Genomic DNA, 105,832 nt, shown 5'->3' with positions numbered 1-105,832 from the left:
AAAACCTGCTGGGATAGATTTTTCTCCTCAGTTTTTCCCATCTCCTCGGTTTTGCGTGTGGTATTGTGACTGCTGAACAGATGTGACCTGTAAGTGTGCTATTAACAGTATTGTATTTGGCTTTGATAGTGGTTTTACGCAGAGAGTGTTCGCAGAAGCAAGCTGTGCTTACTGACAGCACACACCGCTTTAAAGCGCTTGGCTCTCCGACAGACAAGCTTTTGTGGATTTTCCTGTAGCAATTTAAGATGTTATCATCCCCAGTTGTCTACCCTCGTGGTTGCAACACAAGCAACTGTGCGCTCAGGTCGCAGCCCCTCCAGTTTACATGGCAGCATCTCAGACTGAACATGTTGCCAGCGGTCATTTCACCCAGTATGCCAGGCTGCCAACCGGAGGAGCAGGGGACAGCTACACCTGCACTAGGAACACCCAGAAGACCTTTAGGAGAGCATGCAGCTGGGACCGGTAGTGCCTGGCAGCTGCACCGGCCCTTCCTCGCCTACGAGCACACAGGCCACTGTAAATCCCAAGGGCCGCCTGGTGAGGGCTGCCAGTCCCTTCCCATCGGGAGGAAAGGCGGATGCATGAGAGCCGCGGGAAGGACCGGGCCAGGGCGACAGCCCTCCAGGCTCGGGACCCGCCAGGAGCACTGCCAAGCCGCCCTGCCCGAAGCCGGCTCCCCTTCCCGTCGCTACCAGCCCCAGGAGAGCAACGTACACCCACTCCCCCGCCGCCACGCCGCCTTCCCGCCTCACGGCACCACCTGAGGCGGGAGGGAGGGGCCGGCAGCCGAGGGGGCGGGGCGGGGCGGCCCCACGGCGCAGGGGCGGTGCCGGTCACGTGGGACGGCGGCGGCCCCGCCCCGCCCCAGCTCTGGCAGCAGCAGCAGCGGCGGCGGCGGCGGCGGCGCGCGCGCAGGCGTTGCACCTGGCGCCCTCCTCGGGGCTCCTCGTCGCCAGGACAACCGGCCTCGCCGCGGCGCCTCTGCCATGGTGAGCCTGCGGCCCGGCCCGGCCCGGCTCGGCTCGGCTCGGCTCGGCCTGGCCCGGCCCGGCCAGCCCGCCGCCCCGCGTTAGGGGGCTGGCCCGGCCGCTTGGGGCCCAGGGCGGGGAGCGGCGGCGAGGCGAGGCGAGGCGGGGCGGGCAGGTGGCGGGGCGGGCGGTGCCGCCGCGGGGAGCGGGCGCTGGCCGGGCCGCGGGCGGCCCCCTCACTCCGAGGGGAGGGTGGCGGCCGGGGCAGGCGTAACGTCTGCGCTTGGCGGGCGGGGGTATGCAGGGTACGGCGTGCGTGCACCGTGGCGGTGCGGATGTGGTGCTGAGCGTGCGGCCCTGCGCGGCGCGGGGAGCGGGGATGTGTCTGCGGGGGGCTGTGGCGGGCTGTGCCGTCTCCCGCTGTCACGGTGGGGAAGAGAGAGTGTGTCTGTCTGCCCGGAGCAGGTGGGGCTGCGTTGTCTCTCGCTATAGCACAGGCGGGGAGAGGATATGCCTGCGTGTCTGTGGGTGAGGCGTGACGGGTGCGTGTCTGTGGGTGAGGCGTGATGGGTGTCTTGCCTCCCTGTATAACGCCGGAGCAGCCATGGTTGGAGTCTGCCTGTGCGTAGAGCGGGTCAGATGTGGCAGGGGTGTGTTTTCCCCCTGTATAACACACGAGAGAGATAATGTGTGTATACGGGTGCGTAAAGCAGCTGGGGCGTGATAGAGGTGTCGTCCCCCTGTATAAAGTAGGGGTGAAGCTAACGTATGTCAGTGCACAGAGCAGATGTAGGGTGTTAGAGAGTGGATGCATGGGGTGCTGGGGTGGAGCGCTGTGCTATATGCTTATGCATGTGCTATAAGACAGGGTGTGGCCTGGGATGTGTGTGTATAGCAGATGTGTGGTAGGACATGAGGGTAATATTACACCTTTGTGTCAGTATGTGTGTATATCTCCTATGATTTGGGCTTTGGATATGTGTGTATTTGTTGTAGCAGAGACGTGACGTTATGTGCAGGGACATGACATGGCATCGTATGTATGTAGTTGTGTCTGTATACTGCTGTCTGGTATGGGCTTGTGTCTGTGTGTGTGTATATATAGTGAACATTGGGTGTGGCATAATACGTGGATATTTTTATAGGCATGTATGCTATGGGTGTGGCAAGGATTATCCGTACTTCTATATGTATGTAGCAGATACAGGGTGCGGTATTTTGTGTGTATAGAGTGGCAGTTGCTTATATGTGTAAATATGCATAGCTGTGATGGTTTATGTGTATGCACAGATGCATTTATAAATGTAATAGATTTGTGGTATATATGTGGTGGGCATGAGGTTTGTTACATCTGTATGTAGAGATGGTGTGCATGGAGCGTATGTGTGTGGAGGGTGCAGCAAAGAAGGAAGAATGGTTGAGGTTTGCTCTGTGGGGAGGGTATGTGGGGATGTGATACAGTAAGTGTACGTAGCGAGTGGCAGGGGAGAGGTGCATCATTATGTTTGTGAAAGGAAGATGACAAGGCGTGTAAGGGGGAGTGAGTAGGGACAGGCATAGCATGTTTGGAAAGGATATTGGTATGATCCCTGTTCTCAGTTACGACTTATGTGTCTGATGCCTTACTGCCTCGCAGTGATAGTTTTATACAGGAAGAAGGCACAGTTGCTAGCCTTTCACATGTGGGGAAATGCACAGTGTTTTAAGGCAGAAAATCACTTTATGATTTCTTTATGAAAATCACTTTATTTATGTGTGTGTAATGATAGTAGGTTTCCTGGGGAGGGAAGGGAGTGCTCAGTCTTACAAAGGGAAGGAGCATATCCCTGTGGTGTTGTAACTTTTCTTTCTTGTCTTCCTTTGCATGAAGGCTTGTTTGTGCTCCTTCTCGTTCTTCTCCTGCACTTTGCCTTTTGTTCCTTCCTGATTCCAGCCTGTATATTTTGAACCTAAGCAAAAACAATCTTGAAAACTAAAACATGAGGTGGAATAAAAATATGTCTAGACTGTGGGGGATTGCAGTACTATTCTATGTAGAATCATGTTGGATTTGGTTTGCAAAGGTTTTAGGATGAATCTGTTGCTACAAGGAGGAGTAAACATCAGTGAATGAGGCTGCGGATGGTGTAGTATTGGTGAAGTGATTATGATGTGACTTAATAACATGTCCTAGTTCACATTAGTATTCCATCACACATCTTACTGTGTCTTCTCTGATATGGAGTATTTTAAAAGTCAATTGAATAAAATGGATTTATCTCATGTTCTAAACTTAGGGAAAATTACAGACTGAAAAGCAATGAACAAAATATTTTATAAACTGTTTCACAATATAAGTAAATATTATCCATTTACCAAACTCCAGGTATGGGTTTTTCTTCATGGTCCATTTTGACATTCCTGATTAGATACCTTTAGCGGTCTTCTTGGCAGACGTAGGATCTGCAAAGAAGCACTGAATTGTTGCTGTAACTGCACAGGTAAAATCTCAGAAATTATACCAGATAAGCTTTATGGCTGTGCGTTGTTTTATTGGGCAGCTCCTTAGTTGCACTTGACAGCTGATAAGAAAAGGATGGCATAGCGTCATTTATTTTATTCTTTTCATATTTTTTGGATATTTTATTCAATGAATGCTTATACTTGAATTGCTCTCTGTTATAGGGTTAGTCCTGTTTAGGTTGTTCTTTCCCTCTTAATTCTTCATAACTGCATAGTTTAAAATTCAAGAGAGGTGAGGAAGGAATTAATTTTGACAAATTAACACCAGACCTTTTAGTATAGGGAATATCAATGTTTCTACAAATCAGAAGTACCATTAGCTTGTTACTTTCTTATTTTGACAATAGACTGAAATATTTACTCATCTTGGTTAAAATTAGGGATAACATGGGGCTAGCAAATGTGGAAAGTTTAAAATAAAAGTCAGATTTTCACTGAAGCATGGCAACTGTTTTTAGGTTAGTGTAGAAAAGTAGTACTAATCTTGGCACTGTGACAATATCGATCTGAATGCCAGCAGAAGGCTACACATTAACAGTACTTCAGCTGTTTTGTCAATTAGAAATCAGAATAACTGCACTAATTTCATATAAATTGTTACCAACTTGTGTAATAGTTCTGGTACTGTTTCTACTGAATCAGAAATACACATAAACGGAATATGCGAAGTAGGACAAAACCAGATGAAATTGTGAAACCAAAGAGTTCTCCCTCACAGTTCAGATACTAGCCTCGAGCTAGTTTAGACAATAGCCACAACATTTGCTTGCATTCTTTCTAATAACCTTTTTAGAAGGTGAACCATAGATTCCATAGATTTCTTCATTTTTTTTCTCTTTGTGTGTTAGCACAATGCAAAAAGCCGTACAATTTCTGATCATACTTGAGCTATGTATTTTGGGTGACTTGATTTGAATGTGATAGGGTTGGAGTCCAGCTGTCTGTCTGAGCTTTTACAAAACAGCTTTCCCACTTGAACCGTTAACACGGGGTGGGATATTCTAATTGTTTGTTAAAGCCTCTGAGAAGGAAGGTTGCAAACACAGAGTAACTTCTAAATGATGAAAGTCAGATTTGCGTTCTTAAAAATGCAGGAAGTCTTTATCCATTGCTACAACAGAAAAAGGTACACCTAAGGCATTAAAAGAGTATTAATGATTCACAGCATACTGGTATCTTCTCTGTCAATTCCATGTTTATTTTTCAGGATCAAGAAGTTACTTGTATGTCTCCATCAAAGTTTAAACTAGTTGTTCTTGAGATTGAAGATCTTTTTTTCCTAGTAGTTTGTGAAGATCAAACTTTTCTCTCAGACTAATTTTTCAAAAAATGTACTGTGCTATGAATGTCTGAAAATCTGTGTATGTAGTGTGATTCTACAAGACTGCATGAAACCAAATGAATTATTTTTGTGATATTAATTTGAGTACAGTCCCTGTGAATGATGTGGTGGAAGCTGCGTTAGATTCTGTTTCAGTATGTCAGTGTAGAGTCTCAAAGTTACTTGAATGGTCAAAACACCTGAGAAAGGTACTTCCCTTTGAACTCAGGCTTTTGCAAATTGCATTTGAGTGTTTGATGCCTAAAGAGGGATTTGTTATTTACCTGGTCAAGAAAAAGAAAGCACAGAATCTGTAAGATGCATAATTTTTGCTAACTCCAATGAACTCTTTCCTATCCTCCCCCACCCCACCAAAAAAAACCCAAACAAACCCAAGCAAAACTACAGTATGAATTTAAGCGTTTAAATGGACTAACATAATTTCTGTTGGGTACAGAGAGTAATGGAAATGCAACAATAGTGCATTGTTTAAAATACAAGGGTACCTCAGCTGATAGAATCAACTACGGCCAATCTCTTGAGTGATTCCCTCTGGGTTGTTATCTTTGCCTTGGAGGAACCACTGCACTCATGCTAGAGGAGGATTGGAACTGGAAGCGTGCCCTTTTCTGGGCTTATGCATTTATGACTGCTTGGAACCACAAGCTGCTGCTATGTAGCCCACAATAAAGTACTTAAAATTTGGTATCAAGCTGCTACCCTTAAAATATTGGCCATATTTCATGGTATACTCTCTTTTTCTATCCCAGTGTTTTCCTGTGTTCTCGTTCAGGCAGAAGGAAGTAGTAAACTCTGTTTTCATTGGATTTGATTGCTGTTCAACTGGTTAACCAGTATGTTCTGTAAATTTAAATCAATAAGGAGACAAGACATCATCAAATCTGCATAAATGTGGAACTCTACCAGTATGTCAAGTTTGTCTGTCTTCAGAGGTTGAGATTGCGGTCAGGGCTTCACAGAGGAAAGGCATTTCCATATCACGACTTGATGTTATGTAGTGGTTATCTGAATATTAAGGGGCAAAATGTCTGAGTGCACTTGTAGTTCTGAAAATGGTCTATAAACTACTTCTTAAGCAAAAGTCTCAAGGTTATTTTATTTCTGCAGAAATTCAAGAACTGTAAATTTTGGCAAATACTAACAATTGAGTGAGTGTCCAGTTTCTGCTCTAAATCTCAACCTCTTACCTGTCTTGGAACAGTTTGAAAAAGATGTTTTGGAAATGCTACTGTGATGCTGTTTCCTTTGAAGTCAGTTATAATTGCTGCCTGTAATCATGAAGAGGTACTTAATTTTTTCTCTTATAACTGAAAGCTTTTATTAATTATATACTACATATATGGCATGTGCAGCCGCAACACAGATTTTTCTGTCATCTTTTTTTCTGGTTCATACTCTAGGGAGATTGCCTTGTAGAGAAGGTTTGTTCATCATAATAAAGATTTCACACTCTCAGTGTGGAATAACTAGGAAAAACTAGGAAACCACACTAGGAAAAACAGCAGTTCTGACATAGTATTTATGATGCAGATGAAGCACTGCTTTGAAATGGCTTTGTAGAAGCAATAGAGTCATTTCTGTAACGAACTATACCCTTTAAGTCTCAAATATGTTTTTGAAGAGCAGTTATGTTGGGGGCGAAATATTAGTACTCAAAATTTTTGTTTCACAGGTGCTTAGAAGAGGGGATTCTGCTTCAACCATGCAGTCAGGACTTAAGCTGTACTTTCATTTACAGTTTGAGCTAAGTACAATAAGAAAAATAATTGCCTTTCTGGGTGTGGGATTGCGTGGCTGGAGGGAGGACTGTGTCAGTTAATATGAGAATGGTGCAAACTCCTGGGGAAATGGACCTGCAGAAGAATCTCTGTGTGCACACTCTCGGAGGATTTCAGGTCTCCATTGTCATGCCATCGGTGTGTTTGTATGCTAATGTTGGTGACTGGGAATAAAACTTAGCTGTATGTATGGCAGTAAAAACAACGATATGCAGAAGTGATGATTCAGAGGAGGAGTTTTGAAAGGTGTACTCCTAAGGGCTCTGATGAATCTATGATGTGGATTAAATTTGGATGGCTGAGACTGAATGGCTATCCCTGACCAAATACTGCTGCATTAAAACAAACTGACACCAGCTTTTCTCTCAGACTGATTTTTCAGAAACGTGTCATGCTCTGAATCTCCGAGAATGTGTATTATATAGCATGATTCTACAAGACTGCATGAAACCAAGTGGATTATTTTTGTGATGAAACAAATTCTAATTTGAGCACACAATCCCTGTGAATGTTGTGATGGAAGCTGCCTTAGAATCTGTTCCAGTATTTCTGCTTAGAGTCTCAAAGTTACTTGAGTGGTCAAAGGAGAGTACCTTTCTCGGGTGTTTTGAACTTAGGCTTTTGCAAATTGCATTTGAGTCTCTGCTTGATGCTTAAGGAGGGTTTTGTTGTTTACCTGCTCAAGAAAAAGAAAGCACAGAATCTGTATGAAGCTTAATCCACCCTTGTGATGGGCTACAGTCAACAACTGCTTCATCCATTTGATTTTACTTTTCTGCCACAGGTCTGTTGATCTCTACTGTAAAGTAGATGATATGGGTTTCCTCATGTTCCACTTTAAAGTGATTTGTAGATTTGACTGTTAATTGAATGCTTTATTTTGTTTTTTAGGAATAATGTCTAAATGCTTCATCATGTACTGTTTTTATTTGGAAGTGCATAATCTTAAAAGAGGAGTAATGGATAAATATCTGAAGAAGGAAATAGTCATTAAAATTTTTTTTTTAAGAAAACAAACTGAAGAAAAGATTTACCAATCAGTATATGACTAACAGATGATGAGGATAAAACTTTGTCAAACCTGTTTTTTCAGCTGTCTCTTTATGCATGTTTACAGAATATACAGGGATACAATTAACAGCTTTTTCCAAATCTCTTAATGTTTAAACAGTAGTTGTTGGAGATTCCCTCCCCCCACCCCTGAGTTGAACCAGTCTCTAGTCATGAAAGATTAGGTAAGGGGTAGTTTATTTTTGCACGTGGTTCCGATTTGTTTTGCCATCTCTGGTAGTAGTTAAAACAAGATAGTTTAATAGACAAAGTGTGAACTAGGTGGATCATGACCTGAATGGAGGATTAGTCTTCCATGTAGCTCCTATATGAGTAACGTGGGGGAAGAAGAACTTGCAAACCTTTTTTGCAAATAATAGTGTAATGCCTGTTTCTTTTGTTTAGGTATTGGATTGAACCTAATGTTTTCTGTCACGCAGGCTACCAAACATCAGTTACATGATAGCGAGTATTGATAAAGTGCTATCTTTCAACTGAATTTTAGGCCTGCAAGTAATTAGGTCAGTCACTAATTCTGCAAACCATTGGATTTCCCCTTCATAATTTTTAACAAGTTGAAGTAGGAACTATCGCACTCAAGTCAGTCTGAAATGTTGCCATGGTACTGAAAAATTTATGCAACTTTGAGTTTGTTCTGTGCCTCTTTGATTTGTATCAGAATTTACAATGAATTAAATGTTTAAATAAATCCGTGTCACAGCACCTTAAATAACAGTGCTGGTAAGACAGCAGTATGTGAAAGTATGCTTAATATGTGAGGCTAGTTCAGAGGATGGCTGTCTCTTTGGTGACTTTGTAGGAGATGAGGTTAAGTCTTGCATGAAAGGATGGTCAGCTCAGCTAACAGGTCAGGCTAACCTGTTAGGCATTAATACCTTGGCTGCATGCAGTAATTAAGCCATACTCTTGAAAAGGCTTCATTGGTGATTTCCAAATATGTTGTTGGCAGTAGGTGACTGCCCTTCTGAAAAACACACGGGAAAGGGTTATGTGAGCTATTTGGTCAAGTGAGAATGACCTGGTGTGCTTGAGACAGCAGGCAAGGCAACCTTCAAGCACCTCCATGCTAAGAGGCAGTTGAGTTGGAACGGCCAAAGGCCTCGAGATAGAGTTCTGCAGCTACAGGCATCAGCTCTGAAGTTCACAGATGACCTTGATCTGTTACCCAGTGAGAACAGGGCCTTGCAGAGCCAGACTGATGCCCTCCAGTGAAACGTGAATGATGTGGTATGAATACCAGTGCTGGCAAAACAAGAATGATGGCTCTTCTGGAAGAAAACCAAGCAGCAAAGTGGGCAGTGTGGCCAGCTGCTTCTGCCTGGCAGGTTTTATTATATTGGACAGCACTTTCTCTGGGGAAACTTTAAAAGCAATATGGCCCTTATAGGCAGCCCTAGATCAGTGGAAGGCATTATGGAGAGAGAGATTTTCCCAGGTGTATTTGGTCTTGTTCTCTGAAGGTGAGGCTTAACTGTTTAAGATGACCAACACAGTAAGAACAAAAGGCTTTCATATGAGGTGTTAGTTGCTTTTGATCAGTCAGTTTGTCACAGTGCTGGAAGAGAAAAGATCCTGAGGAAAGACCAGTGTAAAAGATCCAGAGGGTATTTGGCAGCAAGGAGGAGGCTACAAGCCTGCTGAAGACAATGCCCTGGGCTCTTGTAGAGGGCGTCCAAGGAAAAAAGAGTTTAGTGACCACGACAGACCAGGATGGCTGGCATTTTAAAGTGCACAAAGTCAAAGCCTGAGAAGGAGCATGGTGAGCAGCTGGAGCATAGGAGTGAGAGCCTGGAGGGCAGATAGTGTCTGTGCATTGAAATAAAAGACTTTGCCAGTCTGTCTCTGCTGTAGACAAGCTTGGTTTGAGATGGCATTGCCTTTCGAGATTCACTTTGGTGTGTCGTAATTTTATCGATTTTACAGAAAGCTTTACCATGGGTTCTAATTTAACACCAGCCCTATGCCGTCAGCTGTTGTGTCTTCGATATCACTTATTTCAGTTCTGTTGGCAATGCATATCCATTCGCCTAACACTCCTTTTGTTGCCTAGATACGGTTACATTTTGCTACTTGCATGGTGTTAAATGATTCTGCCTGTCTAATGCATTAATTGTACATTTCTGGAGGAAACGCCAGCTAGCAGCAGTTCTCTGACCATTAGACAGCACTCTATAGTGTAATGTGAGATAATCCAAAATTTATAGTAAAGGAAGACTGTTTTCCCTTTTCTTCTTCCTCCTCCATTTTTCTGCTGTATTTAAATACAGAGATTTTTAGGGTGCCATTCATTACTTTAGCATGCTTGTGAACGGCTGTGGGTAGCAAAGCTGATCTGCTGGCTTTCCTGCCGCTATAGCAAGAGGCAATTTCAGTAGCATGATGAAGGGGAAATTGCATAGGCAACAATTAGGCATCTCCACTGAGGAGGAGAGATGTGCAGCAAGCTGGTGGGTTTTGTGTTTGGTAACAAAAATCTGCACGTCGGAGGAACTGAATAAAACTTTAATTTTATTTTGTCAGGATTTTCCTTTAAAACATCTTGTTCTTATGGTGCCTATTACTGCATAAATAAATACTGTTCTTGCTAGTGAAAACCTGGAAGACGTGATGCTTTTTACATGTGGCAATATTTACAATTTAACTAGGATGTTTGCTCTGTCAACTATAGGAGAAGGGAACAGTATGGATTTATTTCTAAACTACTGCCTCCTTCGGTGACAATGACACAACATTGGGTTTTATTCCTGACTTGATAAAGGATTCAGCCGTGTTTTCAGTACATATCTGTCTTCTCTTTTTGCTGATGTTCTTTGGGGTCTCTCAGACTTCATCTTCACTCTTTCTCAAATCTACATTTACCCATAATTACTTGCTTTAGCACGCTACTAAGCAAGGCTATTTTTGAGAGTCTGGTTTTTAATAACTTTTGATTTGAAAAGTTGACAGGTTGAAAGTCCTTATCTACTCTGATTTCAGTGGAAATTAGATACAGAAATATCTCTGTGGAACTCAGCCATAATGGCTGAGCTGCTAGCAAAACTGTTTCATCTGTAAAGAAAATAGTCCTCTTCAATAGAGGACTGAATGACAACCGAAATTGCATCATTAAAAAAAACTAAAGACTAGCAGCAAAATTAGTAGTATAACCTTATTTTGATCTTGAAATACTAGTTGAAGGGAATTTCTAAATGTCTTAAATAAGCATGATAAACCAGGATGAATATTGCTTTGTTTCTTTGTAGAGAAAAATGAACTTTTTTGAGCATATTACAGTTCTTTGCCAGACCGGGTACAAAACCACAAATGCACAACTCCATCAAAAAAGATTTCTTCAACTCAGTAATTCTGGTGAAAACAGGAGAGCTTTATCACTATTAGACCAGAAGAGAATAATATGTGGTGCTTTTAACAGTGGCAAGCTAACCGTGGTGTACCAAGAAGTTATATTCTAGGACTAGTGGCAATTAGTATGTTTAATAATATGGAAGGGGAAGAAAAATGGGGAAATTATTCTTTTCGGATTTGACAGATTTACACAATGGATACTTTATTTATACAATAAAGAGAGAAAAAAAATAAGTGTAGTTGCTGAAGAAATTTAGTGTAAGCAAGTATCAGGTAATTTTTTAAGGAAATACTCCCTTTTTAGCTCATTGTAACCAGTCTTTCAAAAGTACTACGAAGATACCACCAAGAAAGGTCAGTTAAGGAATGTAAGAAATGGCTCAAGATTCAAGTAATAAGCAATTATGGTTTTCTCTCATGGGTTTTGTTTTGTTTGTTCTCACAATTCCTTTAAGAATGTAGACATTTTCTGTATCTTTGCTTATTTTTACAGGAAATTGAGCTGGTTTTAGAGTAACATTTATTATATATGTTCAGTCTCATCTGTCTTTTTTCCTTGTACACAGATTTGTCTGTTGTATTTGGGGTTTTTATACAGTTAAAACCACACTTTTCTAGAGTTTGAGATATCCTGTCATTAACACAGTCAAACTTGCTACCAAATGCAAAAGCAAAGAAAGAAGAAATATTCTTTCTACATCCACGGTATTCTTAATTGCTATTTTGTATTATTGTATACAGGTATTTTGAGGGCATGACATTGTCAGCACTATCTGTAACTGAAGAAAAATAAATCATATTTGACAAGATTATTAGAATATTTTTTACAGTGATTGAACACTTCCTTGACTAATTGCTTTTGGTGTTTCTTAAATAGAAACAAAACTAGAAGTTATGTGATAAAAATCAAGTAAAAAATAAAAAGGATGTCACTGTTTACTTTAGAGAGGTAATACATAAATGTACTCAAGGTATTTATTTCATTAATGGAAATTTTAGATTATTTATTCTTTGAATATTTCCTGATATATTATCCTATTTGCACCTTCTCTCTTTTCTCTCCACTTGCACACATTCAAAGTCATGTTGCAAATGTTCATCTGGAAGATGACTACCCCAGTTATCCTATGCCTGTTCTTCATTTGGGGGAAAACTAGTATTGAAGAGTCTTTAAAGAAGTCCTTCTCATCTTCTGAGATGCAAATGCAATATGACTCTAGAGGCTAATATACTTTTTTCAGAGTAAAAGAGTACTTTAAAGAGACGCTTTTCTTTTTCTAAATATTCTTTATGGAATAAGAATAATAATTTATGATATAATAACTATAGCTAATGCATACAAGAACACATAAAACTTACTGTTTGAGAGAAAACAGCTTCGAATCTGTTTGTGGCCTCATCTGTGACTTGTGTAGCAGGCATCATACCTTGTGTGTCTGGGCACATTGCACACTTCTCATATTCAGTAGTAAAAGCTGCATTTTCCTCAGTTTTAACTGGGATTCCAAAATGCAACCATCTTGGTCATATCTGCTGTCATGTATTCAAAATAGTTTGTCCATCCAACTTTAACTTAAAAGTTTAAAGATACCTCACATAAACATACAGGGATTATAAGCTCTTTTCTCATAAGAGTTGCCAGTTTTGTTGTAGGTTTAGATTTTCAGCTTGGCTTCAGTAGAAAAATACTTACTATTCCCAAAAGTCTGTGCTATGATTTGTAGTGATTTGGCTTTTTAATGAAGGAGTTGGTGAGCAGTTGGAAATACTCAAGTCTTGAGCATGCATTGTGACTGTTTGTATTAAATAGTAAGGTATGAGCAAGTTATTAACTTAAATGCTGTGTCACCTTCGTACAGTGAGCATATATCCATGTTACTGTACATCTGGGAATCTACGGTGTAAAGAAAAAATGGATAATAACAGCTTTTGTACTGGCAAAGTGATGGCACACATGTAAACTAGTAGCAGTCTGCAAATATGTATTTATATATATTTATGCATGTAAGTGGGAAGTGTATTCTAGATGATGTAACTTTTGAGGAATTATCTGCAATATAATGTTGTGATGTATCACAGAACATTATTGTATTGTGATGTATTGTATTGTGATGTATCACAGTATGAACGTTCAGATTCTGGACGAGAATTAATAAGATCTAAGTTCACTTGTCTGTTCTACCACAGACCTTGTATACTCTAACGGAGGTAACTCCCTTTTTTGCAACTTAATTTTTTTTAACCTGTAATGCACAAGAATATTTCCCCACTTCACTCTTTAGTGACCTTAAGTTCTATGAGGATGGCATATATGTCTCATTTTTCTGAATGAGTGCTGCAATAAATTAGGCCAGTGTTTTGACTGTTCTTCTAAAAAATTATCCCAATATATACTATTGTTTTCAGGCTATAAGCTGCAAACCGTGAGTAGCATATAATATTAAAATGGCATACATGCAGATAATTCATAAATCTATGTATTGCCAAGCTCAGAAGCAGTCGGCCAGTTCTAAAACCAGTGTTGATGTACATAGTCCATTTCAGCATAAAGGTTGAAAATACCGACAGCAATGGGTATCGGATGTAAAGCAGAACCAGAGAAAACCTGAACCTGCGGTCAGCCATGTGGAACTGCTTAAAGCCAAGAATGTCTCTCCTTGTGAAGGAACTAGAATTGTCCTATTGAAATACATATGCATAGGTGTTTTATGCTTTGAATGTCTACAGTCACCAGTCTGTGAATAATTGTGCTGCTCCAGTTGCAGGAAAAGGAAGCTTGATTAAATTTGTTGGTCCTATTGAAAGCCAACAGTTTTATTGTTCTTAGATGTGTGGATAACTGTGCACAGAGGTGATTGGTGAAGAAAGTGGCTTTTGCTGTTGTGTCAGAATTGAGAAACAGTAGTATGCAGTTAGACCTGAAATCAGCCTAGGATGTACTGGAAGAGAAAAAAGGTTCTTGATGGCAGCCAGAAGGAAATTCAAATTTTCTAATCTTACAGTATTTTTTAGGGAGACGTTTTCAGAATTCCCGGATGTGTACTTTCTGTTTTTTTTATGGAGAGAGAGCCAAGCTTATATTCAGCTTTTTTTCATTCTTTGCTTGATGTACCTTTTTTCAGAACCACCTCTTGTTGAGCTTTTTTCTTTTTTTTTTTTTTTTTTTACCCAAGAAGCAAAGCAAATAGTTACCAAGTATGTGATATGTGTTGATCGCAGGATGGACAAGGGGTAATAACCTGATGCTTGAGTCAGGGACAGCATGTTCTTAGTGAAGGACAGGGGAAAGATTTCTTCCAGTTGTTTTTCATGTTTGTTTTGTGTGGTTTTCATATTTACCTTTTAGCATTTGGAAAACTCTCGGCTATTTTGGATCCCACTTTCTACCTTTTGTTTCTGGTAATGTGGACAGCAAAGGGACTCCATAAAGGTCTTCTCTTTACAGAGGAAGTGATTGCTTGTGACTTTGACTTCCTCCAGTCTTTGCCATGGTTCCTTAAATTCTGATTCATCTTCTGTTTTGTTTATTGCTGTGTTCCTCTGGCAAAATTTCTCAAACCTAAATATTTACAATAAGTTGTAAGTCTGATCAATATCTCCTTTGTTTAGTTTTTCTATTTAACTGGTGACTGATCCTTTTCTCCTTTTGCAGAGATGTTTTCCTATATAATCTTAGTATTGCCTGCTTTTTCCCTTGGGCATTTTCTTTCAGTCTCTCCACTTTCTTTTTCTTAGGAGATATGTTAGTAATATGAAGTTCTGGGTGAGAGGTATTTTCAGTTTTTCTTGTAGCATTTCTTGAGGTGCTTCCCCTGCTTACATAGCAGTTGCTGTCATATCAGTGGCAGTAAATTCTTTAGATTATTATATTTTCTCCATATTCAAATACCTGGGCCAAAGTATTTACACAGACAGTGAAGGAGGGGACCTGAATAACTGGAAAGTGTCCAGTTTCTGTTTTTTGTAATGGGACAGTTCTAGGACTGTGCAACTAGTGCATGTTTGTATGTGTCTTGCTATTGCTAGAAGTTTCGCCACTGCCTAAAATACTTACTTATGGGGTGTAAGTGTGGCTTCTGATTGCTTGTTTAATGATTATTAAGTTGCTCCACAATTTTTGTGTAATTAAATCTTGGCACTAGGGAAGACCAGGTGTATGCATGGGCATGGCCCTTTTGTGTATATTGCAATAATTTTATAGTATTGCCAACTAACATGTTGAAAACTTGACATTAACAGTAAATTCAAAGGATTAAACACCTAAGTAGAAGGTGAAAACACTCTCTAAAAGCTGTTTTTCCTGTTGATCTTTTTAAATTATGTTTTTTCTTTCTATTTCTAGGTTTTCTCAAATAATGATGAAGCCCTTATTAACAAAAAACTACCCAAAGAACTTCTGTTAAGGTAATTCTACATAATGTGTTCAGGACTAAAAACCTGAGGATTGTACATCGCTTATGTGGCTTACAGGCTATCAAGCACTATTCATTCTTCCTTAAATCTGTCTCGAAATAAATAGCAACGTATCTGATTTAATTATTGGAATTCTTGAACTTGTCTTTTGGTTAGTCTTGATTTGTTTTAATGCATTCAAATTACACTATACCATGGAAGATGTCATTTAATAGTGATCTTTTCCTTGTATATCAGAAAAAGAAGTGAAATAAAATGTCCAAAAAGCTTTGGTGTACAGAGTAGTCAACTCTTCCACACTACACAATGTTTTATCTGTCTGAAGAGCCTATAATCCTTTCTCTAATGTAGTTCACACTCTGTGTCATGAACTTTGTTATAACAAAATAAAATATAAATTCAACTTTCAAGCTTTCAAAAAGTCACTGCAGTGAAAAGCGCTGCCTGTTACCATTGCTGCCAATCTGTGTTATATAAGGTAGAACCAACAGGAGGATTTTTCTTACTGTAATCATTTGGCTAGTGATAAATTTCATCAGCTTGCTGGTGTGTGAGTAGATCACCTTTGCAGGAGTTAGCTACAACACCAAGATCAGTAAATTCAGCCCATGGTTGAGACACTGATGGATGTCTTCACAATCTCATTGTGTTGAAAGTTAATTTCAAGCAAAGTGTAAATGGCCAAATGTGGAGATACTGCTCGACTGGATGTGACCACTTCAGAGCTGGAACTGAACCAGCTCAGCAACGTCTTCTGTACCGGCATATAGGTTTTGTTACAGCCCACTCTTTGACCGGGGCGGGGGGAAGGTGTTCACTTGTAATGGTGCAATTACGGTTTTTAGTGATGGTGTTGTTAAAATTGAGCTGATGATTTCTTCCTAATACAGTAAAGAGATGTTTGGGTTATCTTGTATGTATGTCATTGCTTCCTGTTTGATTTGAAGTGGGAGAATGTCTCAAATAGTGGTATTTTGTTTGCATCTTGTGTCTGAAGAAAGTGCTCTTAAAACATTATGATTATGACTTCTTTTAGTGTCTGTACTATCACAATGCTCTCTTGGTGGTATGAAAGAAGCAGTCTGTTGTTAAAGGAATTGAATTTTAAAAGGATTTTCATTTTTCTTGAGAAATACTCATTCCATATGGTGATAGTGTTGTAAATTAGACTCGTAGAACTGTTTAGAAAATGTGATTAAAAGAGACGCGTCACTGAATGATGCCCTGAACAGAAATTCTAATAACTTTGCTTTATCGCACTCAATGCCACACATGAACGACAAGATAAAAGTCGATTTAATATGCCACCTCCTTAGCAAAGAACCGTAATCTGCAAACACTCCTTTTCTAGAGTAGGACTCTCCAAATATCTGTGGAAATTACTGTCCTTTTCACTGTTATGGGTGCTAAGTATCCCATTTACGTGATTCAACAGAATTTGAAGTTTTGAGACAGTGAAAAGTATTGTGCACTGACATAGCAAAGACATCTTCTTTTGAAAGAACTTATTGATTATGTAGTATGCCTCAGTTTTCATTGTAGGATAAAAAGAAAATATCTGTGAAGCTATATAGATATGAAATTCCTAAATTATTGTCTATGCTAATTACATGAGTAGCATCTATAAAATTGTGTTGAGGTTTGCTGTGAGAATTCCTGTATCTAACTTCTAGGTGTCAGTTTCTTGAATTGTGTATTTGTTGTGCTTTAGAGTGACAGCTGCTCCTTCACCACCCCCACCCTCCCCCTGTGGGACGAGGGAGAGAATCGGAAGAGCAAAAATAAGAAAACTCGAGGGCTGCAAGAGAACAGTTTAATAATTGAAATAAAATAATAGTAGTATTTAAAAATTGTAATGAAAAGGAAACAACGAGAGAGAGAAAGAGAGAGGAACAAAACCCAGGGAAAAACAACAAAAAACCCAAGTACTGCAACCGCCCACCACCCTCTGGCCGATGCCCAGCCAGTCCCTGAGCAGCGATCACTGCCCCCCAGCCACCTCCCCCCAGTTTATATACTGAGCATGACGTCATATGGTATGGAATAGCCCTCCAGCCAGTTTGGATCAAGAATCTTAGCTGTGCCCCCTCCCAGCTTCTTGTGCAGCTGGCAGAGCATGGGAAGCTGAAAAGTCCTTGACTGGTGTAAATATTACTTAGTAACAACTAAAACATCAGTGTGTTACCAACATTATTCTCATACTAAATCCAAAACACAGCACTATACCAGCTACTAGGAACAAAATTAACTCTATCCCAGCTGAAACCAGGACAGTATTCTAACATCAAATTTGGTAAGTTCTTTAATATGTAATGTAGGGAGTAGCTTGTTTGTTTCATTGAGCAGTATATTTATTCCAACATTTATGTTACTATACAAGACATTTTAAAGAACTCAGCAGGAAAAACCCCATGTGTAAGTAATTGGACAGTACCAGTGGCTTAGCTGTTAGCTCTTGTATTCAAGATAACTTCTTACAGAGCAACTCTAAGGATACATAGGCTCACCTTGGATTCGACCAGCTGAGGAAGTGGTGTAGCTAGGCACTGCCACTACACTATCGTGGCAGTGTCTAAAGAAGCTTTTGCATGATTAAAGGGCTTCCTGAGGCTGGAACAACAAAATAGCCTAGGCTAAACATACACAGAACTGATTCAGCCAACCATCTAGTTCTTGTGCACATATGTCCTCTTTGCAATTGCACAGTGGTCTACCAAAGTAGCATTGCAGCTGTAGCCAGAAGAGTTGATGATCTGAGAAATTGAATTGGGACACTCAGCTTTCTCAGTAAAGATCGTGATGATCTCATGCTGAATGCTGCAACTCAGGTGATGGTCTGCCCGTAGCCAGAGAGAAATAAAGTCCAAGTTTCATAACACCCACAATGTTGTGATGACCATCAGGGCTTTGGAATGGAGAGGAAGGGGATGGGTGGGAGAGATGCTCTGTAAACCTCCTTTTGAAATTGTAGTACTGCAGAGACAAACTCACAAGGCCAGAGGCAGAGCATGTTAGAGTGTTATGATGGGACGTGTGTCTGAGTTCTCATCCCTGCAGAGTGTTGATACCTAGGGAAATTTAGGGGTGCAAGCCTGGCTGTCTAAAGGATTATCCATGGGGAATTTGTTTTATGCTGCTGCACATAAATACTTTTGTAAGACTGAGCCTGAATGTCTTTCAACACCTAAAACAGTTTATGCTCGTGCTACAACATGTTTTAAAATTGTTTTGCCATATGGTTATGACAGGAGAGATTAAATATTGCTGCTCTGAATGTAATTAATACCCTAATTATTTTTACTATATTAACTATGCAGCCTACCTTTTAATTAAAGGAGAGTAAACCAGTTGCAGTGGAAACATTTTGCTCACAGAGCCGGAACAGAATAGTAAATACTGTTGAAAGTGTCATCAAATACACTTAGTTTGTTGCTTGCTTTTATCAGATATGTATGAAAACTGTTGGAAAGCACTACAGCTCTTTAAAAAAAAAAAAACATAAAATTTGACACATGGAAAAAGTGGTTAATATCTTGCTACAAATATCTGGAAATGTAAACACAATTTTTTCTATTGCAAGAATTGGTCTTGTTCTCATTTGCATCAAGTATTTAAACTTCTGTAATCTGAGTATGACAAGCAATCCATATTTTTCTCTAAAATTGAGAAACCTTTTTCTGATGGTAGACTTAGGAAATACTACCACTCTAAAATTTATTCATTTGTTGCTATAGTTGCATACTCTAAAGTTGAACAAAGTAAGCCCTTGGACTTATACTGCAGTTCTTACTCTTTATTATTATTATTATTATTATTATTATTATTATTATTACAACAAGAATTAGATTGGAAGGTTTCCAGGGCAGTGTCATGTCTCTTGCACATTTTCTACAGACATCTCCTACACTTGTAAGTAAATGACCCTCAGCTTCTCAGGCAAGAAGCTCGTTTGAAAGAATATGAAACCAGAGATTATTTATTCCTTCTCAAGTAGACTCAAGATAACTGGGCAGAGGAGGAAGAGAATAGCTGACTAACATGGACAGTGGTGGTTTTGAAGAAGACCCTGGTTTGGAGGGACCAGTTATGCTTTGAGGTAGGTAGAATAGCTTGAGTGGAGAGAGGGAGGCGTTTCATTTGTAACTTTTTCTGGTTTATGGGCATTTATTTTTACTTGTAACATTGGAGTAATTTTTTTTTCCTGTGGATGAAATAGGCTGCTTCTAAAAACTTTGATTTGTAGTACTGTTCAAGCTAAAAGAAAAATGATCACCCCTGTTAGCTGTTGCAGTGCAGTTTACAGCTGTTGCAGTATTAGTTTGCCAGTTGGCAAGGAATGCCCTTTCCCCTCTGCTCTTATATATTACAAGAAGTGAAAGGTTGAATAAATGCTCAATTGTATGATGTTTGAGTAAGAATCCTGCAGAGGTATTATAAATCATGTAATTTAAACAATGTTTACAGACAATTGTAGCTTTATTTTTTTTCTTAGCCTGTGTGTTTATGGAAAAGCATCATTTGATTATACAGTACATTAGTTATGGATTTGCATTGGTGTCTAAAGTTAATAAACTCATATCTATCATCAGAAGAATCAGAAATCAAGTCAGAGATAGACTATTGCATTTTTAACGGTAACAACTTTTCCAGTAAGATGTCATAGCCTTGAAGAAGATCATCTTTTTCTTTTTTTCATTGTAAATTGCTGGAAAAAACAAATGGATTTTTAAAGTTGCAGTATTGAGTTTGAAAAGCATTGGAAACAAAAAAACTTAAGTGGATGTAATTAATATTAGAATGTTGTGGCTTTCCAACAGCTTCCAAAAATACTTTTTTTACGTTGCGTGATTGATAAAAAGTAATAATACATGTTTGAAAATGGAGGTACAGCCACTACTTTTGGCATGTAGAAGGACAAATAACATTTGTTCATTTGTATTTTAACTGCTAACGTTCTGTGCTGTAAGATTTTGCATGAAAATGGCAGGCCTCAGATCAGAAGCAGAGATGTTTATTCCTTTCTGCCGCTTGAACCATTTTCAGTTCCTTTCTGCCTACAAAGTACTAACTTCATAAATTGTACCACAAATGTAGAAGCTATTATGAGTTCTGCTATAAACGATACTTATTGGGTGCATGTACTTGAATAATGGGTCTTAGTCATCAGACTCAAAATTTGAGTGCTCAATCAGATTTAAAAGAGGATAAGCAAAGTTTCGGGACTCAAATTAGGAGAGGAACCCAGGAGCTGTGTTCCAGCAGCAGCTGCTCTTGTATGCAAGAATATGCAGCTTGTGAGTTGGCTAATGAAGTATTATATATGTTTTCATGTTTCTATTCTTTGTTTTTATTTCTGCACACTGCTTTTTGCTCAGCTGTTAGTGTGTTCATTATTGTAGAGAAGAAAAATTACCAGAAGCTTAAAATTAGTGAAGTCAAACATAGTGTTTGGTATATTCGAAGTGATGCTTTACCATCTGTGTGCTTAACTGTGGGGGAAATAGAAAAGAAATATTGCAAAGGTTACAACAAGAAATTGTCATAATGCCATTGGTATTTCTTAGCTAGGTACTGTAGGTACTTAAATGGCCCACAGTCGCTGTAAAATTTGGCTGCTGTATCTTAGCATACAAAGTACCGACTGATGAGTCAAAGAACTGAAAAATATAACCTTGTATCTGGAACTGTTCTTGGTAATAATTTTGTAAGCAAACAAACAATGCATGCATTTTGAAGGGGGAGGGAATCTGTCATCTCAAACATGATTCATTTTCCCCACTTCAAAGATTTGTGTAATTAAATAGGGCAATATTTCACCCTGAATAGCAAAGAATGCTGTTCAGTCTTTGACAATCTCAGGAAAACATTCCAGTTTTATAATGCACAAGCAGTCTTCATTTTGATTTTAGACGACGTTTTGCATCTTTGAAGTCCTCTATAGTAGTCTGCCAAGCAATTACAATGTGGCTATTTAGAATCAGAAACAACCAAATTGATACAAGTACATGAAGTACATTCATACAGATTATGAACTGAATTGATTGTATAGGAGTTGCTTATGAAAGTAAAAGTTATTTCCTTTCTGTATATTTACACAAATCTATGGTTTCTGTAAAGGGATGTCTAATAGTGCCTTGTACAAGTAACTTTCATTAAGTGAAGTCCTTTGATTTAGCATGCCTGAAACACATCTGTCCAAGGAATTAGTGCAGAGCAGCTACAACTGGTCTGTTGTAGCTCACACTAACTACTCAATAGAGAAAACTCCTTTAGATAAGGGTGAGGGAAACGTATTTGTTAACTAGAAATATGGACACTAACATTGACAGGAAGCAAGCAAGAGCAATACAGCTGATAACAGCATAATATCAAATTCAGACTCACTCCTGTGGAGTCATATACTCATTTTCAGTGGTCCTTACCTCCAAAAAAATGATCAGAAAACCAACAGAGCAAGTGATCAGAATGAACCACAGGCAGAGGTCGTGGACAAGATGAAGCCTCTGGAAAGTGATTAAATATTTTGATGTTTAGCCAAGGAAACAACAGAATGGTAATTCTTTAGGACTCTTTAAGACTTGGTGTTTTCAGAATTCTTATGTGCTTTAGCAGTAATTGATAAATAATATCACACTACCAATACTATTTTTATTGGTTTTAACATGACTGACCCAATGTTAAAATGGATAGTCATTTAGTTTCTCTGTACCTTCAGCCTTCAAGATAGTGTATCTAACTTCAAATATGCATTGAGCATGCAACAGGTTGCAATTTTCTGATTAATCAGCTTTTGTTAGAAAATTTTCCAATTATTCTGAAGTAGGAATGGGTTTTAAAACTTTCCAGTGTCTTATCTCAAATTCAGGACAGAACTTGTGCTCTGAGAAAACAAAAGACTCAATAGCTTGGTGGTCAGCGTACCCCCTTCAGAATATGGAAAAGGTCTCATGTTGACCTTTTCTTACACTGCTGCATGTATTGTTTGTCTGCTTATGAAATTCTTGCCAAGAACAGTTCCAGATGCAAGTTTATATTTTTCAGTTCTTTGCCTCACCAGTTGGCACTTTGTATGCATTTTCTGGATTTTTTTGTATGAGATGCTGAACACTTGCAAATGATTGTATGATCAATTAAGTTTGGCCTTTTGAAACTGCAGTAAGTAGCTGCCATCCTCTATTTAATAAGTTTAAGTGATTTGGGTTTGTTCACAAACAAATGCAAGAGTAAGCTTAAAACTGAATATTTTGGGCAGAGAGGTATCAGATAGAATTCCTTTAAAAGTGTGAGTGAGAGGCTCTAAGAACACAAGCAGAAAATTGCATGCTAGTGCTCTTGTGTACTGTGTTAATGCAGAAGAGGAGATTTGGGAATGGAAGAGATTTTTTTTTTGTCAACGTGCTGAGTAAGATTTGTGAATTGTGAAAAGGAAATACTTTCTTTAACGTTTCTGCTTGAACAATTGGGACTTTCTTATAAATGGAGTGCTTCAGCATTACCTGGTTCAAGTACAGATATCTCTCAGTAAGAACATGCTTGTGACAAAGGATTAGTCATACTGGAACAAACAAAAGTAAATAACAAGCATTTGAAGCAGGAGTAATAGCTAAAGGGGGTATAGCAATGACTTACACAGCTCCTGGAATCATACATTAGCATTGATTTTGTTTCATTTTGTTTTTCTTTCATTTGCTATTAAGCTTCTCTTTAGAATCTGTTCTTTAACTAATTAAGACTTAATTCCATTCAGAGCTTCATTTACCTTGAAACTGGAGTCTTATTTAAACTCAATCTCTTGATTAACAATTCCTTTTGTGAATTCCTGTCTGCCCATAAGTAGTAGTTCATTTCTCATTTATCAAATGTTTTTCTGTATATTAGAAATCTTCAGCTGAGCCCAGTTTTTCTCTACAGAATTGTCTACTGGTTGATGCCTCAAAAAAAACCCAAAACACAAAAAACCCCAAAAAACACCCCTCCAAAAAAACCCCCTGTGCTCTAGATAAGAGCATCTATAGCTAAAACTGTGATAAAAATCCTGCTAATGAAGCTAGAGAGTCATGTGAGCTGCAACATGCAGGGTTCTAGAAATTACGGAACATTGTAGCTCATGCAGCACTTACTTACAAGAAGTGATTAAACTGGACAATCCATGGGGCTTTTAAAGTTATAAATCTGGATCCTCCTCCTCTATAAATATTCCAATTTTAGGAAGGCATGAAGGATGAGTGTGGGGGTGTTGGGAGTCCTCTTAGCTTGTTACTACTTCATTTCTAGGTAAAGCACATGACTTGCCTCATTCTTTTGTTTGAAAGGTAGTATTTGGTCTTTAATGAATATCGTCTTGGGAAAGGAGAAAGATGATTTTTATTTTTTTAAAAAAAGGAAAAAAAAAGAAAGAGACAGAAAACTCATAGCAAAGAAAGGATTCTGAAACTTTCTACTTAGCTTCCTGTTTGGAAGCACCACAGTGAGATTCCTAACTAGTATTATTAAAGACTTAATGATGTTAAATATTAAGATTCTTTCCCAATAACAGTTGTTACAAGTTTTCTGCTTAGGAGTCTCGTGTCTTGCTATTATATGAATCAGGATAACCAATGCAATGAGGTGATTGCTCAAAATTGTTAGGTCAACAGCTGTTTTGAGTGAAACAGAGTTAAACAAGCATGCTGAAACTGGTTCTAGCATATATCTGACCTTTTGTGAAAGATTAGATAAAATCTCTTTCATGGGTTGAGCTTTTCTTGGACACTTACTATATGTAAGTTTTGTGTTTGAGTTTTTAACTCGACTTCTAAAAGATTACAAAAATACGACCTTTTAAGTTGCATTGCTCAGCCATAATATCGTAGTAAATATAAATCAAAGATGCAATGGGGATGCATTCTGTATTTCATTTTCAGACTAAAGTTACTCTGTAATTTGTATATTGTAGTTGTATTTATTAGCTACATAATTGACCCTGCAAAAGAAATTACCACGTAATGTAGTTGCTGTATTCTGTATATTTGATTGTAAATTAAACAGAACTGGCCCTTCTTGAATTTATCATTGGTCATTTTCTTTCAGATACTAAGAGAATTATGTACTGAAAATGTTGCAGTTGTGTTACATATGGTCATACTTTACAAATAAGTAAAATTTATTTATTTTTTTTAAGGAGACAGTAATATGACACACTTGTCTTGCAAGTAAGGTATAGCCCATAAAAAGTTAGATGCTGTCCTGTAACTATAAAATGAATCCAGCAGAGCTGATTATTTGTAGAAAAAGCTGACTTCTGTTTCAACTGAAAAAAGATGTTAGGCATCCTGTAGACAGCCTGTTCTTTTGCAATTGCTAATACTTATGTAAAGATTGTGTAGCAATAATCATCTTGGCAAAAGAAAAGGTTTAGCTTGTAAAGAAATGGTTTTGGTGCCATGTTTGTTATTGAAAGACTTGCTGTGTAGATCCGCTGAGAAAGGTATCTTAGCCTGAGTAGTTTACAAGTGGAAATTGCAGGGGTGAAAGTTACTGGAAAGTTTTGGAGTGTCTCACACAGGTTCTTGTTTAAGTGCTTTACTTCACAAAGTAGCACATCCCTAGTAAAAAAGGATTTGTTTTAATAATTGACCTGAAAGGTGTCAAGCATTAGGTGAGTCAGTGGATGTGTGCTTCATGTAGAGATTGGTGTTTGTCAGCCTTCTGTGACGTGCTGCTGAAAACAAGTCTGCAAAAATGAGCTAAAAGATACTTTTTTTTTAAAATAGAAAATAGTCAGACTTCTCAAGCTTTTAATATGCCTCACCATTTACATTTCCAAGGCAAGTATTATTATGAGGTTTTATTGAATAAGATATTACTGGAATTTACCAGTGGGGCAGGTTCCTACCTGCAAAGTTGGTGAAGGTTAGAACATCACCAACACTAGAATTGTTAATTTAATCATATAGATATAAATTTATGCATGCAAAATTCTACTTTTACTGATTATGGCTATAAATTATTCAGCTTATGTGTGTGTTTTCTAGCCTGCATGTTTTTATTGTAGTGTTTATATGTACTGCTGGACTACAGTTATTGGTGACGTGCCTCTTACCTCAGTAGGGTGTTTAGTAAAATGGGCAACAAAGGAAGAAGAGAAACCTTCCACGTATAAAGAATTGTAATAATGTTTTGTATTTATTGAATAGGACTTTTTAGGAGAAATACAAGACAGCTTCTATGGTGGTTGCAAGACTTTGCAACTGTGTGTGTTCAGACATGATTAGTAGTGAACTGAGAGTGGCTGATGCTCTTTTCCCCTGTCGCTTGTTAACAAGGTGTGCTTGGGCATTTTTCCAGAAAATTCTGAGAAAAACCTGCTAAAAGAGAAAAATCAAATCTGTGAAAGCTGTACTTTGTCTCTCTGTGATACTTTTTCACGTGTGTAGGCTTTACTCTTCCATATTGCATTTACATTCTAATAGCATGTAAAGGACTTTCATGAGAGCGGGTTTGCTATGCAAGGAATTGTACAAATCAATAATGAAGTCCCTTCCTTGAGAAGTTCATAGTCTAAAATGGGGAAGATGTGACAAATTTGTCGTGTGCTTGTTTTGTAACAACTGGATGGTGTGGTAAAGTTGAAAAGATCTTCTGAGCAGATTATCTAGATAATGTGCTGTCTTCAGTCAGGCATTTCTCATCCTTATTATTTTGATTTTCATTTTGATGCAGTTTGTCACCGTTCTTTGTGTGCAAAACCACTATACATTTAAAAGATATGAAAAATAGAAGTTCTGAAATAGAATTCCATTTTCAAGTCAGTTATTAAAAAACCCCTAACTTAAGTTACTGCTCAAGCTTTTTAGAAATTATCGGGCATTTCTGTCATACCAAATTTTGGGTTTTGAGACAAAAATTCCAGGAAGTCACAGTATGTGTGTGTGGTACTTACTGTATGTATTTTGTTATCCACTTTTTATCAATCCATATAGTATTGTATCAGAATATTTAAAATGAGTAATTGCCAGGCCTTTACTACAAAAGCTTATTCCTTATGTGATCAAATTGGGAAGGCCCCTACAAAGGCGAGAGAGAAGCAGTTTGACTCTTGCACAGTTTGATTTCTCACTCTGTAGGTGGTACGCTGCACAGTGCTGGGGTTTTGAGAAATAGCTGTTTCTTTCCGTGGCTCCACAGGGAGGGAAACAAAATATTAGGAGTCAGCCATCTCTGTGTTTGGAAAGACACAGGACAGTCTGTTTATAGCACATGAGAATAATGAAGCATGTGTGGAAATACATGAGATGATGGTAGAGATTGTAGATCATCACTTCTTGTAGTTGGCAGGACCATATAAATTGCAGTGAAAATGCCTTAAAAAGGTGATTTAGGAGGTCTGTGGCCCTCTTATGCTGAGTTTTGGTGCGTCTTGGGTATCAAGAAAATTCCAGAAGACTAGAAGAATATGAATCCTGACTAACACTTTTAACTAGGCAAAGGAGAGATGACCAGAAAACTCAGCCTCATATTCAGTATGCAATGGAAAAACTCACTATAGATTTGTTTGATAGAAAATTGAGAGAGAGGCATATAACTGACAGTTGTTGTGGTTTTGTGGAAAATAAGTGACTGGACAATATCATTCTTTGAGATTAAACCATTGATTGGCTTTACCAACCAAAATTACATGTTTCTACTCAGGCATTTGACTTCAACATTTGACTTTTTTGTTTTAAAAGTAGCACTGTGCAGTATATCAGTGCATGTTAAAGGGATTCAGCATTGGTTAACAGTTGTTGCAGCAACTGCCATGTAGGCCCAATCGCACTCTTCCTTTTTTAAATTTTTTAAAAATTTTTTTAAAATGTAATGCTTTGGAAATCAGTGCTTCAAAAGTGAGATAAAAGTTATAAATGACACAAAAAGAACTGTAATGGTAAACTACTGTGAAGACAAGACTAAGGAAGTCTGAATAACATGATAAATTGGGATGTCTTCAAACAAGATTAATTTTTCAGATTAATTTTACATGAATAGATATACAGGACTAAGGAATTATACAGAAAGAGCTGTGGCCTGGAGTGTGTACTCCCAGAAGAGGATGTGAGGGTGAAATGGGTAAGATACTGTAAGATTCTTGTCTGATGCTGTGTCAAAAAGGCTGGTACAGTGGCCTGAAATGGCTCTGAATGTGGGAGTAGTGAAATCATACTTTGTCTGTGTACAGCTTTGTTGATACTAATACATTTTTTAATGCTGCACATGCTTCTGATGTCTGCATTTGAAGAAACATACTGAGAAAATGAAGACTGTGCAGAGAAAATGCGATTTAAAGAACTGAAGTAAAAAGATTGTTAAAAAGAAGAATTAAAGATTACATGATAAGTGGCTTTAAAACTCGATGAGGAACTAACTGCTAAAGCACTCTTTAATTTGGTGAAGAAAAGTAGAAAAAAGCATAAAGCTGAAAGTCAGACATTCACCTTGGAAATAAGGCAAACATTTTAACTGAGTGATTAACCAGTGGAACAAACTACCAGAGAAGGTGGTGATTTTCCATCTCTTGAAGGCTTTCAAATCAAGAATAGATCCTTTTCTGGAAGTTAGACTTTAGCCAAATACAAGTTTACCATAAAGGAGTTGGGGAACTGTGAGCTTGTACAACTCTTTGTGCCTTTGGCATGAAGCTCATGTGTGCTGCAGGTACTGTTAACATTGAAAGATCTCCAAGGCATGTGTCCAGAGCAGTATGTGCCTGGGGATGAAAAGTCTTGAAGAGCTTCCATTATTGGTAAGCAGATTCTCCTTCTTGAGCTTGATACAGGATAACTAGGGAAAATTTAATAGCCTGGGGTATAGGAAGTCAGAATAGATGATCCTAAACTTTACTGTGGATCTATTAACTTAATTTCCATTTTCCCTGTACTAATCTGTGCCAAAGGCTTAAGTGGAAATTAATCCTGCTGCTGGCTGCGTTAGCTTCCATCTACGTAGCTATAGTCATAGCGGACAGATGTGCTATACAACTATCAGCTGCCCTGCTTGGTAGTTTTTTCCACTTTTTGAAATCACAAGTGCCTGCTGACATAGTCCTTCACCCTAAGCGCCAGACAATGTCAGTGTCTGACACTGACAGATGACTGACAATGTCAGTGTTGCTATCTCCATCTCTGTTGGTTGCATTTAAAGTGTCTTAAAGACTTTAAAGTCTCTTAAAGACTTTAAATTACTTCAAACCTTAGAGTCTTGTGTCTTGTTGGCTAGTTTCCCTGCCTAGTAAGTATTTGCTAGTAGTTCTGTGGGACTGCAAGTAGAGAAGCAAGTGTGTGCTAGTGGTTTGCATGTAAGTGTACTATAGAGGGTAAATAAATAGAAAAGTGTGGAAAAAAATTTTTCAAGCAAGTTGGCAAAATGACTCTTAGGAATTGTAAAAGAATTTACTGGTATCTCTTACCTATCATAGTATTTCATTGAATAATAATAATTCTGATTTTGTTGGGTTATAATGCACCTAATGTTATCTATTTTGATGGAGACAGCTTGGGCTGCCTTGCAAGAAAGTTTCTTCTTTAGACCAAAAATAAAAACTAAAAGCATCATGAATGTTTCCACTTACTAAAATATTTCTCCTTTTAACATAGAATGATCACTTTTAGTTTTTGCCTTTTTAAAAAGTCACTTCATACAGAATGGGGCAAAAAGAAATACATCTGTTCTGCATTTGGTTTTAATTTACTTTTTTAGCAGAAATCACACATCAACATTAATCTCTGAACAGCAATAAACAATCAAACATGAAGACAGACTGGCAGACAACTCAGAGTAGTGAGGGTGTATAAAATACCCTTTCTTCAACATCTTACAATTCCTTCTGTTATTTCTTATTTCAGTAGAACTTGATACATCACTTCTAAAGCATGTCACGTTCATCATTTAGGCAATAGTATGTCATGACATGGTTTGTCACAACCCTTCCTTTCTTACTTACAAATAACGTAGAAATCTGTCTTTTGTGCATCAGCTTCTGTAAATCTATGATAACCCTCTGATTCCACTCACACAGTGGTACTACGAGGAAGCTTCTACAAGCTAAGAAGCTTTTGCAGCTCTCTAGCATAATCTCCACACTCTCATCTTCTGTTGTTTGCCTCATGGTGGGGGGAAAGCTGACTTCAGAAGAGGGTTCATGGTGGGTCATTGGTATAAATGCTGCTCTTAAGAAGGAGAGAATGCTTTCAGTGCTCATCGGAACACTCCAGCAATCTTGCTGAGCACATTAAGTGTGTACTTTGTGTATGAAACACTGCTAAGTTTCTTAAAGTGGGCAGACCTCAGAATGGATGTTCAAATGACAAAATAGATTCTATCAAAACAAATGTTATTGACAGGGTTTTATAAATTGTTTCATAGCTTTTGCGAATGTCTGTCCTTCTGTTTGCATGACATAGTTTTTTGAGAAAATGTATTACTGTATAGTGAAAAAGAGAAAGTGTTTTCATGTGTTAATGAAATACTGGAAAACTAATATCTGAAGTGATCATAATGACCGTCCAGAAGGCTGTTATGTTTAAGAAGTACTTCCATTAACTTCCATGACATTTTTTGACTCTTATCCCGGTTAAAAATCACAGCCCTTAAGATGTAGGCATCCATTTCGAGCTCTAGCTTCAGATTTCCACTTGGAAAATAGTAACCAGAATTTTACATTGTTAAATTCAGCATCTCTTACCAGTTGTGTTTGCTCCTCGGTGTTAACATCTCACTATAAGATGAAATTGTTATTATTACTGTTCATTGTTTTGATGACTGAAAAAGTTCATTGGTGAGCAGGTAACAGTTTATAAGTGAATTAAAGTAACATCTTTCATATATTTCATATCTTTCATTCTCTGTAATAGAAAATTATTTTGGAATAGGGTCTATATTTTATGCTTAAGGTAATGATTTATTTTCACTGAGAACAGCCTTTGAACCAATTTCATTGCTGTTTGGAAATAGTATTTAGCAAAATTCATTTTGACAGTGAAAAATTTCTTTCAGAAAACTATTAAGAGTTGGCAGCCTTGAGGAATTGGTTCCATGATCAAAACAGTAATTCTGAATTTTCAATTGCAGAGTAAATTAAAAAAAGATACTGACTGTGTTAGACTTGGTAGTCACTGTGAAACCCCTTTAGAAATTTGGGTCATCGTTCTGTGTGTTGGATTCTTGAACTTGGATTTATCTATGTGTTGTTTTCCATTTCTTACTCTTCACCAGCCTCTGAAATCTTCACCTGTATTTGTGTAAGTTATTTCTTTAATTGTAGCACAATTAAAGGTATATAAGCTAGTTTCTCTGAATTAAAAAGAAGAAAAAGAATTTGTTGTCATTCATACATGTTTGGGTAGTAAGGAGAGGGAAACAGAAAATAGATTTTCAGAAGAAGCACCTGCTGGTTCTAATATGTTGGTGTTGACTGTCTTTAGATGATAGCCATGATATTATTCCTTAAGTCTCAGTAGGCAAAATAATTTGGTAAAACACTCATAGTCCATTTAACTTGCTTCTTGTGTAATTGGTATCTTTCCATAGAACTACAGAACTATGAATCCATGTATTAGTCTGAATTTATAATAAAACATTTTAATTGTTATTCTTTTCCTTTTTTCCTAGAATATTTTCTTTCTTGGACATAGTTACTTTGTGTCGATGTGCACAAGTTTCCAAGGTATGTATTTCTGTTGGGGTTTGTTGTTGTTCTTTGGGATGTTATTCTCTTAATTACATGCAAATCATGGGCTTTATGGCAATCTGCTTCCTGTCAAAAAAAAATCAAATAGTTCTCTCAGTCTCTTTGTTTATTAAACCAAATAAACAGTGAGTCCAGTTTTGCATTCAGATGTGGAATTAGTTGCTAGGTACTGGACTTCTGTTTAAAGGCTATGGAAAAGATATCCAGTCGTCTATGCTCTATATCTGGAGAAAGGATTAAGCCCAGTTTGGCATGATGGCATTTGCTTTTTATAAAGCATGTGGCTGTATAACACTGCTTTTCAGACACATTTTCTGCTTAAAATTCCATGTAGTTCGGTTAATGTGCACCATGTGTCTAAGTACATCCATCGTTTGCTTGCCAAGTACAAAAGGTGTTAAGTAGATGGACTACTAGTAGAGGAAAAAGGCACACAGAAAATAATAGAGAAAGCATGCTAAGTAAGCTTTTATGTTTAGCTCATCTTGATTTTTTTTCTTGAATTAAAATGAATAATATTCTGTTCCTACATCAAGTGTGTACAATGAAGTGTGTTCTTATACAACATGAATGAACTTTATTTCATGCTTTTCTTCCCTCTCTTAATGAGGATTGTTTTGTTTTCTTTGGGGGCGGGTGTTGTTTGTTTGGTTTAATGTATAATTAAGTGTGTAACTGTTTCATTCCTACACCCATATCACACTGGCCTGCAACTTCAGTAAGTTTTATGAGGCAGCTAACATCCAGTTTTGTTAGAACCTTCAGCTTAAAGCCTAGAAAACAGCAGAAGAAAACCAAAGTGATTGAATAAGTTGTATTTTTCTCTCAGAACTACCTCTCAGTTGGATGTGGTGTTCTTTTTTCTGTTTTTCTGAGTATATTTGTGTTTCTCTGGCTTTTTTATTTTGTTTTACTTTGAACAACTATTGCTTCGAGAGTGAAGGACAAATTCTCAAACACGTACATGTAACTTAGCACGTGTAAAGGAAAGGCCTGATCCTAACAGTGGAAAGTCAGCAGTTTTCTGAAAGGCTTCTGTTCCTCTCAGAATAGTAACTAGTGAGGTTGAGGAACTGTGGTTTTACTGGAAGGAATCTCATCTGCAGCTACTTTTCTCCATATAGATCTAGCAAAAGTAACTTACTAGACAAATTTACAAAAGTTTTTTTAAAAATTGAGGGATAAATGTTGCTGTGTCCACGTACGTACTTTACATTTAATTTCTTGCTTTCCTGCATGTTTTATGGGCATAAGTTAGCCTTTGAAGTGTAATCCATTTAGGAGATTTGAGATTCATTTCCACAAATTCTCTGTTTTTAACTAGTTGATATTGTATGACTACTGATATCTACAATTATATTAAAAAAAAAAATGCTGCCTGAAATTGTATATTTTGTTATATTTGAGTTTGTTATATTTTAATTGCTGAGAGGCAAATGAAGGGAGCAGGCATTGGAGGTAATAAACAAACTGTATTTGTTTTCTGTAGGCATGGAATGTTTTAGCTCTGGATGGAAGCAACTGGCAAAGAATAGACCTCTTTAACTTTCAAACGGATATAGAGGTTAGTGTCTTTGGGTTTTTTTCATTCCTATGGTGATGTTTAAGAGCATAGCCCATTTTGAGTATCCCATAGACTGTGCTCACATTCACACATTTTAAAGGCTAAAGTTCAAGATAATAATACTGTCAAGTAGCAAATGGAAAAAGAACTCTGTATTTGACTTTTTTAACACCGGATGAGTATTTCAGTTTTGGTTGCCACCTATGTATCAGATAATTTCCATGTATCATATACATACAGGCCTCTAGAAATTCAAAGCTGCTCGTTTCCAGAAAGTAAAGGTATAAATGGTGCCTCTGGATGGAGTGAGATCCTCCGAATCACTTTCATCATCTAGATGATAATTTTGTTGGTGGTCCCCAGTCTCTCTGTGAGGGTGCCATCTAGTGCTGAAAGCTCTCTGGACACTTGGCTATAGGACTTGGAGATTGAAACAATAAAATGGTGAACAACTTTTCTTACCGCTGACTTGCCTAGATTTGATTTGGTGTGTATCTGATTACCATTTTATGAACATTTGTTTTATAAGGTTTGAACCTTGCCTGAAATGCAGGTACATATGGTTTAAAGTCCTTTTCAGCATATAATGAAAGGATTAGGGCAATCTTGTCTTCCATAAGAAAAACATGTCTGCATTAATGCTATCATAGATGTGCATAACAAAATAAAATATGACATCTGAAAATGCAGACAAAAATCCATGGGGAAATAAAATTCCTTAATTGAATCTGAACTGGTTTATTATTTGTTGTTTGATGATACCAATTAAATTTAGAATACAATAATGAATTTGCTTCTGGATTTTATGTTTTAGCTTCTTACTTGAATGAATAAAGTCCAGATGGGTTTCATTTGGTATATTTTGCTAACCGTGGTTCAAACTGTTCCTAAAGCTTTACAGTAATATATAGGGTAAATTTTTTTCATCACTCTTTTAAAATTTTATTGCCAACTCCTCTGCTATACTGATGTTAAACATGAGGATCTCACAGAGGTAGGAGAAAGATTTTTGGCATCTGCCTCTATCTAAATGTGTCCAAGAAGACTTGGAGCTTTAATATAATCTTTTCAGTTGCCTTAAAAAAAGCTTGTGTTTCTCATTTGCTAAGAAATAATAAAGAAAACCCCACAGGTCTGTGGTCCTTCTGTTGGTTAGCCTTTTCTCTGTCTGAAACCTTTCTGCTATTTAGAAACTTGCTATTTTGATATGTTTGTCTTACGTTGTATCTAGTGGTGTTGCCCTTTGAGATGCCATGTTTGTAGCACGGGATTCGGGAGAAGGAATGAAATTAAGTTATGATCCTCTTTTGCTATAAGAACCTATTGTGATTTGGGGCAACTCAGTTATTTCAGTATATTATATTTAAGTACATTTGTGATATAAACCCCTTAAAATTATTCATAAGAGTATGTTAAACCAGGAATTATTCTATAAAGTAGTTTTGAACAAGATACACTTTCACATCGGGTGTCTAAGAACTCTGTTTTTTCTTCAACTGTTTTAGTAACCTATTTTTTTGCCTATATATTTAGGACAGGTAAAAGCTGCTAATTGTTTTTGACAACTTTTTGCTCAGTTGGATGTTGCACTGTTTGGTGATGTTTCACATAGCATCAAGCAGTACTTGATCTGAGACTATCAAATAACGAAAAATTAGGTTTTGTTGTGAAATTTCTGTATTTAAGACCTCATGTGCTAGAGAATAAAGTCAGAAAAAAAACTATAACGAAAAAAATGTTTATTTTCTATCGCAAAGATGTGTGAAGATCTTTTTGAAGTTAGATGTGCCTTAGGATTTCTTGGTATGTGGAACCAAATGTAAGCTGGGGTAATTTGAAGAACTAGTTTTTTGAGTGACATTGAATTATTCAAACAGCTAAACACATTTAAATGCACTTAAGTTGTCTTTTTGAATATGCTGTTTGTTGGGGTTTTTTACATGCTTAAAGAAATAAATGGGTTTGGGAAAACTTATCTCATTGTTTCTGTTTTATTTGAATAATGCATTAGGGTTTGGCTTTTTTCTGCAATGTAGATTGAACTTGCCTTATATGTTATTCATTGAAGACTTTATCCTTACAGTAAAGGTATTTGGCCTCTACTGAGAAATAATTCTGACTGATCAGAAAGCTTTAAAAAATACAAATTTTGTTTGTGTAGTGATTTTCAGTTTGTTTGTTTTGATGTCAATTTTTCTGAGAGATAAGATAAACAATGTCACTTATGGACTATGAAACAAGCTCTGATAAGAAAATATTTTCACACAGTGCTAGCCAGGGCTTTGGTATTAGAGGTGAACAATAAAATGTAAGAAACATTTTACTGTTTCAGTAAAATTGTTACCATCCTGTATAGAGAGGAAAACAAAAACCAAAATCCACTGACCTGTAATTTTATAAGTATTCCTTCTTTTAAAAAAGAGAGAGAGAGAGAAGAAAATAAAAGGTGCCATTAGGTATTAGTCCTGTTTGTTAAATGATCACTGTTGATTTCTTTTACCTCACCTCCCTAAAGTTAGACATAATGTGATGTCTAGTCAGTTTTTGCAGTGGCCTCCTGCTTTTTGCTATCTTATCTTGTTTTTCCTGATTTAAAAAAAAAAAAGTTTAAAAAAAGTCTATTTTTATTGTAGTTTAAATAACATTTTTCTGTAATGCTACTTTCAGATTGAATATTAGAAGTACTGTGCCATTCCACTTACTCCTGCTGTATAGCAAAACGTGCTTTCAGGACGTAAATAAATAGCATTTTGTAGCAAATGTGGGGTCAAGTAGGAAGTTTTGTTTGTAAGCTGTGCTTCAGCTTTTGACAAATAACAAGGCATAAAGTCTGTAAGCTTCACAGCGTGAGAAGTTCTTTGGCATTCCCAAGTGTTAGGTACAGACACCCAAATACATATGACATTGAAGACTGGCAGGTGGGCTCCGGCAAACCTTCTGGAGACAACTGAAGTGGCTGCTCCCACCAAGGTGTTCAGCAGCTTTCAGTTGTGGAGGTAGCCGTCCCTATAGCAGGGACTGTAAAACGGGACTTATCGGAGGTTGTGGTTCAGAGTGATGTACTAGCCTAAGCACGTCCTCGTGGACAATTTAAACTTACATGCCGTAGTAGTAACCATGATCCTTGAGGAATGGGCATGCCTCCCATTCTGCCTCTGGGGCAGTTCTTCAGGTTCCCTACACATCTGACAAAACTTGAAGATCATTTTAGCAGTCTTACCTGGGTAGGTTTTGCTGAAACAAAAAATTGAGCCATGTGTGATAGACTGAAAAAAAGAAAGAGGAAACTAAAGGCTGAATTGAATAGCACTTCAGTGGGAGTGGAGATTCTCAACAGGTAACTGTTTTTTCTTAAACTAGCAAAATAAACGCAAAGAAGTGTAGTGCTGGTGGGGTATAGCTGGGGCTGGTCTTCACTCCCAGCATTTTTAATTTGGTTAGAATGTTATGTCAGAATAAAACTCAACAAAATCTTCCTTTTATTTGGTTTAAGGGTCGTGTTGTGGAAAATATATCGAAAAGGTGTGGTGGGTTCCTGAGACAACTTAGTCTGAGAGGATGTCTTAGTGTTGGAGACTCCTCTTTAAAGTAAGTAAAGTCCTAGATTGAGACATCACTTTTTTCCTAATGTCCGGACCAAAAGCAATTATTGTTACATGTGTTTGGATTTCTAAGTACTGACTAATGACCAAAATGGGATACTTAAGTAAGTACTAAGTACCTTAATAATGACTAAATTAGATGTCATTTTGAGATCAAAGTATAGCTACTGTTATTTTCTGGAAATGAACTAAGAAATGAGAACTGTGCTTTTTGGAAATGTGTCTTTTTCTTTCACTAGTATTATGTTGATATTAGTTAGTGTCACACAAGTTAGTGTCTTGTGACCTTTAGCTCTTTCTAAAATTTAAAAGTAAGTCTAATTCACTGATTTTTGTCTCTAGAGTAAATTAATCCAGCAACTAGTTAAACGATAGATGGCTTTAGTGTAACCCAAATGAGCATCCTAGCTTCAGACCCGAAGATTTCCCCAGAGTTTTCCTTGCCTCCAGGACATCTCCCTAACTGCTCCCTGGTGTGTTGCCACCTTCAGGCAGTCTTGCCCCCTCAGGGGAAAGCGCGTATTACTACTATCTCCCATATTACTGGCAACTGCTGTCAAAAAAGAGGTAGCCCCAACCAGAGTTAGCTATCTGCAGTGCTCCTCCAAGTTCCCAGAGCATTCACGCCGACAGTCTCTGTGTCCTCAGTAGGGAAGGCAATAGCAGAAGTAGAGGAAGGGGGAAGGCAGGCTCAGAGAGAGGTAGCAACTACCATGGGGAGGAGGTAGAGGGGAAGGCGATGAGAAGGGCGTAGGAAGAGTGAGTCAGGATGGTAGGAAACAGGTTTCCCCTCAGTAACTCCATTTTCACATTTGGTTTAGGCTCCCAGCTGTGCTTTTCAGGAAACTAAGGCTAGGGGACTGCAGTGAGGGTTGTGAATAGAACCAAAAATCCTAAGTGGGTTCAGGTATTAGTGGCGTGTGAGAAGAGGGGGAGGGCTGGGGATGGGATATTTTTAAATAATGATATATTTAGTAAACAGATACTTATTCTAAGTATACAGCAGTTCAGTGTGTAGCACGTGTACATTGCAGGGATGATACAGCTAGTCACGCTAGCAGGAAATAGGACAGGCTTAGCTGAGACAGGCTACCAGCGTGTTACCAGTATTCACACGTGCATCCGTAATGACTGACTGGTGCAGATAGTGGTGCCTAAGATGCTTCAGGAAAGAAGATGGTTCACCTCTGAAATATAAGCAGGTTATATTGAAATTACCAAATGAATGATAAATGCATGAGCTTTAAGACTTTCAGAAAATTAGCATGAGAAAGGTGGCATTAATTTTCAGATACTTGTTCTGAAAGCGACTTTTCCTATCAGGCTTTTTGCGTTGAGTTGTTTCCAGATCCATTAGTTCATGGGTGATACTAATTTCTCTATTTATCCTTCTTCTACATCAGCTTCTGTTTAAAAATAGCCAGTTATCGAAGTAGGTATTGAGTATGGAAGTGCTGAATATTTGTGGCAGCTGTCAGGACATGCCCCATGCTTGAATCTCAAAGGCAAAGTTTGCTGTTCCTGCAAGTTATTACAAAGTGTAGTGTCTTTCCAAGTGATTTGAAGAGTGTCTCGATTGTAAAGCTCCCTCCAGTACATGAATTTTGGAATAGCTGTTTTGAGAATTCAAGTGGAAACTCTCACCAGTCTAACTGCTTGCTGGGTTTTTTTCCATTGTTTTCGATCCACACTGGAGAGCCAGGAAGTTGTTACCAGCTGAGTGTGTAGTCGGATCTGTTAACCACGGCAAGCCTCCAGACAAAACTGTTTTTGTGTGTTTCCTCCACCCCTGCCAATAAAATCCATGCAGTTGGAGGAAACATGGGCATAAAAACAGTGTTCTGAAATGCAACGCAGCTGTAAATATTACTCTGCAGAGATGAAAAGAAAGTTTATGTATTTCTTCTGGATGATTAGTATAATGATACATACAGGCTTTTAGCAGTATAATAGCTCCAGTCATCCTTAGAGTTCATACCCAGTAGTGCACACATGCATTTTAATTTTTAAATCATAAATAACTAATTTGCAACCCACAGGGCTTTCCATTAGTAGTCCGATAGGCTTAGGTCCCACTTCTGTATTGTGCAAGGTATGTTCCTTTTCATTTGATGTGGGAGTGAGCTCCTTAATAAGACTTACAAAGGCTTCAGTAATGACATATGCAAAAACTCTGCCCAGCAGTTTTAATATTTAACTGATGTGATATTTAAACCTTTCTGCTTATGCCCTAGTGGTTTTAGTTAACACATTTGAAGAAAGTCAGTTCTGGCTTGTATATGACAGAAATAAACACCTTGCTCAAGTGGCATTTGAGAGAGGAACAACACTTGGTTTCAGGAGTTACCCAAGACAGAGACTTGCAATAGCAAAAGGAAAAAGCAACCACTGAGACAGATGTATTTGAGATGTACTTTGTAATTACTCCGGGGCTTGAAGATTAAGCTTTTTGACTGAGGTGGAAGGAGGTAGGGGACAGAGCGCACTCTAGTGACTGTATTACAACTTGTGACATTATATTAATTCTCCAGCTTTTTGTTGCTGTTTTAGGACCTTTGCACAGAACTGTAGAAACATCGAACATTTAAATCTAAATGGGTGCACAAAAATCACTGACAGGTAAGTCAAAGGGGTTTTTTGTTTGATGGGAAAATTTGGAAAAAGAAGTAGCTGAAGGTATTTTTAGTGTGTCTGCTGTTTTGCAGCACGTGTTACAGTCTTAGCAGATTCTGTTCCAAGCTGAAACATCTGGATCTGACATCTTGTGTAGCCATCACAAACAGCTCTTTGAAAGGCTTAAGGTAAGAAGATTCAGTGTTTTGTGTTAAAGAAAAGCGTTTAAAGAGCTGTTCAACATTTAATAAGGTTAAAAAAATCAGTGCTGAACCTTAATACTGTGTATCAGCGCTGACTGTATCCTATATCTAGCACTTCTTGGGTGTAGACTATGATGTTTGTGTGTGGTCTTTTCCCATTACTTTTCTGTGGAGGCCTGGCACAGTCCACTGGCTATCATTAATTTCTAACAGTGTGTTTAATTTGGGTTTCCCACTGTTATGACTATTTGAAGGCTGGATTTAACTTTATGTATTTTTTTAATTCTCCCAGTGAGGGTTGCAGAAATCTGGAACATTTGAATCTTTCCTGGTGTGATCAGATTACGAAGGATGGTATTGAAGCACTGGTGAAAGGGTGTAGTGGACTAAAAGCTCTATTTCTTAGAGGTTGCACACAGGTACATAACTGCTTGGGTGATCCTTTAGGAATAAAATTTTATTTTGGGTTTTTGAAATTTCCATGAATTAAAAAATACCTTTTTTGTTATAGTCTTTTGTTCAGTATTACAAGATGTATACATTCTTTGGGCTGCTTTGCTGTGCTTTTAATTTCTTGTTTCTTTTCCTATGTCCTATTTAATTGCTAAATACAGTTAGAAGATGAAGCATTGAAACACATTCAAAATCACTGTCATGAACTTGTAATCCTGAATTTGCAATCCTGTACGGTAAGTATTTGAAGCTTCAAAAGATACATTCTCTAAGAATCGTAAACCATTTTTGAATGCTAATGAATTGATCTGCTACACACTTAAATAATTCAAATAGTACATCTTTGCAGTTTACAGAATTTTGTGTGGAGTAAAGGTCTTAAATGCGCTGGCTGTTTCTACAGCTGAGTGAGGATTTGGAGTGTTGGGTTATTTTTTTTCTCCTCATTACATCTTTTAACTGTAGCAAGCTCTAGAGTAAGAATTAACTGCATTCATTCAAATCTCATGAACTGTGTATGCGCTAAACCATGCAGTTTTACAGATTTAGTTCTTGTTCTCCCGTCTGTTCAGGTCAAACATTTTGGTCTATTCATCACTTTAAGGTTTCTAATCGAGCAGAAGCCATATTCTGGGCTACATACTTGAGAGTAAAATGTAATGGCATCATAACTGAAGATGATTCAGAACCATCTAGATAGCAGGAGAAGGGCATGCTTCTTCAATAGTAATGGAAGAACACATTCATTTGTAATGAAATGACTGGGAATCATTCATGTACTTTTAATTCTACTTAGTACACAAAAATTAGATTTGCTGTATTTCATATTTGCTTTTTTGTTGTTTCTGATGTGACCTTTTAGGAATGGGAAAGATCCCCTTTTAGATTTTAAATGTATTTAAGTAATTCTTTGTCTGTAAATAAGCCTTAGAAAATATTGAAATAAATTAGAGTTTCAGTGTTTCAGTCATGCAAATTTGAATAATGAAGTTAGATTTTTTTTTTTCTTTTGGAAAGTTTTCTACAGTTTTATTGCTAGAAGGTATCATAAAATCTTCTTGGGCTAAAACGTTCAAATCTGTTTTACACATTATTTCTGAATGAATGTGGCATGGGATCATTTTTTATTAAGATTGAATGAAAAATTTTGGACCTAATAGATTTCTTTAAAGTGTTGAACATTTTGGAGTGCTAGGGATTATTAAAAAGTTACATTAAAAAATGGCAGAAATTAAGAACAACATGAATACAAAGCTTTAGCTTCCATGAGCCAGATGTTTAGTGAAAGAGAATTTTGAGATTTTTCAATCTGAATTTTTCAATTCTGAATGCCCACTGAAGTTGGGCACCTAAAGATAACGGGAATGAAAGAAAGTTCCTTCTTTTGGTCAGAACCAATCTTAAATAAATAAAGTTAGTACATGATTTCCTCCCCTTTCACTCTTCCTTTTGCTGTCTTCCTCCTCCAAAGTTATTTTTCTGTTGTGTTTTACCTGTGGCTAATGAGATATATCAAGGCCAGTCTTTTCTGATTATTTTTGTGGAAGGCTCTCAGGAGGTCTGTTGATAATCAGTTATGATCTGTCCCGCTTACAAGGGGCTTTGGCATAGAAGTGTACCGGAGTTTTCCCTTGGCCAGTATGTTTGTTGTCACGTAGGTATTAAGTACCAACAAAAAACCCCCTCATGACTGAAAGTATTTTTCCCTTTGAATTTTTTGAGTGTCCTACCTAGTTACATATGCTTTAAAGCTTTATTTCACTGGAGATGTGTCCTGCTAGCTTGGCTTAGAAGCATGCTTCCAGAAGCAGCCAGGCTCTTTATGATCAAAGGGCTAGCACTGATTTTTACCCAGCAGGTCTCTTTGTGTGTTATATGATCCACACTTCAATTCTAGTGGCTCTGTTTTATGGACCTTGTAGAATGCCAGGCCAGCTCCAGCAGCTGCAGAATGAACTGATACTAACGCTGGAAACTGCACATCTGAAAGGTTCCATCTTTAGAGTGTAGAAACTGGGGACTTGCAGGCATTTTTTGAGCACTTTTCTTTCCTGAGAGGGATGTAGGCATTGAAATCACAAGCAATTTCAGAATGGAAAATTTTCATATATAACTTGAGGGTTTTGTCCATCTCCAGCAGCAGCATAAAATTTACATAGTCCTTACCTCCAAAATAGTTCCTTTTCCCAATAATAGTGTAATGAGTATCTCTCAAAGGGAACAGAACAGTTCCAGAAAGTATCTTCTTATCTGTAGATGAGGCAAATCCTTCTGGATCCACAAAAAGAAGACAAGACTTCTAGTTTTCTGTCTGGAGTAATTTTTATTTGACAGAAAGATTTGCAAATTTAAACTACTGATATTAAAACGTTCTGGGCTGGGGAAGGGGGCATGAGGTGATCTCCCTTTGTGCAGAGCTACTGCTATTTCTCATCCTGTTTTCGTCTATGAAAGGTAATGTTTGTGGTAATAGCTTCAGAAATATGCTATAGTAGTATTAGCATACCTAGATGAGTGGCTTATAAAAGGAATGTGTATTTTCAATTCAAAATACAGTAGAGGTCTTTGTTATGATTGGAAGAGTAATGTTAGGCCAGGAAATAAAATAACCTGTTTCACCATGAAGTCCTTCAGCAGAAAAATTAAATTCTTGGAGTTAGGAGTGGGAGGAGGAGAGAATACTTTTTCCAGAATAGAAGACCTGTAAACAAAATAATATTTGCACACACACCCAATAACCTAGTTCCTGTTGCTATTTTGTGTGCAGCTGCATTGGAGCTATTTCTTACAGCTCCTGTTTCAGAGAGAAAACTTCTTGAGTCATATTCCAAATTCAGAGTTACTTTTTTCAGAATATCTACTACAAAACAATTTTGAGAAATGAAGAACCCTCTTTTGAGTTAAATCTTTCAGCTAAAGACAACTGCATAGGGTAGGGCAAACCTGGCTTTTACATTTGTCTTCTGCAAAGAATGGATTATATACAATTGCTTACCTGTAACTCTTCCTTTGAAAATTATATCTGGACGTGAAGGATTTTTACCCTTGGATTCTACTGCGCCAGTGCGAAATAGGTAGTTAGCTCTCCTGCTATCGAGCTCTAAGCTTTCTTTTGCACTGTTCCTGAACTTACACAGTCACTGGAACGAAAGACCTGAACTCTACAAACATATTAGCAGCAAGCTATTTCACACAATGACAACTACAATTAAAAAAAAAAATTATGTGAAAATTATAAAGCAAATGCAAAGTGAAAGAGGAAGACAACAACAAACAACTTTCCCTCTGTGCTTCAGACTGCCTTTGAGCAGTGCTCGAGATCTGTGGAAAAATACATAGTTAAGTAGGAACTGTGTGTGTTGATTATCTTCAGTGTTATCAATGAACATGGTTTCACAATGGTGTTTTTTGGTTGAAAATCCACAGGTTGCCATGGTTATATACAGTGTGACACTAAGAGTTCAGTAATATGACTTGATTTTTGTTCTTAGCTGATTACTTGATAATGAAGTAACTTCAACCTTCTTCTGCGTTGCAGCAAATTTCAGATGAAGGCATTGTAAAAATCTGTAGAGGATGTCATAGACTTCAGTCGCTCTGTGTTTCAGGCTGTAGCAACCTTACAGATGCTTCTCTCACAGCACTTGGTCTAAACTGTCCAAGGCTGAAGTGAGTATGTCATGAGCGTGTCGTGAGTATGTCATGTTGTTACTGGCCTGATCTAAGAAATTCACTTCTGAAGATAATCAGCTGATATCCACAGGTTTGATTTAGCTTTGTGTTGTTTGTGTTACCTTTGCAATCAAACCATTAAGTTAGAAGTACCAGCTGAATATAAACTTGAGGGCTGGTTCTCTGTAGCTAGCATATGAATGTAGTCCACTGTATATTGGAAAAACAAGAATTAATGTATGACAAATAAAACATGTTGAACCTAGCAGTTCAATTCTGTGCTTCTAGCTAAATATTTTAGGTACTAATTACAAGCCAGAAGAAAAGAAGAATAAAGCCCATTATTTTTTAAAAAGGTAAAAATATCTGTAGCTGTGTTTCATCTTGTGATGTTTGTACTCTGATCTGGTTTTATGCAGTTGTTTGTCTCACAAAAAAATAGCTAAATCATACCTCAGTATTATATTTACAGATTTTATTATAAATGTGTTTTTAATATGCTCTGCAGTACATCCTGGCAGTCTTAAACTCTGATATGGAGTTTGCTAATGTCTCTTCAAGTGCTGAGGACTGATATTTATGGCATAAGTTTTGAGTAATAGGGGCTCGTCAGTTAAAAATAGTATAAACTTTTACATTGATGTAATTTGCACTAACGTTACGGTGGTATTCTCAGAAGTGGGAACAGCTTCAGCTTTAATAATGAAGCTCAGTCTTGCAGCAGCCCTCTGGTTGTGGGGACGTAGAATACTTCTTGTAAGGTCTAATTTTAATGTGAATTAAATCAAAACAGAAGATTTTTGAATGTCACTAAATCGCCATTTATGACAGGAACATGCAGGAGTCGCAACTTGTTGTACTTCAATCACAGATAAATGGAGGAAAGTAGATCATAAAAATTAGGGGAAGCTACATTCAAATGCCAGTGTGCAGTATGCTGACACGCAGTGTTCCTTTAGCTGATTGAGTGAAAAAGAGCTTTTGTTACTGTAGAACACATGTTCTTAAAACAATTCCAGAGTGACAGTTCATACTTAGAAGAGCTTACATGTGCCTGTGTTTGGTGAGGAGTCTTCTGACACACTTAATTGTGTTCCTTAGAAAGCTGTGCTGTTATTACTAGTCTTTTTTCCACGATTTCTCTCATTCTCTCAATTCACAGCTCAGATTGGAAATAGAAGGAGGTCTAAAGTGCTATTAGTTGTGGAATTCTTTCCAAGGGCAGTACAACTGTAGCAGGAAACTGTTGGTAGGTAAACTGTTAGCCCCTGTCTGTGCCACGAGGGGGAAGGCGTCTGCCGTTCTTCTCCTTTGATGAGGAACAGTATAAGGAAAAAAATGACCCTTTGCAGTGATCACTGCAGAGGATTGCATGATGGAAAGACAGATGATACAGCTGGTTACATCTAGAGTTTTGGGATCATGTATGGAAAGTACTTGATAAAAATTATGTTGGAAATCAAAGGGAAATGTAATTCCACACTTGTTCGTACCTTCTGAATATTTCGGTGTTGAGTATGAAAGAAAACTCTCCTGCCTCTGTTGGACGTGCTGGCCCTGTTAGGAAGCTTTTGAGTATTTTCTGTGCTGTGCTACTCTCACTTCACTTCAGGGTCTTGGATGTCCTACTGTGCTGCTTTCCATGATATTGCTGTGTTCTGCAGCTGTTACCACTCACAAATGACATCTCCTTGAAAAAAAATCCTAAGCTTGACCATCTCCCTTCAGCTGTTTTTCTTCCCCTGCATCAAGATTTAGCTGTCTTCTCATTCCTTTTTATATCTGCTCATTTATTAAGTGCTTCATACCTTCTCTGTTTTTCTTTTTTTTGCACTATTTAGTGTTAAAATACTAGTAGGTGTTTTGGCGAGGCTTATCAAGAAAAGCTCCCATGAACCATGAATGTCTTTGTCTAGGTGGGGCTGTGAAAATTAGGATCATATTGCCTTTAACCCCACCAATGTTCTCTCCCACCTGCTGCTAATTCAACAGGAGTAGGGAGGTGGTATGTGCAGAGACGCTCCTGCTGTGCCCAAAAGACATCTGTGGACAATGAATGCAACTGTGAGGTCTGCCTCAGAGAACATTGCTTTGTAGGAGTGGGGAATCTGCTCTGGGATGTCATTTTGCCTCATCAGCTCCTATGCTAGGTACTTTGTCACGAATCACTGGATGGGAAATAAATGTCAGCTGTATCTGGAAAAAAGAAGAGCCCTCTGTAATTAAGTACAATCATTAAAACAAAGGAAAAATTAGGACTTCGCCCACGTTCATGCTGACCAGTGCCTTCCCAGCTGTTTTTCATACTGGGACCTGATTGATGCAGTGTGTGTATATATAGCTCACTCTCCCCATTCTGCTTTTCTGACTGACTGCACACCCAATTTCAGGAAAGCTAGAGCTGCTAGTCTTCTGGTTTCTTACTCCCCTGTTTCCGTATTCTTATTTTCAACCAGATGTGCAATAAGTAGCATCTCCACTATTTTGCACACTGTGGATGTAATCCCCCCACCCCCATTTAAAGTCAGAAATGTAATGAGGTTGGGGATCCAGTGGTTTTAAGGTTAGATGGGGATGAAAGCAAGTAAATGATGTAAAGGGTAACAAATGTGACCTGAATAATTTTTTTTGTGGTGGTGGTTTTTTTTCCTTTTCTATCCAGCATCCTAGGTAATTTTCAGAGTAGCTGAGAGTATTTTATGGTAGGTTGCTAACTGCCCTTGATGGAAGGGCACAAAGTTCCCAAATGTGAGTCTGGAAAGAAAATATGGAGGTGTTACAACCATCCATTTGGAAATACCTGTCTTGGTACCTCTCTGTTGGCTGCTCTTGAGTTTCCGTCATACTTCTGAACCTCGTTGAAGGCTAGCACTCTGGACGTGGTTATCAAGGGTGTAGCCTGTGGGGCTGCTTACCTCTAAATTCAGCTGCACTCTTGCTTTTGGCCTGAAGAGATTGATCCAGCAAAGTCATAGTCAGAACCCCACATCCCGTACTCTGGTGGGGTTGTATTTTTCTCGTGCACACAGCATGGCTTTTCCCTTTGCGCTTTATCCATAGAGAGAGTGCTTTCTAATGACCTCCTAAACCAGTGGAAGAATCTAGATGCCTCTAAATGTTACCACAGCAAGAGGTTCTTCTGTCCATCTTGCCCTGCCTCCTCCCCCACCGACCCCAGTATAGAAGTAGTGTTTGCTGTGGTAAGTTGCACTTAGTTTGTGCTTCTCCTTGCACAGTGCTGCTGTTTCCCCTTATTCATCTTGATACTCACTCCACCTGCAAAGTAAAAAGTGTTCATTGAAAAAAAAAAAAAAAAAGAAAAAGAAAACGACAAAAAAACTGTTACGGGACGGAGGCCTATTCCATGTACTAGTGGTGCGCTTTTGGGGCAGTTGACCTTTTTTTGTCAGTACTGCTTCCCAGTACCTCCCATGGGAGTGTTGGGTTTATCTTTCCAAAACACTGTGTTATTTTCTTTAAGGTTGTGTTGGTGTAGTTCATTGTTTTTATTGCGGGCTGGGAGAATTTAAGCTCCTTGCTTTCTGGTAACTTGCTTCACTGTGCTTCATGCAGAGGCTCCGGGTGAATTTCTAGTAAGCAGTTTCTCAGTTTTGTGGCTTCCCAACATCCTGTGTTTAGATAACAGGTTTTAGATGCAGGCTTCATCTGCATTTTCCTTAACTCAGGGTTTATTCTCCCATATCTTTTCTCAGATAACACATGAGAAAACTTGAGCATTATGCTGTCTTACTGAAACGAGGTCAAAATGCCTATAATTATGTATAATTTTTTTCCACTAAATGTTGAGAAGATTTGAGGATTGAACTTAATGTGTTCTGTGACTATTAGAATCTTCTGGTAAGCGGGATCAAAAGTCTGCCTAGTGCTTTTTAATTGCAAATTACAGTGAAAAATAGGCATATATATACATTTGCTAATGAGAGCTTTAAGTTGCAGAAGACAAATTTGTATCTCAAATGCATTTGCTTTTCTCTGTGTTAATGTTTTCTTTAACATTTAAAACTTTTCCAGGATTTTGGAAGCTGCAAGATGTTCACATCTCACAGATGCTGGTTTTACCCTTTTAGCACGGGTAAGGGTCACTGCAGAAGGTTAGAGCTCGCCTTGTTTTCATTGCTGCTGAGCAGCTGTGAATTGATGTAGTCCTGCTGGGAAGGAATATGAGAAAAAGAAAAATAAAGTAGGAAGAACCCAGTGGAGGAGGGGACTACAAAGTGATTTTATTTCTGGATTATACTTGGAGCTGCAACTTGATCTATTTTGCCTATCATTGCATTTTTCACCTTTTCCCCCTCTTTTTTAGTATGTTTCAGTTGGATTTATTATGCTTAACATAATTCTAAACTTGTGTTATGTATTCTAGCCAAATTTCCCCTATAAAGATGTCACATAACCTTGTAATATTTACACCCCCAAAATCACCATATAATAGATTATTCTGAGCATACCTTTAAGTTACAAAAATATGTACATTTTACATTATAAACTATAAGGGCTTGTGCCCTGATTCATGCTGTAAGTATGTAAAGTGAGCGTATAGATTGTATAAAATGCTTCAAGTTAGATTTGTATGCTTGATGGTTTAGGAAATCTGAACACAAAAATAATACTCTGTAAACAGGATTCATTTACACGACTGATGTTTAGTGTGAATGAAAGGGGTTTTTTCTAGCCACAGTAGTTAAACAGAGTGGTTTTCTAATCATTCAGCACTACAGCCTTGGGCTTTCGGTAGTCACCTCAAGCCTGCTGCTGGGAGCTGCAAGTCAAACCATTTTTTCATATGCCTGTAAATAACAGGGTTTGGGGTTTGGGCTGACCCGTGGCACCATGTGGTCTGCTGCGAAGTCACAAGGTTACATCATTTTCTTGAAATTAGTCATGATCAGTCATTGAAAGCACTTCTAAAAGCTTGTTGCTAGGAATCTCTCAGAATATTGGTAGAATTGCTTGTATTAAATGTGAAGTGCAGCTTTCTCCCAGCCTTAAAGTGGACCCTATTTTAATATTTTCAGCATTCATTAGCAAAGCAAATTGTTTTTAAGGCTTCTTTCTAAAGTATGATGGTGAAGAGAGATGTTTCACAGGCTTCGGTGTGTTTCAGATTAGTTTGGTGCAGGTTGATGTATGCAGAAGTTGGATTCATCTGTATGCAGATTAGTTAGCTTTAGTGCACAGGCTGTAAATAGCATAGGTTTGAATTGAAATTGACCCCAAAAGGGGGAAGGGAAGCAGGGGTGAGTGAGTACTGATCACATACATACTGTTCCCAGCCTTACATGGCAAGGAGGAGAAACTTAACGTAGTAAGAGAAAGGCTGAAAATGTAGACGTTTGGGGTGGAGGTGGTGTGTTGCTTGTGGATTTTTTTTTTTTTTACCATTTTTTGTCCTTTGATGGTGATCAAATACGTGAAGGGATTTAGCTCACAATTTCCTCTTGGAGGCTGTGCTTTCCCATACTACTAGCCCTGTGCATGATTTTATGTCTATATGTTGTTTTATTTTGTCTTTTGTTTATCTGTTTGGTTTTTGTTTATTTTAGAATTGCCACGAGCTGGAGAAGATGGACTTGGAAGAATGCGTTTTGGTGAGATATAGCATTAAAAGGAATATTGAACATCCAGCATAAGAATGCAGTGCCAATAAGAACATTAGCACTTTCAGTTAAATGTGCTTTGTTTTTTATTAATAGTGCGGTGTTTATGATAGTAGATAAAAATAATTATTGGGAAATTCTATACAGGGAAATATTTGAAGAGCAACAGGTGATTGGGTGTTTTCCAGAAATAACAGAACCTTCATCTGGTAGGGAAAGAGGTATCCTATTTGAGGGTTGGCCCTCCTACTGTCTGTTGCTTATGGTTGGTTGATTTCTTTTATTTCTAGATAACTGACAGCACATTGATACAACTTTCTATACACTGTCCTAAGCTACAAGCATTGGTAAGTTTAACTCTTTGTTTGTGAACTTTACTACATACCTCCAAAACCACACACATACACAACTCCTTCAATATAAAACCAGGTTGTTTACTCTGGATCTAGAAAAAGTTCCTGATGCAGTATGATACTGTGCAAAATATATGCAAGTGTCATAAGTATTCTAAAAGAAGCAGGTTACTCCTAAAATATTTACATGCGTTGTGTGATAAAAAAGATTACCAAATCAGTGAGTAGTAACCAGAAAGCTTATATTTTATGGTTAACATCCTTTCGTATTTGATTTCTTAGTTAAAATAAAACTTTTCATAGGCAACTTACAGTACTCAGACCTTTACAGATACTCTTAAGTGTTCACCGATAGTTTTCTTAGGGATTATGACATTTTAAGTCAAATATTGAATAAACAAAACCACTCAGTGAAGATAAATGTAATCACTCTATAATCAGTTTTGCATGCAAGCAGTTTTTCCCAAGGACTACATTTACATAGTAAATTATGGAAGGTTTTTTGACCTAGACTTTTGAATGTAATTGGAGAGGATTGAGATGCCTTCAGTGGGGTACCCTGCTTACTGTATTTCAAAGAACTGGCTTTTAGGGAATGGTTGCTTAGATCTTTCAGAACATTAAAAACAATTTCAGGTGACATAAATTTGGCTGTTCTTCAGTCAAGGTACTCCGAAATTATTAGACCGTCCTTACAATAGACGCTCTTGTATTTAGAGCCAGTTGTCCCATAAGTGCAGATTTGTTATATACTACTTCAAATGTACCTGAGAGAACAAGTATCTTTATAATCTGTTCTTAGAGGGGATTAAAGGAAGGTTTGCTGCTTCATTAATTAAATTGTTTTATGATTGGTTAGTGTTAGTCACCCAGTGTTACTAAGGTAGCAACACAAGGAGAGATGGCTTTTCAAAAGGAGCTTATTCATTATTTTTTATTGTTGTTTTTTATTTTTGCTCATTAATTGTCTGACCTCATTTCCGTACCATAATTCTTAATGTTAGGCCAAACAAGAATTGTCAGGAGGTGTGGAGCTATTTATATGGGACACTTTCTGTTCTTCCACAACAGATGTGTTTTCGTATTGTAATCCCAACCGTAACCAGTACTTGCAAGAGATCTTTTGTACCAGTTCTGCCAGTGCTTCACCGGAGATATCATAAAACCTCATAACTTTCAAGTATTTTTCTCAGCCTGCTCCTGTTTGCTGGCCTGTGTGTGGTAGCCCACAGACGAGGAAGCGTGGCATTGGTAAAATAACATACCTTTTCTAAGGGAACCAGAAAAATCGATTTTTATGTTGATGTGTATATCCTATGTGTAGGAAGGATACATACTCAAAGATTGTGAGTGAACAGTGATGGCTGAGAATTACAGGGAAAGAAAAAACAGACTAGCAGGTGCCGAATACCCTATGTGAACTGATCTTGATACTTCAAATGTGAGATCATATACTGTTGATGGTTCTGTAAACTCTTGTGTAGCTATGTTTAGGTATCTTTGCAGTTTAAACAAATATTTTGGAGTTGCAGAAATCAACTTTCAATTTGTTTCTTGGTGTTTGGAGACTCAATAGACAGTGGAAATAAGCAAAAGCACTGTTAGACCAATTATAACCAACTGTTACATCTTCATCAGTATCAGAGTACGCAAATGCTTTATTTCTTACTGGACTTAAGAAGTAATTTCTGGTGAAAGTGTTTAATATTTATACATTCAAATTATTAGAGAGACTGTGAAATACTCATTCCTGGAGATGAGAAGATAATTGAATTCTTCACTTACGTTGATCATACTGTTTCTTACTGTCACAGCATATCATGCCATATTTGATTTATACACTGCATTTAGTATGTATTAACAAAAAAAAAGAATTTGACCATATCTCTTTGTTCTAAAGATTTCAAGCAATTGTTTTTGTAAAATTCCACATTACTAACACTTTCTAACAGGCTTATGAAGTCAGAAAAATCATGTGGTTTAATATGAAGTATGTATCATTTGGCATATTTGTTTTACAAAGTTCTACGAACTCAGCTGTACATCCTGTATTGTCCTTTCAGTACCAAATACAGTGTCAGGAAAGCTGATTTTATAAGCTGCTTACTTCCTGGGATGGAAAACTCTTAATTAGCCAGCATGCTGCTGCCATAGCCAACAGCTTCACATAACCTCCTGTCCTTCCTTGAAACAGCAGGTCTATTATCAATGTTCTTTAACCCTGCAGCTGCTGATTGTTTCCAGGCTGTGAGCCAAATCCGATGCTCAGAACACATACATAAAGAAAGTAGGTATAGGAGAGAACTTAAGTATTTAAAGAGTTGATAAACTTGCAGAATGTAAACATGTCCTAAGATAAAACACTGTTGATAGGGGCAAGCGCTTCATTTCTGTTGCCTTTTGGAGACAGTATGCAGTAGTTGTGGTGTTGCTTGGAGTCACTGCCAGCTGCTCACACTTGGTGAGGGAGTAAAATTGGACCAGCTGGAGCTGAAGGGAAGCTGCTGGGGTGGCTCCCCATCCAACTTGAGGGGAGTTGTAGACCTGTCTCCCAGCCTCTTCTCTGGTCACTTGTTCATCCTGTCAGGCTGAAATGAAGGAAGGTAGATGTGTTGTACCAAGAGAAGGGAAGGATTACGTGTTTGATTTAGATGGTTGGCAAGAGGTACTTTTGAGCACTACTGTTAGCTTGCGCCAAGTTAAAAAGTGCTTTTGGATTGCTGCAAGTGTTTCTTCATCAGTTGCTGTCTGAAAAATACTTGTGGCAAGGAAATGCTACTTCAGAACCAGTCACCCTTAAACTTTGATACAAGTACGGGCAAGACACAGGGCTGAGCAGAAAGCAAGGAGCTAGCTCAGAGCCCAGGGCAAGAGTAGTAGAGTTCATAGATCCTGCACATTGCTAGTGCAGAAGACTTGAGAGCATTCATTTCACTGGTGACAAAGAGTGGGTTTTAAGCGTCCTTCCAGGAAGGTCTGTTTCCTGTTGTTGTCATCATCATTGCTTCTCCAAAAGTCATGAATTCCCTAAAGGAACCAGGAAACTGCTTTATGTGGTGCTACTGCCCGAGATGCTGCAACTTCTTCCATGCTTTTAAAGTTCAAGGGAGTAAAAAAATATGCTGAAGAGAAGCAGAATCTTTTAGTTTATTATGCTGACTGTTGCAGAAAAGACCTGCTCCTGCAGCTGTACAAGACATTTATTACTCCTTGTATGTGCAGCCTGGGGTGCTAAGCGCTCACGGTTTTCCTGAGATCATTATTTGGCAAATCGGTCCAGCCTGATTGTTCTTTATCTATGTGGACTTGCACAGGCTTGGTCCTGGTGGTATGTATGAAAACATGGTAGCTGTGAAACAGTAACTCCTGTCAGTAGACCTTCATCTATTCCTATATGTTCTTGATCATCCTTTAAAGTTGTCTCCTGTTTCTGGCACGGCACGTGTTGCTTGCAGCCATTGGTAACAGGGGTGTGTGACAATTGGAACAGAATTTCCACATTCATAGAGAGCAAAGGGGCCTGAGGAGTTTGCCAGCGCTGCTTGTTTTGGGACTCAACTCATTTTGAAGCAAAGTTAAAAATAAAGTACAGCCCTTTTGTTAAGTAGAGCTGTTTCTTCTGTTACTTTTCTGGATTTCAGCTGTGTACTCTTTCTGTTTAACCACTAGAATGAAGGAGGTTGAAGAGGACTTCTGATGCTTAGAGGATAGAGGAACTTAGGACTGAGTGATGTCATTATAACTGTTTGCCTCTATTTTAGAGCTTATCTCACTGTGAATTGATCACTGATGATGGGATTCTTCATCTGAGCAACAGTACGTGTGGTCACGAGAGGCTGCAGGTACTGGAGCTTGATAACTGTCTTCTCATCACTGACGTGACTCTGGAACACCTGGAGAACTGCCACAACTTAGAGAGAATTGAGCTGTATGACTGTCAGCAAGTCACGCGAGCTGGAATCAAACGAATCAGAGTACGTGTTTGCTGACTTGTTCCGGTGGGAATGCCCGAGCCGTTGATACTGCTTGAGATTGTATGAATCCTGCAGATGCCCCAGGCAAGGGAGGATGGAAAGACAGTCTGAATATCGTTCTGTTAGGTCCCCATCTCTAGGGACTAAACATGGCTTTTCTATATGAGCAGTAATAATTGTCTAATTCTGTTGATAACTCATGACACTTTCGCTGTTGAAATGATAAGTGCTTATCTTCTGCTTTTTGTATTTTTTTCAAATACAGGCTTCTATGCTTTTAGGATTGTGTAGTGGCATTCTTTAACTCTCCTAAAATATATGTTAATATACAGAGCCAATGGTAAAACATCTGCATGGAGATTTCGGTTAACGGGTTGTAGGGCCATTAGGCCCTGGAATCCAGCCATGAACTCTCTTCCTCCATGTACATCCCCCGTTAGGTCAGGGACCGCCTACCTTGGGGAACAGCGTTTAGCCTCGCTGTTCTTCCCTGATTCATGTCCAAACACTTTTGCAATTGGAAAGCTCATCCCTGACAGCGACTACTGAGGGCAGATGCCCCGTTCTATTCCATGCTGCTTTCTAGGATGAGGGAAGCAGGGAATATGGGAGACAAGACACAGACAAGGCTTTCTTCAGTAGCCAGGGGTCCATCTCTCCCCTGCAGCAGAACACGTGCCTCTTGGGATAGAGGGCTCTCTGGGCTGATCAGTGCTTTATTGGGAAGTAAGTGGGAACCCTGAGCAGGTGAGTGCCTAGACATTAGCATGCCTTAGCTGGATGGGACAAGAGAATTACGTGTCGGGAGAAGACAGCTTGGATATTATCAATCAAGTGTATAGATGCTTTCTTTTCAGCTAACCAACCTTAATGAGAGCTGACTTGTTGGCAGTAGTTGAGGTGTACTGCTTCTTTTTACTAGTTATGTTTATTTCTCTCCCGTTATAATGCAGACTTTTCATCCACAGGCTCATCTACCTCACGTGAAAGTTCATGCTTACTTTGCTCCAGTAACTCCCCCTCCTTCGGTAGGAGGGGGCGGACAGCGCCTCTGCAGATGCTGTATTATTCTTTGACAGTAAGTGCAACCACACAGAAAAGGTAGTGGTGGTTGTTGTTGAAGAACAGAATGGGACTGCAAGTCAGTGGAAGGAGTCGGTTTCCTGACAGTCCTCATGGTGGTGTTTGGTCATCCCATTTTGTGACAAGAAAAGCATTTTTTTTTCCAGGTAAAAATCTTAACGTAATGTGCAGCTGTGGATTAAGTTGGTGATGCTTCGGTTTGTATTAGTAACTCCTTCCTTCTGTTGGCGTGAGAACTGAAGTACTGTGTAAAATGTGGGGGCATTTCAGCATAGCAGCTACTCGGTGAAAGTTCACTAAACTTGGGAGTTAATTTGCATTTGTAAGCACTATTCAGTGTGAAATTCTAACGTAACATGGGGCTCAAGTCCGTCACACCAAGGAACTGAACCTGCTGTTCTGTAATATACATGACAGATTAAATATCAGGTTTAAGGACAAATCAGCTTTAGCAGAAGTCGACCAAAAAATGCAAGGTAATCATGAGCTCTTACAGCAAAACAGCTTGTACTTTTTCATGATTCAGCTTCCTATTTAATTACATAACAGGACATAATTAATAGGTAATGTCAAAAGGTAAGATAGTACCTCAAGATAACTATAGAAATAGAAATACTTTTCAAGTTTTTGAACTTGGTTCAGTCGAACTATGTGTTAGTACAAAGCTTGCCCGTCACTGAAGCACGTTTTATGCCCAATGCCATCGGCCTTTAACAGGGGTAAGAAATCCACTGTGGTAGAGCTTGTGCACTCTACTGCAACTGGCTGCCACACTCATACATGGTGCTTACTGTAACGCCACTCCTGTGTGTCCTCAGTTACCTCCTCAGTTCGTAAGGAAAGGATGCAGTGGTTCTAGGAAGAGGGGTGTATTATTCATGCTTTTCTACAGATGAAGAATGGAAACCAGGTTCAGTTACAGGAACTGTGATGGAGCGAGGAATTCAATTCAAGCTGTTTGTCCCACCCGTTTTAGGCACAGAGCAAGCAGATGGACAAATAAAGCTGTAGGCAGGAGTTGAACCAAACCAAACCTGTGGTTTTCAAAGGTGTAGAAAGCCAAACTCTTCACATTTGGGTTATTTAAGAAGCTGTCAACTTCTGAATGATAATAATAATAAAATCTATGTATTAACTCTTAAGGCCATGCTTTCATCCTTAGTTTTTCAGTGCTAGAGGGTTAGATAAATAAACTTTTTTATATTAAGCAACTTAATTATCTGAGATAAACTACTCAACAGTTCAGAAAGCTTTTTTGTGTAAGATTGATTGTGCGTGTGTGTATGTTTTAAGAGTTCAGGGCCTGTGTGTTTACTGGAAATTAATAGAAATACTGGCTTAAAAAGCAGTTGGAGAAGCTACTACTGGATAGTACTGCAATTTCCCCCAAAAAATTTTACACTACTTTTTAAAAGGAGTGAGTGTGAGCATTAAGAGACTTTTATGGACAACAGCAGCTGTGTTGTGTTCATGCTTCACACATTCGCAGATGATGGGGATGGTAAATTAAGATCTCAGCTTAGAGGATAAATGGATTTCTTTACTACTACAAAATAAGCCAGTCAGGGCTTGTTTTGCATAGTAGGGGAGGAGTGTTGTTACAGTCATACTTAGAGTTCTATTAAGATGCTGCTGTAATGGAGAGTTTTAAGCAGATTTTATTCTCAACTGTACCAGGGAAGTCATTGGTACCAGTATGTCAAGATGTATTGCCTTTTGTTGGCTCATTTTTTTCTAAGAACATAATGAACCTTGTAAGTCTACTGCATTAAAGATGTACAAAAACAAATGGAACCTACTCTGATATAGGACACTTAAATAAACAATCAGCTGATGTCAAATTTGAATTTGTTTCAGTTATTTCAAATTTAACTAAGTTTTCTATTGGAAGCAGGAGATCTGTGTGCGTGTGTGTTGGGTGCAGGATACAGAGCTGGTTTGCCCCCATTTACCCTTACCCACCATTATTGCTAGGGTAGGTCTTGCAGTTGATCTAAATCTTAACAACAGAAGTTATCTCTAACATGTGTGTGGGGGGGAAGTAAACAAAAAGAAAGCACATTTACAAAATTATTGAAAAACATTTATTATACTTAAATTGAAATGTGTACATCTTATTAAAAAACAAAAGCAATTTGCTGGTGCCATAATTTAATTCCAATTTCAAGTGAGCTGGACAAACTACTGTACAACTTTCAATATTCTTTAAAATTAGATATTTGGATACTTTCCAATCAAGGATTTTTCCACTTTTATAAAACATTTGGATTTCAGTACGGTGTGAGCTGAAAAGACACAAGTGTCAGTTCAAGAAAATACGAGGACCAAACAATACCCAAAGATGAACAACTTATAGGCAGAAATGTTTACGTACATAAAATTTTACTTTCAGTGCAGAAAAATAAAAATAGGAAAGAAACTCTAGCTTTGATGAATTTAAATTTTTAAAATGCTACAGCTTTAAGAAGCTTTTCTGCTAAGCACTTGAGCCAGTTATGAAAGAGGGAATGAAAAAAATCAAAGTTGCTTTTTTACATGCTGTAGTAGTTGTTTACATTGAACACTGCAGCATAAAAAGCAAACTATTCCCAAGCTTTTAAGCCGGAGAGCAAGGCGGAACTTTTCAAAGGCACAAAACGACAGCTCTGAAACTGTCACTTAATACCTTTTGAAATATTCCCCTCTAAGTACCTACCCAGGTGAAACTTAATGTTAACATAGGAAACGCTGTGCCATGTCTTTACAAGAAAGAGCCAAAATATTGAAAAAGCACACTGCCTGTTTCAAAGAAAAGTAAATATTTGGTCATGTGGAAGAGGCACTGTCACAGCTGTACAGTATGGATCAGAGGGCGAAGAAAGGTCAACAGAAAAAAGGTAAGAAAGATACATGTCCCTAATAGCAACTGCAGCAAGGCATTTACCTGCTGGTAAGGAGACTAAAATGGTGTATATTTAGTGTTTCTTAAGCAATTTATTTGATGTTGCTGAAAGCTATGACAGCCCTGCGGTGCCAGTGGGTCATCTTCCCTCATCAGCATAATTCCACTAAGTCATAAAAATCCACCTCTCATTGCTAGTATTTTTAAACCCACAATTTTACAAGCAAAGAATTAAACTGCAGCAGTGCTCCGCAGAGAACCTAGGAAACTAAACATAAAGGATGCATAGGCAAATCTTTTCCATTAAATTTGTTAAAGCAAAACACAATTACTTGGTACCCCATAGGATTTATATTAATCCCTCCAATAAGGTACTATTGATAATGCAGTTTGCTGCATGCATATATTGCATCTGTCTAGGGCTTCTTAAAAGCCCTGTTCTGGCATTTACACTTCTTACATACACTCTTATACACAATTTACACGGGAAGCTGTTTTGACAGCTTTACTCTCAAAGATCCAACAACCTGATCACTATCAGCTTAACTACTCATCTCCACACAGATTAATATGTGCTCTGCTAACATCAAAAAATAAAACCAGCATAAGGTACAAGCAAGTAATAGACAAACTGGCACAGAAAGGTAAATGCCCCAAAAGGAGTTTACATTCATCTCCAACTGGATACAGATACTAGAAAAGCAACAGTGCTTCGCTTCTAGAAACTGTATCTACTGGCCACAATTTGCCTTATTTCGGTAAAGGGCAAGCACCTTTGCTTACATTGTCTTCCATGCCTGTACGTAAGCTGTCATGGCATTATACCTCTCATGAGGACACTTAGCTATGGCAGTGATAAGAAAGTTCACCTATCAAACAGCTCATTAGAAAGGTCATTTTGTGTTTTCAATATGAAACATCTTATACGGTGAAGTTAGATCCTAAGGTTTTTGGATGATCTTCATAATCTTTAGGCAGGACTTCATTCTGCGTTGGAGTATCAGTCTAGCAGTTGTGTGACATCACTTCAAAATTATGTGGAAGCCTTCACCATTTTCAGCTGAAAAAGAAATAAGTGTCAGTCTTTCATAAATAGAACCATAAATATACCAGCCAGCGCACCAAAACATCAAGGTATGGATTTGGTTTTTACTGTGTAGAAGTTGCTACTGTGAAATGCTAAACTTGAAACGTGAAATATCAGTAACCTGCTATTCAGACTAAAGGCTTGAAGAATAACTTTTTAAAATCTCTTTGGTTGGCAGTGATTTCTGAACTCTTCCTACTACGCATTAAACCCACCTCATTTGACCGTGACAGTTAATATCATAGAAGAAAGTTAACTTCTGCAAGACCAATATAAATCCTTAGTGTATGTTTTTAATCATCTATTTTGTGATGCTCAGCCTTAAACTAGAAAGCCAAATGGAAACAGTGTTAAAAAAACCCCACCCTGTGGATTTTATGCTTAGAAGCTAGCAGTACCACCAAAAGGCTTAACAACTGAGACAAACACGTCTCTAACAATCACTAACCATGTGAATAGATTTTATACTACACAGAACAATTAGCTTCAGGTTAGCATACTGATAAAGTGAAGCAGACTTTAAAAATACAGCTCATCTACAGCAAAAAACAGCTTTTAAAAATTTCCTAATTATGCTGAACAAAAATGTTTTAACAATTTGTAACTGCATCTTCAAAGTGGGGACAGTGTCTGTAGGTAAAATTTGCACAGAGTCAAACTTGTCCACTGATTATAGCAATCTCCTGGCACCTTCCACCAGAAATAAACTGGATTCCTAAGGAAGTGTGGGATTCATCTGAAACACCTAGTGTTTAAAAGGGAGACTCACAACACATATTGAGGAAACCTGAACAACAATGTTTGTGGACTAAGGTTGGCTGCATCCCAGCTAACTGCATGTATACAATTAAATTTATTCCACCCATTTGACAGCACGGGGAGGGGGAAGTTTGTTCTATGAATGTTCCTGTTCAAGTCTACTAGTCGATGCTAAACAACGGCATTACAAGAGTTTTTGATAGGCAGAGGAAACGCACTGTAGCCTTCCCAGCAAAATGGCCACATCCCATCTACAGCAACAACCTCCTGAAGATGATTATTTACTAGCAATGAAAGAACAGAATTTTATACTCAGTTCTGCCAACTATCAGGACTCAGTTAACATTCGGTTTCTGAACTTCAGAGGTACTACTGCCAGGATTATTTTTTTTTTCCCTCCATTATTTTGAAACATCACCATTCTCAACAATTATTAACAGCAAGCACCATTTAGTGATGGTTGACTGAATTTTAAATGAGGTTTGTTACCAACTGCTGCGCTGGCTCTGAACTGAAAGCTTGGAGAAAAGACTGAGGTGCTAGGCAGAGGTTGAAAGGTCTGGCTAAGAGAGGCAAAACTCACAGATATTTTCTGCCACTACTGTATGCAGATTTTTTTTTTTTTTTTTAAGTCAGCCTTCACTAGATCTGCCGTTACTCTTTGCTTGGGGAAGTTTTACTAGAATAGTATTCTGCTTTAAAGAAGGCTCCTTGGTAGAATAAATAATTATGTTTTAGACTGTCAGAAAAGACACTGTACCTTTTATTGTGGTGAATAAGAAACAACTCTCATCTTGAAAGTTTTGAACCATCTACAAAAAAAAAAGTTTTGAGTATGACCAATGCAAAAAATAAATACATCAGGTATTAAACACAGTCTTTTATAAGCAATTGTGTATTTTTGGTTTTATTCAGCAAGTCACAAGCATATACTAAATTAAATTAAAATACATTACTGTCAAAATACTGCTTGTTAATCATGTGACAACCAGCTGGGAGCTTATTACTGTTGGATGTTTTTTTTTTAAAACTCTAAATATGTGTAGCAGATGCTTGAATAAGCCGAGTTCAACAGTATTTAAATGCTCCCTACCTTTGGGCATGCTCAAAATAAATACATACTAGGTAATTACTGCAGCATCTCAGAACTATATAGACCAGTTGCCTTTCTCATCTCATAATTTGAGTTTATTCAGGTAGAGGAAGAGTGACATTTAAAGGATCCTTCTGCCCATTTTAATGTAAAAGAAAAAATACTCTAAAGGTCAGAAAATACTAGCCTGCATTATCAAACAGAAAAAACAGTAATGAAGAAGCAAGCATAAGAAAATCCTCCATTCTATTTAATTAATAAATAAAATTTGTCAAGAAAATAAAATTTCCATTACCTGATCACTAACAAGAATGTGGATACCTGTGGGACCCTGTCTGTAAACCTGGTTGATCTGATGCAAAGGAATATTAAATGCCAAAGCAAGCTTGCGTGTGACTTCTGAGGCTGCCATTTCTTCTAAGTAGATTGCATGATAAACTACAAGAAAAAAAAATTATTTAAACAAGCACGGTTTAAATAATTTGATAGTAAGTAACTACATGAAAGGAATCTGAATTTGTTTATAACCCCCACTTTAAAAAATTTTAAAAGCTAGAAACCTTTACTTTACTCTCCCCCTGTTCTCACTAAGAAGCATGAGCTGCCATGACTTTTCTTTCAAGGTAAAGTCATAAGCACACCTCTCTGGCAAGGGGGAGGCTTCTATTTGCTCTGATACTGCAAGCAACTTCCACATTTTTTCCTGTATCCTGCACAAAAAGGCACAGTCATGTCAGACAGACTTAAATGGATCTTTAGAGAGTCACCTAAAGATGACTTTGGAAATACTTTTGGACCGTCTCAAAAGAACCAGGTAATATGTCTGACTTATACTACTACACTGTTGCTTTAAATAGGGATGTAGATTTTTTTTTTTTTTTTTTTTAAAGAAAGCCTTTTTGAACTGTCTGAATAAATTTTCCACATATCATCTCAGAGCTGAAGGGTGGTGGTGGGGAAATACAACACCAGAAACAAACAGAACAGTAAGACAAAGTAGCTATTCAGTTTGATGCTGCATTTACAGCTCTTTAACTTTAATAGTGCTAGAAGCCCTTGGCAGCTCCATGTTTGCACATTCTTCTGTACCAAACCAAAGACTGAAGATATCTAGAGGGAAAATATATATCTGACAGAGACAGTATCCTATTTACAGATCCTCCTCCACCTCAATTCTTGCATGGAAAATACACAACTACTATTACAGCAGCAGCCTATACAGACTTCAGTTGGTTGGGGAGGGAGATGTCTTCACTCAAAGCCAAGAGCAAGAAAAGAATAATTTCAAATAGCTCCATTCTCTTAATTGTAAGATTGGCACGAATTTACAATTAAATATTAAGTTCCTGTCTGTGTGGAAATGACAGCTACTCTCAGAAAAATAATACTAAAATCATGAGCCCGTACACTGCTTGGCTGTCTTTCCTTGTCCAAGCTCTACCAGTTTTACTTCAGTTCCACAGAAAATGACAGCAAAACCTAACTGAAAATGGGAAAGAATCTAAGTGATTCTTTTGGTTTGTGATTCTAAGTGGTTTATTTGCATGTAGCTTTTACATGCACCTACATTTATTTGGTTAATACCTTGGCTGTAACAACATAGCACAGCTAATTTGAGAGATCCTTAATTAATTACCATGTAACTACAGTTAGTTTTATCAATGGACTGAAAAAAAAAAAATCAATTATTTAACCTTGAGAGGTTTTAAGGTTCTGTTCATCCCGTGCAGTGTTAAAACAGCAATGTTGTTCTGAATACAACTTCCGATGGTTTCTCTGTATGCCAGAAACAGAAATTCAGCCTCTTCACTATTCTTTTTTCCTTCCCATCTATCTTTAGACTTTTTAAGACACAGAAATGGGTATGCTAAGAGACCCGCTATGTGCCATACCGTATATTGCACCATTGCTGCTATCACCATTGCCTGCATCTTGTCTTTCCAGTTGTATGCTCCTTAATGGCTCCTGACAAACATAGATTGTTAAACGGGGCCTAACAGACCTGCAATTCAAACAAATCATGTATCAGAGAAAAGGTTACTTGCCCTAGAAATACGGAAACTGATATGCCACAAATGTAGGTTTGTCGTGCCTAATAGTATACTTGAAATGTTTTATTTCACTGACCAAAAAAAAAAAAAGGCAAAAAACCGGTAAGTGGTCTCTCAGATGCTACTGCATTTTAACAAAATTTCAATCAATTCCGAGTTCATCAAGACGCTGCTTGTTGGAATCCTGGAACGTAACTACTGAGTAACAATGACAATTCCTACAAAGGTCAATGGTAACAAATACACATTTCAGTCAGAATCAGATGCATCAGCTGGGATGCTGTCTGTGTTAGCACACAACACTTGTAACCTCAAAAGGCCTCAGGTTGTTCTTAGCTCCCCCGAATGTTTTTGTGTCTTGGCAACAAATCCATCTGTTTTCAAGGAATCGGCAGTGCCCAACTGCACTGGTACCAGTCCTACAGCCTGCCTTTGAACTTGTCAGTGCCTGCATCTCATCTGCGGTCTGCCCTGAAGGCGTACACAAGAGGCTCTTTTTAAACATACTGCTGCCAACTCCTGAGACAGCTCACACAGGCATAGAGGCCCATCCTGACACTGACTTCCCAGATATCCCAATTCTAAGGATGCGGGATTCTAATAAATGACAGAACAAAACCCGCTCAACCTCACATTCAACATATTACCTGGATTTCAGTGCATTATATAGCCGAATTCCATCGGCTGGACCACAGATTTGTACCAGATCTTCTCTTGTCAGCTTTAATAAATCAGCACCTAGAGAAACACATGATTGTATGAAGTTTATTTTAGAACATCTATACTTTTTAAAATAAATTGTATGTTCATTTAAACCAAGAATAACAAACTCCACCATTATAAAAACAGAATCCTGCAAACACTAACAAGCAAGTAAAATTTAGAATAGGCACTAGCTAGCACTACGAAAAAATAACTGATTTTCCAAAGGTGGTTAGTTTCACTTGATGGTGTTCACATCTTCAAAAAAGTACAAAGTCTGCAAGGCTCACAATTTTGTAGAGACAGATGATTGTTCTATATCCAGACAATGGCTTAAATGACTAAAAGTTTTAACTGACACCCAGGTTAACGTATTTTAGACACATGGAAAATACAGAGCAAAGATATTTGATGGTTTCTCACATGCAGTAACACTCAATGAATCACCCCAAACATTCAACTAATACATCATATCCTCTATGCACTCAAGTTATTACAACGCACTCATTTACAGAAGATGCTGCTAAAGACTGGCATAACTAAATCAGTGTGGTCAAATCAGTAAATCAGCAGCGTATGATTTACAGCAGGTGAATCCAGATTATGGAATACTTCCATCCAACAGCAGGGGTTTTTTTAAACGAACCTGGGAATAAGTGATCTGTGAGAACGACTGCTTCCCAGAACATTTACTTTAGAAAAAGAAGCTTCAATAAAAGATACTAAGCACATCTAAACACAAAATGGAAGGAAGGGTCCTTCTTAGAAGCAGCACAGGTGTCAACAAAGAAAACAACAGTGTGAAAAATCAGTCACTGTAATAGATGAGTGGGAGGCCAGGAAAAAAACCCATAGTCTTTACTCGTGAAAATACTCCACAGACTTCCTGCTTCCTAGGAATGCATAGGTAAAAGCCAGCAAAAATAATTTGTCATCATAGCCCTTAAGTACTATAATAAAAAAAACCCCACCACACCTGAAGACATATAATAAAAGCTACACTACACCTCTTGCTTCAAAGAAAATCTATCAGCCAGCTATATTTGACTTCTATAAACATATAAAGATAATAATGAAAAAGAAGAACTGCTTTAAAAGTTTTCCAAGAGTCTTCGTCAGAAATTTGGTACTGAAGTTTACTGCGAAAGCTTAGCAATCATAATACAAGAAGCACAGATCAAAAACCAACCAACAGCAGAAGAATAAACGGTCAATTTCCAACACTACAAGGGTTGACTATAAAATATTGTGCTTTTCTATTAGGTCTAGGGTATTTAAAATAAAATCATCGTGTCACTGATTAACTAAGGAGCCTTAGTGTGTCAGTCTTGATGAGCTGGCAGATGCTGTTGGTTCCAGGAAAGCTTGTGGCAGTACTGCCCCCACTGACGTACAAGAACAGGCTGCTTTGCTAGAAGGTGTACTGAGCCACACCGAGGAGGGAAACGCAGGACAGCACCAATTTATTGCTGAGATTGCTAGTAGTGCCAAGCAGTTCTTACACATTATATATGTTATTTTGGGTTTTTTTCTCAAAGGAACCGTGTTCTTATGTGCCAAAAGCTGCAGTTTTTCCAGAGGCCTCACTACCATCTCAAGGTCTGGTCAATTTTTATTTGGAGAAGTCATACTGCCTGTGCATAGGAAAACATTGTGGACCCCGGAGGTCTCAAAATTTTAGTTACTTTTATTATATTACTATATTATTATTAGCGGTAGTTTACAAAATTTTAGTTATTGCTGCCCATATTGATGTCACCGGAACTATACGTAAATAATTTTTATCAACCCCATGTTTCCATACTGTTTGCTGAGGAAGGCACTGCAAAATACTGGCTCATTCATTAGGGAGATTGCAGAACTTCCTTTCTCAGTGTTGGATGACACCTTCACAGCTTGTTCAGAAAGGCTAAATGTGAGCTTATTTCTCAGAATTTGTATATCCTAGCAGAGAACAGTATGAATTTTAGGCAGAAAACATTAGGCAGCAGCAAGCAAAATTAATTAGCTACAGAAAAGACAAAACTTCGAGTCTTACAGATTTCAAGAATACCACGTTAGAGAATTTGTACTTTTGGTCGTGACTGAACATGGTCTCGACCAGGGAAGGTGCCTGGTACAAAGGGAATTCTGGCAGAAGCATGAGCTAAGCGAGGAGGCAGAGAGCAGGAGTTATTCATCAGATTCTCCCCATCAGGTGTCACCGAAGAAAACTGAGAAGGAATTTTACTCCTGGTGTGTAGTGTGTCATCCCACGCTTTGCACAATTACATGGAGGATTAAAGAAGCAAACAGCAAAACATATCCCCAGATAGTGCATCTATTGCTATTTCTGGCTTCCATACATATAGTGGAAACTCACCGACACACATTTAAGGAAGAGCAATCAAACATTCTGCTAAAAAAAAAAAAAAAAAAAAGGACAAATACATGTAGGTAAAGGAATTCTCCTGTTGCATGGCATTGAAGCAGAGTTTGATACAAAAACGAATTTGCCATTTCTGTGAATAAGACTATTCACAGCTTCAGAGTTCAGAGGGATGAAAGCTTCATATACTACAATTAAATCTAACTCCTAAGAAAAGATCTAACACAGGGCAGATGTTAGCAATTTCTTGCACTTTCTTTGAGATCATTGCGTACTGGCCGCCATTAGGAAACAGCATAGCCAAATAGATGGCCTGCTGCTCTGACTGACCAAATTCATTTATTCTTCTCAAAGGACTATCAAGGTTAAAATGATTTTGTGAACTATTGTCAGGGAAAAAGAACCTAGCTTCACTTTTAGGTGTTAGGGTGAATCTGTGCAAAACGCAACTAGAAAAAACCATGCCTTTCAATGCAAATTGAACATTTAATAAGCAAATGAGTAAATTACAATAAATATTGATGCCATGTTGTTTTTAGAGAATTATTTTCCCACACAAAACTTGCTCATTAACACAAAGAAAGACTATAAATAAAAAAGTAAACTATAGATACCTGAGAAATTTGAAAAAAGCCTTGTATAGGTAGAGAACCTATGCTTGAGCAACCATTGCTGAGTTTCCTGGATTGTGGCTGAAGGATGAAGCTGCTGTAAGAAACAAGATTGGATATGATAATTTGGATATTAAAAAAACCTACAAAATCATTAAAAAACCTCCCTCAGTTAAATAATTCCTCAGTACCTATTAAAATCAAGGTACATATAAATCAAATGTTCTGACACAAATATACAAATATAGCCATGATCAATACCAGAAAGCAAACACTCACATCTCCAGACCCTTGAGAGGTTCCATCTCCTTGATGATTTGGGGAGGAAGAATTGCTACAGAGGGGGAGGGGGTGGGGAGATGAAAAAAAAAAGAATTACTAGAATTTTATTAAGCAAAATACTTAAGCATTGCTGAAAAATAACTTGAAATTCCCGAAAAAATAAATATCACCGTTGAAAGACTAACTTAAGTGTCACTCTGGGCAGCATTTAATTTAACTCAGAGAAGGATCATCACACTTCAGTATGAAAGCCATCTGGTTCCTATTTGGTATATTCTTTATCAACTGGAGAAGCAGCTGTACCAACACTCACGGAAAGTTATACGGTCACTTATCTGTCTTAAAGGGTGACTGAGGAAGAGGTACTAAATGTGCTGGTTTTGGCTGGGATAGAGTTAATTTTCTGTATAGTGGCTAGTATGGGGCTATGTTTTGGATTTGTGCTGAAAACAGTGTTGATAACACAGGGAGGTTTTAGCTGTTGCTAAGTAGTGCTTAAACTAAATCAAGGACTTTTCAGCTTCCCATTCTCTGCCAGGTGCACAAGAAGCTGGAAGGGGACACGGCCCGAATAGCTGACCCCAACTGACCAAAGGGATATTCCACACCATATGATGTTGTGCTCAGCATATAAAGCTGGGGGAAGAAGGAAGGGGGGGACATTCAGAGTGATGGCATTTGTCTTCCCAGGTAACCATTACGTGTGATGGAGCCCTGCTTTCCTGGAGATGGCTGAACACCTGCCTGCCCACGGGAAGTAGAGAATTAATTCCTTGCTTTGTTTTGCTTTGCTTGCGTGCATGGCTTTTGCTTTACCTATTAAACTGTCTTTATCTCAACCCATGAGTTTTCTCACTTTTACCCTTCCGATTCTCTCCCCCATCCCACCGGGGGGGAGTGAGCGAGTGGCTGTGTGGGGCTTAGTTGCCAGCTGGGGTTAAACCATGACAGTAAAATACAAGGCAGATAAAACAGACAATACCACTGTAAATCATTCCTTGATCACCCAAGTTTAATTAACATAGTTTAATTAGTGCCTCAATACAAAATGTTTTTACCAATACAATTTCTGTTGAAAAGCTTGTAAAGATTATTGCTGGGTTTTTTTCTTGCAAATTATATTAACTGTGTATGAGGGGAACAAAGACGGTTCTTACTGAAAAAAGCTAAATAGTTTCCATAGACAAGGACTAAATTAGAGTAGTTAAAAGGTAAAGTATTCGCTACATGGCAAAGGACAAGAAGAAAAGTTTCCAGCAATGTATAGTGAGAAAGAAAAATGTTGAAGCAGAAGTCATTACGTTATAACTGAATCACATGATGCAAGTGTCAAACTCTAAAATAAATACATATGTCAAAACAATCTCTAATTTCCCAGTGGAACCAGAAAACAGTTGTGAGCTCCTAGATTTACTCAGAAAACGCTTTTGAATAAGCCTGATTTTAAAATGTTATCTTTAATTAGGATACAGAAAAGAAACCTACCTGTCTGGGACACTGTAGGTATTATGCTGAGCAGAGGTAAAAGCTGGAGCAGGAGTAGGACTGTTGTTTACAAATGTTGTAGGAGTATCAGGCCATGGTGAGCACTGAAGATAAAGAATTAAAACTTAAGTTTCTCTTGACAATACATTTTTTACTCTGATGCACAGTTCTTTCATTTAAAGACAGGGTTTTTTCCACAAAGAATTTTGATTTGTAATTCCAAATAAAGATTCCCTCCATCCCATACATTACATGCAGATACTCCAGGTAAAAACCAGTTTTCTTTTATCTTGTTCTTTCAAGAAGACTCCTATTTATACTGTCTTCTGTTAACAAAGTGAAGGTATTAGTGGTGGAACTGACAGAAGACCTGTACAGATTACTCAGTTTAAAACAAACCAACCAACCAACTCTAAGCCATCTGCTAAAAAAACTTCTTTCATCCTACAAGGGATGAAGGGGCTGTTTAAACTTCACGTATCATGACTTGACAATAGGTGTTCAGCAATAGTAAGTAAAACTATGCAGCTACATTTCACGTTGTGGATAAATTTAATTTATGCATAAACTTATAAATTTAAAACTATGAAACTACATTTCACCTTGTGGTATCTGCCCTGACAGCAATTAAATACAAATGGAACTTTCAGTAGAAATTTTGTGAATTGAAATTTTTATTAATCTACTGTAGGACTAAAATGATGCTTACATGTACTGCTTTCTCTAACCTGCTTGGTAAACTGGAATTTTTATACACAAATTTAAGTACGTGATGAGCCAGCTGTCCAATTTAGTCAGTCTTTTTTGGATATTTTTTAAACCACCATGATAAAAGCCCTTCAAAATGAGACTAGCTTTTAGTGTTTCCAATACCATTGCAAATTCAGTATTTTATAGAAAAATAAAAAACAAACAGATTTTGGTATGTTCAAAGACAAACAGACAGGATTAAAACAAAGCAAATTAAAACAATCAAGTAAGCTAAGACCATGCCTGTTAAAACAACAAAGATTTCTGATATACTTATCATGCACCAGCTAAATACCCTGTAAGGAAATTTCCAGAGTTATATCATAGCCTTGCGGGGGGGGGGGGGGGGGGGACGACGACACACAAGTATGACCTAGTATTAATGGAAACATGTTTCAACAATTTTGTGTTGAAAGACCCTTTCACTATCTGGGGGAAACAGTAAATGAGCGCAATACCAGCTGCAATCTTCTGTAAAACAGTTAACGACATTTCTGTGCTGGACTCCAGTCTCCACTCGTCAGAGTAAGACTGCAAGTTCCCCAGCATGGTGCATACAATTTAAAAAAATTAATCTTGCATACGAGTAGCTTAAAAATTAGGCAATTCTTCATCTATCCGAGATCTGATTCTAATCAGTATTTTTGCTAGCCGCTGTGTACATTACATAGTTGATTACATAGTCAAAGCCACCCTTTAGACTACAAACAGTGCCATTCACACAAAACATGCTCTTCTATGACCTTCTAGTGTTACCCACTCTTCCTCCTATTCTGTACATTCCCACCTGTTGTTTTGTTGTTGTTCCCATCTCATCTCTCTTCTCAAGCTCATTTTAATGTTAATCTCAAAGATGCTATATTACAACAGGTAGTTAAAATAGGCCTTCATTCCCTAATTATGTGGTCCAAAGCCATAATTTTAAAAAAAAAAAAAAAAGCTCCACATAATAATGTTAGCTTTGTTCTTCTGAAATATTTTGTAAGTGCAATTAATTTTCTTTAATTTTCTGACATTCTCTCCCTAAATGTTAATGCAAGATGTTTATCTGGACACACAGATGCAAGCTGTACATCCTTAGCCAATATTCCATTACAAGATTCTGTTCAACGTGTATTTAAATTCAGGGGCAGGGAAGAATGCACTGGTGTCAGGGATCAGCTTTTGAGCCATTCCCAAGGCATGTGCTGCAAATATTTGAAATATTTAGAAAAAGAAAATCTCAACCCAAAGCAAGTAGCCTTCCTTCTCCAATAAACACACTTTCTGACCTTGTCCCCTCTTCCAGCAAAAACATCACTAACTATCCACTGAGACTGAATCAGTTGGTTAACAAAAAAAACCAAAAAACCCCAAACCAAAGAGGAGTAGTAGTAATTATAATACTACTGCAACATGCCCTTTGGCTCAGTTCTCCTTTCTTCTGTCTTGTAGGTTGTCTAGGGAAAAATTAGTATTTGAGCACTGAGATACTTAGTTCTGAAAGGTTCAAGGAACAAGAAAGTCCAGGGGGAAAAGGGGGGAAGAAGAAAGACAAGAAAAAGGAGGGGGGAAAAGGGGGGGAAAAGGAGGGGAAGAGAAAAAAAAAAGGCTACAGCATATATTCTTCAAGCACCTTCTAGCAATTAACACGAGCTGCTTATGCTTTTGGTATCACTCACATGCACAACTGTCCCACAATTCACAAACCCATTGTGTTCAGAAACGGGATTAGAAAAATTCCTGGGCATTAAATCCATTAACACTAAAAAGACTAGCAGGGATGTGCTTTCTAACATCATGCATGACGATTCTGGACGCTGGGGTGTTACGAGGGGAATGGATCGCAGAAAGCGGCAAGGCTTCTCTGCTGCAGCCTTTCTTGAAACAGCATCTGCAATTGCCACTGCCTGGGACAGAGCACTGGAGTTTACAGACTCATGGTCTGATCAATCAGGATATTTCTTATATTTTTAAACCACAACTGAGTTAACCAAAGGATATTCAGCAAGCTAATGATACTAATACAGAAGTATCAGTTTATGTCTTATGGCCATTAGACATAAACTTAAAAGAAGAATATCACTCTGTCACAAGGAAGCATCCAACTCTGTAAAAAGCCATCAGAGAACAGAAAAAAGACTGGCATTATATCTTTACCTGCAATGAACGATGAATATATACTGATGAATTTTCAAAGTTGTTTTTGAGGTCTCAAGACTAACCGTCCTCCACTACTAGTACACTGATACAATACTACTGATACAACTGTACTCTAGAAATTTCCAAGCACTGATTAATCCTTGAGAAGGAGAAAACTATTTTGGTTTCAGATCTTTAACATCCTTCTGTATAGGACATGAATGAAGTTATAAAGTGTTGACCAATGGTTTACTGAGTTAAAAAGGAAGATAGGAAATCTTTCCAAGTATGACTTTTCAGACTCAGGATATTTAGCACTTAAACTCAGAACATTCCTGACTTCTGAAGAATTGCAAAATCTCAAGTTATTCTAAGCCACTGTTTAGTGTCATTTCCCTTCCTACTTCCAATCTACCTGAATCTGCCCAAATTCATGCTTTATAAGAGAGTAAAACTGAACTTTGGCAAAGAACTCCATACTATATTCAAACACCAAATCAACATGAAAACAAAACGTTTGTTCTCCAAATTAGGCTTATTGTACTTGGGCACACAGCATCATCTTTAGAGAACAGGGCAGCAATTTCATTATACGTGGGACAGAGCTTTTTCAATGAACCTATAAAATACAGGGTTCTTGCCTCAAACAACCACAGCTGTTGTTGGCAAAAGCAAAAAACTTCTGCTCATATATATTTAATTATTCTGACTGCAGAAGTAAAGAAGTTACTCCCAAAATGTGAAGTCATCCACATTACATAACCTGTATGCTACTGATACTGCTATAGGAAGTATAGATAGATGTAAGGAGAAACAAATTGAAGAAATACTACATGCTTATGTTACTAAACTAGTTTTGCTCCAGCTCCACTTTCTGACTCTCATAGCCTCTAGAAGGTTTTATATTCTAAATTTAAGTCACTTACAGAAAATATTTAACTTCTGCACCAATCCTTCATGCCCAAAACTCTATGTTCCAATTTATGTCAAGGTCTATACCTGAAGTCTTCTAACTTCCATATACACTATAATCAGCTCTATCTGCAAAAAAATGACCATTTGACCAAGTTTAATCAAATTGTAGCTTTATATAGTCTAGCTTGTGACATACAATATAATATATACTAATATAAAAATCAACCAAGATACTGCTGACAGAAAAAAGTGCAAAGACCCAATTATCACAATACAAACTTGCCTGCTTTTTCAAATTCAAAGCAGGGGAAAGAATCTCATGGTTTTTTTTCCTCTTCTTCCTTAGATAAGCTCTAGCTTCTATATATTTGGAAGAGAGAAAAAAACCAAAGTTCCTCCTTCACAAAATGGCCCCTGGATGAAGGTAACCTAGACATAAACTTCCACTCTGAGGTCCAGAAGGCAGTGTTAAGTTTGTAGCCTTTTATCTCTACAGAAAAAGTCAACAGTTCGTAGCATGAGAGAGTCTCTTAACAAGTAGTTTAACTATGCATCTGTCTGTTTGGAAAATACTGAGATAAATACTGCAGAAATTGCAGTGAATGCACCAAATTTTGAAACATCAGATGAATAAAAAGGAGTAATGGAAAAGTATATCTAGATGGCATTCTAATGAAAAAAATGAAAAGAAAAGATGGGTGACGGTAATTAGAAAAAAATCTCTGGTTCTTAGGAAAGGATAGAATAGCAGAGCAGAATGACCCCTCAGAAAGGAAGCTTCACCAAACTCTTTGTATTGTGTTAGAATCCCATACAAATTAAATTGGAAAGAAAAGATATTAGATTCAATGTTCCTGAAGGAAGCACAGTAAGAAATCAATCTGTCCAAATCAGATTGTGCCTGAGCTGGAAGAAATCATACAGGAAAAAGAAAGAAACAAAATTAGAAATATCCAGCAAACAGAACAGCAGAATCTTGGAGGGGCAAAATAAAAAAGCCAACATACAAAATGAGATTCAAAAAGCAAAGAACAAAAAAGATAGCCTATATAATAGGTTAGGTGTAGGAGGAAGATAATACCCAGCTTTAAAAAGGAAGAGAACTATAGATTGAATCAACCTAAATTTCTGGAATTCAAGGAAAGATAACAAAAAACTATTTCTGGGCATCTAGGAAGCAGCATTGGCTAAGTAACAGCCAACACTCTCAACTTCGTCAAGAAAAATACACTCCAAACAATCCTGTTTTTCTTCTGTAATGGAGCCACAGTTCCTAGGACACATGAAGTACAAGATCCATCATATATAAAAGACATAATATGCAAACCAGTGTCAATTCTCATACTTAAAAGTAGGTCTTTAGCTTTTGTATCTAAGCCCCTCTATGACAGCTGTACTGCACATACGGTACATTTGATTTGCACATATGAACTAAGTCTGGTAACAGCCAAACCTTCTGATGGCTACATTTGGGAAGACAGATTTGCAAGGACAGAATTGCTCTAAGTAGAAACATGCATCATCCCCTGTCCGTATTTACAAGGCCCACAAGAATAAGCCTGTCTGGTGACAAGAGAAAAAGGCTGATGAGGTGGCCTTCAAGCTGTAGATCAGACATTCCTTTTCTAGATCAAGCAAACAAGTTGTACACTCAGCTCATATAGTTAAAAACAGTACTTAATGAGTGTACAGTGATTACTAAGGTTTCACTATAAATACAGCAAAAATAGTGTTTCATGGTATTTTTTACGGGCTCGGTGATTTCAAATAATTTTGCTATTTATAAAAATCATTGTCATGACGGAACAGGTTACGTGTTAAATCTGCAGATCATACCAAGTTAGCAAGGCTGAAAGCATTTCATCCTACGGGAATAAAATTCAAAATGGTCTCACCAAACTGACCAAATGATCTCAAGATAGAATTATGTTAAAGGCAAATGCAGAACAGGATAGCCAGCTGCACAATTAAGAAAACTGGAAAGCTGGACATAGCTGTTATTCCAAAATAGTCTGTGGGTCATCCTTCATCCCAAGCAAGAAGTGAAGAAATAAACACACACACACTCTCTCTCTCCTTTGTGTCCTTTGTGAAACGCATTAGGAGTCCAGTACTACCTGTCCTACCTCAATTTTTCTTCACTACAATTAAGGTAATGTTCCCATTCATAGAAGCCTAGCATTCCAAGAGATTGTTAAGTTAAGAACAGGTTAGACAACTTTCAGGTATCATTTGGCTAGAGTTTGTCCTACTCTGGACAAGGGATTTTGTCATATACTTTAAAAATACCTTTTTCTATTATTCTTCCTATAAGCAATAATCATTCAATGAAGTACTTAAAACAACAGAAAGAGAAGAGAGCATGGGGGGGTGAGAGGAGGGAAGTAGAAATCCCTCCGAGGACCAGCTTCAAAAGATGCTTCAGACATACTTTATAAGTGAAAGTGATAAAATCCTGTTTTCTCCTGTCTATACCTCCCCTCCCCAGGGCCATCTGGAACAAATAAAATAATGCCTGCATTGCCAAACAATGCTAAAGGTGCATCTTAAAAGAAAGAAAAAAAAACAACAACCAAGAACAGTAGAAGGTAAATTTACACAGTTCAGTGCTTACAATCACTTCAGGGGGCAAAAAAATCCCCAAAGAACCCATCTGACTTAATATCACTTGTTCCTTCCCGCCCAGTTATATGGTTTATAAACAACAAGAGGCATATACTGAAGTATTTTAGAACCTAAACCTTATACATCACTTTCACAGATCATAAATACAAACTAAATAATGTCTGAAGGACAAGAGTCAGACAGTCATTGCCTAAGCGCTGCTGGGAAAGAGCTGTCAGCACAATATACTTGTTCAAAGAACAGTCAAATAACTGTCTTCCACAGTCACATTATTAATTGACATTTAAACTTGCCAAATGGAAGATGCAGGGTTGTTTCTCATCTGAAAAATGTAAGGTCTCAATGACAGTCACCTTAAAAAACAGCATTTAAGAAATCTAAAATGCTAACCCTTGACAGGAAGAGTGCGCAGGATATATGTTAGATTCATTTTGGGGGGCACATACAGGGTTAATGTACACTTCATGAAGATGTGCTCACTCTTCTGAACTGCATTAAACCTGCTTGGAGCACAATATGTAGATGGCTAAAGGAAAAATCAGTAACTAACAATCAACCATCTGCAACACTACTTGGCGCTTTAAAAATACCGATGTACATGGGAACTTATATTGAATGTAAGCACAAATACAGAACAAAACACTAAATTTCACTGTTCTTACTTCCACTAATTACACACACAGGAAAGAAAAAAGCTACTTCATTTCAAGTCGCATAAATGGAAAGCTCTTGACTTTTAAAAGTTACACAGTCCCTCTGCAACAGTTTAAGTGTTAGATTTAGGAAGGATTCCTTTGCTAAAAACAAACATGGAGTAATTGGTATACATAAAAGTGAATAAAATTAAGACACAGCAATCAAAATATTTTACTTTATATAATGGAAGTTTCTCCTATATCTAACACTGCACAAGGTATCTTGCACAATGAAAAGGTAAGCAGAAGTCCCTTACACTGCCTCGCTTTGCCAGAGAATCACCGTAGTCTGCTGGCAAAGTCCGCTTGCTGGACTTTTTCTGCTCATGTTCAACTGCATCTTCAATTATAGGCTCAAGCCTCATCTGGACAAACACCAAAGATTTGGATCAATTTTTTTTCATTATACAGTGAGGAAAGATCTAAAAGCCTTTTAAAAACTTCTGAAATCTTTAGAAAACTACACAGAACTCACTGATGTTTAAATAAAAAGAAAATGCAAAAACCTGCTGAGGCTCTGGCCTTAAATTCAGTAATCTCCAAAAAATACGCTTTCAAGCTCAAATTTGGCAGATAATTAAATTCTAGATTCCCCCCTCTTTTTTGTTTTTGTTTTGTTTTTCAGCTGCAAGGTTTTTAGATCTGTACCAAAAGACTTGCTCTAGGGTTCAGTACACTCAGTCAAATAATGTTCAATCTTAGTGTGTTTTAATACAAGCATCTATCGAGTATCTAAATTAAAGTTTACTAAACAAAATCTTAAAATTTAATGTTGCTGTTCACTGAACAAGTTTGTCAAATAAAAAGCTTGTATTTGTGTAGAACTAATTCTTCCCAACCCTTCCAAGACTGCCACTAAGTTATATGCTGGAACTATGTATTTCCTCCTCAGTAACCAGATGCAATTCTATTTTGTTACCTCTGTAAGAACTGTGGTGTCATATGAAGGCTGATACTTTTCTTTTTCATGTGCAGTTCGCTTTTCCATCTTTTCTCTGTCTGTTTTCTGTTTCCTGTCTGCTCCTTTTGGCTAAAAATGAACAGTTACATGAACAAGAAAGCAGGTGGAAAACAGTTTTATAATTGAAATCTGATCTCAGAAGTCTAGCAGTAATATAAAGATGCCCCCCATCCCTATGAGAGCTTCTGAGACACTTACTAAGGATCTGTTTTTCTACTGTTACCTTAAAAACTTTGATTTGACAACTGGCTGAATGCAGATGATCTGTATATTCTCCACTTTCAGTCTGTTTAAAAGTGTCAACCTGAATCCTAAAAGGAACTCCTTTCTCTCCTCCATGTTTACGAGGGGTAAATTCAGTGCTGATACAATGTACCTGAAAAAAAAACCAACCACCAAACAAAAAGGACCCTCAGAAGTATTCCAGACATGATTTTTATTATGTGTTACCAACATCATATACATTTTCTAAGGACAAGTAACAAATTACCCACCCTGAGGACCAAGCTGCATAACTAACATTTCGTTCCTTTTCATGCCCACATGCAAATGAAGTCAAAACCATTACATTTGAGCTGACAAGGAAGAGGGGAAACGAGCAAGTGTGTCACCAAAATCTCTCCAAAAAGCAGAAGTCATTATAGATTCTTATTAAATGAGAACTTCCTGGATCTTAAGAAAAATGTATGTGGATGACAACTACATCTATCATGAAGATAGCAAAAACTTCTTCCAGATACTATTATCCAATGCATTATAGCTAGACTAAACTTCAGAGTTACTTGTAATAAGTATTACCAAAGCTATAGAAGGTCACTGACTGGAAGAGTTTTTAATCTCATGTGAAATCAGGGTATTTTCAAATATGCCCAACTTCATATAAAAGTCAGCAGACTTTTTAATCAGTATGTAATTGTCTCAAGTGCTGCATCAGCCTGAAGACTGGGTTCATAAGCTAGAAATACCCCTAAAAGATATCTAAGGAGAAAATCAGTGTAACAGAAAGAGTTATGATTAATCTCACTGGACAGTGCTCCCAATTTTTTTTGCTTCCTTATGGAATTTTAAGCGAGCCAAGCACGATGGACAATAGCATACCTTGCACTCTCAACGACTACAATACTATCTTTTTATTTCCTATGGCCATCAACAACAGAGAACCCTAGATTGGAAACTGAAGCTTTAAGTGTAATCAGCACCACTGTGCTGTGTTCTCTAGCCTTTAGAATAAGTGAACTATACTTGCATAATAAGAATCAGTTCCATTTTCGCTCAGTCTGTTGTCAGTTCTTCTAAGGAAGTGCATAAACAAAAATATTCAACAGTTTATCTCACACTTCTTCAAGAAGACTACATTTTAGTACTTGTGTAATTCTTACTAGAAAAAATGTCTTCAGTTACACCAGATCAGTTAATTTACTGACGATGTGGAATTTAACCTATTTTGGCAGCCTCAGTAAGAAACGTTGCTACCTCAAACTTTATACCTTTTCTTCATAATAAAAACAGACCTTAGACAAAAGTAAGCTAAAAATTCCAATGCAAAACTAAACATTTTATCTAAGTAATTTCCAAAGAAAGAATGTTCAATTGCCCTGAGTATCAAATACATAAATAATAAAAATCCTACTACTAGGAAGCCTATTGACATAGTAAGAAACATCTTTGAATGTCTGATTTAAAACTCTCATTGTAGCACATTAATTTTCATTTTGTACCCTCAAGCCAAGCCTCTGCTGAAGCTCATTTCTTAGTTGAGAGGCCCACTCTCCTAAAGAAAAATAGTAGTGACAGTTATTTAGAGGGATATAAATTAATTCTAATACTTCGTATAACTAAATATTTTAACCATGGCAGCTTTCTGCAAAGAGCTTTTTGAAAGACTTATTTAAATTGTTTTTAAAAGATGCTTTTATAAACTCAAATCAAGTTGAAAAACCTAACTAGGAACCCTTATAGAACTACCAGTTGCTATGAACCTGTGTTTTTCACAAAGCTGGTATTCAATGTCTATCCCACAAATAAGAAACGAAGCAGCTTCGTAGTGCAAATACACTACTGTTTGTGACCTGAAAGGCACCAAACACAAACATCCAGTCAAGTAAAATTTCAAACCTGAATAAAAGCAGATGTACATTTTGTTGGATCCCACAAAAATTCAACTGCATTGAGCTGGCTTGGATTTGTCTTGATATCAATGACTCCAACAGACATTGGAATATCTACATTAAAATAAGCAGTATACATTTTAAAATAATCATATTCCAAGAAAACACTAGAAATAAATTTTAATATAACTTTACCATCAGCGAACACATGTAGGGTGAAAAAAGGTGGGGTTTGGTGGCTTGACCATAAGCCCATAAGCAGTTTCTCAGGACTAATCTGAAGAAACTTAGTAGACTGAACACACAAAGTGCTCAGGGTTTGGGGGTGTTTTTTGACTCCCCTACTCCACCCCCCCCCAGCTTATGCAACAAAAATTATTAAGTTACACAAAATAAAGAAACCATGTTGGTGTTATTTCCACAATCTACTAGAGAAAGTTACTTTTTTCTGTGTTCTCCTAATTACTGTTAACATTTAGTAATCAAAATTAGAAAGACTACTAAATGTATAAGGTTGCAGAGTTGCTGTCTTACTCCTGTAGCACTTAAAGGTTTTAAAGGATTGTGAAAGTAGTAAGAACATTTATATTCAAAATACACACTACGACAAAGCAGCACACAGAAAACTGGTCTGTGTTTTTTCACCAGCCCTAGCATGAATGTGACCCATGATCAATTTAAATTTGCAAATTGAATTTCATACAGCAGCAACAGACAGAGACAATTATACCTAAGTCAAGAAGTCTGTCCCCAGGGCGGTTCCACTTCCAACCTTCTAGCTGCTGGTGTTCTGTATATTGCAACCTTCTGTCATGGAACACAACTCTTATAATACTCTAACAAAGAAGAAAACAAGCATCTGATGAGCCACAAAGTTACTATATGTTTAGAAATAGCCTGAAGATAAAGCACTAGAACATTCCAAAATAGCCACGGTGCTGATAAACACGTATTTACAGCAAAAAATTTGGCAACCATCAGTATCCCAAAATATTCCAGAACACAGAAATAGAACTGAGCAGCAGGAGATATTTGAAAATGTGGTTAAAAATGCAAAAGATAATTACATCTGATTGCATATTCTAAATGTCACTATGAATTACATTCAGTGAGCAACACAGACAACATAGTGTCAACACTGTGTAGGCAAAACAAAATTATTTTAGAAAACAAACACTAAAGACTTTATTCTGAAAAGCAGTGAATATAGTATGACCATTTTTTTCATTGGGAATTTTGTGAATTTTTGTAGAAAATTTTAAGAAATAAAATTAATAGAAAAATACCTTCCTAGTATTTATAAACATATTTACAACAAATCTATGATTTTAATTACTAGTAAGAAGTATAAACAACTTCCAAACTATTCCAACTGTTCTAGCTGAAATATCAATCTAAAAATACTATCATTAACTTCATTTAGCTCGAAGCAATTAGTCAACAATACCTATTTTTGTGACCAGTTCTACTATGACTGTGCTCTTAGACATATTAAAGAAAAGTTTCTATTCTGCTGCATGAATGCACATACAAATCAATTTGTTGTACAGAGGGGAAAAAAATTGTATACATGAATTGCTCCTGAACAAACAAAATGTAGACAAACTTTTAAAAGTCTCATTTTTTCCCATTAGTCTACAGTCTTGCTTGTATTAACAGTGGATAAAAGTGTTCAAAAAAACCCCAAGAACTTTTAAATGAAGTGCCCCCTCCGGATACCTTGCATTTCCTTGGTTTTATTTCAAAGGTAACAGAAAGCACATGTGCATGCGTGCGCATGCACATACAAACTTGCCACTCCTTTTTCACTGCAAACTGGCAAGTTTGGAACTTGGAAATGCCTGCAGCCACCTTCACCAACATGAAATGCCTTCTTTGTTCAAAGTACTGAGATTCCAATATTTAAGTGCCCGAAATGGAAAATTTGTGGTTACGGCATTACAATGCCTTGCTATGATAAAATTTACTTTTTTAAACTTGTACACTGCTTCGTCCTATTTTACCTACCAAATGGTTAATCACCAAAATACAAACCTATAAAATTACAGCAGAGAGATTCCCCAAAGCTACACAGAAAGAGCACCTAAGGGGGCAAAATAGTCAACATGCTTATTACAGCAAGTCAACATGCCAGGTTGTAAAAGATTTAATTACGGACCTCACAAATCCCAATTTTATGCTTGTGCTTAACACTTCCTGAAATTATGTCTGAACAAGCACCCCACAGACAAATAAGAACAAGGCATAGGACTACACAAGCCAGCCAAAGTTCACAAATTATATAGCCCAAAGTTGACAGGGAAAGACAGCCTCCCACAGGCACACCGTTCTGGTGTACTTATCAGTACCACTGTCAAAGTGACTTTAATTGAAGTTTTTCCCTTCTTTCCCAATAGCTGAATAAGATTTTTCAGAGAATTTGATAAAATCGTTAGATGCTTATAAGAAAAATCCAAACCCCTCCCCTTCAGTAGGTCTTTTAATAATTTTTACCACAAATTAGACATTTTTCAGTCTGCCTCATTCTTACACTTCATGCAATACCTCAGATCACAGTACCTTCTGCTAACATTAAAGCACAATGAAACAAATCTGAATTAGGAAAAGGAGCTCAGCTGTGGAACAAGCTGCTCAATGAGCACCAAAATTAGAGAGATCTGTTTTCCTATGCATGTATCTCCAATACCCCACTGTTGCAAAAACCACAGGTTGGCTCTATGTGTCTTCCATAACACCTATTAAGAAACATGCTCATAATACCTCCACTTCTTTCTAAATGATCCTCTAGCTTCCTTCCACATCTCCTAATCACTTGAAACGGACAATGAAATGGCTTAGATGTTGGACACAAATCCACAGACAACTAGGTATCTTAAACTTTGCATAAAATAATTTGGTCTTCATTACACGCAAGTACTCTATGTATTGGGTATTCATACTTTCTTTTTTTAAGTATCACTGGTCCACACTAATTCTGAACAAGACCTAGTGACAGCAGAAAAAAAAAAGTCCATAAAATGTACAGTCTCTAGATTGGATTTCTCTCACCTAACTTTAGATACCTAAATTTGAAATCACTGTTACCACAGCTTCCTTTTACTCAGCAGAAAGACAGGGGCACATTTAGTGGAGATTCATCTCATCTTAAAACAGATCAGACTGCAGACCTCATAAAGGGTACATGAAGTGATTAGCTCACCTTTAGACATCTAAAGTTACGTGAAATGGGGAAAATGGGGAAGTTACAAATGGGGAAATGCATGCATGTATATTATTTTAATTTGTAGTAAACCTGAAAAAACAAACTAGGCATTAGGTTCCACTGTGTCTATTTTCTTTATTGGTCAGATCAGCTGGTCCACCTCCCTCTGTGAATCACAGTACAATAAAAGGTTAAGAACTACTTTTTTCATATGCAACCAGCAGAGGTTTGTTAGTAACACTATCTAGAGAACTTCAATTCACCTTCACCAGTTTCCCATTGATCTCTGGTATGTCTCCAGCTTTCCGATTATCTAGCATCCGTATTTCATAGGACTGACCTTTAAAGAGAAAGAAGTTTGTATCAGTAGAAGAGTCAGAGCACAAAGCTATTTTGTGTTTAATGCACCTGAATTAGCTTTTGGTTCACAGCACACAAGAATACCGGTACCTGAAACTTCTGTTTAAGAGATTTTTATATCAAGGTTTACTTCACAGCACAGGAATTAGTGCAACAAAGTGAAACTTTTTGGTCCCTTTAAAACTATGGATACTTTCAAAGTTTAAGTATTTCATTTTGCATACAGTGTAAGTACTTGTTTCTCTATTTTCTTCTGAAGAAAAACTCACCTTCAAAGCTGAATTTCTTTATTTTTGAAACTGATGAAAGGCAACATATTGAGAACCATAGACTGGTCTTCTGAAACAAACTCCTGCAAAGAGTTTTTATACTCTTCATATAAAATACATACCTCCCATGTTTAATTTTGCCCATGTACCTGTTGCCTTTGTACTATTTGTAGGCTTTGTATGATTTCAGAAATAAGCCTTTAAAAGAGCTAGTTACTGCTCACTTCGAACAGGTATGAGTGAACCTATCTTTCCAGTGAATTTGACTGTTATGCTTCAAAAGAGAGGAAGCTAGAAGTAATTTATTTGAACTACAGGGATTTTTCTCCTCTAAGGGGAGCAGCACATATTCATTTGCAAAAATGAATTTTTAAAATATAAGACAAAATAGATTATTAAAATATAGGGCAAAATAGATTAAGACATTCACTAAGATCAAGTGCAGTAAATTCATTACCTCTACATTACCTTCCAAATTACCTTTACGCTCTAGGGTTTACTACATTTAAACTACATTTATTGGCTTGCCCTACAAGGTAAAGGTTTAGCTGTCATACCCCTGTGAATAAGCAAATTATTTCTTCAACTCCTTTCACTGCTCCACAGACTGATGTTACCCCCAACTATGGACTGTTTGGCTTTTTTTGCTGTAGCACAATTAGTACATTTATGTATATACTCTACACACATATAGGCTTTCTTTACCCCAGCAGCATTTGATCACTGATGACATAAATCTTAAAAAAATTAATGTACCTAGTGCAGCTGAGTAAAGCAACAGATCATTTCTCCTATATTTAATAGGAGGGAATTTTCTTCCTGTTAATGAGATTTGCTCAAATACCAGTGTTATTTTGCTCACATGGAGATATAACATATGTAAGTCCATCTGCATTTACAGACAGCATCGGGTTTTTTCTTTAATCTAGCACTATTAATAAAACTTTTGCAAATATTTCTCTGTTCTCTTTCATCATTATTTTGAAAGGTGGGAGGGGGGAGAAAAAAAACATTTTGATTGCTTGCTCAACAAACTTTGCTAACTTTTTACAGGTACAAAATAATATTAAGACTGAAGATTTGATGAAAGTAAAAATCAAAGAATGTCAGGCTCAAAAATGCAAAAACAGCACCAGGAGTTTTTGAAACAAAGGATCAGATATGTTTCATTCTGGATTTTGGGACCTGTAGCTGCTCTGAAAGTGTAAAAAGCACCACAGTACTGATTGTGGTGATCTCTATAGGAGAGCCATACAGGCTACCTTCTCTGCTCTTTCCTGGAGAGCAGCCACAGGAGCAAGGCAAACACAAGGTACTAGGAACTTTAACTGCCCGCTGGTTAACACTGAAACTACAGTACCCACCTTCACAAAAATCACAGAATGGTTGAGGTTGGAAGGGACCTCTGGAGGTCACCTTGTCCAACCCTGCTGCTCAAGCAGGGCCACCTAGAGCCAGTTGCCCAGGACCAAGTCCAGGCTGCTTCTGAGTATCTCAAGGATGCTCACCCAGCCCATATTTCACTAGCTCTCTATGAGGATCTTATGGGAGAAAATAGCAAAAGCCTTACTGAAGACAATGACTTGTAGACAATATCCACTGCTCTCCCCTTGCCTACCATGCCAGCCATTTCATCACAGAAGTTTATCAAGTTGGTCAAGCATGACTTCCCCTTAGTGAAACCATGTTGACTACTCCTGATGACCTTTTTGTCCTTCATATGCCTGGAAATCGTTCCCAGGATTAGTTACTCCATCACCTTCCCAGGGATGGAGGTGAGGCTGACCAGCCTGTAGTTCCTTGAATCCTCCTTTCTGAAGATCAGAGCAATGTTTGCTTTCCTCCAGTCCTCACGCAGCTCTCCTAGTCACCATCATCGTTCAAAGGCTATTGAGAGTGGCATCACAATGACATCTACCAGCTCCCTCAGCACTCATGGGTGCATCCCATCAGGGCCCAGGGATTTATGTATGGCCAGTTTGCTTAAGTATTCCCTGGCCTGCTCCTCTTCCACTAAGGGTACATATTCCTTGGTCCAGACTTTTCCCCTGATCTCTAGGGTCTGGGATTCCTGAAGGCCAGCACTGCTAGTAAAGACTGAGGCGAAGGTGGCATTCAGTACCCCAGCTTCTTCCATGTCTTGTGTCACCAGGGCCCCTGCCCCATTCAGCAGGGGCCCCATGTTTTCCGTAGTCTTCCTTTTGCCACTTATGTACTTACAGAAGCCCAGCTTGTTGTCTTTTGACATTCCTTGCCAAATTCAATTTGTTGGGCTTTAGCTTTCCTGACTGCATCTCTGCATGCTCATACAGTGTCTCTGTATTTTGCCCAGGCTACCTGCCCCTGCTTCTACTTTCTGTATGCCTCCTTTTTGTGTTTGAGTTTTGCCAGGAGCTCCTTGCTCATCCATGCAGGCCTCCTGGCATTTTTGCCTGACTTCCTACTCATTGGGATACACTGCTCTTGAGGTGGGAGGAGGTGATCACTGAATATTAACTAGTTTTCTTAGGCTCCTCTTCCCTCCAGGGCCTTATCCTATGGGACTCTACCAAGAAGATCATTGAAGAGGCCAGAGCCTGCTCTCCTGAAGTCCAGTGATGTGATCTTGCTTTCTGCCCTGCTTCCTCCTCTCAGGATCCTGAACTCCACCATCTCATGGTCATGGCAGCCAAGGCTGCCTTCGACCTTCACATCCCCAATGAGCCCTTCCTTGTTGTATGAGATATAGTAGAGCATCTCTCCTCATTGACTCCTCTATCACTTGGGTCAGGAATTTGTCATTAATGCTCTCCAGGAACCTCCTGGATTGTTCATGCCCTGCTGTGCTGTCCTTCCAGCAGACATCAGGGTGGCTGAAGTCCCCCTATGAGGATCACAGCCTGTGAACGTGAGGCTACTTTTCTAGCTCTTTGTAGAAGGCCTCATCTACTTGTTCTTCCTGGTCAGGTGGCCTATAGCAGACACCCACTACAACGTCACCCATATCATTCTGCTCTTTAATCCTTACCCATAAACTCTCAGTTGGCTCAGTATCCATCCCTAGGCAGAGCTCCAGGCATTCCAGCTGTTCTCCCACATAAAGGGCAACTCCTCCCTTCTTGCCCTGCCTTTCCTAAAGAGCCAGTATCCCTCCATTGCAACATTCCACCTAGGCGAGCCATCCCATCATGTCTCCATGATGCCAGCAAGATCACAGCCCTACAACTGCACACAGATGTCTAATTCCTCGTGTTTACTTCCCATGCTGCTTGCATTAATGTACATGCACTTCAGAGAGGCATCCCACACCATGCTGATTTCCCAGAAAGGGTTTTGGGGTTTCCCCATAACAGTGCTTTATAGGCACTTCCTTGCTTACATCCAAATGCTGGAGGTGACCCTGTTTAAGCCCCCTTTTGTTGATTTTGTGTTCCCTTTCAGGCACACCACTCCAGGCTCTTTGCTCTCTCACAGTGCTGCTGGTAACTCTCTCCCTTGCCTGTTGTTCCTACTTCAAAGCCCTCCTTACCAGGTCAGCCATCCTGTTGGCAAAAGTACCTTTGCTCCCTGCCCCTTACTGAGGTGGATCCCATTTCTCCCAAGCAGTTCTTTGCATTCACAGAACTACAAGCCTAGCTGCACCGTGTAAACCAACCTAAAGAATGCTTCCCCTTTAAAAGCAATTCTCTTCTGCCATTTGATATACATCTAGCTGAACAGCAGCCAACTCAAACCGTTCTACAACTGATATGCATTCTCAATGGACTTATTTAACAGATTTTACAGTTAGTAAGAACCCTGAAAACCCCTGAACAACAAACCATCATCACTCCAAGATTTGAACTTCTAGAATCAGCTTCAGCTGAAAACCTAATCACTTTAAATATTCCATTAGCTCATAGAATATCTCAAGTTGGAAGGGACCCATAAGGATTGAGTCCAACTCCCTGCTTCTCACAGGACCACCTAAAACTAAATCATATGACTAAGAGCATCATCCAGATGCTCCTTGGACTCTGAATGACGCTCTTAGCTATTCCAATTAAAATACTTACTGACAGAGGGTGAAGTGAGGGCTTGCTTAAGTATTGCCTTAGGAAATGTCACCATAGCTTAACAGGCAGGGCACATGTTCTCATTTCTTCTGGTATTCTCAATCCAGTAAACTAAGACAATTGCTGATGAAATTAAAGAGGGTATTTGCTCCCTATTCACAGTCCTCTTGAAAATACTTTAAGGCAAGACGCTGCCTGATAACGGGGCCAAACTAGAAACCAGATAGCTGAAGTGACCAGGATTAAAATTACTCTTTTTCTAGAGAACTTAATCCAACTCATTACACAAACATATGTATCAGTGTTGCAAACTGATCCTTACTTTAAGCTTACTTAAGGTATGAAAGATGTCATCTCTCAAAACTATCCCAAGATAATTTTTTTTACATATATATACACTAACAGCTAACAGAGAAATTTTTAGGAAAAAGTCTTAACCTAGGCAGTAAATGTACTGTCTTTTTGTCTGAAGTATGAGCACAGAAGCGAAGCTGGCCAACTGGTTTTTTTTCCCCATATTTATTTAGAAAAAGGGTATACCAATGCCTTCATTTTTCAACATCAGGAAAAGTTACCTAGGACACTGAAAAACAGCAAAACTTCTTTGCAAAAGAAACCTTTATATTAAAAGATATTTTCAAGGGCAGATGAAAAATTTACAGTCATTTCAGACACTGTCACTTAAATGGCAAGCTCTTCTTGCTATCTCATCTGGTGAGATAGCAAACACTTTCTTCCTTCAGCCTGCCACCTTGTGCTGGTTCCCTAGCACACTGAGCTGACCTTCAAGCTCTGTGTTTGGCCAGGGAGGCTGGATCCTGGCACTGAAGAAAACAAAGTGTATTTCTACAGACTTTAAAGTTTATAAAACTTTGAAGTTTTTTAAACAGTGCAAAGCACCTTGCTGGTCCAGCATACTGCTGCAATTGTACCGTTTTCTGCTGAAGAGAGCACTCAGGGTACCAAAAGTGACAATAAATAAACCAAACCTGACTAAGCAAATGGCTGAACTATGCGATCACATGTTTGTAAGAAACTACATATCACCTAAAGAACTTCCATTATTCTCCTTAGTAGAAGAGTCAAGTAATGTTTAAAGCATATTTAGAAAGACTGGATACTGCAAGATGAAACACATAGCAACTTTATTCACAGGGAAAGCTGAAGATGATGCTTTGTCATCATGTCAGTATCAACATAGATACAATCTGCTCTCTCAGATTTTAGGGCCCCAGTACACAGTTAAACGCTTCCAGGTATGAAATGCATCACCAGAAGTTCACACTACTAAAAGCATTTCAACTTGAGCAAAAAGGATATCTTATCAAGAAAATACATATGTAAAATATATAAATTCTATAACCTAGTAAAGCAATCAGTAAGTTAAATAGCTCACAAAGACCAAAGAAAATTCACCAATACAAATTTCCAACTGTGTCCTCTTAACTGCACACTAAAGTAGTACATTGCTCAGAGAAGGACACGAGCTAAGAAGATAAACTGCACAAAAACACGGTAGGATATGGAAAATAAATGGTGAGTGTAATTTTTTAAAAATTGTTTTTATTTTTCATACAAACTGTGCTGCAGGACTGTGTCTTCTAACTACAGTGCTGTCTATTGAGAGATTTTGGGTCGAAGTCCACAAAGAAAAGAAAAAGCAAAACTAAATCTAGGAACAGTGATCCTAGAGCATTAAGGGGGGGAGCATACAAAGCCATTGATATGGTCCAAAACAAATGATAAAAGGTTTTATTTTACCTCAGTATACTACCTGACTAAACTTAGGACACCAATGTCATTTCCAGACGTGAGGAAGGTTTTATCACATGGCAATGACTACATTCAGATTATTTTACCCAGCAGTCAGTACCCTTTGCAGAAGGAAAACCAAATTTTCACGCGTATCAACCACAGGCTATGAGGAAAAAACAGCAAGACTCACAGGAAGTATTTAACTAGTTGATTTCTGATAAATGTAGACAGACAACAGTGAAATACACACAAACTCCAAAGGTAACTACAAGGGTAGCTGCACTTGTGTTTATGTTTCAAACATAATACTGTTCTGGGCATGTATGTACAGCTAATTTGAGAACCATTACAGTCCTCTGTTGTGCAACACTTTTTGTTTAGTGATTGACATTTTAACATTTATTATGACTTTTTGGGGGTGTTTGTGTGAACCTTATGCAAATATAATCCAATTAACTTGCTATTATCAATCAAGTTTAAACAGGAACGCAACATTAGTCTTGTATTTAAAGCTATTACTACCTGAAGTTTGTCTCCTAAAAGCTCTGTCGGCTTGATTTTATTGGGGGAGGTGGGGGATGGAGAGGGGTAACACACAGAGCAGGGGGAAAAAAAAAAAAAATAAAAAAAGAAAACAACCCCAGACTCTTAATGGGGAATAATGACAGCCTACAGCTATGAGTTTGTGAGTTGGACAAAACAAGACTACTAGTAAGGTTTCCAATCTCATTTTTGACATGCATTTATTTTGGATGTACCCACATGTGTCAAAACGTGAAATACAATTCCAGTTTTAGACTGGGACCACAAGCTGCATTCACTATAGTTATGCCTGCAACATATGTATACCAACCTTGATTCAAGTATGTAAGAGTTTCATCGTATAATTTTACTGCTGGAGATGTTGCAGCACACATAACATACTGGAAGGGTGGATGTTTGGTCTCATTTTCTTGTGGAAGGCTGGAATCTTCCTGTTTGAAAATAGGCAGTGCCAAAACATCACTGAAAAGAACAAACAAATAACTTTGTGAGACTGTTGGCCCTGTTTTGCCTGAAGTGAAAGAAAAAAAAAAAGTTATTTGTGACTTAAAAAAGCATAGTGGAATACATACAGAATTGTGTCACACTGAGTTTATTAGTGAAACCAATGTGAGCAGTATCCAAAACATTCCTCACCAAAATTGTAGGCTAGGATACATAAACAATGCTCCGGAACCTAAGCAGACAATAAATAAAGTTGTGCTGATCCTCTGAAAATTGAATCTTCAGCTCTCATCTCCACTGAAAAAAATCAGTTTACTCTTAACTATTCACCTGTCAACATAGGCAAGCTTGCCTAATACACATGCAGCTGAGAGCAACGCATTTACTTTCTTCTTCAAAATAATATATTCCCCAAAGGAGGTTACTTACACTGTGAAAATCTTTCTCCCCATTTAGTATAATTGTATCTAACCTATCAATTCTGTTGACATTAAAGATTTTTCAATCTTAGCTTTTTCTAGGCTTTAACACACTGAATAGCACAAAAAAGATTAAGCAGCAGATTCACAAAACATAAGTTATAAAAAGTATATGCCAAGATTCACTTAACTTATAGATGCAAGACCACCAGAAAAACTTCGGAACTGCAAAGTTTCTGCAGAGTAAAGAGCAATCCATGCTGTCCACAGGTAGTGGTAAGAGAGACAGCTTCACCACCACCAGCAAACACACCTTCTGCTTTCTACAGAATTAAATGTTCTGTATTAGCAATATATTCATTTTCCTTGTATACAGTAATCCTTCATAAATAAAACTTCAAAGAGATTAGTGAGTTCTGTTCAAATATAGTGTTTTTCTAGCACTGAATTTTTGTTCATGATGAAATTCTTATCTGCAGATCCACGAAACTTTCTCTGAAAATTAGTTTCTAAACTGAAGTAAGATTTCTCACACCTCACCTGTTGATTCAATTTTTAATCTACATGTATATTTCTTGCATTGATCACAATCATAGATTTAATATATTCTGTAAAAGAATTATGTCTTATCTGTACTGCACTATTATTTACACTTCGTGCCCTAAAATTTTTGAAGTAAAATTATTTTTTTGCTGAAAAGTGAAATTACAGCCAATATTTTTGTGTCACAGAAGGTTATAGACTTGCTCTGCATAAGTATTAGGTATGAGGACTGCAGCTGGGGCACCCCAACTTTTCTTTCAGAGCATGTGCCATATAGAGTAAGTTAAAGGCCAACCACATTGCATTCCTCTTCCCTGGCTCCCTGGAACAAGCTATATTGACCTGAAAGAGGAAATACTTATGAACGGTGAAAAACTCTAAGAAGTCTGTCTATACCTTGTAGAGACTGTACAGGCTCTCCCAAAAATAACAACTAGAATTTAAAAAAAAGACCAAAAAAAGACACCCCATGCAGGTTCCTTTCCACTAGGAGGAAACCACAGGAGATGCTACAAACAGGCATGAAAGCAGAACAAGGCAGGATACTGTCCAAAAAAGCAGCACAAGCCTGCTGAACCATACCATAGCTACTTCTGATGCCAGGTCCCCAAACCGGAGCCCGGAGGAGGCTGTATTCCTTAACTAGTTACAAAGGAAGACAATGTGAAACACCCACTAAGAGAAGCCAACACTCTTAAAACAGTTTACTTATATAGACAAAAGGAGCATCATATCCAGAGGTAGGACAGAAAATTTCATAGATCGGTGGACTGCTACTTGAGGATGACTCAGAAGAAAAAAACCAGATGCTTCATGCCTTGATGTCAGTCAGAAGGGCAGCATGAGCAAAGGGCAGCCCAACACAAGAGGGAGCACTGCGACAAGCATTGTCCCAAGATGGGACTTCTACACTAGGAACTCATGCTTATCACACACTTCGGCACATAAAACACTAGTTAGTGTTTTTATGAAGAGGAACTTTAAAACAGAAAGAACACGGAAACAATAAAAATGTTTAAAATACACATATAAGAGTCGAAGTGCAACAAAGAAGGCATGCAAAGTATCTCACCAAATAAATAACCTGTAATTCTTGACTAAGTTCTGCAGCACTTGCTTTCACATAACACGTAAGATTAAGAAGAGAAGTCTTTTGGGTATTTATGAAAAATATCTTTCAAGCCCTCATTTTCCACCCACAATTTAAAGATAAAAATGCATCTGGTCTGGCTTAAGAATGTGTGCCATGGTTAATGAACTAGTTCAATTAACAGACAAGGCATTAGAAGCCAACAAATACAAATGGAAGACAAATTTAGCCAGCTTTAAAACCTGCTTTTGCTAATACTTACAAAGTGGTAATGACTAACTGCCACTGCAGAAGGAAAAAAGAAAAAGGACATCCAACTCCTCAACCCTACAATTTAGTTGTAAAGAGAGCATAATGTGCATTCTTAAATGCCACCATTCAAAAAAAAAGCTTCAGCAAACGGCACAAGGCAAATGTAAGAATCTTCATTTCTTTTCCCAGATAAAACCATACATTTTTCTTAAAAAAGAAAGTCTTCTGGGTACTAGCACATTCCAAAGGAAAAGACAAGCCAATGCAATTTAAAACTCCTTCCTAGACCATCTTTAAATAAATATTTTGATTTGTTCACTCATAAAGAATTAAGTATCAGTGTTTTCACATTTAAACATACACTTGTTCCCATCTAAAAACAGATAAAAGCTGCAGGCAATTAAAAAGAGTCAATAAGGTATGAATAAAGTATTTCAAATTAAGATTTTAAAACGTCAGTGATACAGAAATGTTAACTGATTTAGAACCAACTATTAATTCCTCTTAAAAAAAGTGATGTATCTTTTCTGACTTTCAACAAGGAAGCTGCTATGAAGTGACTGGTCTATCCTTCAGTCACCACTGTACAGCAACAGGGGATGACCAGTTTTATTTGATACCTGTGAGCCTACAGTTCAGCAATGCAAAAGGTCTTCTGGGCAGTACTGGCATAAAGAATTTCTGCCACGTGAGCTGCTCCCTCCCTACCCTTCCCCTCTACAAAATATTTTTCTGAGCTGTGTTGGGATCTCTATCAGCTCATAGCACAGCTACGCAACTGAGGGTGGTAAAAGCAGGTGATAAAAATCTTACTGTAGAGAAACCCCCATCCTACCAAACATAACTTGAGGGCAGGCATAATGAGTTAAGCCCGTTTCCCTCCTCATGATTGGCAGTAACAGGGATACAGGAATCAGGGAAGAAATCGCTCATGTCTACGTATACTGAGGAAATAATTAGGAACACGCAGCTTTGAGAAACACAAGAATACAACGAGCATTCCTCCCAGTTCTCTGAGGCCAAACTTCCCTGTTGTTTATCCTTACGTTAGTTCAAATAGGGACCATTTAAATTTCACAGTGACAAGCATTTTCTATAAAATGAAATTCATTGCTCACACAGCACAGCTTAAGAAAAGATGCCAGGTGTACTCACAATTCAGAGTAGGGAACCAACAGGAAACAGAAATTTAGTATTTTTAATAGTCCTCTTTACTTACACTGAAGAAAAGTATCTTGTAAGTGATAAATTGCATATAATATATGCTATTATGTAGATCACGTTCCTAAAAACTACAGAGATCCTAAATGACAGTATTTTTACGACCTCTAATTTTATACTGATTCTATTGTAAGACCCAACAAAAAAACCCAGGAGAGCAGGTCAGCCTTCTCAGTTCTCACTTTTCTTCCTCAGACCCCAGATACAATTTCTGCATTTATAATGAGCCAATGGCCTGGCAGCGCAAATTATCTGCCCCCCAGTAAATGATTAGCAGCCTCCATGTTTAGGTATACTTCAGCATCCTTTAGTAATTTTCCCACTCACCTGGTGAAATTTGATTTGTGCTGGCCCAATACAGATTAGTGACAAGCACTTTTACTGCCAGCTTTGCTCAGGTTACTTAACGTGGCAAAGTACCTCTTACCTAAACTGAAGCATCCACTGGCAGAGTTGCCCAGATGGAGGAAAAAATAAGTTTTAAAAAATAGCTACTGTTGAAATTATTTCAGGCTACAGGGGAAAAGAGCTTTAAGAGACTGATTCTGTTCTTTTTCTGCCACTGATAACTTTTGATGTTGTGAAGTAAAAGACTAATTTACTTCACTTGTCTCATCTAAGTCAACTTTGGACTATCACAAGCAAGCTGAGGTATAAATGAATAGCAATGTTTTGAAGGAGAAATAGCATCTTTTGTTAGACTTCTTGATATCACTTGAAAAAGCAGATCTATCAAGGCTTACTCTCCTGGTGGAAGGAACTCAGAGATCAAATTTTTGAAGCTATAAGCTCCAGTAAGAAAAGTCTTATCTCGGTCCCCCACAATTTGTTATCTAAAGCATTCAACTGAAAGCATTCTTTCTTCCTAGAGGGAGGAGAAAATTTTCCCAGAAAAACAAACAGAAACAGCCTTCATTACACACCAAAAGCAGGCAGTAAACACATCTCCAACACCCAATCTTAGCTGGCTCTGCTACAGAAGTCCATAAATGAAACTTCACCATACAAAAGTAGGAAGGCTTAGAAGAGGAAGCAAGGTGCATGTTAACACTTGAAACAAAACATCCAGTGGGATGGATCATGCGTGATAAGCTATCCTATGTTATGCAGCCTACATGAGCATAGTACAAAAAGACCAAGAAAAACTTAAGTTATCCTTCTCCCATGCTTGTGAAAAGTGTTTGTCAGCCACAAAATCACCTTCCTTCCAAATTTAAAACCCTCTTTTCAACACTTTTTCTGAAGCATTTAAAAAAAAAAACCTGCCTAAGAATAAAAGGGGCACAAAATAAATGAAGAACTTCCTGTCTTTACAAGAACAGGAACTAGTATGTCATCAAAATTCAAAGTGACATTCCATCAATCATCTGCCTTATCTGTCTTCTGGATTGTATACTTTTGGGTGTGAGTACTAAAGCATCCAAGAACATGCAGGTCTTTTGAAACTTTAAAGCATGGTTTACAAGGACAAATACCTTGAGAAAAATGTTTCTCAAGCGGTATTTGAATTAGAGCTATGATCTCAAAGCCAAGGTCTGCACTGTTAAGAGGTCTGAACAAGCCATAGGAAAATATAAGGGAACGGGAGACCTGATACTTCCTAACACTCTCCCTGTGTCCACCAAAGCAAGTCTGATGTGAGACGAGACCCCTGGAAGTAGTTTCTGGGAAACAACTTTCTCTGAAGCAGTTGTCAAGAAGTGCAACACAAATGAGAAAACAGCTGCAAATGTAATGCTGTTCCTGGGAATCCTACAAACCATCATATGGAAACTCAGCTGTTAAAGGCCTCAACTTATGGGGAGACTGGCACAAAATGTAAAAAACAACCAATCGAAGAAAGAACAAAAATCCCACCACCAAAACCTGTGTCTTCCTAAGCTCCTCAAGGTACAAAGGAAAAGCTGTAAGAATAGTATTTGTTGACAGTTACAAATCCCTGCTTCTCCATCCACTCCCGACACAAGGAGGTCAGGCAGCTGCTCTAATTTGCAGCAGCTATAGTACAGATCACTCCTAAGTGGGAGTAACACATAAAGGGTAGATCAAGGTAAACTTGCTGCCCTGCTCTCAATCCTGCACGTCCATCCACCATGAGAGGTGACAGGGAAACAGAGAATAAAGTTATGCAACTTGAAGAGTCTTTTCCTTAAGAATTAAACTGCTCTCCTTGACCTTTTGAAACATATTCACACATTCAACTGGGAAGAAGAAAAAAAAACCCAAAACCAATGTCAGTGATCTAGAACATGAAGTTTATCTTTCAGCATGTTTTATCTGTGGTAATAAAGCGAGGAGGTTTAAGTTTGTGGATTTTCTTTTTCCTCAAATGTCTATTTCCTGACAGGTATTTACATATTTGTGTGCTGCACAAAGAATCAAGCTCCAATTCTAATCAGTACATAAAATGTTATTTTACAGAGTCTAGATGTCAGCAAAAATTATTTTTTCTACAGTGCAATACATAAACATAGAACAGATCACTGCAACAGAAGCTTTTTAATGTATTCTGCAGAAAATACTGTGTATATCTTAACAAAAACAAAAAAAAGAAAAAGAAAAAATTTCAGGATACCTTAAGTAAGCACTCCTCTTAAAAAAAACCAACATAACCAGAAGCAGAGTCTCAAAAGAGTGGGAGGCGTTAGGGGAAGCATAAACAGTCATTTTGTTTGTCAGAAAGTAACAGCAGCCACAAGGAAAACAGGGCCTGAATGAGATAACTCCATTTTTTTATTTTTGCACAGCAACTATAAAGTTAAGACAGTAACTGTCACGACCCAGTCATATTCATAAGAAGCCAAAAAAAGGATGTCAGGGACCCGAAAGCTGTTAAAACACAACACCCTCCCTCTCTTCTCCACCTGAAAACAGAGCTCTAAGTTTTAAGACAATGGTCCCCTAAATCCTAACAGACCACTGTAATGGTTACCTTAGCCTAAACTTTGGAGGAGAGCTGATACACGCAGTTCCTTCTCCATCCAAGGCTCTCCACAGCACAGAAACAAGACTGACTGCAGTAGGTTTCTGTTCTTTTCAACCAAGGCAGCAGCCAGCTCCATTCTCCAAAGATACTCCAAGTGTTTAGGAGATGCAGCAGAGTCAAACTGACTTGATCCTCCGAAAATGGAGGATTGTCTGGATGTATTTTCGTACAGTCTTTTGTACAGACTTGCCCGTTTCAGAACCAAGAGTAATCTTTTTCAATTTCGTTTAATAAACGTCAGGTTTTAATCTAGAAATATATACCAAAATAGCTACTCCTGAAATAATCATCAAGTTCCCCAATGACAAGCTTCAATTTTAGCACTACAAATACCATTGGAATTGCAAGCATTTAAATAAGTCCATATACTAAGCTTCCAAACTGCACATAAAAATTCAGTTAATAAGATACTTGTCCTTATATTAATGCGCATTTAACTTAATTTAAATCAATTCATTAATCAAATCATTCATTACATGAAAAATGGAATTCTGCTAGAGAAATGGCAGGTAGTTCCTGAAACTTGTCTTTTCAATGAAATAGCCTCCATTTTTTAACAGTTCATAGCAATGATCAGCGGTCCCCAAAATTACACAATTCTTGCTGTGTTATGATGGATTTGTAAGAAATCACTATGAGAGTCTTAAACCTATACAATGGTGTAATTACCAACTGAAGTTAACAGCAATACTCAAAACTCACTATCACTAAAGGTACCATGTTTTTATATACTTGGGGGGGGTAGGGGGGTGGTATCTGACACATCTGACAATAATTATTATCAATTAAATTGAATTTTGTGTTTATAGGCAGTTTCTTATTGCATGAGAACATTAGAACAGCAATCAGAAAAACTGGGTTTCAAGATTTTAAGGAAACTTTGAGAACTATTTAAAACCATGTGAATCGGCAGAGAAATTTTGTCCAGTTAGCTTCCTTTTAAAAAAGCTACAGTTACTAGTCAATTGACATGAGCAGTTTTCTTAATAAGAATAAACACAGGAGTAATGCCATATATTCTACTTCAGGGCATTGACTGATCATCAACCCGAAGAAGCATCAACTACATTACATACAACCCTAATATGTAACAGGGTTATGTGCAGGTCTTCCTAACAAAATGCAGGGGCATATAGCTTGGGGAGCTCTCCCAGCATTCTTCTCTAGACAATATTCCTTTTTCTTCTATCATCTTTTTTTGTAAGGAAGTGACAAGTAATTAGCTTCTACTGGCACGCAGAACAGTGACAGAGTAATATCTTCACGCTACGCTACTTCGCTTAGTTTTCCCCTCTCACATCGCTTAACAGGCCATGATCTCCCTAAAGTAGAAATCTAAGCAATACATAAAGTAACTAACATACCTGCTGAAATCACTCTGAATGCAGCAAACACTAATTACAGTTAGGTGATCCCTTTAACTATATATGTTCAAAGATTAAAGTTACAAATAATATTAGTGTGTGTTCCAAACACACTTGCATCTCACCACAAACATAAAGTGTGCAACAAAATTTGAGACTAATGTATAGCTTAGCTTGTGCAGTATTACTTTCTAAGGGCTGTTTTGAACCACTACAGCTCTTTTTGTGGTAATTCAAAATATCCTAACAGGCAGACATATGTAACTAAAAAATCACTTAGGATTGCCGCCCACCATAAAAGGATGATACAAGCAGAAGAAACAATCTACACAACAATAAAGATGAAAATTCTTAAAGTTTCAAGAAACTAAGCGGGGAGAAGAAATGAAGTCTACAAGAAGAAAAGGAAATCTTTACAAAGCCATCCCAGCCAAAACTCAAGACTTCTAATCATAAGAAATCCTAGAAAGAAATGGATCGTGATAGAGAACGAAGAACAGTTCTTGAACAGGACTGTACGCATTATCCATTGCTGTTTGTATGAGGAAAAGATAACCAGAAACCAAACACTGAGAAGCCATTCAGGTAACTGCCATACAGTTGCCCGCAAAAACTGGCACACTGCTTCGCGGGATGAACGTTCGCTTAACAAAGATGGAAGCAGGACAGAAGTGGAATAAAATCCAGACAAGCTGAATATAAAATCAGGAGTATTCTCATGAGAAGAGGTGAATCACCTTGTTCTCTGAACTGGCAAGTTCTCAAAGTTATTTTTAACTAACAAAAAAGAAAAAAGAATCAAACCGCACACAAAACAAAAACCCCATCAAATACATATCCCACCATAAACCTGCTGAGCTCACAATCCCAAATACTAGCATTTTGTCCTCATTTCTATTCAGCTGAAACCCCTATTTATAACTTCGAACAAAGATAATGCAGCTCCAACACTTCACCTGGAAAGTACTGCCTTAAAATATACATAATACCTGAAACTTGTGGCGGCCTCCAAGTTTCAGGTAATCCTGAGAGAGAACACATCTTCCATACAGGCTAGGCCATCAAAACTATCAAACGCCAGTGTTTTACTTCTCCAGACCCTCAAAACACTGACTAATCCTGTCGAAAACCTTAGACTAAAATGTCTCCCAGTGTCTCCAAAGCAGTTTCCCTTTTTCACGCTAGTAAGTCACTCAGGAATCCACATGCTCTGCCCATAACTGAGATTAAACTGTACTTGTTTGAAATAAGTACATTTTATCTTAACTTTGCAAAGCACACCCAAAACACTTCTACTGTAAAACCTGGAAAACAATCAAAAGGTAAAGAAACTGTCAAGTTGATTAAGAATAGAAAGCTACATGGCAGGACAAGAAAAAAAAAAGAAAACGTCACTAAAGACACATATTACACGGAAACACGAAAGAATAAGCAGACCGATTAAAGTACAACCATACTACTGTCCTATTAACTACCACAACATTTACTTGCTCGATAAAGAACATCTTTTAAACGTTAGAGAAAACAGCTATTGTTTATCATGAACCAGAATTATATTTGCCGAGTGGAAGGTGATCGTCTTCTGAAACACGCGGTCCAGTTACATGGCTAAAGAACAGAGAAACATCATTTTTACGGCAGAGATTATATACACAGGGCAAAAACATCCCAGCCTACGCAGCAGCCCGCCCCTTCAGAAAGGCCATCTGCCAGCAAAAGGCGAGGGCAGGGCGGCAGATCCGCCGGGGCAGCCCCTTCACGCCATGCGGAGCACACGGCAGCCGGTACCGAGGAAGAGGCGGCGGCAGCGGCTATCAGCAGACACCGGGCCGGCCTCCGCCACGTGCCCGTTCCTCGGGAAGAGCCTCCGGGAGCCGGAGGAGTTACAAAAAAAAAAAAAAGAAAAAAAAAAAAAAAGAGGGGAAAAAAGGGGGGGAAGCCCCAGCTCCTTCCCGCGCTCCCTGCCCTGCGGCACAGGCAGGGCACGGCGGCCCGAGGAGGCCGGTCGGGACGCGGCACCCACCGCTCACCCCTGGGCGAGGAGTTACCTCATGCTGTAGGCACCGGCTCCCAGCTCCTGCCCGATGCCGGAGAGGCTGGCGTCGAAGTCGTGCACCAGCCCAGACTCGATCACTTCATCCATCTTCAGCACCCACGCCATCTTCCACCGCCCCCCGCGCTCCCGCGCCGCCGCGGGAGGAGCCGGACGGGGAGGAGCCGCTCGGCCCCGGAGCCGCCGCCGCCGCTGCTCCGCCGGGAGGCGGCGTCTCGGCGGGCGGCGCCGGGAGAGAGTGAGGGGCTGGAGGAGGAAGGGGGGAAGCGTGTGCAGGGCGGGGGGGAAGGGGGAGTCCGCGTTCAGCCCCGGGGGGGCCCTTTCCCCGCGGCGCGACCAGGGCGCGGGGTCGCTCTCAGCATCCTGCGCTCGCCCGGCCGCCGCGGGGGGCTGGGGACCGGGCGGCCGCCTCCTCCTCCGCCGCCGCGCCCTTCCCCGCCGCCTCCGACCGGACGCTGCCCAGGGCCGCCGCTGCTTCTGCCACCGCCCGAGCTCCGACCCAGCCCAGCGGCGCCTCCCGCCGCATCATTCACAGAGGGGAGGCTGCGGCGGCAGCAGCGCGGGCACCCGCCGCCAGCTACGGCCCCGCCGGGGAGCCGCCGCCGCCGCCCGCCTCGCGCGGCTGTAACGGCCGCCCTTGGGGGGCTCCCCGCCCCCCCACTGCCGCCGCAGAGCCGCGCGCCGCTCCGGCGTGCCCCCGCTCGCGCGCAGCGCCGCCGCTCACGCCAACATGGCGACTACTTCCACCCCCGAGTGCCTGCCGGGGCAGGGCCTTCCCGCGTTTGCGGCCGCCGATTGGCTGACCTCCGCCGAAGGGCCCAATCAGAGGAGGGCGGGGAGGCGTGAGGAGGAGGCCCAGCCAATGAGTGGGCACTTCCTCACGCCAGGCGACGTCACCGGGTGACAGGCCCCGGAGCCCCGCCCCAGGGCCGGAGGCCCCGTCGTGCACCGCTGCGGCGCGCTTCCTTCCTCCCCCCGCCTCCGCGGCAGCGCGGCATGCTGGGAGCGCCCTCCCCGGAAGCGGAAGGGCGGGAGGCGGGCAGGAAGTGGCGTCAGGGTCCGGCGAGCCCCCGGTGAGGTGGGGCGGCGGCTCCTCCGCCGCGGGCTGGGCTGCGCAGGGGCCCGAAACGGCCCGGTTTCTGCCCCCGCCTCCGGCGCTGTAACTGCAGGGCCGGGGCGGTTGCCCCAGTGCTACCCGCCTCTCTCCTCGAGAGCAGTCACGGCAGCCGGAGCTTGTATCACCAGCCGTGTGCTTTGCCACGGCCTCCTGGGCACACGCTCGGAGGCAGAGCGGGGGCTGCCGTCCCCGCCTTGCCCTGCGCCGGGCAGACGGCGATGCCTGGGAGCGCTTCAGGCACGGGGGAGGCCGAGGCCAGGGCTGTGGGCAAGGAGTAGCGCCAGCCTTCCGCTCTCTCCTTCAGTGTGTCAGGCTCACACAAGGCAAGTTTTTTACATCGCAGTAAGTCGACTTCGTATTCTCGGAAGCGAGTAAAGGTAATAGAAAGGAAAGTGGCTCACGTTGTCCGCCTTGTCTGGACCTGTGTTTTCCAAAGAACACAGAGGAACCTGCCCTAAAGAACCCAAACCCTCTTGCAGTCTAAGAGACCAATTAACAATCCTCAACACTACAGGAAGATAGATAAAGACAAAGCAGTACCTGCAAAGCAGAAAAATACTTAACGTTTAAATACTTACGTACATTACCTAACACATGCTATAAATACAGTACTTAATGTGAGGAATGAAATCTCAACACCTCAGCATCCTGGACTCGAAAGTCTCCAGCTTGTTAAAACAAAAGTTCACAAATGTGAAGGCTCACGTGGCACGTGCAGGCAGGACTAACTCAGAAACGAGTGGAGCTCAGAGGAACATACTCTCAGGCCAGAGCCCTTTTATCACCTAATTGCTAGAAGAAAGCTGCTGTCAGTGGACATACAGCAAGCAGATATAGCTAATATCATCTTCAGGTTAAACTGCATCCACCTGTGGTAAGGTGAAAAGTGCACTACCTAGAAATAATTTTCTTTGCTTAGTATTCATTTCCTCCGTTTCCTTCTGGCCTTTGACTTGTTTCTTGGCCCATTTTATAGCAACTTAAGTCCATTTTGTAGGCTTTGCAATGCATTAAGACTGCCTTTCTCTCCTTTAACAGGCCAAACCAAGTTAAATCCAGATGTATTCAAGCAGTATCAAATTTGTCTTTCTGGAATATGAATTTATATTTTGTAAAAATTACTAAAGTAGCTTGCTTTTATGCTGTCACTAAAATCAATTATTTTATATTCTCCACAGACAGGATCCAAGAGGCAGCTAAGCTTTTAATAAATAATTTTTACTGGTTATAATGGCCTGGCAGTTGGAGAAGCCTAGGAGGGATGCAAGGAAGAACTGGAACTGCCCGTGGTTTAGATTTTAATCCTGTCCCCTCTGGTCATAAAATACTTAGTCCAGTATACTTAGTCATAGGGTAAGTAACCCACGACTTCATGTAAAGAAGGGTTCTCAAAAAACCTCGAATGTTAATCATTCAGAGGATTGTTAAATAATTTTATAAGAAGTTTCATTAAAATGATACACCCAGTGAGCAAACTACAGAAAAGTGTTGAGAATGTAAAACATACTTTGATCATATAGTTACATGCTTTAAGTACAATTGCACAAGTTTTTCAAAGGATACAAATCAGGAAGGCCCTAACTTCATTAATGATTAACAAAATACTAGCTGTTGTTCAAAATGTACATATGACCTCCTCAAAGCTAAAGAGAAGCACACAGACCATGATTTATGATTTTTAAGGGCAATTTGTAAGTTAAGATTGGACTGCCAGTTTCTCCAGAAAACGGTACTGGTATTTTTGCTGCTGTAATTAATGTAAGAGTTCTCTGCCTGTCTGTGGACAGATGAACAATTCATCTGCATATAAGAGGAAGCTTAAAAAAGGGGAATTTATGAAGAGGGCATGGGCTTATGGCCAAGTCACTAGCATAGGCACTAGCTACCAAGTTACAGCTTTTAGTGAGAAGAATTGAAAATACCACAGGCAAAATACTTCTTTTAAGCCTGACAAGATGACGACAATACCCTGAATTAATTAATTTATTATTGTGACAGAAATATTTGTTAGCACTGCTGAAGATGGATAACAACCCACATGATGGCATTAACTTCAGTGACTGTTATGGGATGTTTATGGTCCAGTTAATAAATTAGCAGGCTTTATTCAGCATAAAACAGTAGCGGCTACAAATTCAGCTTAAACTCCTATCATTGTAGAATTACAGAGCTTTAATTGAGAGCTCAAACCTTAACCTAAGTGAACATTGGTAGACCTAAAGTGGAATTTATACAAATAAGGTAGCATAAATAACACTAAAACACACCTTTAAGTGATACAAAAGAAAGTGATGGTTTGTGGAAAACTAAGGAGTGCACTATCTACTTCTGACAGAGATAAGTTAAGACAGGATCCAAGACCAGAGGAGCCAGATACAGTTTGATTTATGCATAGCAAAACTGGTTTATCTGCTTACTATACTTACTTTAACATAGCTACGTAGCAGTTACAAGATCATAAATTGATGATTTTTACACCGGGAATTGTTTTCTTCTGACATAAATTCCAACCTCTGCTGAGGGTATCTTGAGTGGATACAGTAAGACCCATCCTCTTGCGGTTCAGTCTTTAAAAGTTGGGTAAAGCTTGTCCATGATAAGCAAACTGACTGTTAGTATTTCTGAAGATGTTATCTTTAGCTATTTTAGGACACAAAATGTCTTTTTCTATTAAATTACAAATATTACAGTGCATATCTTTTTCTTTAGCATTATTTGTATCCCTGGCTAATTTACAACAAGTTTTCTGTAGAGGTTTGTGGTGTGTGTTTGGTTTTTGTTGGTTTTAAAGTACAGGCCTGTGATGTGTTTGCTTTCTTTGGGGCAGGTTCCTTGATCAGTCCCGTTCTCAGATCATCTGCTGAGGATCAGCAGTGCACACAAACACTGCTTTCCAGCCAGATCTAGCCGACGCCAATGTATGGCATTGGAGCTTCAGTGCAAATCAGCTCAAGTGCTCAACTTAAATCTCTAGTTTTTGTGATTATGATGCAGTGTTCTTGACTCTTGCCAAAAGAGTTTAAAAATATCTTTAGGCAGGTAGTGATTTCAAACAGAAACCTTGAAAACAAAAATTTTTCAATTCTATTTTTCAGGTTTTAAACTAGCCTTGTGATTTTTTTTAATGCCTACAGTTGACGTTCTGCATATTGTATTATGAATGGTAGCTGGTCCCATAGCTTTTTTTATTTTTAATCCTAATTTTTCTGTTAGTCTTCCCATAATTTAACTTTTGGGATGATTTGTTGCTAAACATATATTGGCCTTACACTCAGGGAGAGTAGAGTCAAATTCAAGCTATTTTAAAGACTACGCAAATAAAGAATACCGATTTCTATTACAAAAGTAAAGTTGTTCTTATTCTTTATGAGCAACAAACAGTCTTGACTGGAAAAATTGTCACACTTTTGATGCTGTCTGTATTCTACGGAAAACTAGAGTGGGTTTAACCACATAGGAACCATTGAAAATCCACATACTATGCACATATGGTACATTTTTTATGCTCTTTTCCTAATAAAATTCCTGTTCTGCAACATAGACAATATAAGCCCCATGCAGTTAGGGCTTATAAGCCTAGGCAAGGCACATGAGCCTGTTTTGAGAATGAGATTGCAGAATTTCTGCTTAAATTCCAAGTATTTGCTTATCAGTAAGGTTGAGAGCAGAGGCTACAGGACAGAGAAGACTCCGTACACTTTATAGAATGAAACTGCTTTCCTCCTGGCTCTCTCCCACGCTTTGCCTACATGAAAAACATTCAAAACTTTCTACCTGCCTGGTAGAATTGTCTAAAACAGGAGTTAAGCATTTTGAGATCTCAAATTGCTTCTCTAACTCTCTGAGCAGGTCCAATCCACAAGCCTAACTTGTCAGGGATGACACTCCCTGGGGCCCTGGCACTCCGTTTCTGCATACCCCCGTCACCAGACCCAACAACTGGAATTGGAGACTTGATGTAACAGAGAGCAAGTGCATGCAGTGGGAGCCTGATTTTGCAAATATATCTGCATAAATGTGTTCTAAGTACAGTTTTACTGTGATGTGGGAGAGGGGATCCCGGACACTCCTTTCTCCATCTGCTCTTCACTAATGTTGGCTGGCATCCTCCCCTGAAGTCAATTGCTGTTTCTCTGTAAGCCTTACTGATGTCCAGATGTGGGACTGAAGTGTGGTGCTTCACTAAGGGTGAAGCACTAAGGATGGAGCCAAGCAACTTGATGATTATGACCAGACTGAAGCCTAGTGCCTGAACTGGTTTGCATCCTTTCTGCTTACAGTAATCGGCCTCGGGGCCAATCTTGTTAGCTCCTGTACACAACTCTTAATTTATGGAAGTGTCCCCCCTGCGTTGTATTTCAATACCAAAACACAGATGCATGCTGCCATCCAAACATAAAGGCAGGTGCTCAAACGTGTGTGGGAAGAGTAACTTCAGAGGGACTTGAATGGCAGATTTTTAGATTAGGGTGGGGAAACAGAAGCAAATACAGGAAAGCAATGAAGACAGACAAGGACATGGTGAAAATGGGCCCTGAGAAAAGCTAGGAGGGGACACACCTCCTCCAGGCTGAACAGAGGCTGAAGAAGGGGCGACTGGAGGTGAGACTGGACATCCTCACTTTCCCTTGCTGTTTGGCTCCTTTTGTGCTGGGAACTGTGCATGTCACTTGTAAACAGGATTGCATCAGGGAACTCCAGCACCCATTCTTCATTTCTGGTTTACTGCTTGAGTCAATAGTAACAGCGCCGTGTTTGCTACATATTTATTAGCCAATCTAAATTTCAAATCACCCTGACCTTTGTATTGAAATGGATTGATTTCATAAAACTCCATTGTAGTTCATTAGTTTCATACTTTGGAACCCAAATATAGCCTCAATTCCTTTGCTTTTTTTAAACCTAAATCTTGACACATTTCTAATAAAAGCACGCTACTCAACAATTCTACAAGAGCAGAAGTAATGTTGTGATACAGCAATAGGTGTGAGACTACCAACAGACAAAAAGCCATGTCAAGGTAGATTATTAAACACTATCATGTTTACATACACTGTATTTAGCCAAAAAGTAATAAGCTAAAGTTTAATACAGAGAGTGAACCACATTATAAATTGAAACTCAATTAACATCAAGATTATCTGGAATCTATGAGCCTAGCTCTTGTCAAAGCATAATCATTTTTAATTATAAGAAAGATCTGAATACTGTACACAAATAATATTTTAGTCATGAAGAGGTAAAGTAGGTTCATAGCTCACACGAATATGCTGATGCAATAAGCTATATATTGCATCAGAATTTAAATGCAAAGTGTTTAGCCAGTGTGCCTGGACTGATACAACAAGCAGCCCATAGTCCTGATCCTGCAGATCAGCTGAGCTTCAGCAGATAATTAAAGTAGATGCGAAACATCAAGGTATTTATAAGTCTGTATTACTTCATATAAACAGAGTTTTATACACAGACTGCGAATGTAATTTGAAAAAGAAACAAAAAATTAACACATCTGTGGATATCATATTAAGCAGAAAAACATTCCTATCACTGTTACTAGGACACATGTATGGTGGCATGGTTTGTGAAAATTGTGGAGCTATAGTAAAGTAAATCTCCACCGTGTTGACTGTACCACTCAAACTATTCTCAAAGAGTCTACGATCACCAGCTCTATTTGAAGGCTCGAACTTGTGAATTAGCAAAGGCTGTGCAGTCTGCATCCTTGTGTGTTACAGCATTATAATTATTATTTTAAATCACCCCCGTTCCTTTCTTACCGCAGGTAGCTGCTGTTACTGGTGGGATACTGGTGATGGTGATAATGTTCAGGCTGGCTGTGCCAGAAAAGCATTTTGGGATGAGATGAAGCGTTGTGCTCAGCTAAGAGATGGTCACTGCAGTGATGGGAGAGAGGAAAGAGAAAACAAACACATTCAGATTAAAGTTGCAGTTGGGTTCCTCTCAGGCCTTTATCTTTAGCTGCTGCCAGCAAGTTTGCCGGTGTCACTCTCTCCAGAAGAGGCAGGTAGCTGAAGGCTTGGCTGGTTCCCACCTACTCTCCTGCTCCCCAACCTTGCTGTGCTGTTAGCTGCTGCCCAGCTGCAAGGCTTTATTACTAGCTGATGTGACATCAAGTGCAGCTCAGACCTCACCAGCCTCCCCGTTGATCTCCTTCCCTCCCTCCACACTGTCAGAGCATCACTGAGCAGAATTGTTGCGTTACAGAGCCAGGAGAAAGAGCAATTTCACAGCACTTCTGCCTCGGAGAGGCATACAGCTCCCTCTTTACATAGTCCACTCGAGTACTTGGACCCTATAACCCGCATAGGCATGACTGACTGAAAAGAAAAAGAAAAAAGGTGGAATATACAATGATAACTTTAAGGCAAGCAAGGTGCCTTCTCAGTAGTGTTTAGACTGTGT

At 38.6% G+C, this 105,832-nt stretch overlaps 2 protein-coding genes across 5 annotated transcripts; one reads left to right on the top strand and one right to left on the bottom strand.

Moving 5' to 3' along the window:
- The first annotated feature begins 882 nt into the window (after positions 1-882).
- FBXL2 (F-box and leucine rich repeat protein 2) lies at positions 883-56,069 on the top strand. Of its 2 annotated transcripts, XM_072853733.1 has the most exons (15): positions 883-995; positions 15,355-15,416; positions 31,050-31,104; positions 32,618-32,692; positions 36,186-36,280; positions 38,845-38,913; positions 39,000-39,095; positions 39,403-39,529; positions 39,725-39,799; positions 43,102-43,232; positions 47,268-47,328; positions 48,800-48,844; positions 49,144-49,200; positions 52,968-53,180; positions 54,149-56,069. In XM_072853733.1, exons 1-15 carry the CDS (start codon positions 993-995, stop codon positions 54,254-54,256), a joined length of 1,272 nt encoding a protein of 423 aa, XP_072709834.1. In that variant the 5' UTR covers positions 883-992; the 3' UTR covers positions 54,257-56,069. The 2 variants fall into 2 exon arrangements, with proteins under 2 accessions (XP_072709834.1, XP_072709835.1); XM_072853734.1 differs by lacking the exons at positions 883-995; positions 15,355-15,416; positions 31,050-31,104; positions 32,618-32,692 and having other exon boundaries at positions 38,981-39,095.
- A 279-nt stretch (positions 56,070-56,348) lies between these two features.
- UBP1 (upstream binding protein 1) lies at positions 56,349-99,051 on the bottom strand. Of its 3 annotated transcripts, none has more exons than XM_072853731.1 (16): positions 98,288-99,051; positions 88,231-88,382; positions 81,223-81,299; positions 78,488-78,593; positions 77,765-77,871; positions 75,873-76,025; positions 75,608-75,718; positions 74,946-75,053; positions 67,583-67,686; positions 66,095-66,149; positions 65,819-65,909; positions 62,782-62,872; positions 61,976-62,085; positions 60,379-60,521; positions 59,751-59,802; positions 56,349-58,204 (listed from the first exon to the last, which is right to left on the bottom strand). In XM_072853731.1, the coding sequence occupies exons 1-16, from the start codon at positions 98,398-98,400 to the stop codon at positions 58,167-58,169; spliced, it is 1,611 nt and encodes a 536-aa protein (XP_072709832.1). In that variant the 5' UTR covers positions 98,401-99,051; the 3' UTR covers positions 56,349-58,166. The 3 variants fall into 3 exon arrangements, with proteins under 3 accessions (XP_072709832.1, XP_072709831.1, XP_072709833.1); XM_072853730.1 differs by having other exon boundaries at positions 56,350-58,204; positions 65,819-65,912; positions 98,288-99,050; XM_072853732.1 differs by lacking the exon at positions 74,946-75,053 and having other exon boundaries at positions 56,351-58,204; positions 65,819-65,912; positions 98,288-99,049.
- Between the last annotated feature and the right edge of the window lie 6,781 nt (positions 99,052-105,832).

Source organism: Ciconia boyciana, chromosome 2 (genome assembly GCF_034638445.1).
Source record: "Ciconia boyciana chromosome 2, ASM3463844v1, whole genome shotgun sequence".
In the NCBI taxonomy this organism is placed as follows: Eukaryota; Metazoa; Chordata; class Aves; order Ciconiiformes; family Ciconiidae; genus Ciconia; species Ciconia boyciana.
Note: the sequence above shows the minus strand (reverse complement) of the source record. Positions and strands in the feature narration are given on the sequence as shown.

What these genes read in the sequence shown, in the direction of transcription:
- FBXL2 (XM_072853733.1), top strand. An exon ending in TGAATTTGCAATCCTGTACG is followed by an intron (nt 39,800 to 43,101) that starts GTAAGTATTTGA and finishes TCTGCGTTGCAG; the next exon opens with CAAATTTCAGATGAAGGCAT. An exon ending in GTTTTACCCTTTTAGCACGG is followed by an intron (nt 47,329 to 48,799) that starts GTAAGGGTCACT and finishes TGTTTATTTTAG; the next exon opens with AATTGCCACGAGCTGGAGAA.
- UBP1 (XM_072853730.1), bottom strand. Translation starts at nt 98,400, where the DNA reads ATGGCGTGGGTGCTGAAGATGGATGAAGTGATCGAGTCTGGGCTGGTG. An exon ending in GGACAGACTTCTTGACTTAG is followed by an intron (nt 77,872 to 78,487) that starts GTATAATTGTCT and finishes ATTTTAATGTAG; the next exon opens with ATATTCCAATGTCTGTTGGA. An exon ending in CAGCAATGGTGCAATATACG is followed by an intron (nt 60,522 to 61,975) that starts GTATGGCACATA and finishes TTTTTCTTGTAG; the next exon opens with TTTATCATGCAATCTACTTA.